The following is a 120,773-nucleotide window of genomic DNA, read 5'->3' on the forward strand; positions in this document are numbered from 1 at the left end:
AAAAGTACAAATTGCTCTTGTTTTGTGTCTTGAATCTTTTCCAAGGGGCAAGTTTATGTCGTTTTGAGAGGTTTTAATTGAAAATTATACTTCCCGGCGGAAAAATTTGACCATCTTTCACATTTCTAATAATTTCTTCGGAACTACTGTGTCAAGTCGGGCATAGTCGCGTTTTGATGATCCTGAGTTTTTTTCTACAGTATTTGAATAGAGCACAGTAAAGCGCCGGTTCTCGTCTTCAATGAAGCTAAAAAGACCCATGCAAAAACTAAGACAAGTTTATTCCTCCAAACATCTAAACGCAAAAGGTAGCGGAATAGACAAATCGTTCAGTAGAAGTTGCGGTTTTTCTGTAGCTCTTTTGTTTACTGCTGTATTTCTACCTGATTGCTTTGTTTTATTTTGTTTGTTTGTTTTGGAGATTGAGTTTTTAGCCTAGGTTTTGTACCTAGTGTTCTTCTCAGTACTTCTATAGCTATTTTAAAATTATCTCCGCTACTGCTTTTCTTAAGCCAGGAAATAAAGGGGGAGGGTAAAAAAAACCAGAACATACTGGAAAAAACTCGACGTCGGTCTTTAACTAGACTTGAGACAATTTCCGACACAGTATCAGCTACTTAACCTTCCTTTTTTAGCTGGACTTGTGGCCCCCCTGCAGCCGGGTATCAAAATATCCACTCATTCCGACCATTCCGCTCATTTCTTTCATTTTTGTTTTGCTCAAATTCCGCGCATTTCCTGCGTCTTTTTTTCAGCTCAAATTCCGCACAATTTTTTGCATTTTTTATTCCACTCAAATTCTGCTCACTTCTTACATTTTTTATTCCGTTCGAATTCTGCTCAATTCATGCAACGTTTTCCACTCAAATTTCACTCAATCCGGTCAAAAATTATAAGAGATTTTGGGCGGATTTCGCTAAACTGTCCGGTCAAATTTCGCTCATTTCTCGTATTTTTTCCCGCCCATTCCTTGGCTCGGGACTGCTTTTCATGATAGCTGGGTTGGTTGTTCTCTCAACTTTCTAAGAAATCCTGGGGAGTAAAAAAAACTTCTAATAATTCAAGAATTCTTTCCTTATTCAGCAGTAGAAAAGATCTCAAGATGACTTTCCACAAACGAAACAAAGTAAGGTGCTTGAGAAGTAGGCAACAATCGATGGAAAATAATTGAAGAAAAAATAGTTTGATGAAATTTGCATCAAATTCAGCCACACATATAAAAATCATTTCCGTTTTTTTTAATGTGAACTAAATTGTCATTACTTATCGTTTCAAGTATATAATATGTTTTAGATAGTTTTTACTAACTAACAGATGACCATTTGTTTAACATCATTACGTTGCCAATCTTACAATTCAGTGGAGTCAGTGTTTGCGAACACGAGCGGTAATCATTTGTCACCCAATTTGCCACTGGTTGTCAAAAGTTACGTATTTGTGTCACAAACGTCCGCTATTTGTGAGTGGGGAAATCGTAATCAATGTCTGCAATTGGGAAAATGATTTTTTAGTCCTTTTCAAATTTATGCTGCGCCCTAATTTTTAAATTAAACAACGCTGCGATTATCTTTTAATTTACATAATCAGTGACAGAAATTTGTCAGCTTTGTTCAAAATTAAATAAAAGCGTACAAAGAACACACTGCAATTGACAAACCGCTATTGGTTTTAGATCATCTGACAGTAAATTGGACTCATTGGCCATCATTTTGGTGATGTCAAACACTAATTGAAGCAAAACTAGACTTTTTAATAGCTAAAGTCAGATTTTTAGCACGCACTACTCAGTGATTTTTTTTATGAATAAAAAAGCCTATATAATATTTAATAAAAAAAAACCATGCAGTGCTTTTTCATATATAAAATTGGTCTCATGATTACTTTGATGAAAATCCCTCAGTACAGCTTCACTTTATCGAAAAAATTGGTCCTTTGATTAAAAAATAAAAATCCCTCAGCGCTATTGTTCTTTCACCAGATAATATTTGGAACCGAAAAAAGTTTTTGAACAGATTATTAAAATACTTAAGCAAATACAAACAAAAATATTTTGAAAAAAAGTTTTGCGAAGTTTTTTTTATGTGATGAAGCTTCTAATACGATTTATTTGATAAAAATCTCTGACCTGTAGATAAAAAAATGTAGATAAGAATTATATCATGACAAATATACTTATTTTTATAGTCAGACTTTTTGGATGGCTTGTATCGGATCCAGCAGAAAGATTCTGAAACAGGTCGTTATGTTTAATTACAGTTGTTATTGTTTTAACAGAATATATTTACTTAGGGATTTTTTAGGACAAAGCAGGCTTTTAGTTCATCAGTCACTCTTTATCATTCTTTGTTTTTCAGTCATTTCAGTCATTTTCAGTAGTTATTTCTCTGTTAGTGTGTTTTATTTCTATCAGGTTCTGCATATAGAATCTATCCTGACTTTTATGGGATCACCGTTTTCCTTCCTTGTGAAACAAAACTTAAAGCAATTAAAAACAATTAAAACAATTAAGCCAATTTTTAACTATAAGCCACACATAATAGTGAATTTAAAAATAAGTATGGGAGTCGTATTAATTGCAAAAAATAGTGATATAAAAGTTGTGGACACCAGCCAGCCGGACAATAGTGACAAAGACATACAAAAAACGTGGAAATTAGTGACGTTTAAAGCGAATTGAAAGCGATTAAAGCAAATATGCTCAATTTTGGAGGATTTTAAAAATCCTTCAAATTTGAGCATACTTGTTTTAGTTTTCTTTGTTTTTGCTGTTGTCTGCGAAAGCTTATAAAGCCCTATCTTAAAACATGGGAGAGCGGACAATGCTGACAAATTTGCTTGCTCAAATTTTAGGATTGACGATTTAATGATGTTTTATCTGTTTTTTATTGTGTGCACTGCAGAGCTTCCTGAAAACGGTAAATGTGACATGGTAGGTTATTTCCAACCGAATTAACTCGATTGTTATTAATCTTATTCTTCACCTTATTGTCATTTTTTTATTCCTACAAGCAGATTTTAGCACTTAAATAGAAGAATAATCGGTTTCGTTCATACTTTTAAGTAAAGCAATAATACATAAAAAAAGGCATAATTCTATATCGCGAAGTAGAAGCGAACTCTAGAAAAGTACAAGTTTTCAATGTTCTCAATGGAAATAATGACGACTGGGATTCATTACGTTTAGTGATGGATTTCGACGTCCATTAAAAATAAATTAAACTCTCATCAAATTTAATGTATGCATATTGTGCATAATCATCAAGTAAAATTTTAGTTGATGATTAAGCACAATCTTCATGCATTAATAGCTACAAAATTTTAACAAAAAGTTGAAAAACTAGTATTATTTAAATATCAAATAGGTTCATTATTTATTTTAATGTGATTTTAGCAGCGTCAGACGTCATCGCCAATAATTCGTCTCGTAACTTTTGCAACTAAAAATTAGTGGAGCAATCATTTTTATTGATATAAATTAGGAAAGTCAGGTTCTTGCTAACCACTTCGATAAAATCCATATAAAATCCATGTTTTTTGATTTATAAGTTCCTTTTATTGCGGCCAATCCGTGAAAAAAGTCAAGTTAACTATTTGCGTTGATAAAGCACCGAAAACGTATACACTGGAATTAGGCACTATAAACCTACGAAAGTTTCTACAAAATATGCTCTATTACAGAAATGAGCAAGATTGTTATTTTTCTACTTCAATGAAAAGGTACATTTTTGCCAGAAAATGTCAGATCTCTAGATAATAGCTATCCTGTCTAGACCAGATTACTCGAACAGATTAACTTTTCAGTTTCGATTTCCTGTCTGCTGCAACTTCCACTATGTTTCATTATAATTTTTCAGATTATATTCGAAACTCAATTAACTAAATTTTGAGTTTCGAACTGTTGGCTGCTGAAACTATTTTTTTTTCCACAAATTCTTTCCTTTTTTTTGTATTTTTGTTTAGAAGATTAGATTCTGTGTGAAGCTCTGTGACAGCACGCAAAGCGTGATTACATTCAGAGCATTCTGAACAAAAATTGCGGTTCAACATAAGCTCTGACCCAGATTTTTTGTTTTTAAAAATTGGCGCGGGTCAAAAACTGTATTATCAACTATGAAGAGATCATATTATAACAAGCGACGCCGGTTCAAATCCAGGCTCCTCCTCGACACATCCAGGGTTGATCTCTGCAGATGAAGAATCGTTTGAACCAGGTGAAAGTGAGAGCATAGCCGATGGTTGCCTTGTTGAACTTGCGCACCCTTCTCACTCTCCTCACAATTGGAAAGATGAATCTGCGTCTGTTCTTGAACTCTCCCTCTATTACCAGTGCCGCATTGCCAAAGCCAATTTTCATAATATGGTTAAAACCGGACTCCGTGTCATATCTTGCCTAAATATGCTACTGCTTTTAGAGGGCAAATTCATTGATGATCTTAACACCCCCCCCCCCCCCCCCCTCAAAAAAAAAAATCAACCGCCAAGTTTTCACCCAAGTGATACTCTTGTTCCTCAACACAAAACAAAAGTAACTGGCCTTGGTGAAACCAGTTAGAAAACAAACTGTTCACATAGACCAGATATGTACAGGAAGGCTTTCATATTTTTCATTATTTTCGAGAAGTTAAAATGAATACTAAACGCTCGAAGCAAATTAAAAAGAGTAATTGAAAAATGTGGGTAACAAAGCTTAGCCCCAATTGAATACTTGTTTTCTAAATACCAGAAAGAAAGATTTTGATGAGTGGGACAGCAATTGATTATATGGCATGCTGTAAAACTTCTCAAACACGTGTTTTCATCAAAATGCTCAGTTTGATATAGATAAATTATTCTTAATTGATTGACAGAAACAATTCTATAGGAGAGCATTATCAAAAACAGAGCAGCAGAATAGACAGAAACAAATTCACTGAAAATCAGATTTTTTTGACAACGGCTAAACGTCGACACACGATTTTTCGGGAGAAAAGTGACATTTGATAAATCTGGCTAATACATGATTTTTCATATAAGTTTACATGAATTTCTCAGGCTGGGCATCACGATCATTCGTGTGATTTAAATGAAAATTCATGTGATTTCTCATGCAAAACCGCACGAACCATCATGTGTAATCATATGAAAACTCATTTGAAATAGCACAAAAATCATGTACAAACAAAATTTTGTGTAATTTTGCATGAAAAATTACATAGAATTTCATGTAAATCACACTAAAAATAGATCATTTACGAAGCACAGCTGTCAACCACTCAAAATGAAGGTTCAAAACAAGTTTGATCCAACATTAATTCAGGTGGCCGTTTTTACCCCAATTTTGGCTGTTAAGTAAGGTTCTATTAAAGTAAGGTTCCTAAGTAAGATTTATTTTGCTCATTTTTCTGTGGTGTTCCCATTCAACTGCTTTTAGTTTGGTTCAACATAATCAAAATTTGTCAGAAAATTTTCACTGCCTAATACACAATAGTTAAAAGTCAGAAAACCGGTCAAATCTAATGTACGCTGATTCTTTCGGGGTTTCAACACTTAAACCAGAATAAGCATTCATGAAAATTCTCACTTTCGTCTTCATTTCATGACTTTTTAATACAACAACTAAAAACAGCTTGCCAAACAACCTTCGTTTAAAAAGTGCTAATTTGCTTTATACGCTCAATCACACAAAAAATCTCGTGATTTTTGATCACACGAGACAAAATCGGGCAATTTTACACGAGAGTTTTAGAGTAAACTCCACTTCTGTGAGGTTCCGAGAAATTTCCTCGCCGGATAACTTTAATTGTTGAGCCCACAAAATTGTTTAGGAACTGTTTGCTCACCTCGGTATTTTTTGCGGTCAGAATTTATAATCGATATAATGGACGTCAAAGGACACGAGTGGTGTCGTCAGAAAATCATTTGAGCGTATAATGTTTTCTGATTTTTGTTTCTTTCAAAAAATTATCGCGGCTCAAAGCTTTGTGACAAATTGTGACTTCTCACGCTAATTTTGCTCACCTGATTCATTTTGCTTAAAAAATGTTTTTTTTACAAAATCTGCCAAAATTTTCAACTAATAGAAAACTCTCTCTAATGTGGTTAATCATTAATGATTGCAAATATAATTTGTACATCCCTATTTCCGTCAAAGTATTTCGATTTTTTTTTACAAAAGCAGGGCTCAGAATTTTTCAGTCCTTGAATTTCGTATTGTGGAGTAAAATTGCGTGATCATCGCGGATTTTGACTTCTGGTGTTTACTACTAGCAACTTTTTGTCGATAAAGTTTTGATTGGTTTTGTTCCAATATTTCAAAACGCATTTTGATAATGGTGTTGCTTTTGTTTTTAAAAAAAGGATGGTTGTCAATTGTCTCTTTAGTGTTATTTTGCAATTGAAATCACAGGTCATATAGACCACTGGTATCTTCTTTTCTAGCAAATAGAAAAAAACATGTGTATGTCCAATCAGTATTGTGGTCTGGAAGAAAACACTGCTAGTTAAGCCAATAAAAATCATGGTCAGATCAGAGCATTTGGAAAAATAAAAGAACCACCAGACTTTTTACTTTTTGTGTATTCTCGTTTTTGTATTCGATTTAAATGGGCCGGATTAAGTTTAACATGATTATGTTAATCCTAATATACATAATTAATCAGTCCTATTGCGATAATTTTTGGGGGTGTTCAGTGTTACGTCACAAGCTGCACTTTTCTGATGACATTTTGAAACATTAATCGTTGTTTTTAATGGAAGATCCGCGAATGCCTGCATGCTATTTATTCGTAATATCCTCCAAAATTACTTTTTTCTTCATGCCACATGTACAACTTAACATGCTTTCAGAAATAAATTAAATTGAAATTAGAAATTTACCTTTTTGACTGCTTTGTACCATCTGTAAAATAAAAGTTCTATTTTTCCAAAAAATGCAAACTCTATGCTCTCCTTATCAAAATTGACTAGCTGTTGCTGTCTATTGCCAATTAGAAATCATATTAGACATACCACGTCAGTTTCATTTGAATAGTTTATTTCTAAAAGTTTTGAAGTGATCAAATAAAATATTTGATTGCAATAGACAACCTACCCTTTATTATCATCTGGAAGATGATATCTGGTTGAAATCATTTCACTGAGATTAATGTTTCACATTTATTGACAAGCGTCTGAAGAAGACTTTCGTAAAGCTTCATCAATTTTCCTGCTTCATGAAGTTTTGTCTCATTTTGTTGTCCCCTCTGGCTCTTTCAAAGTGAAATTTGCGCTCTTGTAGATAATCGATTAGAAAAAGGATAAATTTTACTACAAGTTTCTGCAATTTGAAGATATTTCTTTACCAGTTGTTCTTTTTCACTAGTTGAGACAAATGAAATTCAATTTTTGTTGATGACGTTAAGCGTAATACTCACGTGTTCATTGTCTACACAAGTTTTAAAATGAAATTTGAGAAATTGATGACATCTATTATTGTTCCAACCCATCTTGAGGAGGAGGGGAGGAACTATATACCCAAATGGGGTTTTTTTATCAGACAATTTTCGCCGATCGATATATTTATGGTTGAGACTGGTACCACAAGAAAGCTCGTCCAGCGTAGAGTATTGAATTAAACAGATTTTTTTTCGTTTTTTAAAGGGAGTTTTCGAGGTTTATAGTTCTGAGAAAAGTATAGTGAAGTTCGTTGTTTTTATACAAATTTTCCGGAATTTTGGCCTAAAATTTCGTCAATTTTGCTAAAGTTTGTTGAAAATTTGAAGAATAGTGTTGTTGATTTTGTTTTTAAATACAACAAAAATGCCGACTAATTTTATTTAATCGATATAATCATCGTAAAGAGTTGAGACTGGTATCAGTAGAAAGCTTGTCCAGCGTAGAATATGGAATAAAAAAGATTTTTTTTTACATAGAGTTATCGAGGTTTAAATTTTGAAAGAATATTGTGAATTCCTGTGAGATTTTATTCACATTTTCCGGAATTTTCAACTAAAACTTTGCCAATTTTGCTAAAATTTGCTATTTTTTAGAAATTGTTGTTGATTTTTATTCGTAAAGACAAAAAAATATTGTAAGCTATTTTTATTATTTTTTTTGTCAAAAATTCTGGCTAAATATTTCAAAATCAAGACACCACAAAAACGACAAGAGATAAGTTTTTTGGTCCAGTTTGATTAATTTTACAGGAAGTACAGACCCAAACACCACTAAATCAATCTTTTTAGACTCAAAAAGGGGCTTTTTCTGCTTCACATTCCGTTGAGAGTGCTCTGTAATTAAAACTTTGCCGTCTTTGCTAATTTTAATTGTTGATAATCAAAAACGCAGCATCTATTTTTGATTTTTTAACTAACAAAATATCAATATCTATGACTATTGAACTATTGAATAATTAATTGTTCCTAATTAACGAAGAGCATTAGCAGTGCTCAATCCAAAAGAATTCGGATTGTAGTCAGTCTGTATTTAAAAAAAATGACATTTCAAATTAAAGCTCAGTAGTGATACGTTTCCTGAGCAGCTTCCTGATCAACTTCAAGTTAATAAAACCTGTTGTTTGCTTGAAGGCTTGTTGTTTTTTTGACTTCTAAAAATGTTTGACTTTAAATTAAATATTGGCTTTTTTAAATTTGCCTCTATTGTTATTTTTCATTTCGTCAAGTTTTAGCTTAGTGTCAACAAATAAAGAACGCTTGTCATTTCTAATGAGTTAAAATTTCAAAACTTTTGCGGTTTTACGCCTTAAGTTATGTTTTTCAGGCTGTGAGACTATAAGATTTCACATTTTTATTTTTAAGTGTTTGCCAGTTTTTCACGTGTTCTAGTTTTGTCACATTAACACATTCTTGACCGTTAACATATAAGATTATTGGCGTTCAAAATAAAACCCAATTGAACATTTTAAAATACTGAAAGACATAGATTGTGATTCTAACGGCTTCGACAATACTTTCTTGAAGATTTTGTTTGAAATTTTCGATTTTGTCTTTAAATGTCCTTTAGTTGTATAAAACTTCCTGTCTAATAATAGGTTTCATCAACTTTTTATGGAACAAAAGATGAGCCGATATTCCGATATTAGCAGATAGCGGAACGCTTTCCGGGTTTGATAACAATTGTTTTCCAAAAACCAAAAAAAACTCTTTTTAAATTTGCAATTCTGTTCCTTTTTTTATTTAATTGTTACGTAATTTCGTTAATTACTGATCAATTATGACATTATTTTTGTCAAAGTAAGGTTTTGTCAAATGCGATTAGCGTCACATAATCTAGTGGTTATAAAGAAATCCTTATGACTTTACTGGCTTCGAAAAAAATTAAATTATTTTTGCTTTTTTTGTCATATTTGACGTTCTTTTTGTGGACATTATACATGTTCCGGATAATTGCAGTTCTCAAGCGCTTCTTTTGTACGAATAAATGAACCTATTTAATTATTTCATATTGTAAATAATGGCTTTCATGACTTTAGAAGTAATTTTTTTCAAAAAAAAAATTAAAAGTTTTATTTAAATTGCTCTGTTTTTGTCTACTTGTTCCCTAGTCTCATTAAAATTCATTACATTACCCTCATAAAATTTATCTGTGTTCGAGGAAGGCGCTTTCGAACATGTTTTGAGGGCCAAAATATGGCTTTCAGCTTCGACAGCGTTTTCTGGCAAGATTTAATTGAATTTCGTTTGTTGCCTTTGGTTGATATTTTTTACCGCAAACAAATTGAATGAGGACAAACCATAATACTCTTCTCTAGAAGCATTGACAATTTTAAACCTATGGGATATTTTAGTTGATTTCAATGGTTTTCACTACTTTGAAATTAATTGTTTTTTTTACAAAAAAGTAAGCGAATTTTTTAACTTTACTGTTTTTGTTCTTTTTTGTCTAATTGTTACCAAGCCTTATTCTGGACAGTTTCTATATCTTTTCTGGCGAATTAAAAGTTAATTTGTTTGGTTTCAGCTTTATCTGACGATATGTTAAATTTGTTATTAATTTTGTTTTTTAAAACGGATATAAAGTTTCTGATGCAAATATTAGTGTTTGTTGTTGTTGTTTGATTGTTACTTGTTTTGGAGGCTCTTCGTTCATGCGTATTTTTTCAAAAAAAACTTGAATTTTTGGGTTTCTCTATCTGTTCCTCATTTCGCCGAAAATGTGGATGAGCGGTGTCGGAATTATATGTGCGATCGCACATAAGCGAGCTTCCTTGTTTCCCTGTTTTTTTTCAAAAGAATGATATATAGCGAAATGACCAAATTAGCTCTGACAGTGAGAAAAAATACCTCAGAAGCTTTAGAGAAAAAATTCTTCTTGCTTCTTTTGATAGCTTATTTCATTTAGAAACATGTAATGAAAAGCTGCAAAAAAGTTAGGGCATTAAATCTTCCATTTAAAGTTCACAAAAAATCAGTTTGAGAGTGACGAAAAATCATTTTCAGAGTAAAGTAATTCAGGTGTGATAAAAAATTTTTACTTGAATTAAAAACAGATTAACTCTGTTAGGTGTCAAAAAAAGAGGTTATTCAGATAGTAACTTAAAAAACTGCTTTAAAAAATAAAGACAGGTTGATTGGAGCTTAAGATAATTTTCAAGTGTTTTTGGAACACATCTTGACGTCAAAAAACCAAATAGAAGCCAGTATTAGCGATCGAAGAAGAAAAATAAATCTAATTCTTATGAAAGTTTCTTCTTTAGGGAACCTGTCTTTCATTATAGTTGAGGTGGAAACTACCAATGTTCCAATCTAGCCGATTTAAACAGACAACTACCAGTAAATAATACAAGGATGCTCGCTAATGTGCGTTTGCACATGATTTTCCGATCCGAGCTCATCTACATTTTTGACTTAATTGTCAATCTAATTTTAAACCTAAGATAATTAAAAAAAGATGTTTCAGTTTAAAAAAATCGTTACACAGCCGAACTTTTGATTGCATTGCATTACAATTTTGCCTCAAAACAGCGCTCACAAGATCTGCCATTAGAAAGATTACAAGATAAAACAAACAACAAAATAAGCAAAAATGAAATTTTTTTTAGCGAATGTGTTAGAAGAAGCGAAAAGGAAACGCATAGACTGACCACTCACAAAACATTTATGAAAACGCATATTCTCCAACAACCAAAACGTCAGTTACGACATTATATCAATGAAACAGAGTTTGAATTACAAACAATTGGATGGAACCCCTCAATGATGAGAATAATTCAAAAGTTCACGAAATGAACAAAAACCGAAAAGTATTATTGACATTTGAAAATGAACAATGTCATAAACTTTAATATTATTCGCTATAAAAGACTGCATTGAGTTTCATCATTGATTAGAAACCGATGAGACCAGTCACCATTTTACGACTACATGAAGGATTAAAAAATGCAAAGAGAGCAAATTAGAAAAAACGAGCGAGAAAAGTGCCAATGCCATTAAAGAAATTTTCGGTAAAATTTTTTTCTACTCGCATACAGTCAAAAATTTTTGCAATGCAGTTGTTGTTTTGTTTAACAATATGAATTCAATAAATCAACAAGTGTGAACAAACATAAAGTAACCACGAAACTTTTGAGAAAACACGTTATATCAACGCTAATAACACAGGCAACATTCATAAAATTTCAGCAGAAGTGCTAGAAGAAATTGTCGAAGCCGTTCAAATCATATGTTTTTCTGAAAACTTTATCTATGATCCATTGGACGTCTTTTCTAAGCCAATGGGAGCTATCGGTATTTTGATAATGATATATGATTTCAAAGAAAACAAAAATTACAAAAAAGGCCTGATTTTTTTTTAAATTATGAATACCCGTGTATCAGACTCATAAAACTAATACTTAGCAGATAAAACCACTTACCAGAATAATTTCGGATGCAGTAAAAAGATGGTGTTCCTGTCATTACTAAGACTGAATTAGTGTTCATGAAAATAAATTTAATATTGGTTAATATTCGAAAAAACTTCGAAATTTTATTTTAAAAGTCTTAACAGCCATTAGCTGTCCAATCAAAGCACTATAAGTGTATATTTAAAGCACATTAGGAAGCCGATTGCACTTATAGTTAGCGAGCTGAATTTAGTTAGCAAACTCCATATGAAGAATAGCTAGTCTCTAAGTGATTTGAAAAAAAAACAATAATAAATAGGAAAAGTTTTCTAAAAAACAGCTCTCCAATTGAATTCAAGTTTTTGAATTGAGGTCTATTGGTAACACAAAATTGTTGATTTTTGTAGCGTGAAGTGTAGTTTTTGAGAAATATATTTTATACAAAAGCCTTAATTTGAACAAAAATTACGCTAACAGTGATCAAAATCATGCAAGTATCAAGTGTTCAAACATGGTTTTAAACCTCGGTAAATCCTCAAAAACTAAGAAATTTAGAAGAATCTGTTTAATTTCGGATTCTACGCTGGGCGAGTTTTTTAATGATACCACTCACATTTCTCTACAATGATTAATTATATCGATCGGCCAAAATTGTCTGAACAAAAAACTCATCTGAGTATAGCGTTCCTCCCCTCAAAAGTGGGATCGGAACGAAAATTATGGCTGTTGTCGTCCAAGCCGGGGGTTTTAAAATTTGAAAAACAATGGACTTTTTCAGTAGTGTTTCATTTTGCGAGAAGTCTTGGTTGGATTTCAGCTAATGATTTCAATCGTTTCATAAGCGCAGACGTCTAGAAAGATTGTCAGTTTGTAAATAGATAGCTCGGAAAAATTTGATTTTCTCAGATAGTTGTAAAAGTTTATTTGAAATTTCTACGCAGCTGTACGATATTGCTTGAAATCTTTACTTCATATCATCAATCTTCACTTTCTGACAGAGTAATACTTAAGTTTTGCTTGTCGAATTGGAAACGATATTACCATTTTTGAATGTTTTGCGTCAAACTTCATTCGAATGGAACTTTTTTGGTATATTTTTTTCCACTTATGGGCAGATTTGGCATTGTTTAGCATTATGAGTTTTACATCATTAAGGTTTCAGCTTTCAGCTTTTTAAACCATAATTGACGTCGAAATACAATATTTTTGATGGATTTTGTCATTCTCTACAGCTTTTTTTTGCTCACTTCATGTTGAAAAGCCAATTCGACTGCAAATGAAATTCTGACCTCCATAAATTACCATATATAGAAATTTTTCTAGTTAAAATTATTACACCTGATAATTTCACCCTCTGACTATGAGCTGACAATTAAAATTGGCCAAACACCAGGAAATAAGAAGGGGTGGGAACATTAGGTGTTTACGTACATGCCGCATCTTTTCGTTAAGCATTTAACTTTAGAGGGCAATTTGAGTGGGAAGTGGCAAAAAGTCAACTGCTAAAATTAGCCGTTTTCTCATCTAGCTCTCTGCCTAGGTCGAGGTGGCAAGACAGAATTAGGCTCTGATCAGACCATCTTCGAGCGCACACACGTTCTCGGTCTGATCAGAGGTCTCTTTTGTCTGTGACGGTCTGAACAGAGGCCATTTCTGTCTGGACCTCAACCTGGGTAACACTTGGTCATTATTATTGGACAAAATTAAAAACTTAAATATAAAGGGCTAATTAAACTACCCGGTAAGTCTTTAAAATTGAGAACTAATCACGTACTGAGACTAAATTTGACATAAATTAGCAAAAGTAAATTTGTTTTTTGACAGAGACTTTTCTGAAGTCCAGTAAGTGTAAAATTGCATTTATGTTCCAAAATTTCGCCAACGACTTGTAAAAAAGGTGAATTGAACCTAATTTTCAGTTGGCATATTTGACAATGGTAGTAGTGGATAAAACAAGGGATTCAACCACCAGCAAAATTTGTCTCTTTCTCCTAACGCTAATCGCGCATGTCGAATCGGGCCAAATTTTACTGTTTGTTGAATCCCTTGTTTTATCCACTACTATATTCACCACTATAAATACATACTACACGCACAATTTTGTGTACAAAAATGTACACAGCTAGTATAATTTATGCAATTCATACACTAATATCCAAAAGTTCTCAAAGCTAGATTTAAGCCTAATTTCATATCTAATACGCCAAACTATACTGAAATAAATCAGGTCAATCATCTCACAAAGTTTTTTTTTCAATAGAATTGGATGGATTGAAAATAACTCAAAATTGCTTAGAACTGTATAATAAGAAACGAGTTTCTTTAAAATTTTGACTTTAACCAGGAGACGATTGATCTATGATGTTTAACTGAGTGATTCTATGTACCTGGTTACATTATTGAGCCGAGTCTTGGGAAGTCTTGTTAAAAGGTTGACTCGCCTTTACCACGCTACGGCAGTACTGCTCGACCTTTCTTAATGACAACTGTGGGGGAGGGTGCAACTACAGAATGCTTGAACATTTTTAATTTTAATTATTAGGCTGACTGAAGTCTAATATTAAGCTGACTGAACAATATTAATGTATCATTTTACAGTTTTTGTAGTGAAGTGAAACTCATGATGAATAGCCAAAAAGTGCCGTGGAGAATAAGGGTCCCCACGTGAAGAATTATTCTAGAACATTCTTTTTCTAGAATATTCTCACATGATTTTTAACTTAAAATTAGTTATCATTTCCCAAGTAATTACATCTTTTAAAGTAAAATAATAATTAACACCTTCTATTAAATTGAATGATTTGTATAATCTATTAAAAATTAAATAACGATTTTAATAAATACTCACTTTACTAGCTAATTTTTAAGGGTAATTTATATTCGAAATTTTCACTTGTTTTCATTCTGTTAGTGATGGTGGCTTTCTTTGTCAATGGCGGCGGCCATTTTAGCATGACATGCACTTTTCATTCGATCTGCTAAGAAGTTTAATGCGATGTTAAACCAAGCTTGTTGACTTCTTGTACTATTAGTGGTTGCTAAATATGAAAGAAAGCGAACAGTAATAGCACGGTCAAAAACACCGAGATCGGTGGAAACACAGTGATTAGTGTTTTTCTATGTCTTCTTGAATACTATACTTATAAACAAGCTCTCTGAATTGATTTCTAGTATGACCATATCTATATCTATGAAGATAAATACATAGTCTACATTTCCTATTTCTAAATCTATATAATGATATATGTTTATAAACATTACACATATTACACGTTAGATATTGATCAGGATCAGAATAATGATATCACAAATGTTCTATATAATCTTTCATTTTGACCATATTTTTACATACATAACAAGAATATTCTAATTCTTTACAATTATTACAACATTCTTTCCAAGGTTTATTTATGCATTTATTGCATTTCATTTTCATTTTTCGAAAAATTATTTTTTGATTATTTCCCTAAATAAATACATCATGTCTCAATCAACTAATACTAGTGTCATAAACTTCTGCGATGTCTATAATTTATCCTTTGAATCAAAGAAGGCTTAATACAGGCATCAATCATACGATCTCAAACATAAGGAACTATTGGAGAAAATGTTTGAGTCTGAAGAAGAGGAAATCTCGGAGAGGGTGTATAATTTTGATGAAGATGATTATATTATTAAAACTAAACCAGCCACCAAACCTAAAACTAAAACTGAAGAGGATATCTACACCAGAATTAAGTATGAATGTAAAGATTGTCATGAAGAATTTAGAAGTAAAGTAGCTCTAACTACTCATTCATATAGTCACAATCGCATGTATCTAGAAAACACAGAAGACTTCGATATAAACTCAAGTCAGAACATGAGAGAATTTTATATTACTGACAAAGGTGGGAATTACATTGAAGATATAGATGAAGCAACTAATTACTCTTTAGAATAAATTAATAACTGTTACCAGTTTCGTAAAATTAAGAGTTTTAAATATAAGATCACGGCTGAATGTGATTATAAGAAGAGAACCAAAGAAGAAGTTAAAACTAATAAAATATTTTTCAATACTGATTTATTTAAAAATAATAATGCAAAATATGAATATGGTGACTTCAATCGGTGGCTAGATTTCGAAAAGGAAATATATGAAGGTTATGGTTATGATTTTGAGTTTCTTGGAATAAGAAGTATTCAGTTAAACATTGAACCAACTAAAGCATCTATTGGTAGTTATATAGATTTACCTTCTGATCTCAAAAACTCTAAATCGATATTAAATATACGTAGTTATAAATACAATTGCTTACAACTCACACCATGCAACTCGAGAAAGTAAATATGTAGATAAACTAATTGAACCAAGACAACAACATGAAGATGATTTTGCTTATATAATAAGAATACAGAAATTGTATAACAATATTATTTGGGTATACACACCTTGTGGTAATGGTAAAATAGAATTGTTGAAACAAGTGGATGATTTTAATAAAGATAGAAAAGATGTAAGAATACTAGTTTGGAGTAATGGTCAAATAGAACACTGTGCCCTAATAAAAAATATAGAAACCTTGTTAGAACGACCAAATAAAAACAACATTAAATATTATTATTGAGATAGATGTACCTATTGGTTTAACTCACAAATTAAATATGATAAACACCAATGCAGCACCTCATTCAAACCAGAGATTGTTTGTCCTAAGAAAAAACATATTACTTTTGTGAATGAACACAAACGTCAGCATATAAAAAATATTATAACTGCCGATATAGAATGTTGCATTGTTGAAGTCTCAACTAATGATTTAAAATATGTAATAGCGTAACATATTCCAATAGCTGCGGGTTACACCTGGCAAGGTAACTTCAAACACTTCTTCGGTCTAGGCTGCATCAAAAGATTTGCTGGAGATCTATTAGAAATAGAAACTGAGAAAAATTTCAAACATAATGAAAAGATGATATTCACAGAAGAAGATAAATTATATCATGAAACTGATAACACTTGTCATATCTGCAGTAAAACATGTATTAATAAAGTAAGAGATCATTGTCATGAAACTGGTAAATATAGAGGACCAGCATGTAAAATATGTAATCTAAGATACAAACAACAAAACTTCATTCCAGTAATATTCCATAATGGCTCTGGCTATGACTGCAACCTACTATACAGTGAACTCTTCAAAGAGAATAATGATAAAAGAAAAATGGATAACATACCACTAGCTGCTGGTAAGTCTAAGATGTTTAGCATTGGTTGTATTAAATTCTTAGATAGTTATAATTTCTTAGCTATGCCCCTAGATCAAATGGCAAAGATATATGGGTGTAAAACTAAAACATTATATCAAAATGAATACTTTGGTTTAGACTCCTTGGGAACCACAACAAAGTCGTATAATAATCTTATAGGTAATCTAAAAATAGAAGACTTCAAATCCTCTCTACATAATAAATTACCAACACCAGAAGATGTCGATAACTTTAATAAAGACAACAGTCATAAAACTGGTAAAAATCTAACTATAGAGTATTTACAAAATGATGTGGAAACATTAGACTACTCCATGAATGAATATGTTAAACTAAGTATGAAAGAATTCAAGCTTAACCCACTACATTATGTAAGTCTCCCAGGTTATAGTTTTGATTGTTGGTTAATGTCAAGCGGTGTAACATTAGATACATTGCAAGATAAACAGATGCTAGATGATTTTGTTGGAGCAAAGAGAGGTGGTATATGTGGAATAATGGGAGATAGATATATAGATAACAGTGATGGTAAGACCATATGGTACATAGACGCAAACAATCTATATGGTTATGCAATGACGCAAAAGTTACCTTATAAGGATTTTGAGTTTATTACTACTACTACTCTAGATGTATGGGAAACCACGCTTCAGCGTATATTAAATACTCCAAATGAATGTGATCATGGTTACTATATAGTTTGTGATATTGAATATACTAATGAACGTAAAGAGAGAACAGAAGAGTTAGCACTAATGCCTAATAAGAGAAAGATAAATGATAATGAATTGGGATACCGACAAAGAGAGAAAAGTAAAGCAAGATCAGGGAACTGCTTCACAGATCCGAGAAATTAATCTTAGACCAAAACAACAAAACAAAATATATGGTTCATTATAGGATGTTAAAGTTCTATGTTAAGATGGGAGTTAAAGTAACAAAAATACATTGAGTAATTAAATTTAAACAAGACTACATATGTAGAGATTATATACAAAACAATACAAATAAAAGAGCAACAGCTAAAACTGAAGCAGAAAAGGATGTAAGGAAATTAATGAATAAATCATTATATGGAAGAATGTGCATGAATCCTCTACACTTCTTTCAAAGTAAGTACTTGGATGATGAAGAAAAAATAATGAAAAGTGTAAGTAAACCAACATTTAAGAATATAACTAGATATAGAGATTATAGCCAAATAGAATATATAAAGAAAAAAATAGAATATGATTCTCCAGTATATGTAGGTGTTACTATCTTAGAATTAAGTAAATTACACATGTATGATGTATTCTATAATATTCTACAACCATCCCTCAAAGATCTAACACTTCACTATATGGATACGGACAGTTTCGTATTAAGCTATAGTGAAGGTAATGTTAGTGATGAGCATATGGACTTAATTAATCTAGACATACCTATAAAAACTAATAATAAAGTCCCCGGCAAGTTTAAGCACGAGCTGGGAAGTAGGATTATTGAGGAATTTATAGTATTGTCCCCCAAAACATATAGCTTCAAAAATTATCCTAAAAACAGTAAAGAAAAGGGAATAAAGAAGCATAATAATGCTAGGCACATAGATTATTATGATGCATTAATGAATAATACACAGAGAACAGTAGATGAATGTATAATACAAAAAGTTGGTGATAACATGACAACAACAAAAACAAGTAAGGTTAGTCTAAACACATTTGATGTTAAAAGATTTTATGTTAATAATATTAAAAGCTATCCTTATGATGAGAATCTATATCTGTTCAAAAGGGATTTAATAAAAATGATCCACCAAGCATCAGTGAACGAACAAAGTTTGCGGTTTACCAAACTGCTTCGCAGATCATTAGATGGAGACAAAGACCTACTGGTTAATAATATTCTAGAACTAACCATTAATGATGATAGAAAGTTAATTGAAGTTGCTATTATATTATATAATGAGCTTTGCTAATTTTTATAACAAATAATTATAGACCTAATTCTTTCATTACATCCATAGGGTTGGTAGTTAGTATATTTTAAATCTTTATCTGAGCCATATATTTTTCCATAGTGTCTCCCATGATTGTATTCTTATGTAGTGTAGCTCCAGCTATTATATTTTTATTATATTCTAGAAATTTTATTATCTTCCCAGCCCCATCTACTTATTTAGAATAAGTTGAAATTATTAAATCATCATGATTTGGTTCCTTAATATGATCAATAAACTCATCTATAGTATTACAACGTCTTTTACAAGCTAAACATCTTTTTAGATTAAGAGAGAAGCTGTTTTCATTATCCATTTTTTTACTCTTATTATAATTTTTCAATACATATAAAATGACTAAACTAGATAAACTTATAGAACTATACAATCTAGAAAAACAAAACAGAAGAAATAGATTAGAAGATAAATTAAAACAACAAGAATATTATGGTGAAATAGAAGAGTTATTTGATCCTCTAACCAAAACTATCAGTGAAAACAATGAACGGAATCTAGCATTAAGTGAACAAACATTAAGAGCAATAGATTGGCAAAATCAAGAGTTAGATAAAAAACTAAGATAATTAATGAAACTGCTTCGCAGATCGAGCAAGCTGGTTACCAGTTTAACGAAACTGCTTCCAAGATGGGTGAAACTGCTTCGCAGATTGGTGAAACGTTAAAGGGGACCATAAAGCAAACTCAAGATATAGCACCAGTTTATGTTAATACAAAAACAGCCGAACTTCTTCATGAAATGGGGGCTCAAACTAATCCTCAATTAAAATTAGAACTCGTAGATTTACCTAGTAGGAGATATAAAATGAATGGTGTTGATATAACTCTAGAGCAGGGTGCATTTTTAGTTAGTGATAATGTATATGAGTTTTCAGAAGGATTTACTGATTTTCTTACTAAAACAAATTTAACATATGATGATAAGTTTGAGGAAGATGAAAACAAAATTAAAAGGTTTTTAAAGGATATTAGATATGATTTAGGAAAAGGGGATAAGAAAAGCGCTAGATATAGAACAATAAAACGTATAATGGAGGTAAGAGATGATATATTTGGCAGGGGATTAAATGACAACCCAAATAATTAACGAGAAAGACTAGAACTATTAATAGAAAGACTAGAACTAATAATACTAGAAACAAAAGCTGGTCATGATGGATTATATGATGAAATGCTAGATATATCTAAGCAACTATTATCTATGAATAGTATTAATCAAGACCAACTAGATAATTTTGTTTTTAAGTATGGTAAATGAATGATGGAAAAACAACAACAACAACTACTAGCTAAAGAAGTATTCAGTCCTCAAATAACAAAGTTTAAAAGACAAAAAATAATACCACTATATAAAGATGAAACATGGTCAGCTGATTTAATTGATAAGTCATCTCTAAGTAAATACAATAATAATTATAAGTTTATATTAACAGTTATAGATATATTCACAAAATATGCATGGGCTAGTCCTTTAAAGAAAAAATCTGGTTTATCTATAACTAATGGTTTTAAAGCAATTCTATCAGAAGGACGAAAACCAGAAAAATTATGGGTAGATAGAGGTAGTGAGTTTTACAATAAAACATTTAAATCTTTACTTAAAGAATATGGAACTGGCAATGCCGCTTCAGGGATCAGTGAAACTGCTTCGCAGATAGAGCTATATTCTACTTATAGTGATTTAAAGGCTGTGTTTATAGAGAAATTTAATAGAACATTATTACACATAATAAATAAACCAATGTTCATCAATGGCGATGGTAATTGGGTAAATATATTAAATGATGCTGTTGTAACATATAACAATAAAATTCACTCATCAATTAATATGACACCAGTTGATGCTTCTAATAATCCTGATAAAGTTAAATACACTTTTAGTTTTAAGAATATTAAACCTAAACTTAACGTTGGTGATTATGTAAGAAATGTAGATAAACGTAATATCTTCTCTAAAGGTTACACTTCTAATTGGAATAGAGAATTGTGTAAAGTGAATGAAGTTCTAAGAACACATCCACCAACATATAAAATAGAAGATATTAATGGAGAGATAATAGAAGGCAAATATTAAGAACAGGAACTATTGAAATCTGAGTTTGATTTTGAATATAATAATAAAGTTTTAGAATCATTAAATATACTTCTTAAAATAAATAATGACAAGAAACAGATTCAATCAAGTGAAACGTCATATAGGAAATGGAAACAACTTAACACTAAGTAAGGCTCGTGGGTTATTCCTAGAAGATAATGATAATATTGATATGAAGGATACCTAAAAAATTACAAATGTTCATCCTCCAATAGATGAAAAAGATGTTGTTAATAAAGAGTATTGTGACAATAACTTATTATCCTTTTCTAATAAAATAGACATTTTAAGTAGAAACATAACTGAACTAAGAAAGGGTGACTTTATTAAAGTTACAACTAAAGCATTACAACTAAATGAAACACAAGTTAATGAAGAACTAATTAATGAGTTTATCGAATCAACAAATGAAGTCAGAAATACTGTTAAGTTTTGTATTAAAGTTGCTGCAGATACTATCTCTAAATATAATCAATTAAAGCAAGAATTTGATAATAATAAGTTTAATCAGAATATAACTAACATACACTTAGATGAAATGTTTACTAACGGTCTGAGAGAAATGAAAGAATACAATAAATCTCTTAGAGGTGTTATAGTACAATATATAATTGCTATAATTTTACAAAGTAAGTTACTTGATAATAAAGAGAAAGATAGACTTGAGATGCATTATAGTTTAATCAAGAAGATATAATGAAAGAAATAGAAAGAATTTTTACTAATGAAAATAAGCAAAGCACTGACCAATCCAACAGCACCGAGTGAGAGATGACTATATCCAGATTTGTCATCAGTATCAGAAAGATTGATAAACGAAAAGATTCAAGCTAATAATAAATTTAACAACAAAATTAACATTATAAAATATAATAGAAATTATTATGAAACTTTAACTAATAACTATAATAAGAAGTTAGGTAGATATAAGAAATATATTAACATAGCTGAGATAACAGAAATAGTATTATCATCAATAGCAACAACTGCAACAACAACATCAGTTTCATTAACAGGTATAGGATTAGCTTATTTTATACCAACAGCTTTCGCTACAGCAACTGTTTGTGGTTCATTATCAAAAAACAATTAATACTAAAATTAGAAATAAAATTATAAAGTAATCACAAATGTATATTTTAAGTAAACAGTTTAGTGATAAGTTTATTAAACTATATACTAAATCAATGAATGATAATAAAATAGATAATGATGAAAATAATGAATTTGTTAAGTTATATGAGGATTATAAGAAGAATAAGAAAAACAAGCTGAGAATTCTTTTAGTTTAAAGATATTAGTGCTTAGTAATAACAAGGTTTTTAGTAATAATAATATTAGTATTAATATTTATCCGCGAAGCGGTTACACCGATCGATAAATATATAATCATAATCTTAGTTATAATCATAATCATAAACATAATATAATCATGGTGAAACTGCTTCGCAGATTGGTGAAACGTTAAAGGGGACCATAAAGCAAACTCAAGATATAGCACCAATTTATGCTGATACAAAAACAGCCAAACTTCTTCATGACATGGGGGCTCAAACTAATCCTCAATTAAAATTAGAACTCGTAGATTTACCTAGTAGGAGATATAAAATGAGTGGTGTTGATATAACTCTAGAGCAGGGTGCATTTTTAGTTAGGGATAATGTATATGAGTTTTCAGAAGCATTTACTGATTTTCTTACTAAAACAAATGTAACATATGATGATAAGTTTGAGGAAGATGAAAACAAAATTAAAAGGTTTTTAAAGGATATTAGATATGATTTAGGAAAACTGGATAAGAAAAGCGCTAGATATAGAACAATAAAACGTATAATGGAGGTAAGAGATGATATATTTGGCAGGGGATTAAATGACAACCCAAATAACTTAGTAGAAAGACTAGAACTATTAATAGTAGAAACAAAAGCTGGTCATGATGGATTATATGATGAAATGCTAGATATATCTAAGCAACTATTATCTATGAATATTATTAATCAAGACCAACTAGATAATTTTGTTTTTAACTATGGTAAATGAATGATGGAAAAACAACAACAACAACTACTAGCTAAAGAAGTAGTCAGTCCTTAAATAACAAACTTTAAAAGACAAAGAATAATACCACTATATAAAGATGAAACATGGTCAGCTGATTTAAGTGATAAGTCATCTCTAAGTAAATACAATAATAATTATAAGTTTATATTAAGAATTATAGATATATTCACAAAATATGCATGAGCTAGTCCTTTAAAGATTAAATCTGGTTTATCTATAACTAATGGTTTTAAAACAATCCTATCAGAAGACGAAAACCAGAAAAATTATGGGTAGATAGAGGTAGTGAGTTTTACAATAAAACATTTAAATCGTTACTTAAAGAATATGGAACTGGCAATGCCGCTTCAGGGATCAGTGAAACTGCTTCGCAGATAGAGCTATTTTCTACTTATAGTGATTTAAAGGCTGTGTTTATAGAGAGATTTAATAGAACATTATTACAAATAATAAATAAACCAATGTTCATCAATGGCGATGGTAATTGGGTAAATATATTAAATGATGCTGTTGTAACATATAACAATAAAATTGACTCATCAATTAATATGACACCAGTTGATGCTTCTAATAATCCTGATGAAGTTAAATACACTTTTAGTTTTAAGAATTTTAAACCTAAACTTAACGTTGGTGATTATGTAAGAAATGTAGATAAACGTAATATCTTCTCTAAAGGTTACACTTCTAATTGGAATAGAGAATTGTTTAAAGTGAATGAAGTTCTAAGAACACATCCACCAACATATAAAATAGAAGATATTAATGGAGAGATAATAGAAGGTAAATATTATGAACAGGAACTATTGAAATCTGAGTTTGATTTTGAATCTAATAATAAAGTTTTAGAATCATTAAATATACTTCTTAAAATAAATAATGACAAGAAACAGATTCAATCAAGCGAAACGTCATATAGGGAATGGAAACAACTTAACACTAAGTAGGGCTCGTGGGTTGTTCCTAGAAGATAATGATAATATTGATATGAAGGATACCTATAAAATTACAAATGTTCATCCTCCAATAGATGAAAAAGATGTTGTTAATAAAGAGTATTGTGACAATAACTTATTATCCTTTTCTAATAAAATAGAAATTTTAAGTAGAAACATAACTGAACTAAGAAAGGGTGATTTTGATGAAGTTACAACTAAAACATTACAATTAAATGAAACACAAGTTAATGAAGAACTAATTAATGAGTTTATTGAATCAACAAATGAAGTCAGAAACACTGTTAAGTTTTGTAATAAAGTTGCTGCAGATACTATCTCTAAATATAATCAATTAAAGCAAGAATTTGATAATAATAAGTTTAATCAGAATATAACTAACATACATTTAGATGAAATGTTTACTAACGGTCTGAGAGAAACGAAAGAATACAATAAACCTCTTTGAGGTGTTATAGTACATTATATAAATGCTATACTTTTACAAAGTAAGTTACTTGATAATAAAGAGAAAGACAGACTTGAGATGCATTATAGTTTTAATCAAGAAGATATAACGAAAGAAATAGCAAGAATTTTTACTAATGAAAATAAGCAAAGCAATGACCAATCCAACAGCACCGAGTGAGAGATTACTATATCCAGGTTTCTCATCAGTATCAAAAAGATTGATAAACGAAAAGATTCAAGCTAATAATAAATTTAACAACAATATTAACATTATAAAAGATATTAGAAATTATTATGAAACTGAAACTAATAACTATAATAAGAAGTTAAGTAGATATAAGAATTATATTACCATAGCTGAGATAACAGAAATAGTATTATCATCAATAGCAACAACTGCAACAACAACATCCGTTTCATTAACAGGTATAGGATTAGCTTATTTTATACCAACAGCTTTTGCTACAGCAACTGTTTGTGGTTCATTATCAAAAACAATTAATAATAAAATTAGAAATAAAATTATAAAGTATTCACAAATGTATATTTTAAGTAAACAGTTTAGTGATAAGTTTATTAAACTATATACCAAATCAATGAATGATAATAAAATAGATAATGATGAAAATAATGAAATTGTTAAGTTATATGAGGATTATAAGAAGAATAAGAAAAACAAGCTGAGAATTCTTTTAGTTTAAAGATATTAGTGCTTAGTAATAACAATGTTTTTAGTAATAATAATATTAGTATTAATATTTATCCGCGAAGCGGTTACACCGATCGATAAATATATAATCATAATCTTAGATATAATCATAATCATAAACATAATATAATCATAATCATAATCATTATCATAAACATAATATAATCATAACTATAATCATAATCAAATAATTATCTTTTCTTTGTACCTAAGTATAACCCTCTTCCTTTTTGTACTACTTTTATACCTTCACCAGTAGTTGCAAATTTAATTTAATCGGGTGTAGCCGCTAGAGCTGCTTTAGGGTTTCCAGATGCAGCTGCACTTCCTATTTTACTTGCTATTTCTAATGCTCTTACTGGATTATTAGCAACTTTCTTTCCAAAGTTAACTGCAGCCCTACCAAAACTTTTAAAGAAATCTATAAGTCCTTCTGCTTCTATTGTTGCATCAGATACTGTCATTGATTTATTCCTTCTACATAAAACACAATTAACTTTTAACATTTTAGTACCTTTTGAAGTGATAGCTCCTCTTATATTAACAGTACCACTATAATGACTACCTCCAACACAATATGAATTAGTTTTGAACTTATTTAAAAGTCTCATTTCTCTATATAAAAAATAACGGAAGTTAAAAAGTATAATCCTTTTGTTGTTATTAAACCCAAGCCCAAGCCCAAGCCCAAGCCCAAGCCCAAGGTTAAGCTTGAAGCTAGAGGCTTGGCTCTAGAGAATAAAAAGAAATTAGACATTATTTATGCTAAAGGTTTTGTTAATACTAACAAGAAATAGTTGGGTGTAAACAAGAGTAACAAGAGTAACAATTAGAGCTGACTAGCTATAATTATAAGTATAAGTATATGGTTATGTATAAGTATAAGTATATAATCATATCAATAACTATATTATACTATAATTATAAATTGTCGCTAGAGTTATATCTAAAATTATAATTATCACTAGAGTTATATCTAAAATTATAATTATCGCTAGAGTTATATCTATGACTTAAATTATATCTATGACTTGAATTATATCTATGATATTATGTCTACCATCTTATTACCATCACTATTCACACCAACACCTTTTCTAGTTAATACTAATGCATGACATATAGCATCTGCAACTGCAGCACTAAATATAAAATTAAGTTGTATTGGTTGTGGACCTATATGATTCCTTTGATATCTAGTATCGAATACATATATTCTTTAATTACTTTTGAATGTTCTATGATTTATATATGGTTTTATATTATGTGGTAGCCCATTATAATCTTTATTAAAACTAACAATCTCTTCAAAAACCTCATTATAATTATTGGTTCCATAATTAATATTCATTCTATCCTCGGGATAAAACTCACTACCAATCTTACAATAACATTCAGTAACTTTCATTACATCAAATGTACTTGCATCATGAGTTTGCTCATTAACATTATTATTTTCAAAACCAACTATAATATATTGTGGTCTTTCCATACCACTTTCCATACCTAGATCAAACAAGAAGTTAGTAGCATTGGGTACATTCTTATAAAATGTCTTTCTTTCATAATAACTAAAGTCTACATTATTCTTTTTACTTAAACCCTTTTGCACAATAATTCTATTATCATTACTAGGATCAATACTAGGTACACACCATGATATATCTCTACTTTCTATATTACCATCATTAGCAACTGCATCAGGATTAGCATTAACTCTATATAGAGCTCTATCATTATTATTCCTTTTTAATAATAGTTTAAATCCTAAACCATATACAATCTTTTCTAAATCAATTATGAAACCAAATAGATCACTCATCTTAATCATCATATACATATGACCTCGTTGTGCAGCAATATGGTCTTCTTTAAGTTGACTATCTCTATTGCCTTGATTTTTAACAAAACCACTCTCATATTCATCATCAGTACTAGTTAATAACTTATACATCAATAGATTAGGATGACAATGATCTATATATTCAATAGTCCTACCACCACTAGTTTCAAGCTTAATTGAACTAAACAATGCCATCATACCATAATTAACTAATCTAATATTAGCATCATTAGCAAATACACCACCAGTATCATCTGATACAACAAACTCTATCTCTAGATAGGAATCACGCAAATTTAAGTGATTCTCTTCTCTATTCAGTATGATATTAATATTGGTATTTATCGTATTCCTTGTTGCCAGGTTATTTGGTTTATATTTTATAATCTTACTTTTATGTATATCATTATTATAAACATAAGTTGTATCCAAATTAAAACCCATTTTTATTAGATAAAAAATGACAGACAACTTGATTCTATATGAACTACAAAATATATACGAAGCTTTAACTAAAACTAAAGAACAGTATACACTTAACTTTAGAATGATAAAGCCAACAAAAAAGTATAACTTTAGTGAACCTATACTTAATACAACAAAATTAGGTTTAATTAGATTATCTGTTTATAATTCGGTGTTTAATGTGAATAAGAGAAATAATCAATTTTTATATGCTAGTACTGTTATAGAAGATGATGAAGCTTTACCTCGGGCTCTTAGCTCTGACCCTAACCTTAACCCTATCTCTACCTCAAGCCCAAACATTACATCTATACTTAATCATAATTATAAAGAAGTCCCGTTGCTATATTCAACTATTACACCGGGAGCATATGAGTTAACTGACATCGCAGAATTAATAGAAGAAGAAACTGATGGTAATGTTATAATAGAACCTGATAACAATACGATGAAATGTTTAATGGAAATAAAACAAGGAGCACTCAGCTTTGATATAGAAAACTCACTAGCCTCATTACTAGGATTTAGAAAAACAATTTATAAAAAAGGTAGATATAAATCTCAGAAAATTATTGATATTATGGGTTTTAGTACTATTAACATTCATTGCAATATTATATCTGGAGCTATAGATAATGGTATAGATACAGACATACTATATACTTTTAATCTAACAGAACCACCAGGTTACTTGATAAATATTATACCAACTAACATCTTATATCAAAATGTAACTAAAGATAGAATAGAATATATAGAATTTCATATTAAAGATGAGCATGGAAGGCCTATAGACTTTAATGGTGATGTATTAAGTTTTACTTTACATCTGTGTTAACACAGCAACTTCGTTGATCTAGTTTAGTCTTTATCTTTATGACTTAACTTAAACTTAACTACAAAACTCTCCGATCCCAATTAATTCTTAGTTTACCATTAAAACTTTTATTTTTAGTTATATCAATAAGATATATCATATTACAGTTATTATGTCTACCTCTACAAAAGTATTCATTAAAAACTGGTTCTTTGGCTCATCGAATATCATTAGTTTCTTTAAGTCTTTGGGTAGTTTATCGGGAGATGATAAATCTTTTATATCTTTAATAAATTCAACATCTGCTTTGGGGTTTATTCTTCCTATACCATGGTACTGATCGCCAGTAGGTCCAATGATGTATAGCTTATCAAAGTATATACTAGCTAGAATTAGTTTTTTCAATAAGAATGTCTTACCACATTCACTAGGACCAGATATTATACATCTAAAGTTATCTGGGAATGCGGCTTCAGTAATTATATCATCATCATTTAACCATGAATATAGATCATCATTTATGTTTACAGAGATCGGTGAAACCGCTTCGCGGATGCTGTTAGTAGGACTATGGGACTTCGTCCATCCGTGAAGCTGTTCCACCGATGTTTCACCATTGTTATTAGGTTTAACCTTTTGATGGGACTTCGTCCATGCTTCGCCATGAGGCTTCACCCATCCGGGAACCGGTTCCACCGATGTTTCACCATGTTTTTTTTCATCCAATATATATAAAAAATTATCATTATCATTATCATTATCATTATCATTATCATTATCATTATCATTATCATTATCATTATCATTATCATTATCATTATCATTATCATTATCATTATCATTATCATTATCATTATCATTATCATTATCATTATCATTATCATTATCATTATCATTATCATTATCATTATCATTATCATTATCATTATCATTATCATTATCATTATCATTATCATTATCATTATCATTATCATTATCATTATCATTATCATTATCATTGTCATTATCATTATCAATATCATTATCATTATCATTAACATTAACATTAACATTAACATTAACATTAACATTATCATTAACATTAACATCAACATTAACATTAACATTTTCTTTATCATTAAAATTATCATTATCATTAACATTATCTTTATCATTAACATTAACATTAACATTATCTTTATCATTAACATTACAACTTAAACAAAAACACTCATTGTATATTCCTGGATATTTACATTGAATAACTAGAATATTCAAAGCCCTTTTAATTCTAAATCCTCTATCAATAAGATAGATCATATATAAACAATAAGCCCCACAATAAGATTCATCATTTTGTTGTATTCTTTCATTGGAGCCTAGATCAACATATTCTTCTGAAGATAAAGGTGGAGTTTCTACACCAAAACTATCAAAGTAATATGTTGGACCATCGGTGTAACCGCTTCGCTGATCTTCTCTTCTTATAACTAAAACCCAATGTGTACATTCAGTTGGATGTAGATTTACGATAATGTTGAAGTTAGGATCCCTGATACTATCTGGAGTTTGATTTCTCATTACATTCTCAATTGGTGTTAGACTTATATCTTTACCTATATCTTTTATTTTGATATCACTCATAGCATTATTATCAATATAAATTTATTATTGAATTCCTCAAAAGTTAGGATGAGCATTTTTATATGATAAATTTATTAAATCTTAGTCTAAATCTAAGTCTAAGTCTAAATCTAAATCAAATCTATATTTATTATATAAAAATGGAAACAGGTAGTGCAGTTTTTATTTTTTTATTACTATTATTGGAATTTGTTATATAATATATGATTCAAGACCAAGTAAATATACAAAACTAGAAGAAAGCTTTGGTGGATTTATGAATAGGAGTCTAGTTAGATTTGAATATGAAAAGTCACCATTACATACTACTGTTTATGGTGGAACTGGTACAAGCAAAACATATTTTATTAGAGAATATTTAAAATTATACTCAGTCCAAAATCAAGATCAAGATCAAGATCAAGATCAAGATCAAGATCGAGATCAAGTTCAAGATCAAGATCAAGATCAAGTTCAAGATCAAGTTCAGGTTCAAGATCTGCGAAGCAGTTTCACTGATCAAGATCAAGCTAAAATTATAGTTATAGTGTGTTAAGATGACAGAGACTGGATAGATCCTGAGTCTAATAAGTTTTATACTGGGTTTAATAAATGTGATATAAATATGATCACAAAAAATAATATGTATAAAATTCAAAATTGTGTAATAGTACTTGATGATATGGGTGATAGGTTAAATAAGGATATAGGTTATTATTTTACTGAAGGTAGACATTATAAAATTCAAATGATTGTAATGTGTCATAAACCAGCTCAAATAATTAATACAGCAAGAATGAGTTGTGATACTATATATTTAACAACTTATAATGGACCTGACCTATTTAAAAACTTTAATGATATATATAAATGTGAATATGACTTCAATAAAATCATTAGTGAATTAAATAGTAACTATTATAATTGTACAGATGGAATGTCAGATGAACTTCGTTATGGTATAATTAAATATAATAAAAAGGAAAATACTTTTATTATTATTAGTAGTAATAGAACAATGTTATATGATTCAAGAGTTGGTTTCCTTGATTTAAAAGCTCTTAATTTAAAAGATGATTTAGAAAAAGAATATATAAATAAAATTCTAGCATATATGAAACCACTAATGATTAATGCAACAGATAGAAATGTTATTAATCATGATAATTATCAGTTTTATTTTGATAAACTTCTTACTTTAAATAATATTAAAATACAGAATGATGTTCTAACTAAAGAAATGATTATGGGAAAGGGTATGAAAATTTTATCAAATATTGGTGGAATTACAGGCACAGGTTTAATTATAATTAGTTATATTTATCCCGATTCAATATCAAGAAATGCTGGAATTGTAGCAATGGGAGCAAGCACAATGTTGAGTAAAGTAAATACATTGGTTAATGTTGGATATGGAGAAGAGTTGGAAGGTGAAACACGAAGCAGTTTGGTAAACCATGAAAAAAGTTCGTATACTGATCAGTGTAACTGTGACTTTGTCAATGAAGAGATGGGAATTTTGAATAGAAAGGGATGAAGGTTTTTAAACAAACTATTTATAAATAATGAAGAATTTAGAGAAGAGATTATAAATTTAGTTAAAGATAAAAAAGAATTAGACCTTGATTTGATCTTAGATAAGAGATGTAAAACTAATGCACTCAATACTTTAGGAAACAAATATTTAGCAGAGTGTATCACATCTGAAGATAATACTAAAGATTTAATTGAAATTATGGCTAAATATTATCAGAGAAATTAAAGTTTACCTATTATAAATTCTTTTACAATGTTTAGAGTGTAACTATAATTGTGGAAACATTGCTGTTTTAAAATATCATTATGAATCATTTCATAAAGATAAAACTGATAAATGTATGTGCGGTAATATAATATTAAGTGGTATTTGTGCTAATGATTTTTCCCCAGGGGGTTGTTCTTTAAAAATTGAATCTAATTCTAGTTCTAATTCTACTTCTAATTCTAACTCTAATTCTAATTCTAATTCTAATTCTAATTCTAATTTTAATTCTAATTTTATTGCTAGTTCTAACCCTAGTTCTAATTCTAGTTCTAACCCTAGTTCTAGTTCTGGTTCTGGTTCTATCTATGACTATAACTCTAACTCAGATCCTAACCTTATCCTTAACCCTAACCCTAGCTCAGAAGTATTAACTAGATGTTGTAATAAGTGTAATTATATAAAACCACTAAATAATTTTGATGAGGGTAAGTATACATGTAGAAGTTGTACTTCAGCTAAAGTTAATTGTCCATATTGTACTTCTGTTGGGAGATATGATGGTATACGGGCTCATGTAAAGAAATAACATCCAGATATAGAATTGACTAGAGGATTTAGTAGAAATCTGCAAAGCAGGTTCCCCGATATAACTGATCGGTGTAACCGCTTCGCGGATAAAACAATTAATCCCAGTTGGCAAAGTCATAGAGTTGTAAGTCCTTTAGTTATTAACCAAACAGAGGATCTGGGAATTTGCAAAACAACTCCGTTGAGCAGTTTCACTGATAGTTGTTCATGTAAATACTATAATTTTGTATCATTTCTTATTAATAATGGAATAAATATAGAAAAAATAAAAGAAAATATAAATTTATTGAAAAGTATAGATATTTTGAAATAAAAAGTATAAAAAAATAAAAAAATATCAAAAAAGAGGGAATCACTCTTTAAGAGCGAAAAAGAGCGATCTTTTCTATTGGGGATCACTACGAATAAGAGTGAATCACTCTTAAAGAGTGAAATGTAAATTTTGCTTTGATTTTTTGATTTTTTATTTTTATTTTTGATTTTAATTAATTTTTTCATTGAATTTAGAGCTAATATATAGTAGTGGATAAAACAAGGGATTCAACAAACAGTAAAATTTGGCCCGATTCGACATGCGCGATTAGCGTTAGGAGAAGGGACAAATTTTGCTGGTGGTTGAATCCCTTGTTTTATCCACTACTAATGGTTGATTTTATCGTTGACACCTATCATAATTTTCAGAGTTAATCATGGTCTATAAAACTCCTTTAAAAAACTATTCCACTATATAAGGTTCCAATTTTTCACGTTGTGCATACTGAAGTGAGTAAACTCTTAAAACAGCTGTTTATACGCTGCCTTCGTTTTGATTCTAAACTGTTTACATATAATAGTGTAAAATGGTTAAAAATTGAGCCAAATTGATCAAATTCTGGTTTATCACATCGCAGCATCCGAATCTTAATAACAGGCAAATTCCCATCAAAATACATGAATGACTAACAACTAAATTGGAACTAACGGAAACATAAGAGAGTCTCTTGTTAAGCACGGAGAAATCGGTGACTTTTCCAAAGTATTCCACTGGACCCACGCCATAATTTTGACCCAGAATCACGTATTGTTGTTTTTGAAACTGACAACACCCTCCTAAGAACAAATCTAGTTGCATATAGATTTTACTAAAAACTGAATTTGTTATTCCGTTCATCTGTCAAACACAGTAAAATGTCATTACGAAAACCACATTTGCTGAAAGCCATGACAAAGCAAACATTGCAGACAAAATTTGTATAAATCGAAACAAAATTCGCTAAATCCTGCATCCGAATTTTAGTGACGGAAGCAATGCATAAATTGGCGACCCGGGTCGAGGCCGAATGGTTATCTTGTAAGAACTTGCAATTTTCTGGCAGAAACTTACAAGGCGATGCATCGCCTTGCAAGTTTTTCTTCATAAAACTTGCAAGTTCTTACAAGTTAACCATTCGACTTGCAAATTCTTACAAGTTAACCATTCGACTTACAAGGCCCTTACAAGTTAACCATTCGACTTACAAGGCTCTTACAAGTCAACCATTCGGCTTACAAGTTACTTACAAGTTAACCATTCGCACACACACCACACACACATACACACACACACATGCACACACACATACGCACTAAACCGTAAATAAAACATTGCAAGAGATGATTGTAAACGAATGTTTGGAAAAAATAGAATCCGGAAAAGTGCGAATTAATTTATAAAAAAGGGTATTAAAATTAACAGCCACTAAATTATTTTGAGAAAATAGTGACAGATGAAGTTGAAAATTCAATCGGAGTCAATAATTTGGGAACATTTTCAAAAAAGCGATCGTGAAGAAGCTAATTGAGATCTACAGTTTTTTAATTAAATTGCAAAAGGAACTCTATTGAATTGATAAAATTCAAAAAGTAACCATTTTTTCTACTTATGTCGAATTTGATTATGTTATCCAAACAAAGCAACTAACTCCCACGCGCTTTCTACGATAACTGAATGAATGTTAACGAGTTAGCCATTCGCCTTGCAAGTTCTTACAAGTTAACCATTCGATTTACAAGTTCTTAGAAGTTAACCAATTGACTTGCAAGTTCTTACAAGTTAACCATCTTTTGCAAGAAACTTGCATAATCTTACAAGTTAGCCATCTTTTGCAAGAAACTTGCAAGTTCTTACAAGCTAACCATTCGGTCTCGACCCGGGGACTAATCCCTCCAAATCAAAGGACTACATTAGAGTGGGCGACGAGATCAAAGGATTAGAATCAATAAATTGTCACCATCTTACGCACAATTAAAATGCGAAAACAAGCGACGTATAAACCAGCGTTTGAGCGGTTATATGACAATTTACCTATTGCTCTTATGCCCAATGCCCAAATACCCAATGCCATAATACCCAATTCCAAAATACACAATGCCGTTATACCCAATTCACATTGATATTTTCGTTCAATAAACCGAGTACTAATTAGCAGAAAATAGCTCTTACACGTATGATCTAACAAATGGATAATTTTAATCCCATGTTCGTTTGTGATAGTTTTATATCAAGTCCCACGGGCCGCTGAGGCATGGCCATGACCATTAAATAAGTGAGAATATACGGGTAATAGCCACTTGCATACGGGTAATAACATACGGGTAATAACTAATTTGTTGTCGGGTTATTGAACGAAAATATCAAAGTACATTGGGTATAACGTCATTGGGTATATTGGCATTGGTTATAATGGCATTGGGTATTTTTGGCATTGGGTATAATGGCATTGGGTAAATTGCCCGGACACCGTTTGAGCATGTCACCGTTTTGGCACTCGCTTACGTCCTGATCATAAAATATGTGTGCAGAATATACCATGCTAAGTATATATACTCAGTTCTATGTGGTTTCAGTTTTTTAATGTTAAATTGAAATAATGAGTTACAACAATAATTATACCTGAATATTACTGACGGCTATCTTTAAGATCTTGCAAGAATCTTTGAATAAATTACGCACCACTTTAAAAGGTCGTGCAAGATTCTTGCCGTCAGATATGCAAGACTCTTGCAATATAGGCGTCAATCTTGTAAGACACTAAAATTTCACCCTGTTGCGTGAATTTTTTCTAGCAATGTCTCAATGTATACCAATAAACTCTTATACGATAATAATTTATATATTTTTGCCAATTACCTAGATATTTTGGCGAAAACATAAATTAGTATCTTATAAGAGTACATAACTACGTAACCCGATCTTTTTGCGGTTAGGTGAGTACTTCTTTTATATCCATTAGGCGAAAATTTTGAACAACCTTTTTGTGGACAATAGCCGAATACAAATTGAAACACTTAAAAGTGGCTCTTCGAAATCCACTTGACGCTATAAAGTACTCAAGTCTCCTCAACAATTGTCACTACATGATAATAGCTTCCAAAAACAAGCACAATATCCGTAAAAACTTCAGATTCTTCCTTATTTCATTTCATGTTCATCCATCATTTATGGCAAATTTTTCTGGAATTATCCTGAGACCCAGAACTCGAAGCTATTTACGATAAAGCAAAGAATTTTTCAATCACGTTTTCCGTTCTTGCCTCTGTATTTTTGCCAAATGCTTTTGCCAGAATGTCAAAGAGGAGCTAGATAAGTTGCAAAAAGTATTTTTTACATGGCAAGTGCTTTGTTTTCTCATTTTGATGTAAAGATAAGTGTTAGGGAGCTTTGAGTACTTAATAGCTTCAAGTGAATTTTGAAATACTACATTAAGAGTTTTAATTGGAATTCATCTAATGTTCAAAAAAACTTGAGATCAAGATTTTTGCCTAATTGCTAGAACAGTTGGGTACTACAGAGCGGGGCAAAATTTATAACGAAATTTTAGCTGTACAAAATAATTAGATTTTTTCATGTCTTGAGAATGAGAACTTTTAATCTAGGCATCAGGAATACTATATATCAAATTTCATTATAATAGGATATATCAATGTTGATTTCACTGGAAAAGGGTGGTTACTGTAATATGTTTTTGTTAAACTAAAAATTGATTACCGAATGCTGGGCGGTAATATGAGAACCAGTTGTATGCGCGGTATCTTTCCTTGATCATAGCCTCAAACACGTTCTGATCCATTAGGTTTCCAATTCTGTCGCTCTGTCTTTTTGTATATCTGTAGCCCAGCAGGCAGAAAAAGGAGCTGTAAAGAAAAATGCCTCATATTACTCATCAAGACTATTTTCAAGATCCGCCTAATATTTTTGAAGCACAGTCACAATCGAAAAATTTCACTGGCTTCAAGGAACGATTAGCTCGTGAATTAATGTGAAACTCTTAGTGTTATCTGAAAATTTTTTTAAAAAAAATTGCAGGCATCCCCAATCGTTTCTTGGCTTAAATGCGATACGAAAAAAAAACTATGAAAATGTTATGTGGAAGCATCTTGATCGACTAAACTTTATATGAAGAAACGTTGATGAACCCCGCTAACTACAGTTTTATAGTTTTTGATTCAGAAATGTTCAATATAGTATCCTGCAAACTGTTACGAAGGAATATTGAAAACACCATTAAATATCATTTACCGAGCTGTAAATACTACAGGCGTTTACCAGACTTTGATCATTTAACTATAAAAAAATGTTCTCCTGAAGAAATTGCAACAATATTTAGTTTGGAATCTGATGTACCAACCCAAAACTGTTTCGCCATCAGTAATTACAACAAAATATTGGGCCCAATACATTCGAATCAAGTTTGTCCAGCTTCTGTCTAGTGCTACATCATAGACCCACCAAATCTGCCGGGCTTTCTTTACCAGCCAGCAGTGATAATGTCAGTTATTACCTTCATCCAGTGTTAACGATAAGCTGCAGCTTTTATGGTTCGTTTAATGTTTTAGCTCACTGAAAAATCCGTTAAAGAATTTCCCGATGATTATGTAGTTGTAACTCAAAAATGTTTTTTTTGTGAACAGCAAAAAAATATTAAACATAGTGAGTTAAAAATGAAAAAGTAAATTAGTTCATGACCAGATACAAAAGAGTGCTAGAGAGGATGTTCCAGTAAATTAACCGTTTTCTTCTTCTAAATCTCAGTTCAATGAGGCTGACGCCTGGTCTCATTAGAGGGACTATGAGCAATGAAGTGTCTTGTCAACCACAGTCCTACTATCTACCTGCGAAGACTTCGGGACGTTTTCAACATGACCTTGACATTGGAAAGCTTCGAAATTGACCTTGACCCATGCAGAACAGAGGTTCCAACAGATTTGGAAGAAGTTTACGACAGAATATGATTATTCCTTGACCAGATTGCCGAAGTTTTAACTGCTTGAATTGACATGGGAAATGAGTGATATCTTCCGGTTTTAGAATCCAGTGAACAACAAAAACAATATGACCGCTACAATGATTCACCCGGATATTCAGTGGCACCAAAAGCATAGCTATACCAATTGAGGTAGGGACGCAACAACTTTAAGCAATATAACTAGGCCCACGGTTAACCAAATACAAATACACCCTAACCCCCGAGGAACTAGAATATTAAAGGAATCATTATCTTTTTTATGTTGAAGCAGAAAGTCTGTTAGTGAGCAATTCAATTCAATTTTATTCAGGAGACCTGATTTGAAATTTTTTCTACCTTACTGGCGATCCCTAAGTGCATGATAGAACAGAAATCTTAATCACCAGAGGGACTTACCCTAGTTCAAAACAAATGCCAAATTTGCAAACTTTTGCAATAATTTGCTCGATAAAGCCAAATCTGTAAAAATTTGCAAATTATCTCTTCGCAAGATCAAATTTGCAAAATTTTGCAAAATAATGTTAAGTTTGCAAAAATTTGCAAACGATTGGCCGAGTTCGTTACGGTCAAGCTCTACTTAATTTTGCAAGGTGCTTTGTTTTCCTAACCATTTCTCTGAGATTGCTTAATTTAATTGAGAATGTTTAAATTACGCCTTGTAAACGATATGTGTGCTCAAATCACCCTACAGGGCCAACTAATAATGATTAGGGACAAAAACATTCAGACGTGTTTGCAAATATTCGTAAAATTAATGCACAAATTTAAAAAATTGCAATTTTTTTTATAAATATTTGCAAAATTGACATTAAACTTATACTAGGGTAGTGCACTGACGCAAGGGCCTTTGCATCCGGGTGTGGAGCACACGGCACGAGAGGGACTAGTATTTATGTTCTAATGTATTTGTATTCTAAGGGGGACCAGATATTCTGCATTAAGAGAATCAAGTGATGAAAAATTAGGTGCTTTTTCTTGACAATTCAGATAGATTCGAAAGTGACGTTTTATTAGTGGTAGAAGGCATTGAAATACGGCAAATCGGTAGAGAAAGTGAAAAAGACTTGTGAAGACAACTAAATGCACAAGAAACTGACAAGTGAGCGGCGAAAAGCTTTATATTGAGAACGTGTTTTCCGCCTGCGTTTTTCAGATTTATTTGAAAATTTGTTTCCTATTTTTTACCTTTGATTCTCTAATAATATCGCAACCTGTATTTGCTATTCATCTTTTTTGTTGTCAAGAAATTTTTATTATTGTTACTTTAAAAGAAACTGCTCTGTTACCATGACATTAGCATCGGTATTATCAATAAGGGTTTTCCTTAAAGCTCAGTTTAATTAGATTTTTGTCTGGGATTTTACAAGAACCATATATGATCCATGTAAGAACCATATATGATACCAATATGCCATAAGTTTTGTAAAGCGTTTAAAGCTGGAACTGCTGCATAAGCTTTGCATGGGCGTTAAAGGAACGCAAAAATGACCATATTGGATTCTTGTATGCCATATAAATATCATATATGGAGATCTTGGCAACCATTGCAAGATCATATAAGAAAATTTTTTTATGGCCTGTATGGGGCCATATATGGTTCTTGGATATGGTTGCCAAGAAGGGTCAACCCGGGTTGCAGTTAAACTTTTGGGTGTTTTTCAGAATCTCAACTGATCAATGGCGGCGATACATACTGACAAAGTTACCAACACTAATAAACTTTACAAGAGCAAGAGGAAGAAATGTTTCGAGGACTCAAAGCCGACACATGGAAAAAACAAACTCTTGACAGACTCTGTAAGATTATGATTGCTATTTTTTATTTTTTCTTAAAAAAAGATCCGCGTAAATTTTTGAGTTCAAAGAAAGTCGGGCCCGACAAAATTTATAACTTTGAGCTTATTGTTAGTGTGGTGATCTGATTTGAGAAATGGTCTCTAACTGAAAAAACTTCTAAAAATTATGGTTTTTTTATTGCCACTATTGGTCGAACTGTTTTGTCATAAGCCGACACCCTAAATAAACATTCTTATTTAATTCAATTTTAGGCCAAGCTGCCGAATAATAGGCCTCGAGTTATGGAAAAACTCAAAAGGTCAAGTGGCGGGGGCATTTATTGACCAAAATAAAACAGTCAACCGTCCTACTTAAAGCCGTTGAAACGTTTTCATGGTCGAGTAAAAGCTTTTTTTATCAGCTTTCTATTTCGAGAACAGTTTTATAATGGGTCGGTCGAGAAGTGACATGTTATTAGTCGAGCTAAGAATAGTTCATCGTTCGAGCTTCGTATTTTCAAGCGCCAAGCAAAAATCTGATCGTAATTCTGCTTCACGAATGTTTTCATAATGTTGTTGCTTCTGTATATATTGAAGCATTCTTGAAGAAAGACTAAATAGCTTGGCACCAGTGCAATCTAACCTAAAAGCACGTATGGAAATTTGAAAATTTAAGAAAATGTGTAGCTCGTAAGATAGAGAGAGTCAATGTGTTCCGTAGTCACTTGTGCCCAAATAAAATAGTGAATTGCTTGATGAACTAAGAAAGACAAGGGAATTAGATACGCACTAAATGTGTTAAATGTGGCCCAAGCGGCTTCTTGCATATCAAAGCACTTTTTTGCCAATCTTCGTTTTCTTGTTTTCAATTCTATCAGTTTTTGTCTCTCGGCACTAAAAAGAAAATATTACGTTTCAAGCAGGAATCTTACCAAGATATGTCAAAAAAACTCTACAAAAGCTGAGCCGAACTGAACCAGAACTTTTTCGTTGATTTGGTTTTCCTAAACTTCATTCAAATTTTTTAAAGTCTTGTTTAATTTTCATTTGAGAAATTTTTCATTTTTTGAATTTCCTTTTGTAATTGTGGTTCTATGATCGCTGCCTGAATCTTTTGAAACAGTAATATTGTGCAAATCCGCAGCGGGCAAAAAACAAGTCTAGTATATTCAGCATTTTCCTTTAATTAAGTGTAATCACAGTCATTAAGAAGTAGTTTTTTGATTAGAAGTAAAATCTTCCACCATTTTCCGAGCCGTACGAGAGCTTGGTTTGTATATTGAGGATATTATAATTGAAGTCGGCGCTCATATAAAAAGCATTGTAATCTTTTTTTGTGAACATTTTCCGCGAGGACAGAGGTCTTGCGTGGAATTGTAAGCACAAATGGTCCAGACATTCTTGAACACAGACAATTTCACAATTCTTTATAGTTTTAAATTCGATTTGAATTGTTCATGGCTATCTTTTTCTATTTCATCTCGTTCTATTTGACGTATGAAGATGTTTTTAGCAAAGATGACAAAACAATGATAACCTACTTAACGCGTTTCAATTGCCACAATGTATTGCTGTGGATTTATTTTTTGTCACCTTTCAACCTCAGTCACCTCAACTATAGCTATGTCATTTTAACTTGGATAAAAGCATCAGGTTTTTATTTGTGTCGCTTAATTTTTGACATGCCTGTTGCTTCATATAATTTTTTTTTTTCATTTTGACTCAAGATCGGTCTTTTCGTTGAACTATTTCTCGTTTAAGGGGCATCGTTTGCGCTCTGAATGCTATTGAGTATGGTTTGACCGCCGGTGAGTAGTGGATAAAACAGGGATACCAACCACCAGTAAAATTTGACCCTTTCTCCTAACGCTAATAGCGCGTGTCGAATCGGGCCAAATTTTACTGCTTGTTGCTATCCCTGTTTTATACACTACTACATATTACCTTCACAAACCACTAGTGTCGAGTTAAGCTGGTAATTAACCGTTATCAGACGGATAGTTTGGGTTCTATCAGTGAAACTGCTTCGCAGATCCCCATTGACTCCAGTGGACAACCCCAGATACTACTATAAAACTAGTGAGACCGTGTAACAAGCACGTAAAACCGACTTGCGAAAAAACCTGAACAAAAAAAAACTTGAACAAAAATTGAAAAAAATATTAAAATAAAAAAAATTTTCATATGTTCCCTTATCAATATTAAATCAATCTAAAACTAAAACTTTCTGTCTCACTTGGTGTAGTGGTTAAATCATCGAGTCTAGTTAAGTTGCTTTAGCAAACGGAAGGTTTGGGGTTCCTTCCTCGCTGACTCCAGTGAACGTCCCCCGACTTCAGCTATTATATATTTACAGTCATTTGTTGCAACTTCAACAATGCAGCATTCTATATCACCAGTTATAACATTTTTTATATTCTGACACTTATGTTCACTTTTTTCGTAAAGTAATTTTTTTCGCTCATAAAAGTATTTTTTTCTTCTTAGGACAAACAACCTCGGGTTTGAAAGATTTGTTACATTCATGTTTGTCGTATTTAATTTGTGAATCAAACCATTATGTATATCTATCACAGTAATAGAATTTGTGATTCATTCTGTTTCGTCGATCTAACAAGGTTTCTATGTTTTTAATTAGAGCACAGTGTTCTGTAGTACCATCTCTCCAAACCAATATTCTGACATCTTTTCTATCTTTATCAAAATCATCGAATGGTTTAAACAATTCTACTTTGCCCCCACCACAACGTGTGTATACCCAAATATTAATATTGTACAATTTCTGTATTCTTATTATATAAGCAAAATCATCTTCATCTCGTTGTCGTGCTTCAATTAGAATTTTTATATATATAATCTCGCTCGTTGCGTAGTACATAGCAGGATGTAGCCAAGCAGTTATAGTTAGTTGCAAGCAGTTGTATTTATAATTACGTATATTTAACATCTATTTAGAGTTTCTGAGATCAGGGGGTAAATCTATATAACTACCAACAGATGTCTTAGTTGGTTCAATGTTTAACGGAATACTTCTCAATCCAAGAAATTCAAAGTCGTAGCGATAACCTTCATATATTTCTTTTTTGAAATCTAGCCATTGTTTGAAGTCACCGTAATCATATATGGCCTTATTTTTAATATAGTCGGTGTTGAAGAATATTTCTGTAATTTTAAATTCTTCTTTGGTTCTCTTCTTGTACTCACACTCGGCCGTGTTCTTATGTTTAAAACTCTTAACTTTTCTAAACTGATAACAGTTTTTAGTTTCCTCTAATGAGTAATTAGTTGCTTCGTCTATATCTTCAATGTAATTCCCACCTTTACCCGTAATATAAAATTCTCTCATGTTCTGACTTGAGTTTATATAAAAGTATTCTGTGTTTTCTAGATACATGCGATTGTGACTATATGAATGAGTAGTTAGAGCTACATTACTTCTCAATTCTTCATGACATTCTTTACATTCAATCTTAATTCTGGTGTAGATATTGTCGTCGGGTTTAGTTTTAGTTTTAATAATAACTTTAGTTTCAGTTTTAGTAGAAGGTTTGGCATAGATAAAGTCTCCGTATCATACATTTTCTCTATAGTTTTAGTTGAGGCTTCAGTTATAGCCTCATCCAAATCAGAATCAAACATTTTCTCCAATAGTTCTTTTTGTGTGGGATCCTATGATTGATGTCGGTATAAACCCTTCTTTGTTTCAAAGGATAAAACACAGACGTCGCAGAAGTTCACACTCGTGGCATTACTGTTTGTTGAGTGAGACATGGTGTATTTTATTAGGGAAATTTTGGAAAAAAATAATTTCTCGAAAGTGAGAAAATGAAGTGTGATAAGTGTAAAAATAAGCCTTGGAAAAAATGTTGTAATGATTGCAAAGAATTAGAATATTGTTGTTATATATGTAAAATCTAGTTAAAGTAAAAAATTATATTAAACATTTGGGAGACCATTATGATAATCCAGATCAATATCTGGCGTGTATTATGTGCAAGTTTTCAAACATATTTCTATCTTTAGGTTTAAAAATGGAAGATGCAGATTATGCATCTATCTTAATAGATATAGATTCGGTCATACTAGAAATCAGTTCAGAGAGCATGTTTATATATATAATATCGGCGTAACCAGGGAGTATGCTCTTGGTGTATAAGATAGGCACAAGCAGAGTTATTTTACATAAATATTAACAAAATTTAAAATTTATAAAAGAGTTAAACTGGTTTTTGTGCAGTTTATTTTCGCAAGTTGGTTTTACGTGCTTTTTACACGGTCTCATTAGTTATACTGAAAAAAACTGAGCTCTATGTTTCCACTAATCTCAGTGTTTTTGACTGTTTACCCATCACAGTGTGTCCCATATACAGTCTCATATATAGTCTCATATACACTTCGGGAGATGGTACTACAGAACACTGCTCTAATTAAAAACATAGAAACCTTGTTAGATCGACCAAATAGAATGAATCACAATTTCTATTACTGTGATAGATGTACATACTGGTTTGATTCACAAATTAAATACGACAAACATGAATGTAACAACTTTTTCAAACCCGAGGTTGTTTGTCCTAAGAAGAAAAAAATTACTTTTATAAGTGAACATAAGCGTCAGATTATAAAAAATGTTATAGCTGCTGATATAGAATGTTGCATTGTTGAAGTTGCAACAAATGACCGTAAATATATAATAGCTGAAGTCGGGGGACGTTCACTGGACTCAGTGAGGAAGGAACCCCAAACCTTCCGTTTGCTAAAGCAATTTAACTAGACTCGATGATTTAACCACTACACCAAGTGAGACAGAAAGTTTTAGTTTTAGATTGATTTAATATTGATTAGGGAACATATGAAAATTTTTTTTATTTTAATATTTTTTTCAATTTTTGTTCAAGTTTCTTTTTGTTCAGGTTTTTTCGCAAATCGGTTTTACGTGCTTGTTACACGGTCTCACTAGTTTTATACTAGTATCTGGGGACGTTCACTGGAATCAGTGGGGATCTGCGAAGCAGTTTCACTGATAGAACCCAAACTATCCGTCTGATAACGGTTAATTACTAGCTTAACTCGACACTAGTGGTTTGCACTAAGTGAGATAGGAAATGACAGATTTAAAATGAATATAAAGGTAATATGTAGTAGTGGATAAAACAGGAATAGCAACAAGTAGTAAAATTTGGCCCGATTCGACATGCGCGATTAGCGTTAGGAGAAAGGGTCAAATTTTACTGGTGGTTGGTATCCCTGTTTTATCCACTACTCACCGGCGGTCAAACCATACTCGATAGCATTCAGAGCGCAAACGATGCCCCTTAAACAAAAAATAGTTCAACGAAAAGACCAATCTTGAGTCAAATTGAAAAAAAAAATTGAAATGAAGCAACAGGCATGTCAAAATTCAAGCAACACAAATAAAAACCTGATGCTTTTATCCAAGTTAAAATGACATAGCTATAGTTGAGCTGACTGAGTTTGAAAGGTGACAAAAACATAAATCCACAGCAAAACATTGTGGCAATTGAAACGCGTTAAGTAGGTTTTCACCTGAGCACCTGAGGCCAATTTCTGGCTGATTTTCTGCAACCATGTTTGATCATGAAAAGTTCGGGGTAAATATTCCCTATAAGTTAGGACTTTTGCCTGAATATTTAAAAAAAATTAACTTTACTCCATTTTGAATTAGACAGGTACCTTTGTTTATAAAGGATAATTACTAAAACTCTTACACTGTGGAGAATAATGTTTGAATGCCCGACCAAGATGGAGACAACCGAGTGCGTAAATTTGTCAAGAAAGCATTTGCGCAGTACCAGAAATCTGTGCTTCCACTGTGAATAAACTACAAATTGGTATTTCGCACCTAATTAAAAGAATAAAGATTTTAACTACCTGTAAAAGTCTGCAGACATGCGTTTGAACCGTTCTATATCCCACAAAAACTCTACCTTAAGGCTACTTTTCGAAAACAAATTCAACCTCAAACTCGAACTTTTCTCGTTCTTTTGTGATTAGATTTCCCTCTCGTTTAGTAGACAACAAACTATATGATTCAGACGTAATACGTTGTGAAGAATTTCGTAATGGAATAGAACAAGTTTGAGTAAACCAAAGGCATAAAACTGATTTTTCAAGAGTTTAGATCGAAAAATTTGGTTACCAAAAGCATTCCGGAAGGTTATAATCTATAAAAACATAAAACCCGGTTTTTTTAATTGTTAATTTTTCCACTAGAGAGCAGCCTTTTTGGCAGGGAAAACAAGCGTTAAGAAGAAAGAACACAATTGCAAGTTGAGAGCAACTTCTACTTCAAAAAAACAGATAATTCAACGTTTTTTATTTGAAAACAGCTATAAATTTGAAACAATTTTGAGAAGTTAAAACAAAGTCCAAGAAGAAGCCGAAAACTTTAAAAACAGACCTTGAGTTAATGAGTATAACTTATTTAGCAATTGATCTGTTGCAACTCTTAAGAAACAATTTTCAATCAAAAACATTTTTTTCCATTTGAAAAAAGTTACTGATTCGAAGTGATATTATTAAGTCAGAAAAAGTCCTTGAAGAAGCTGAAAACTAGAGAAACATAAAAAGATATTTAGATAAAATTTTATCCGGAAAAGAAAAGATTAGCGTCAGGAAGAGCATTTGGAAAGCAATTGAACATGGTATTGGCACTTTGGATGCAGAGAGCCGTCCAAAAAACTAGTAAGGTAAAAAAGCAGGAAAAACAAAAAATCCGGAACCATAGAAAAGCTTTTGTTTGATTTCCGAGTGCATCAAGGTTCACTCAGAAAATAAATTGGCAAAACAAGCAAAAAAAGGAGAAGATCTGGAAACCAGAGAGACAGCATGTTGTTTGTATCACCAGAGCGCATCAAGAATCTCTCAGCAAGAGGAGTTGTGTAGAGAGGCAAAAAAGAAACCCTTTGGCAGTCAAGTTATGCTCTACCTCTTTTTTTTTACTTTGTGTTGCTCTTTCATTGTTTCTAATATTCACCCACCACTCAACCACGGATCAGAACCTAAAAGAAGGTAGTCAGAACAAACAAATTGACAGAAATTAACATCACTTAATCACCAGCAAATACCTACGTTATACTGGAAAGGAGCTTAGTTGAAATCAACTAGGTGCTTTAATAGAAACTCATATTTATCATTTGTTGAGATTGCACAAAACTTACAATTTATATGGGTTATCAAAGGGCAATTATACATCAAATTTTTCCCCCTACTGTACAAGACCCAGAGAAAAATTTTTATGAAAAAATTGTATCATATGTTGAAACAAAGACAATTTTTTTTTAAAAAGCCATAATTTTATGCTCATATACTTTATTTGAGTCATTAGATGTCAATTGTACATCTTCTTACATCGCTTTTCGTTTAAGTAAAAGCATAGTTTGCTATATAAAAGTTGCTGCACAATTATAATTGTAAACACAAATCGTTAAAAGAGCTTTACCTTTACACCTCCATTGTCGATAGGTGTTGTCAGAGGTCAATTGTTCATCATTATAAATGTACCGATTCAAAATTAAGACGCGAATGTTTTTATCATGACAAACTTTATTCAGATGAAATGCTAAACAAAACTTTTTGAATAACGCCCCAAGATCAGGTCTAATCATTACGAGCGAATCATCGCAGGTCTACTATATATTTATCGTATAACTCGTAATGCATTAGTAATAAAACAATAATTACTTTTTAAAAGTTGTTTAAGAAGTTGAAACATTATCCTTGAAGAAGCCAAAAAGTTAAAAACATCTTGTTATCTTTTTAAAATTTTAAAAACGCTCTATCACGAAAAAAAAACGTGTAGTGTCAAGACGATCATTGGAAAACAGTGGATCAAATTTTTTTCCGTTTTTTTTTGCAGAGAGCATCAGGAAGCCCACGGAAAATGTAGTACTGTAGAGAAAGCAGAAAAACGCATCAAAGATCTCTCTAAAATTGAAATTTAGTTAAAATAAGGAAGCAAAAAACGAGAACATATGCAAACCAGAAGAGCAGCATCCTGTTTATTTCTTCAGAGCGCATCAAGAATTATTCAACAAGAATAAAGGTGTAGAGAAGCAAAACAAAAAACCTCTGTCAATCAAGCTATGAATATATTCTTTTATTTTATGTTGCCCTTCCATCATTTTTAATTTTCACCTATTTAAATCAGTCACGGATCAAAACACAAAACGGGGTAGTCTGAAACTCAAAAATGGTAAAAGTTAGAAATCTTTAATCACCAAGAAACATTCTTTTCGTTCACATTTCTACCCATTTCACAACTTTCACTAGTTAAACAATGTTTCACTTTTTTGTTAGGAGCTATAAGTTAATTGTACATGTACAGCAGAGCTGCGATGACTCGCTCATAATGATGGGACACAATTTTGGCGCAACATTGAATTTATTTATGATATCGGCTGAGGATAGTTTCTCATTGGTTTTTCAATTTTACACTAAGAGATACAAAGGATGGAAAATTGATCTATGATAACATATAGAGAGTGTAGGGGTATAATAATTAAAATTTACTTGTACAGCAGAATCTTTTTATAGAAAGTTTTGCTGTTTTATTTAATCAGAAACAGATAAAAAAAAAGTTACAATAGACTTCTGATTACTCATTTATAGTGTATGAGCTTTAAACTAATATATTTCTGACTATTTTTGGCTAAGTTTTAAATTTTAGAACAATCTTCTTGTAAAAAAACATGTACAATTGACGTTTGATATAAAATTGACATTTGATGAATCGTATATACTTTGTTTGAGCAACCCTTGTATTTTCTCAAACTTTCTGTGCTAATTTGCATTTGTGAAGCGGCTTTTACTTTAAAAAATTTCGCTATGACTTGTAAATTAAGAGGGAAAAATGATGTAAAACTGACCTTTGTTAACTCATATGTATTCTATGTGTGATGCATTCTCAAGAAATGATAATTAGGCGTTTGGAATGAAGCAATTGTTTGATTTAAATTAGCTCCTCCCCGTTGAAATCATTGATTATAGAATGTTCGCTGATGATTAAGGGATGCTATTGTTTATCAATGCTTTGAACACCCGCTTTTAAGTTTCGATCCGTAGATGAGTTAATTAGGTGAAGAATAGAAACGATTGAAGAGCAACATTTTTTTAAAAAAGAAAAAAGTTTCTCTAAAAATTTGTCTTCTCAAAGTTTTATGTTTTGCTTCTTTACACCGATCCTTTTGCTAAGAAATTTTTGATTCCTTCTGATAAAATACAAACAAATAGCCACTCCTCTGGTTTCTAGATGTTCATCTTTTTGCTTCCTTGTACTAATTTCAATTTTGAGGGATTCTTAATGAGCTATCCTGCTTTCTCTACAATAATAGTTTTTCCGAGAGAATCCTGGTGCTCTCTGCAGCCAAAGTGACAAAGCGTTGTTCCACTGATTACCAAATGTTCTTCCTTACTTTTACTCAATTCTTTTTCAGACAGAGTCTTTATCAAGCACAAAAAAGACGCTTCTATACTTTTCGACTTGAACTTTAACTGTTTTCAAACGAAAAAAGTTGAATTATTTTTTTGAGGTAGAAGTTACTCTCAATTGCGGTCTTTCTTCTCGATGATTTTGTTCTCTGTCAAAAACGACAAACATCTGCTTGGCAAAATAACAATTAATCGATCCGAAGTTTCAAGTTTGTTTATCATTATCTTCCCGAATTCATTTGGTTTCCATAGGTTTTTGACATAAATTCTATTGCGGAATCAATTACTTGTAATTGCTTTGCTCAGTTGTTTGATATAATTGATCTAAACTTAAAAAAATTGATTCTAACTGCAATTGCAAACTGTTTGTAGGATTTTTTGAGACGGATCGGCAAACCATTTGTCTTATCTTTTTGTTTGGATGAATTGGGGTGTGTTGACTGCATTTGGCGTCTTTCACATTAGCTATGTTGAAAATGTGAATTTGGTTCCTGTTTTTGCTTAAAGAACATACAATTCTCAAACGTTTAGTGCAAGAAAACTTTTTTATTGATAATTGTTTATTAAGAATTGCATATCAGTTGCTAACTACGTTATACGCATTAAAAAGTTACAAAATTAATTAGTTTTTTTGAGGCGGGTATCGAAGACTCATAAAAAATTAATCCCTTGACTGAAGATCTGTTTTTATGCTATTCGGTTTCCTTCAGGATTTTGTTTTAACTTCATAATATCACTTTCAATCAGCAATTGGTTTCAAATGAAGAAAATGTTGTATTACCTGTTTTTTTCGAGATAGAAGTTGCTCTCAACTTGCGAATATGGTCTTTTCTTCACGATAATTTGCTTCGATGTCAATAACGACTAACATCTGCCGCACAAAATAACAATCAATTCAAATGAAGTCTCAGTTCTGTTAGATTATTAACTACCGGAATGCCTTTGTGTCCCTAATTCTTGACATAAACTATGTTGAAAAAAAAGATTAATTGCTTTTATGATTTTCGAATTGATTTCATTTAAGTATGAATTTCGTCAAAACGTAACACGTCTGAATCAGGTAACTTTTGTGTATTAAACGAAAGTTCAATCTATTCACAGCTTGAGCTAGACAAATTCGAGTTTGAGTTTGAGTTTGTGTTCTAAATCAGCTTTTCGATAAAATTTTCTTCAGAAGGTATAACGGTTCAAACGCATGTCTGCAGACAATTTAGTCAATGTAGTTGAAATGCATCAAATTTAATTTTTTATGTTAGAAATCTTTGAGCTTGTATACCTAATACCAATATATAGTTTATAAACATTGGAAACACTGATTGCTGGTACTGCGCAAATGTGTTCTGGACAAATATATAGATTGGATTTATAGCCCTCAGGTATTTCTCTACAAAGATATCTGTCTGATTAAAAATGAATAGGGGTAAGTTTTTAAATATTAAGCAACAAAACTAACATATAAGGAATAACTACCAAGGATTTTTCATCCGCACGCTTGATGGAACATATTTGTGGAAAATCAACCAAAATGTGGCCTAAGGTGTTTAGGATTCTTACTACTGGCGTGTTCTTTTTGAGCAGTGCAATATTAGCAAATTGTTCTTCGAAGCAGCGACATCGAATTGCAATGCTGATTTTTTATTTGACGACGCGTTTTCACAATCATTCTCATCCATTTCTCATGGACGTCATTTCACAACCGTATAATTTCGAATAATTACCCACTCTTATTTACCTTTTTAGTCGACAAAACGCTCGACCTCCTGAAATTTGTCAATTTTTTATTAATTGCGCTAATGTTCAAAAGTTCATCTTTATCTTCTTTTCGCACATGTTAGGATGGAAGTTTTTAAAAAGAAAACTTAGTTGAAATTGAGGTTGAGGAAGTGCTTTTTACCATCAACAATGGCATTTAGAGAAGCTTATTTGAAGTTAAGAGACCACGTTCAATATTCTCTGGAAGCAAGGTCTTCTAGCTGAATAAAAAACTGGTTTGCGTTTTTCATTTTATTATACTTGATGTTAACTAAATGAAAATTGATTCCAACTGTTCTTGCAAACTGTATATGAGATTGTTTGAGACTGATCGAAAAAGCATTTGGCTTATCTTTTTGTTTGAATGAAACTAGGTATTTTGACTGTTTTTGGCGTCCTTCTAGCTGTTAGCTATAAAGTTGAGCTAAAGTCATTTTATGAGTTTTTATGGGTCGAGCACCACGGTCGTTTCATAAGTCAAGGTATAATCCTGGGTGGGTCTTTTCAACAATTGAAGTCTAATAAGGGCACAAATGTGAATATTGACCTCATACGGCGGCATTTCCTTCCAGTTATTGTTGTGTTGGTTGGCATCTGGATGAGAAGGTAGCCATATGAAGACTGTGCGATTCTCTGTGGATACAACACTTGCGATGAGCTCCAAAGTCCACTCGATACATCTATCAAACACAAACAACATATGACCTCATTGGAACTGTTCAATTATACCCAGAAAATAAATAACCATGGGCGTTTGATGGATTTTTATCCCCTTTTGATGGCTTGTTTGTCTTGTTTTCTTTGACGCTGGAGGACAAGTCGTTTCGCAATTTCATGAATGCTGCATACAAACGACTTAATATTCAAAGGAATAGAACAACTGACATCTCACGAACTCAGTAACTGTAATAACAAGCTAAAACATAACTCAATTATTTGTGTTTGGTTTCTTTGATGTGAATAATATGAGCACATCTCAAGACTTAGGGTAGAAACTTTCGCCAGCCTTAGGTGCGTAACTTTTTGATCCTATTTTTAAAACTGTTTTTTGCTCATTTCTTAAGTTTTTTTAAACTTCATAAAGTCAGCTTATATATGTATAAGATGACCTCAAAATCAACTAAAAGTCTTTAAAAGTTGTTTCAGCACTCTGCTTGTGATTTCCGCAGGCGACGGCCTGCCCGTTGTGATTTACGCAACGATGCAGACAGGGCGCAGGAGAGCAAAAAAACAGAATGTTTTGATTTGTTGTTGGTGATTTCCGCAAGCAACAAATCAAAAAAAAAATAAGCACTGTTATATCAAAATAAATGTTAGTTTTATGCAAGAAAAAAAACCAGACTGCAACGGCAGGGAATTGATAACGAAAAGTGGGAAAAACATTGGGAAAAAATTAAATGCGGAATTTTTAACAAGAAACGCCCTTACAATAGAAAACCATAGTCAAAGTATGTTTCTAAAATCGATATCTGAAAATGACGTAAAGTACGCTTTCAACAATTGTAAAAACAAATATAGCCTTGATTGCCATAATTTGAACTATTTTTTCATTAAAAAAGTTTCTGACTGTTTAACAGCTCCTTTCAACTAATGTTTAACAAATGCATAGAACTTGGATAATACCCAGAGAGTTTGAAAATTGCAAAAGTTATACCGTTCTTCAAAAATGGAAATAAAGATGACCCATCAAATTTCAGGCCTATTTCGTTGCTACCAATTATAGGGAAAGTCTTTGAGCGGATTATATTTGATCGAATTCAAAACTACCTGAACGTTTTTGAAATTCTCTCAGATTCACAATTTGGCCTCAGGCACTGGAAGAGCGCAGTTGATGCCATTGCAACTTTAATAGAGGAAATAAGTTCAAATCTCCACAACAACAGCGAAAAAACCAAATGCCCCTTTCTAGACCTAAAGAAAGCTTTTGATACTGTCGATCACAAAATTCTACTGCAAAAATGTTATAGATATGGTCTACGTGGTCCAATATACAACATTTTAAAATCATATTTGTCCAATCAAATGCAATATACCTTAATTGGAGAAAAAAGTCCAAACTGAAGCTCATAGAACTAGGCGTGCCACAGTGTGCAATTCTCGGCCTTCTTTTGTTTATTATCTACATGAATGACTTGAGTTTGTCCCAGAAAAAATCGAATGTTATTTTATACGCCGATGACACTGTTGTGAAGAGCAGAAGTTCTGCATCGAAAATTGACGATGATCACGACAAAGCACTAGATAACGTCAATGATTGGCTCATAAAAAATAAACTAACGCTGGACAGGGAAAAAACAAAAAGCATGCTTTTTGTAAAAAAAAATCAAAAAAATGTTGTGTCGAGAACATTCATAAAAAACACTAAAATTGAAGAAAAACAAAGTTTCAAATACTTGGGCATCACGATAGATAATGAACTACGTTTCTCAAAGCTCTCAAAGCATGTGGTCACAAAATTTTTGTCGAATTGTTCTATATTTTATAAACTGAGGAAAGTTTTGAGAGAATCACAGATGATAAAAGCATTTAGAACATACATACAACCAATAGTACAATGCGGAGTCTTGATATACGGGTCAACAACAATCACAACAATTAGGGAAATAGACAAAGTTGTCAAATGTATCGTGCGGCTAACTTTTCATCGAAAAAAGTTTGAAAGCTCTTACGAAGAAAGAGTAAAACATAGGATCTATTTAGCATCAGAGTTACATGCTATTTAGCCTATGAGGTACTTAAGCAAAAACTAAAAAACATGAGGGGACAATGTAATATTTCACCAATTTCAAAGGTTTTCTCAATGCAAAACTGCCTTAAAAAAGCAAGCGGTTGATTAAAAACAAAATTACTCTAGGTAAAAATCTATTTCACAGTTTTTCAATAATTGTTAGGATAAGGCGGGTCTTAAGAATGCTTCTAGGTTACGATGATGAAATAATCGAAAAGATTGAAAACATGTCTAAAACCGAAACAAAAAATTTCTGTCATCAATTTCTAGATAATTATATTTTGGATAATGAGGACATAGTCAGACTGTTGTTTGAGTTTTAATTTGACTACTCAAAGACGTTCTAAAATCGGAATAATGTTTTTACTGCTAGGTTTAGTGGTACCTTGAAAAACAATGCTTCCTCTTTTTTTATTTTGAATCACTTTCATCCAGATAAACTGAATGAGACACCTGAAAACGGGCCATCGGCCCAATAGTGCTCTCCCACAGTCAAATATGTGATTGTATTTGTACAGGTAATTTTGAAGCTACTTAATGACTGATGGAAACAATTTATTATTATTATATTAATATCTTGTGTTACCATACGAATTTCAAATTAGATTCAACTTGTATGAGGCGATCAGAATTGAACAAGAAGTAGTTCCGAGTATTTCTTCATTTTCCCCACAAAAGTGCTAAAGATTCTACCGGTCGTTATCCTCGCTACCGCATGGTTTAAAACTGTTCAAACAATTGTAAGAAAAGAAACAACTAAATACAACGAGAGTTTTATTCAAAAAATCTTCAGATAGTTTTTATTTTAACGATCCATCAATAATCACTATAAAGCAATTATCTTGATTAAAATCGCAAGAAATGAGAATCTATATTTTGAACTTTTTTGTTATAATATGCATAAGAAATAGGTTTTTACCAAAATTAACTGTGTGGACATATAGAAAACCAGTGTGGGCATATGAATAATAATGAGAAAAGTGGTTATAGCAACCGAAAGTGAGCAGCATTGCAATCAAAACTTTTAGACAGATTTTTCTACCTGTTAATTTTTACTAATTCAGCATTTTGATTATTTGTGGTTGTTTAGGATGTTATTGATTCAACTTTGCGGACTTGAAGTTGATGCTTTGATGGCCATTCCTCTTCGTCATTTTATTTTGGTGGCCAGACGCAAGAGAAACAGACGGTTAAATATTTCGAAAAACTTTTATTAAATTCTGTGATCATGTTCTTGACTTCAGAGGCACTTTTCACTTTTTAATAAATTCAGTCATTTTGCAGCCTAGATTCCTGCGACGCATAAGCTGCTAATAAGCTCAAGGGGAAATGTAAATGTAATTCGCAAGAGCAAGTTAACAAAACAATTTCAAACATGCGGATCAAAAAATTTGCATATTGGATCAAATTAACACTCAATTATGGGCACACAAATTAGCAACGAGAACAATAGATTAAAAATGAAATTGTTCAGGTTGCTTCTCAGTCAACTTGATTTACGCACTCACTTATAATACATCGTATACGATTTTCAGTCCAGGATAAATGATATATTCGGTTTTGACAGATTCATATCAGGGCCACGGGCCACTAAGGTATGACCATGGCTCACGAGGCATGGCCAGATGCGGCAATTCTGTGTAAGCTCGTATACGATGTTTAAATGTTCCGACCCAACCTCTGGTCTGGGAGGGAAGAACTATATGCTCACTATATGCTCAAATGATTTTTTTGATGAGTCAATTTGGCCGATCGATATATTAATCGTAGAGAGTTGTGAGTGGTGCCAATAGAAAGCCCGTCCAGCGTTAAGCATAAAATAATATTCTTTATCAAAATTTCCTCTTTTTCGAGGAGTTATCGAGGTTTAGAAGGTTTTGTACATATTTTTTGTTAATTTTAATTATTTTTCGAGGTTATTTCTCTCCTCATTGGGATCAGCAATTTTCGGTTTTTAGAGCCATTTTTTGTTTTAGCGCCATTTTAATTTTGCGGCAAATTGACGTCTATTGTGGTTTTCTAGCAACTTTCTGGCAAAGTATAGTAAATTCGATAGCCTTGTCAATTCATGCTGTTGCCTCAATTGGTTTGCCGCAACTTAAAGTGTTGTTGACATTGACTTTTAGAATTTTCAACAAATTAAGTTTTACTAGTCGTTTTCTTGTTCTTTTTTCCTGACAGATCTCACTAAAGTTGGCAGTATATAAAGTTGATAGTTTAGAGCTTATGGCAATCGCTACTTTGGAGCTATTTGTTTTAGCAAAAATTGCTTCAGGTTCTAGTTTCAACAATATAAAAGTTTTTGTCTGTGGTTTCGTCACAGTCTGAGTAATCTAAGGATTCATTGATTTCAAAAAAGGAAAACAACCTATAATTGGAAACAATCTGATGACCAGAGTACATAACTTAAATTTTCTTGACTGGACACCAATTTTTTCAAAAAACATTATTGATTTTTGATTTCTGGCCGTTTTTTGCTGTCTTGAAATTCATTTATTATTGACTTCATAAGTCAAATGTCATTCATATCTGAATCTATGTTTCGTCACATGATAGTCAGTTTCACATAACAATAAAGAACAAAAACTAATGACAAAATTGACTGCCATTACTTTTGTCTAAAATCGGAGAGTTTGGCTGTAATTGTTTCGTCATTCAGTAAGCTTTTTGGGTTAAATTTCGTTGTTTTCTTATTGAACTCTCATTTTTCTGGTTGCTGACAATACCTGTTGTTTTTACCGGGAAGCATAATTGAAACTTTTAAATGTGTGAGTTCAACATCGACAATTTTAAAACAGGTTAAAAAGGGTCTTCAAAAGAATAAGAACAGATTCAATATGGAAAAAATTCCACCTTCAATACTTTTTCTCGACTTGCATATTACTTTCATTAAAATGAAGCCCTATTTGCGTCAAACTCAAACATGTTTGTTTGTTCTCAGTAAAATCTGTACTTGAACTCTTCTGTAAGATTGTATTTGATTTTGAAACCTTGACACCAAAACTTTAAAGAAGCTTGAGTTTCACTAAGGTTTTTTTTAATTTTGTTTATTTTGTCGCAAATTTTGATTATATGTGATTTGATATCTACATTATATAAAGAGCAATTGGTACACGCCAAAGTTAAACTTGATATCCCTCATTCAAGACTTCGCTTATGATTATCTAGCTTGGAGGACCTCTTCTTGAAAACGCAGTCTCATTTCAATGAGTGCAGATGTCAAGATCTTATTAATTTAGCACTCACCTACTCATCGTTGAACTTGTAGAGTGTAGTTGAACATAATAATATTAGGCATGCTGAGTAATAATGAGGTTGCTACCTGTTAGATTATAAAGGTTGATCTTTTGTTTAAAAATGGGATAGGTGCTCATTTTTCTCAGTTTTTGATGCTTGATGCAATCAGTTGCTCTGTGAATTTTTTTAAATCAAAATGACAGATGTCTCCAGATTGATTCGTTCGCTTTTTTTGTTCTATTGTTCATTTCAGTAAAATGGAGATAATTTATGTCAAGTTTTTAAAATGATCTAAGTAAACCTATAAAAACTTGAATTACAAAAAAGTCTTGCGGTGTCTAGCGAATGCAACATATTTTACTTAATTGTGCAGAGCGGCAGTAAATTTGTTTGAGGCCAAACTGATTTTGTTGACTTTTACAATAACTGTTTTCAGAAAAAATTTCGTATCTTTTATCTTTTTTTTGTGCTTAAATTGTATTTTCACTAAATTCAACACTCAGAAGACACTTTGATGTTAAATTAAACTCTTATAAGTCTAAGTAATGTCTTTCTTCTGTTGTTATTGGTATCGGTTACTCGAAAACAAGTTAATTAGTGAAGATTTTGAAAATTTTCTTTTCTTTAGATTTGTTACCGTCTAAGCGATGAAAGATCTCATTTATTGCAATATAGAAATCAGCGAAGCTAGGAATAGGCAAAGTTAACGGCTAACATTTTATGACAGACGCTTTTTCAAAAATTTCAATTCTAATGATTTTTTTGATGTCTTGCCCTTTCATCTCATTTTTAAAAGCCTTTTGAGGTTTCAAAGTTTTGTTTACATTTTGGGTTTTTAAAAAAATTTTGTTAAATTTTGCACAATTATGTTAGAGTTTTCAATATTTACGGTTTTTGCTAATGCGGAAGTAATTACAAGGTTTTTTTTCCTTCTAGCAACTTTTAGAACAAAAGCAGTTCGGATCGGGATTAGCATTTTTCGGTATTTAGAGCCATATTTTTTGTTTTTATTTTTGCGGCAATTTCATTTCTATTATGGTTTTTCTAGTGAATTTCTGGCAAAGTATAGTAAGTTCAATATCCCTGTCAGTTTTTGCTGTTGTCTCAATGGGTTTTCTGCAACTATCTAATTTGCTGACTTTGAATTTGTTCGCATTGACTTTTATGATGGGGTTTTTTTCAATGTCCTGCGCTGCAATTTTATTTATTGAAGCAATTTTATTCACTGAAACAAAGCATATCTTAGTTCAAATATTAGAATATTTGAATTAACATTTCCCAATCAGTTGTTGGCTAAGCACTGCGTAGAGTTGGCGCCTCTTACTGTTGTAAAAACTTTGAGATTTTTTTGGTTTTGTCTATATTAGGCTTTCACTATTCTTTTTTTTTTACAATTGAACTTGGTTCTTTATTTGGTTTTTTACAATTGGATTTGTCAATTATTTCGTTTGGTGACAACTCTAATTGGGTTTTCCAACGGACATATTTGAAGTATCCGAATGTTTTCATTTGACAACGAATACCGCTTGATTTTTTTAAAAAATATATTGATTTTGGAAAATTTTGGCTTTCAATTTTTTGTCGACGTACAAATTCATCTCATTAGCAAGATGTGTTAGCTGCTTTCTACTCACTCATATGTGATTTTTTTCCCAAGGTTTTAGTTTCTTAGATTTCTGAATTTAACTTAGATATTGTTTGGTTAGAAACCAAAAATTTTCAAGATCTTTTCTGTTTTTGTTATTTCTGATATGTTTGTTTATATGGACTGATAACCATGCAATTTTAAAACAAATCAATTGCTCACAAATAAACTGTAATCTTTGGTCTAAAAAAGCGTGAGCGCGACAATCCAAATCATTTACAAATTTGCTTCCAATTCGATTTTTAATTCTGAAATAAGTCTAAAAAAATCCCGCACAACTTTACCAGGATGCTTTGAATTAAACTTCTTAAACAAGATCAACCGACTTTTGCATTAGTTTCAATTTCTTCCATATAACACATGTTTTTGGAAATCTTTCTTTGTTAATATTCAACCGTTTTTTAGGTATATTGTAGACATGAAGTGTGAAGATCAAATAATTACATCTGAAATTTACATATGAAGTAGGAAATTACACTGCCATTTGTTGAACGTAATCAACTAATTTAAGCGTTATATTCGCATTTTGTACAAAATTGCACCACTTTTCTGAAGAAAAATGTGCGCTGAAAATGCGCTGAATCCTCGAAATGGGTTGACATCCCAGCCCAGTGTGATGAGCTAGAAATCTGAATCTTGCGCTACATACAAAAATTGGACGCGATCAAACGATCCAGACAAAAAATTGCCTAAGACTTAAGTTAGTTCGAATTGCATCGATATATCACGAAATAATTTGATAACGCGCGTTTATGTTTTGAACTTATGTAACTCGTCGAACGTTCTCGGCTATGACTCGAAACTTTGCGACACTATGATCAGACAAGCAATGTACGAATCTGCAGGCGTCGAACTCGCAATTTGAAATATGGTTTGTAACTCAGTTAGGTTATGAAAACAGTACCGGATCAAAAATATTAATCTTACAAGAACTTTGGAAAAAAGAGTTTGTACTTTGGAAAAAGTCCTTTGTAAAAAAAGAACTTTGTAAAAAAAGTTTTCTAAATCGTGTAAGAAAAAAAATCTTGTAAAAACCTTGTAAGAAAAAGTTAATCTAGTAAGATCTTGCTATAATCTTGTAATATTTAACAATGTCTTGTAAGAGTCTTGCAAGATCTCATAAGATTAAGTTTTGTTTTCGACTCGGAGTGGCTCGAATTTAGGCATTAAAAATTATGGCCCCGACATGGTAAATTAAGATCTAGATGGGTAGCCTTTCCAAACCGTTCAAATTCGATTCACATTTCTACCGCCTCACCCAGAGATCTCATTTCGACATTAACGCGAAGCTACGAGGAAAATCTACGAACTTACGCAGTAGTATGGCGATAATGAATGCAGCACAAGGTAAAGAGTAGTTCATGTTGGAAATATTTATAGATGAAACGAATGACCTGCTTAAATGCAAGAAGTCTAGTTTGTCTTGCTTAGAAGTTTGCCTAGTTCAAGGTTGAACATGCAAATTGAAACAAGTTTACTACTGAACTTAACTCACCTTCGAGAAATCTCGATTGAATTATGATCAATAGAAAACAACCATTTCTACAATCCAATCATGTTGAAAAAAATGTTCCAACAATTCCCATATCAAACTGAAACTCTAGCGGGTTTATGTTTTTCTTCCAAAAGTTTTACGCATTCCGATGAGATGCCGAGGTTTAAAGTTTTGCTTGATTTCTGCAAACTTTACTAGTTTTTTTTTGTCAACTGAGAAAAAAATTCGTCTTGTATTTTAAATATTATACGTCTGATTTCTTTGCAATATTTTAAACCCTGAAATACTGCCCCAATGTTACTCTTTTAAAAGAAAACATTCCACCTGTCAATTATTGATCTTCGTGTTGCATTAAATAACGGGTATAAATTGAATATTTAAAGGTATAAATTGAATATTTTGAGAAACTTCAAAGTATTTAAAGGATTGAGTCATTACTATTTTGCACATAACAGTTCTTCAGCAGCCTTTTAGCTCATTCGTCTGTTTCTAAAATTAATTCTAGTACGGACGCGTGCACATAGTTAGGTTTGAATTGGTCTATGATAGGCAAATTCGCCAGCTTCTCATTATCACGTTTCTCATCTAAAATACGCTACTCCAAACCTTATTGCTCCGCCACCAGTTTAGTGGGGAGGAAGGAACTATATACTCAATTGGTTTTTTTGTACAGTCAATTTTGGCCGATCGATATATTCATCGTCGAGATTTGTGAGTGGTATCATTAAAAAGCAAGTACATCCTAGAATAAGAAATTTAAAAAAATCTTCGAATTTCGTTTCTTACAGGTAATTTTTGAGGTTTAAAAATTTGCGAATATCCGACAGTTTTTATTCACATTTTCTTTAATTTTTGCTAAAATTTGGCTCAATTCTACTAATACAATTTAAAACAAGTTAAAACAATTTTTAACTCTAGAGTGCCATTATTACCGTTAGATATAGAAGAGCAAAAACAGCTGCTGAATTGTTTTATTGGAGATTTTTTTTTGCCGAAAAATTTGATAACATTTTCAAAATTCAGACATTTTTCATCAAAATTGCACAAGATATGCTTTTTTGGTCCACTTTGTTTATGTTTGAAGACTTTGTTTATGTCCATTTTGTTTATGTTTAAAATTGGACCTATAAACCGCTGACACAATCTCTGTAAACTCGAAAAAAGTGCTAGGTGAAATCCGGCGCCCAAAAGAAGTCATCTGGAATTAAAATTTTACTTTTTTTGCGAATTTCACTCTATAATTATACAAAATGCATCATTCATTTTTGATTTTTGAAATATTTCATATAACAAATTGTCTAATTTGCAAACATATGAAGCAGTTGAATGTGAAGCTGCAGGTGCGTCAAAATCAAGGCCAGTATTGATATCATCATGGAATCCTACAATAAGAAGTATTTTAAATTTTATTTTGGTGCTGCCTTTTTTTTTCAAAAATATTTTGTCTGAACTGTTTTTTTAATGTTGGTTACTGACAGATTTTTAATTACACGGCTCTCTTAATGATGACTCAATTATGTAAAAACTAAGCCAAATGGAGATATAGTATGTTTTCAGAGAACCTAATTGGTTTTATGGCTTTGAACAAGAGCTTTAGTAAACTTTAACAAACAGCTTCTTCAAGAAGTATAGGTGAACCTCTACAATGCATTCGGTGTTATCTAATGTCTCTTATGACATTAAAATTATTTGTTTTAAAAAATGTCTCGAATTTGTCAAGTTTTTATCTCATTTTTGTCAACTTTTAGCTTATCCTCAGTAATGATAGCTCAAACTTCCTTTAATATAAGATACAAACTAATCTTTGTGGCTATTTTTTTTAAAAAATGGCTTCAGAGTTTTAGTACTACGAGTTTTATTAATTTTTTGTGATTTTTGCCTTTTTTGTGGTTTTTTTGTTTCTATGTTAATTGTCACCTCACTTTAAAACCTAACTGAAAAACATGTTGCAAAATTCGTAACTGAATATATTTATAAAAACCTTGGACAAAAGAGGTCTGAACAGTCAAATACAGATATAAAAATGAACTTAATAACTGATATCGGAATAAAGCTAATGTTTAGATTGAATTTCAAATTAATTTTTTTTATAAAAAAGTAAATGTTTCTTCTTCTTATCCATTTTTGTTCTGATTTTTGTGTTTTTTCGACAATTTTGTTTTCTGTTCGTAATGAAGCGTTCTTTTTGAGGACCCTCGTTATTTTTTTTCGAAATAAACAATAAAATTATTTTTGATGAAACGTTTAGATTGATGTCTCTAGGGATTAGACAATTTGTTTCAGAAGAATTTCGTGACTTTTAGATACTTTTCAAATTTTGTGGTTCTTTTCATAGTCATTTTGAGATAGAAGTTTTACGTAAAGATTTTTTGATGTACTGAGGAGACGGAAAAGGAGAACTCGTTTTCCTGCGCTCAATGTTTTATAATTTTAATGGCACTGTGGTTTCTTAAAGCTGTGTGTGACATTTCTCAGTTATACTAGTTTTTAATGTTATTTTATGCTCATATGATTTGGTCTCACTAAAAGCAGTCGCAATTACTTTCAGTGAGATCGCAAAATAAATTGTATATCTTTTTATTCGAAAACCAATGTTGTTCATGTATTTTGACAATAATCGTTTTAAAAAAAACAATGGATTTCTGAGCTCTGCCAATCTTTTTTCTGTTAACTTGTAGCTTAGTATCTCAATAAAAAACTCACATCTCCTTTTTTAAACTAAATTCTGCTCTTGATAACAGTTTTGTTTTCCTAAAATGATTCTTTGTACAAAGAGTTTTCACAAAATTTTAGTGATTTTGGCATATTTGCACATTTTTGTCGTTTTTTGTCTTCTTTTCACAGTATAACAGTAAAGAGTGGTCCTCTTGCCATTTGAAAAAAATTCAAATAAAGACTATTAATGTCCTTAGTAAACAGCACAATGATTAATTGGCTGGGACACCGTTTTGTGCCAATATTGTGTTTTTTCTCTCTGCCTGTTTTTTTATTAGTTCTTCTTGTAGTCGTATGTCATATCCTGGATAATTAAAGGTCTCACCCATTCTCTATTGAGAATTAATTGAATCTCTGAATGATTTCAGTTGATGCAAAATGTTTCTAATCAGTTTACTTTAATTCTTTTCAAAAAAGCAACCTTTTGTTAAATTTTTCGCTTTTGATCACTTCTTGTGGACTTGTTACCAAGTCGCATTGAGGAAACGTCCCAAATTTTTTCCTATGAAGTACGAGGTAATCGTCTTTTATATAGGTTCTATCTGATGCTATTTTGTTTTAGTTATTAATGGTTTAAAAAAAATATGCACAACGAGTTTTGGTCGTAATTAATATTTGTAATTGTTTGATTTTATCGTCGTCTTTTCTGGTAGTCATATAATGACAGGTCTCATCCCCCCGCTTAGCGAGCTTACATTTTTTACGTCCGAACTTTATGTGCGAACCACATTAACGAGCCTCCTTGTAGTTAGATTGCATAGTTTTGTAGGCTAATCACCCTTTTTGATTATCATTGCAAAAAAATCTGTCGTTCTTGAAAGAAAACTTCACTGTCAAAAAAAGAAGATAACAGTCAACTTTGGAGATCCTTGGAAGACAGTAGCCTAAATTTTTCACTCGCCATTTTTTTAAAAAAAGAAGAAGCTTGAAATTTGTTTTTTTTTTCCACAAAACGGACTTTTATATCACAAATTTAATTACATTTTGGAACAAACAAAGAGCAAACGCCTACCAGCGAATTGAAAATTTTGTTCCCGATCAGCAAGTTTAAAAAATAGAGTAAGTTTAAAACAAAACAATAAACTCTCACTTAAATCTCACATTTCATAATTGATTACAAGGGCCACCCTCGAGCCACAGCTTTCATGATTGTGGCGGTACAAAAGCCTTTCATTGGGCAACTTTTTTTCAACAGTTGAACCAACATCAATAACTGGATTCAAATAGAGCATCTAAGTTAGATCCAAGCAACAGAGATAAAATTGAGGCCCGAAATCTTTTTTAATCGAATACAAGATCTTCCAGCATGCGTGATTGCATATCTAGCGAACCAAAGTGCAAAATTATGTAAGTTTTCACAGTATTTTAATATAAGATGAAAATTGTGTTCTCCACTTGTTTGGTCTTATGTTTTAATACAACTGGTCTTCATGCAAAAAATGATGCAGTCCAGATATACGTATTCGTCAACAGGGTCGTCAACTTTGGACCGGACACTTCCCGGGTCGAGGTGTCACCGCTAAAAATCGCTAAAAGATGTAAAAATTGCGGTGAATTTGAGTAAAAGTGTAAGATTTGCGTTCAATGTGAAAAAAAACTTTTGAGCGGTGAAAATTTTTTTCAGCGCTTAAGCGGTGAAAGAAAATTTTTCACCGCTACACACAGGATGTGGTGAATAAAAATTTTTCACCGCTACCAGCAGAATGTGGTGAAAAAAATTTTTCACCGCTACCAGCAGAATGCGGTGAAAAAAATTTTTCACCGCTAAAATCGCATATCTTACAAATATTCACCGCGCTAATTTCAACGCTTATCTTATATTCACAGGAAATATCATTTAAGTAAGTGACAGATGGCGCAGTGGATCACGAAGTTGGTGACACGCATGAGGTGGAGGTTCGAACCCTTGTACGGCAGTTTCTTTTTTGTAAGAATTCCGGTGAATGCGGTGAAAAAAATTTTCACCGCAAAATTCAACGCAATTCTTAGAAAAATTCACCGCTTTCATCGCATTCAACGCTAAAAGATGCGGGCGCTTTGCGGTGAAATAAGTTTTTTTTCACCGCTATTCACCGCTAATCTTACATTATTTTTTGTCAAAACCTCGACCCGGGTTAGCAATCAATAAATGCAAGGTTTGAAAAAACACGTGTGGCTGAACGAATTTTGTGAATATCAAAAGACTAATTTGACAGATTGCAGCTGCCTTTCTTTTTAGATATTGACAACTTTTTCACTATTTAAGAAGGGTATTAGATCTACCAGTAAATTTCTTTTTCAACCTTTTGCTTCGTGGAAAGAAGTCCGGATAAAAGGAAATCTAGGTAATTTTGCAAGCAAAGTCGAAATGGACGCTTGTCTGTATATTTTTATATAGAAGCCCATTATTATGTTTTTCATTTATTTCTTCCGAACGTCATTAGTTTAAAGAATTATATTCGATAAATATATCTGTAATGTTAAACATAAAACCTTGTCAATATCAGTCAAGACTGATTTAAAAAGTTGTAAAGACAAATTGATAGTTTTACGGAAAAAATGAATGTGTAACGGCTGCTCTCCTCGTGTTTCACAAAGAAAGTTTTAAACCGCCCAGTTCGTTCTGAGTGGTTACAAAATCTGTCCGGATACTTCGTTTATGCAGTTTGCTTTTGTAACTGTATATTCGTTCTGCTGTACTTACCGTTGCATTAACTACTTTAATTAACTTAGTTTTGGATTTTTTGTCAATTGAACTGGTCCACAGATCACACAATACGGGATCTCTATATGTTTACCAGTTCAATCTTTTTGATGAAACAAATCTCAGGCAAAAATTTTTGCCTGAGAAGTGTTATGAAAAATTGGTTTCTAACTTAATCCTAGGTGTGTGTGTTGCGATTTTTGCAGAGTTTTCACGAGTTGATGATTGGAAATCAGGACACAGAAAATTGAATTTACTGTTCGAGACGTTTTCGATACAAGACACAATATTTGATAGAATATTGCTCAAGACAAATTTTGGTATCAAGACACAGTAACAATTTAACAAATATACCGCTCAAGGGTTTGGTTTTGGCAAGACGCAGTAACAAATATACTGCTCAAGACTATACTATTTCAACAATTGTTTTGTTGAGTTTGTTTTCTAGCTTGAGTTGCGAGGCTGACAAAAATTGAAATTGTGAGTGCTTATTTTTATTCAGTTTGTTTACATTTTTTCTGCTTACGTGGCATACGCGGCTGTTTCTGATTTGCTATACAGTTTTCTCGCTAAGGGGATGGATAATCCAGATAAAAAGAACACAGTAATAGTTTTAACCCTACGCATTTATTTGGATCTGTTTTGAATCTGCGCTGAATTTACTACGCAAATTTGTTATTCCTTAACTCAGCTCCAACAGAATGCTAGTGTTATTATCACCAATTCATGATCTCGATATCTGCTGTAAGAAAACTTTGAAAACGCTCTTAAAAAGCAACCGGATTCGAAATTGATTTTGCTAGGTCTTGTCCTTATCGCAAACACTAGTTTTTTTATTAAACAAGAATGAAATGTTTGAACTTAAAAAAGCTGCTCGTGCTTCTCTTTCGTTAAGACAGGTGGCCAACAAGCAAACTTCTACATTGAAGAAAAAAAACTGTATCAATTATTAGACCGCTTCTGTTCGCTGTGAATGATTTTTGTTTCCACTATTGCTTTCCTTCGAACTGACATCAATTGTCCAGTTGAAGTAAGAGCGAGCACAATTGGACAGTTCGCGGAACAGTTGGCGTATTATTATATTGTTAACGTAATATTCAGCATTAATGGCCAGTTATAGCTTTAGTTTTGCTGCTTTAACGCATTCCAATTTCAAGCAAAACTGCACGTTCAGTTTACATTTTTCGTTGTACAAAGATTTCAATAGACCAAAACGGTTCTAGAGGCCGAGTGAAATCACCAATAACGAGTGTCAAAAGCAGCAGTCTCATGTGTTTAATTTAAAATGTTACATGCGTTAATATAGCTGCCCTACGAACAAAATTAAAGTGTTTAAAGTATGGTTACGTAACTCTGCAGAAGTCACTTCGAAATTCTGACTGAATATCTCGAACAGCATAGCGTTTCTCGATAAACGCCAGAAGTTCTCAGTGACTTCAAGCAGAGTCACGCAACCATTACTTCAGTTCTGCTCCTATTAAACAATGCAAAATTACGTACATCTCTAAAGTAGGAACACTCTAACGTGGACACTTTTTTGAAGTTTGATAAACAGTTTCACAAAGTCAAAAGCAGTGCTTTAATGAATATTACCACACGATTGTTATCGCCACCGAGAATTTATAAAACTCTGAGGCGAAGCCAAATGATAACTTCGAGGGCGATAACAACCGTGTGGTAATTTGTTAAATCAACACCTGTTGCGATCTTTTCAAAATTGAACGCAGTCAAAATTATACCATTGCAGCAGCAATTCAGACGTTAGACAAGTTTATCAAACTGTTCCCATCATCAGACTACGAGTTTATCACCATTCTTTTATCGCCACTGTTTAATTAGTAACAGTGGCGATAAAAGAGTGTGGTAAACTCTAATGAGTGTGGTAGTCTAATGCTGAAGTGTTTTTCCAATGTCGATCGGGCATTAAAACTTATTACACTGGCAGTTTTTTTAGCTACTATTATCGCAACAGGTGTTGATTAAAAGTTTACGAGCCTTCAATTGGTTCTTTTATTTTAACTATTTTTCTACTTCTCTTATAGTTATGATATAGGATAGAAATTGCTGATGAATCCATATACTTAACTTTGGAAAAGTACAATCTTGTAAAATAAAATCAGGTAACAAGGTATTGAACTAAACATGATGAACGCACTCGTTTACATAGTTTAACGCAATTAAAGTAATTTGAATCTAAATACTACGTCTAGAAATTACTTTGTGATGTTTTTGTGAATAGCGGAGCAGAAACTGGACAACTGAGGTTTATTTGAACTCCAATTGATATCAAAAGCGACACGCAACTCTCGATGAAGTAAAATTTTACATTGTTTTTGTGTCATTTTTTAAATCTCTTTCACATATTAGGGCATCATAGCATAATTACGCGTCACGGGGTAACATGACAAACGCCAACTATACAGTACTGACTTGCTCTGGTTAGACCCAAATCGAGTGCGCAGAACTCTTGGTAGCGGTGCCGAATTGAGTTTGACCAGAGGTCAATTTGGTATATGACCTCAAACTTGTTTGTGGCGTTCCTGAGTTCTACTATATTTACTCCCGTTAGCTCATCACTTTCCATCCTTTAAAGGAAAAACCAAGATGTGTCTGCGTTGTCTAAAACAGAGAAGTTCAAAATTTTACGTTTACTTTTTCAATTGATCCCAAATGGTGACAATTTATGTAGTGACTTCATACGTGATCTCGAGCGTTTATTTATGTATGTAAACAAGTGTAACTGTCATGGTGGGTGTGTGTGGTGATTGACAATGAGTTTACAAGGAAAAGGATCACTGTAAGTTGCAACCATCCTTCTGCTCTCACAGTTATAAATTAAATTTTGATTCTTGAGAAACTTGCAATTAGAATTATGGAACACATGATTGGTTTTTAGCACATTATGGAATTATGTTTTTTGAATATTACTTTTCCACAGAGAACTGTTTCAAATGACAAAGTAAAAGGACAAAAATTTGGTACAAAATAAACGGAACGGCATCACGGCAAAAATCCAAGTGCCAAACGTGCCCAATGTGTCAAAGATCACAAATAACCAACCATGCGTTTGCACATAATGTTCCGACCTCGCGCATCCACATTTTTGACATATCTGTCTACCAAAATGGGAAGAGACACAAGATTTTAATAATTCACATACTTCGGAAACAGGACAAGACAAGCAGCAATAGAAATCAACAACAAACACATTAATTAGGGACAAAACTGATTATTATTTTGTTGTTTAAAAACAAACATGAATAACCACGTCAAAATAGCATCAGATAAAACCTAAAGTTAACAAATCAATTTGTACGCCATTAGAAAGCAGGCTGGATCTGCTTTATTGAAGGTCAATTACAAGTCAGCAAAAAAAGGGATCAAAATGAGGCAACACTCAAAAATCTATCAAAAATTTGAAACCGTATATGTCACAACACCCATTAGCAGTCAACCAGAGAGAAAAAGAGGGAATCATATGCAAATCTTCAAGAATCCAAGTGGAAATCTGATTTTTCAAACTAGGTCATTAGAGTGCAAAAAAACATATACTAGCAAAAATTGAAACAACTTAAACCTAATTAAACCACACCTAGTTTAAACAATTGTAACCCCGTGATATTAAGCAAAAAGATTATATATTTCCACTGAAGCCTCTTTTGATCGTCAATGGGGCTTATTTTCAAAGATCTCTGTGAAGTGGCAACAAAAAAGCAATAACTATTGACCAGTATTAAACATTCGCAAAGATTTTACCAAAACACTTAGCGTCAGAGTCTCAAGCATGGGTTTAAATACAAAAACAAGAGAATAATTTTAAAACGTAAAAGAGACCTGCCAATATTTGTACCGGCCAACAATTTAATTTTTTGGAAAAACAAATGAAAAAAAATCCATAAAACCATAAAACATGAACTAAAAGTATACACAGATTCAATTTTACCTCCATAAAAAGCGATTGAGAGATTTGAGTTTGTCAGAGAATGACATAAGACAACATAAACATAAGACAAAAAGGGAAAGATCAATTCTGCCTTTTTTAACGAAAATCTTTTTGGTGTCTTATAATTTTTTGACCCAATTAAAAGACAACAAAAAATAGCAAATGCCCAGAACTCATTTAAAATTTCAAAAAAATTCAAAGCACAAAACCAGAGAGCCATTTTACAAAACATAAAACTGATATACAAACTGTGGTTGCCGTTAAATTGCCAATGCACTGTCATTAACGAGTCTAGTTTACTTGTTGAGAAAAAAAGAAAAATTCAGTAAGTTCATGATTTCACTAAATTTTTGGACATATTTGTCAAAGTCACATGAGCCATTCGGTATCAACAGAAAGCATTAGAGAGGCACATGTTTTTCTCTTTAAGAAGCCCATTGCAACGTTGGTTATTGAGACTAAATCTGAAAATTAGAACCGACAAAGGCTTGTAAAACTCGAGAAATATAAAAAATCAGGACAAGTTGTCCAACCCACTAAAACATCATTTTGTTGAAACTCAAAACCTACGTTTGATCATTGGACGCGTTTGACTCGTAAATAAAACCTCTTTTTAATTGAACTCCGAGAAAAAAGGTTTTTCCGTAATTGATATAAAAACAAAGAAAGCGATGAAAGATTTTAGTGCCAAATTTTAACCAAAAGTTGATTTATATACCAATTAAAACGCCTTTTTAAAAGTAGTTAGAATAAATTTTTCTGCTCTCAGAGCTAATGGTTTTTGGTGTTTTCCTTTTTACATTAGCGCAAACAAAAGCGTCTCTTCAATTTTGCTTCTCCTTGACTTCAAAACGTCAAAATATACTATGAACAGATCATAAAAAAACCGTCCGAATAAAACAAGATCGTAAAAATTCACTATGAGACCAAAACTAGACTTGTTGTCACTCAATTTGGAAAAAAATTTTTTTTGTCAAATATAAAAATGCATTTTGGATCAACATCATTTTGGATGAAATCAGACAAAGGCAGTATTCGAATTTCAGAACAATCTTTTATGATGCGGAAGTCAACAAATCCCGCGGCAAAGTTTATTGAGATTGTGTCAGCAGTTTTGCAGGTCTGTACTAGTGGCAAATTTGGACAAAGTGGGCTGAACTATCTCATTTGGTATCATTTTCATAAAAAAACTTTTTTTTTGGAGTTTTATCCAAAATAATAAAAATAGTGCAAAGTAATAAAAAATCCTCCATAATCCTTAATTGTAGAACAGATAACACTTTCGGGATCTCTTCTGTTTGTGCCCCTCCCCCAGTACGTCATGCTGCCCCCATTTACAGAGCACGTGTCATTACATGATAAATGATTACGTAAAAATATGGCACCTGCGTCAAATAATATGCACCCACTTAGCTTTGTTAACAATTTTAACATATTCCGAAATGACGAAATTTTGAGCAACAATTAAGGAAGATGTACCCAAAGTCAAGGGAAATCAGCCGCACAAAATTAAAATGTTCACGAGATTGAAATCTCGCTTACATCTCCTTAAAAAGTAACATAAAATTTAATTTAAATTTAAAATTCTACGCTTGAGTGGCATTTTATGACACCACTCAGAACTGTCTACAAGAAACTGTCAATATTGGTCAAAATTGATTGAACAAAAAAACAAACAATTTTGATCATAGCTAATGTGGGTACGGAATAATTATCTTTAATGTAATTATTGCTCTCAAGCGAAGTGTAAAAGAGTCTTGCTCGTCTTTTAATGCATTTTTGTAATCCCGGCTTTTGAACCGACCGAGTTTTGTCTGACTTTCAAACTTGCGTGATTTTTGATTTGTGACGCGATATAAACTAGTAAAACTCCAGGTTGGAAAATTGCAGAGCATACGTACTGAAACATACTGTAGGCGCTAGTTTTTTAACTGGACCTTTGTGAATTTTTGGATTACAAAATGTGAAATTGCTAACCTGGGGATTTTTTGTTTGGCATGCTAACTTCGTTTCAAGATGCTTGATGCATTTTTTTAAAAAAAATACGCCCTTCAGAAGCATAGAAACAATAAATTTAATTCACATCTGTCAAGTCAGTAAGTTTCACAATACAAGTTTCAAGTTAATTATCGAATTATTTAATTCTAATTGTACCAATGAATTAAAATTAGCATTAGTTCTAGCCGTGGAATCTGGCATGAGAAAAATGATAATTTAATATTATATTTAAAATTTCAATTATTTTCTTTGAACCAAATTTGAAATATTTTCATTATCTCATGCAGGACTTGATGAGATTAAGTAAGATATGATAAGAACTGTTTTTCTGCTTTTTTTCTTACTATTGTCTGATCTGTTATGTGGCATGCTTTTAGAAGTATGTTATACATCACAAATGTAAGAAAAAAGTTGTAATTCACGAATCAGTAGAAGGGATCAAAAATATTTTGTGTTTTTGCTCTGATGAGAATTGGTCTAGCTTTATTTAGAGAACGTTGTGAAGGTGTAAACTATCATTCATCAACGGTCATGATCTAATGGGGGAACGGTGACTTTTTGTTAGAATAAAGTTTACTTTTTGAAGACCTTCGAGTGGTGCCAGGGGGAGAGTCAGTTCAGGTGCAGGAGAATACACGATTGACGAAACAGCTGAAGATGTCAACTTGAGGTAGAACTTGCAACCAAAATTTTTCCATTCCAAAAAATTTTCTTCAAGTTCGAACCTTCTAAGGGGTAAAGTTGGTTTTTAATAAAGTTTGTATATTAACTATCATTATTCTATGTCGCCCCAAGTTTCCCTTTATAGTGTGAAAGATCATTGCCCTCAGCTTCTTTTTGAGTATTAATTTTATATTAAGACAAAAAAGAAGAAGGAAAGAAGAAAGAAAGAAAGAAACAAAGGCTCAGCAATATGTTAATTGACAGCACTAATTTTGTCAGACCCGCAAGAATGCCATAAACCATTTGTATTTACCCAACAGTAATTGACAAAAGCATGAACTGATTCTTTTAAAATTTAAACAAAAATGATTTTATAGCATTTCAGGTGAGCTCTTTTTATTGAAACATCAAACTTATTGCTGAAAGTCATTCATTTTCATTTTAACTTAAATATCCCTTTTCCAAACACACCAAAAAACCTCTTAATGATATTGTAACAGCTGCTTGTTTCCTTCGTTGGCAGAAACAAATTCTGTTCCGCCAAGTTTATTAAGCGTGAGTTATTTTTCTTCCGACTCAAATTTAATTTTTATTCACATTTTTTTCGGTAATTTTTTTCTGCCGAATTTTCCTCAATTTTACTAAAATTGCTAAAAGTGTCAGCAAAAGTGTTATTTGGTTTACATTTAGAGATAGAGGAGGGTTGCTGAAGGGTTTCATCCGAGTGATAAGACAAAATTTTTCCTATTTTTTTTTCGCAATTTCATACGGTTGCTATTTTTACTTTTATTTCCTATAAAAGCACGCTTGAATTAAAATCTCGCCCGTTTTTCGCTAATTTAACTATGTTTGAATCCAAAATGCATCTTTTATTTTAGATTTATTGGAATAAATTGTTCCCCAAACTATCTAATTGCAAAAATTTGGAACAAATATTGCTTTAGTTGGATCCACATCCATATCAGGACTAGCTTTGTTCTCTTCATCGATTCTAACAATAAAAATTAATTGGATTTTTTGGACTTTCAAACTGTTTTTTGTAAACTCTTTATGGTAAGTACCGTCACAAATGACTCCAAGTTAATTTTCATTGAACTCATATCCCATTTATTTGAAAATAAGTTCAACTGAACATAATATATAATAGATTTTCAGGATAAGCTCATTGTATTTGTTGATTTGCAAAGTTTTTTTATAAAATGAAAATGAATTCTTGTACTTTGCGTGCTTTGCCTGCATTTGTTTCTTGCAGTGTCCTGACTTTGTCTCATAGTCATTTGAATTGAATTGGTCTCATTATTTGTTACAAGAAAACTACACCATGCTTTCAGTTGATATCTAATGGCTCTAGAGATTTTGCATATATTTGTTTTCAGAGAGTATCAGCGAGCTTTAGAAACTTGGAACGTTTTATCTTACTTCTGTCAACTTATAGCTAAGTCTCAAAACCGCAAGCTCAACCATTTTTTGTTTTCAACATGCTTGCCCATTTTGAGGTTCTTTTTGTACACTTAACAAATAGTGACATTAATCGTTGTTTCAGCTGGCATTCAGGGATTTCATAATCAAACATATTTAAATTTGTTTGCATTTTTATCGAGTTTTGGTGGCTGCGACATCTTTTTTTCGAGCAAATTATTAGAATTTTTAATTTTAAATATTATTTTGTTGTCATTTTGCAGTTGTTCGACAAATTCAGCATAATGTATGATCTCAATACCTCCCTTTAGATATATAGTAGAACTGATTTAATGATTTGAGTTGATCGGAAATTGATTTAATGAAATTCAACTTGAATATTCTCAAACAAAAGTAAGAGCCCCTGAAAGTAGCCCTTTTTGTTCTTGACTTTTTCACCATTTAACTTGTTCTTTTTTTGATAGGTCTATCAACGTTTTGTTGAACCTTAAGTTTTCTTTATTTTTATTTATTTTGTTCATTTGCTTTTTTTGTCTCAAAATATTATTGGTTTCAACACTGCAGTTTCGTAAAAACGTTTGTAAATTTTGAGTTCCGTCTGTATTTGTATTTTTGTAGCCTTATGACCTGATCCCACTGGAAAGCAAGCCCAATTGGTTCCCCATGAAGTTGCAAGTTGATCTGTTTTTGTTTTTAGTTGAAAGATTCTGACTTTTATGATTTTCGGAAAAAAATGTTTTTAAAAAAATTAACGAAATTCTGACCTCTGTCACTTTTTATATTACTTCTGTCAATTTACAGCCAGTACCTTTAACGAAAGAATGCATACTTTTTCTAGCCAGCTGAGCTACCAACTTTAAAGTGTTTCATTTTCAATTTAAAGATTGTTGACTTTGTTTAGCTTTAGTTTTAAAGAAATGCAGTTTCTGGATATTTTCTCAATTTTGAGAATGGTTTTTGTTTCTTTGCGACAATATCGCACCAATAGGGAGGTCCCTTTGCCGCTGAAAGACTGCGCAATTGAACTTTTTTTACTTTTGTCAGCGAAATGCTTATCGTTTTAACCGCTGGCAAAGCATTTTCGTGTTAATTTTTTTGCGTTAAATTCTTGTTAAACTTTTTGTAGTCGTGTGAACTATTTTTGATATTAACAGGTGTCAGTTGCTTCATCAGGAGCTATATGGGACCAGGTCCCAACTCGTCCCTCAATTATATCTCAAGAAAAATAATTGTACCTTTTGAATTGTTTCGCTTGATAACTGATGGTGTTAATCACCTAGAAAACAATGGTTTTCAAAAATGCAAACTTATTTTTGAACTTCGCCCTTTCTGCTGTTTTTGTTGAAATGTTATGTTTTTTAAGGGCAGGTCTCATAACTTTATCATTGCAGCACAGTTCAATTTGTTTTTTTTTAAAGATTTTATCAGATAACATTTTGATTTTTGTTTAAAGATTGATTTTTCGATTTAATTAATGTTTGTTGTCATTTAACATTTAAGTTTGTCTTTAAGAGTTTGAAATTTAGGCTTGTCTCGAATTCTCAAAAATGACAGGTTTTACCGGCCATCTAATGCGCCTTTTTTAAAATTCAGTTAGCGGTTTGTTGAACAATACTGGAATTTTTGAAAGTTTTATATCTCTTCCTCATTGAGTAAAAAATTATATCAAAATGCAAATGAAAGGCATCGAAACTTTGTGTGCGAACGCATATTACCAGGCTTCCTTGTAATTTTTTCTATTCAAGCTGGGTTGTTAACCACTCAAGTTCATTAGGTTTAAAATTTCAATATACTATTCAATAGAAGCAATAGAAAAGTATATCTTGGCTGTACAATCGACTGGTCATAACCGAGTGCCGTTATAGTTGTCCAACTCACGGGGCACGTTTCAATTTGATCGCGTAATTTTTGGCAGTTATTTTTTTTAGGTCTCGTCGATTTTTTAATCAAAGTATTTAAATTCAACCAATCGTCTGTTTGTTGCTCAGTTAGGTAGCCCAATTGTAGGCAGCGCTGAACCTGATTTTAAATGCTTTGTATCGTGATTTGAAAACAAGGGCACTGTTTCCAACTAGTTGCTCTGAGAAGGTTGGGGCTTTCGAAGTTTTCCTTTTAAGTTCGAGAATTTCTCTAAACATACACCCTATATCGTTTGAATTCAAAAAAAAGTTGTGTTTCTCTACCCGATTTCTCGCGTAAAAAGAATCAAACAAAAAAAAGTCGATTTACACGAGACATCACAGAAATTTACACAATTGTCTCGGGGTTAACCTCAGTATTTCTCGTGTGATTCACAGGATAAATCATGTAAAATTCGCACAATTTCTCAACAACATAAATTTTCAACCACACAGTCGTGTGTTGTCAAACAATTTGCCGCGTGAAAACCACACGATTTTTTGTGTGAAAACGCATGAAAAATTGATTGAAAACACAACAAAAATTGCATGAATATTAGATGTTTATTGTGTGAATCACACGAAAAATCCTGCGGTTTAGCCCGAGTGAATCTTCTAAATTTACACAATTTTTCGTGTGAATCGGCCTGTTATTGTGTAATTATTTTTATGCGAGAAATCGGGTAAAAATACACGATGTTTAGGCAAACGTCACATGATTTTTCATGTATTATTTTTTCTATTCAGCAACCAAAAATTAGTTTACAAATCACTACAAATAAGAGACAGTGGTTAACTTTAAATACAAATTAAGGCTTTAGTTGTAAAACAGGGAATAGAAACAATTAATGGTACAAAACGGCTCGGGTTGGTCAAGGTTATGGCCCATCTGCAAAAACAAACTCTCCAAAAATTACAAACAGTATGCCTCAACTGGTCATTATTATGGCCCACTTCACCCCATTTGTCTGTATTATTTTTCTTCACTTCAAAGCATTAAAAAAGCAATTAAACGAACCTCGGTAATTTAGTCCAGATCTTGGATTACAAATAAGCAGTTGTCACAAACCATTGAAGTTGAAGTGATAGAGAGGCAACTTTAGGCTTTCTTTTCCGGAATGTTTGGTGAAGTTTGAGGGATTTTGTTCGAGCTATAAATTTTGCACAAAACGTTTCTTGTAACGATATTGACCGGCAAGGAAAAACTTGGGGTTCAAAACTATTGAGATTAACTTTTTTTCAGCTTTTAACCCATATTTTCATATTACACGAAAAATTGTGTGAAAAATTAACACACGAGTTATTTTTTCTCATGTGACAACATTCGACTTGCGTTTATCGCACAAAAAATCGTGTAATTCAATGCTCACACGAGAAAAAATTGTGTGATGCCAAACGAGACAAATTTAGAGTGTAAATGTTATGAAGTAACTGGAAGTATTGAGGCATAGAAAGGGAACGGTTTTCAGGTGAGACAAACTTTCTTATAGACCCAGAAAGGCTTGTAGAGCTGATAACCATTGTTGTGCAACTTAAAGAAGCTACTCAAAAGTATGAATAATTGTTTTCGGTTAGTTTAAGAAGAAAATCTGATTTGAAAACGACAGCTTCGATTTACTTTTCTTCAGTTTTCTGGACCTAGTAAACAACAACTGAGATAACAGGATTGGTAAGAGTATCATAAACGAAGTTAAACACAATTAACACTCAATAAATTTAGTATTGTGCCCATTTCAAATTAAACACAGGAAAACATGTTTACAATAAAACACACTTAGTGACAATCACCTAACAATAGAGAAAATTTTCGTGCATTTTCACAAACTAGATATAATTTTGGTCACAGCAATTACATATTTGTTGAAGAAGTGAACAAGCACAATGGTAAATTTCTACTTAAATCTCTTCACATGGTTCAATGGCTTCGCTGCTGTGAGCAGGAAGTACGAAGAAGTCAGCGGGTCACCACAAGTAAAAGATTTGAAAACAGAATGCGAGTTTCCAAGTTTCAATGAAACTAAAGTCTAATTAAATGCTTTTCTGAAATCTCGGCTCACGCAAGGCCGGACCTTTTTTCCAAAATGAAACAAATACGATTCTATGTGAACCACAGTAGCGAGCTTCAGCGCTGGCTGTTGAAAATCACTATCATTAGTTTCAGCAATGGCTGATCGTGCATTATTTGTGCTCACTTTTCACGTATTTCTCTCGGATCATTCTGTAGAACTTTTTTGTCATTGTCTGGTGCACCAAGCAGGAATAATTCGCTAACAAAGTTTATCACTAGAGCATCCTGATAATAGAAACAAGCAGAATTGCAGTAATAGCGTCCAAATCTATTTGTCCAAAATACTTTTGCTTTCGGGCTTTCCCAGGCTGAGGTCCTCGCTCAAAATGATCTATGAAAATACCCATCCAGACTATTTTTGCTCATGAAAATACCCAGGCAGACCAAAAATGCCTTTGATCCAGACCTTGACTCGTTCAAAATTTCGGTTCGTTCATGTGCTCGTTCAAAAACGCTTATGAAAATACACGTACAGACCAAAATGCGATATGATACAGACTTTGGCTCGTTCGATTTATGAAAATACTTAGAAAGACCGAAGAAGTTAAAGATCCAGACTTTGGCTCGTTCAATTTATGAAGAGACTCAAGCTGAGAAATACCGACAAAAGTGGCGTACGAAACGTCGATATTTGTCGGTTTTTGTTGGTTTCATCAGTTTTTCTTGTATGAAGCGTCGGTATTTGTCGGGTTTTGTCGGTTTCATCGGTTTTGCTTGTATGAGGCGTCGGTATTTGTCGGGTTTTGTCGGTTACATCGGTTTTGCTTGTATGAGGCGTCGGTATTTGTCGGTTTTTGTTGGTTTCATCGGTTTTTCTTGTATGAAGCGTCGGTATTTGTCGGGTTTTGTCGGTTTCATCGATTTTGCTTGTATGAGGCGTCGGTATTTGTCGGTTTTTGTTGGTTTCATCGGTTTTGCTTGTATGAAGCGTCGGTATTTGTCGGGTTTTGTTGGTTTCATCAGTTTTTCTTGTATGAAGCGTCGGTATTTGTCGGTTTTTGTTGGTTTCATCGGTTTTGCTTGTATGAAGCGTCGATATTTGTCGGTTTTTGTTGGTTTCATCAGTTTTTCTTGTATGAAGCGTCGGTATTTGTCGGGTTTTGTCGGTTTCATCGGTTTTGCTTGTATGAGGCGTCGGTATTTGTCGGGTTTTGTCGGTTACATCGGTTTTGCTTGTATGAGGCGTCGGTATTTGTCGGTTTTTGTTGGTTTCATCGGTTTTCCTTGTATGAAGCGTCGGTATTTGTCGGGTTTTGTCTGTTTCATCGATTTTGCTTGTATGAGGCGTCGGTATTTGTCGGGTTTTGTCAGTTTCATCGGTTTTGCTTGTATGAGGCGTCGGTATTTGTCGGTTTTTATTGGTTTCATCGGTTTTGCTTGTATGAGGCGTCGGTATTTGTCGGGTATTTGTCGGTTTCATCGGTTGTGCTTGTATGAAGCGTCGGTATTTGTCGGGTTTTGTTGGTTTCATCAGTTTTTCTTGTATGAAGCGTCGGTATTTGTCGGGTTTTGTCGGTTTCATCGGTTTTGCTTGTATGAAGCGTCGATATTTGTCGGTTTTTGTTGGTTTCATCGGTTTTGCTTGTATGAAGCGTCAGTATTTGTCGGTTTTTGTTGGTTTCATCGGTTTTGCTTGTATGAAGCGTCGGTATTTGTCGGGTTTTGTTGGTTTCATCAGTTTTTCTTGTATGAAGCGTCGGTATTTGTCGGGTTTTGTCGGTTTCATCGGTTTTGCTTGTATGAAGCGTCGGTATTTGTCGGTTTTTGTTGGTTTCATCGGTTTTGCTTGTATGAAGCGTCGATATTTGTCGGTTTTTGTTGGTTTCATCAGTTTTTCTTGTATGAAGCGTCGGTATTTGTCGGGTTTTGTCGGTTTCATCGGTTTTGCTTGTATGAGGCGTCGGTATTTGTCGGGTTTTGTCGGTTACATCGGTTTTGCTTGTATGAGGCGTCGGTATTTGTCGGTTTTTGTTGGTTTCATCGGTTTTCCTTGTATGAAGCGTCGGTATTTGTCGGGTTTTGTCTGTTTCATCGATTTTGCTTGTATGAGGCGTCGGTATTTGTCGGGTTTTGTCAGTTTCATCGGTTTTGCTTGTATGAGGCGTCGGTATTTGTCGGTTTTTATTGGTTTCATCGGTTTTGCTTGTATGAGGCGTCGGTATTTGTCGGGTATTTGTCGGTTTCATCGGTTTTGCTTGTATGAGGCGTCGGTAATTGTCGGGTTTTGTCGGTTTCATCGGTTTTGCTTGTATGAGGCGTCGGTATTTGTCGGTTTTTGTTGGTTTCATCGGTTTTGCTTGTATGAAGCGTCGGTATTTGTCGGGTTTTGTTGGTTTCATCGGTTTTGCTTGTATGAAGCGTCGGTATTTGTCGGTTTTTGTTGGTTTCATCGGTTTTGCTTGTATGAAGCCTCGGTATTTGTCGGGTTTTGTTGGTTTCATCAGTTTTTCTTGTATGAAGCGTCGGTATTTGTCGGGTTTTGTCGGTTTCATCGGTTTTGCTTGTATGAAGCGTCGGTATTTGTCGGTTTTTGTTGGTTTCATCGGTTTTGCTTGTATGAAGTGTCGATATTTGTCGGTTTTTGTTGGTTTCATCAGTTTTTCTTGTATGAAGCGTCGGTATTTGTCGGGTTTTGTCGGTTTCATCGGTTTTGCTTGTATGAGGCGTCGGTATTTGTCGGGTTTTGTCGGTTACATCGGTTTTGCTTGTATGAGGCGTCGGTATTTGTCGGTTTATGTTGGTTTCATCGGTTTTCCTTGTATGAAGCGTCGGTATTTGTCGGGTTTTGTCGGTTTCATCGATTTTGCTTGTATGAGGCGTCGGTATTTGTCGGGTTTTGTCAGTTTCATCGGTTTTGCTTGTATGAGGCGTCGGTATTTGTCGGTTTTTATTGGTTTCATCGGTTTTGCTTGTATGAGGCGTCGGTATTTGTCGGGTATTTGTCGGTTTCATCGGTTTTGCTTGTATGAGGCGTCGGTAATTGTCGGGTTTTGTCGGTTTCATCGGTTTTGCTTGTATGAGGCGTCGGTATTTGTCGGTTTTTGTTGGCTTCATCGGTTTTGCTTGTATGAAGCGTCGGTATTTGTCGGGTTTTGTTGGTTTCATCGGTTTTGCTTGTATGAAACGTCGGTTTTTGTCGGTTTTGTTAAAAAAACGGTATTGTTTTGAGAAGCGTCGGATTAATCGGAATTGCCAGTTTCATGCTGCATGGAATTGCTACATGTATCAATATCGTAAAAACGTCACAATAAGTAGTAAATACAGAAAATTCAATGGGTCCAGAACAGCATAGGATCCCAAATTAATCCGATTAAAACTGAGGACAGAGGATACAAATCTTTTATTTCATTGCACCCCGTGTTTTAAATGTTTGTGTTCAACTGTAATCTGAATTGTTTCTGAACTGAAATGTCCCCCACGCATTCATTCTTTCATTCAACTTAGGCACTAAGGGCAGGGTTTATTTTCAATTTAGGTGCCATTTTTTTGTTTTTAGTAAAAAGATGTTGAATTTACCTGTAAGGCACTACATTTTCTAATATGTTTGACCGTGAGCGTATGAGCAACATTGAGTAGTTAAAGTAGCGTATGAGCTTTTTGTTTCGTTCTAACTTTTTGATGACAGCATTGCAACGTAATCGAGTGCCTTAAGATCAAATAGCAGATTTTTTTTTAAAATTCAAAATCCCTGTTTCTGACAAAAAGGAAGTGTTTGTTTGTGATCTTGAATTCTCCTTATGAAAATTGAGATTCACAAATGCATTTTATAGTGAGCACGAAAATAAATTATGTTGGCTAAATTTTAAGTGTTGATTTCACCTGCTAATATCGGTTTGCTGTTGTCATGATCAATTGATATAAAACAATTGCTCAATTGTAGTAACTACTTATTCTACTGACACAAAGAATTGAGATAGCTTCCGAAAGCAGCAGCAGCAGGAATGATGTACTGATTTTTCACCCTCAATTACTGCAAATGCTTATTTCGGGAGAGATATTTTATTTATCTCTTGAAAGCCATAATCTACTTTGTTCGAATTTAATCACCAAACAGCTGAAAGGGATTATTATTTTTCCTTATAAAGTAATATTTGCTCAAAGTAGAGAAAATAATTACTTTTTCGTCTGTAGAAGTATCCTAGACGCAAGACACCTAATAATTCAGCATTTTCAAATGGAAATCAGAGAAAAAAATGAAAAGTAATGTCCAACACAGAACCCTAAATGGTAAAATCGAACTGTAATACAAATGTAGCTCCTATTTCTTCACACATGGTAAAATGTACATTTTATTTAGCTGTTGGTCTTCTATTGTGTGCCTCACAACAACTTTTTTCCTGAGTTTTCAGCAGCTTCTATCCGCTGCCGGAGGGTTCTAGCTCTACAGATTTTGTGGCACTTAATAAATTTGATTTGAATTTTTAACCGTTAAAATTTGACATTTAACAAAGCCGGGTTCACGATCAGGGGTATCAAGACGCTAATTAGTCATGAATCGGCAACAACTCGTTCACGATTAGACATAGGGGCCTGGACATAAAATAAGAGCTCACCACATCCTCTTCTATCTTCTGTGATAATCTATCTACCTGGTATGTAAATTAACCCGTTAGTTCCCGATAACTGTCAGAGGCCCTTTATCACGCAGAGTATAATACCATCCAGACTAAATTACCGCTGAAAATAGAGATTTAATTGGCACGACTTTGTAAAATGATTTTTTCACATCTAAAAGCGTATCAATCAGCATGTCCGTGTGCTCAATTAACCGCATGATTGCGTTTGTGCTGTGGTCGTATTAGTCCCGTTCAATAATCGTCTAAATTAGCTTGTTTTACCGGCATCTGAACTGTAAAGTACAATTTGCCGGACAGAATAATGTGACAATTGATGTTGCTGGTGTTTCAGTCTGGACATTTCGAGTGGAGATGCAAGTGACTCCTTAACAGACCCAGAGATCCTATTGGATGACTTGGCCAGGAGGTACAGGTGCAAGAAGAACATGTACAGAAGGGCATCCGAGTGCTACTTCAACCTCAACTCTTTCGTCTTCTTCTTCCCTATTCTTCTACTCACAGGTATGTGGTCATAACTTCTGCGAACTTTTGCACAATGGCATAGATATTTTGCAACAATGCAAAATGCGCCGAGCTGAGTTTCGAGCAGCGGGTATATAGTACTGGTAGATTTTTACATCAAAACCTTATGCAGTTAGAGCGCTGCTTTTATTTTCTTATTACAAAACGTAGGATAGATCGAATTCAGTTTAGAACAGGCTGTTTTTCTCGACAATTCTCTTTCTGAATATAGATTCGGGAACATCTTTCATGCTGAACACACCTGAATCGGAAATTCGTATAATTCTGAAAAATTCTGTAATCACATTTGAGCATGAGGGAGAGCCTACAATATTTACAATATTTATTCATTGTAATTGCTCTGATTCTAATAGTACATATTATACTGGTGTAGGCAAGTGACTTTATTTCGTCTAAGACGTCAAGTAGATACAAATTTTGCAGTCAAGTCGTGTAGATTCAAAAGGCCTGGCAAGATTCGTTCTTTCAAGAGTCCGGATCTTGTACCTTGAAATATGAACGTTAAATGCAAAACTTTGCAAGATCTGACAAGATAGCCGTTGGAAATTGACCGGCGTCGTCCATATAGGGTTCAAAACAGGCAAGCTTGAACAACAAAACTGAACGTCAATAAGTCGATGCGTTTTTAGTGGATTCGTTGATAATAATTTTAGGTGTAGCGACTGTGTTGACGCACATAGCAACAGTGATGGACAGTAGAAGATCGGAAGCGGACAAGAATGCTGCAGATGTGAGGACTTTCGCCATTACTGTTTCCTGCCTCAGCGGAGTTTGTCTCATCTGGCACTCGTTTCAAATGCGACTCAGGTACATCAGCGCTTTTTGTTTATTTAATATGTATTTGAATCATGTTCATCACCATGGTTGGGGTGTCAGAATTAAGCAACTTATGATCAGTCCCTTTCCAGACTTTGTAACAAAAATGCGGATCTCTGTGCGACCGTAGCCGTCTCTGATCAGACAATGTGGGACCAAAGCACACTCTAGTCAGACAGTACCAGACCAAAGCAGCTTCTGAACAGACAATGTCAGACTAAAACAGTTTCTGATCAGACAATGTCAGACCAAAGCAGCTTCTGACCAGACTTTCCTTGATGGTGCCCAGGAAATATAAAATAAAGGGGACCGGAATTTGATATCAGCTGGACCCCTTGGTTGTGATCAGACCCATCGGACTTTAGATGAGTCGGACTCTGATCAGAACGCTGCATTGTTGTTGCCTCTTAGCAGAGCCAACATCTCTCAGGAAAAACAAAAAAAATGAAAAAATATTGCGTTCGAAATCGTTCCTGATTAGACTCAGTTGCGTTGGAAATGCTCAAAGATCCAAAGGCTTCGACCGCACGATTATCGACTATCGTGCGCTTGCACCGTTTGCGATTAAATCCCTTTGGGCTCGAACCGTCCATGATCAGACCCAGTTGGGCTTGAAGCCGTTAATGGTCAGACTTAAGCGCGCACGAAACCGGTTCTGATCATACTTAAGTGCGCTCAAAATAGCTTCATCAGAGAATGATTTTAACTATGAAAAAATCTACTAATACTGCCATAATATGCTCTTTTCATAAAATTAGACATCTGCAGTAATATTTTCAGCTAAGGAAAAGGCCAATTCTGTGAGTACTGCCAATGGAAAAATTGATGATTTTAAGCAGATTAAAAAATTAAGCAGCTTTCCATGTTGTTAAATTTAGGCAGTGTTACACGAAAAACATTTTGATCTGCAGTTATTCAAACTTTTTTGTAAATGGGACTTAGACTTTTTACCAACTTGAACCACGGCTTGGATTATTCCATATCCTCTACATGCGCTTCTGATCAACACGCTGCTTTATTTTTGCCTCTTGGCAGAACACAAATATCTCAGTCAAACGATTACAAAAAATTGAATCAAATACATCAATCAGACATCAAATCAGACAATCCCAGACAGAAGTGACCTCTGATCATACCAAAATGAGACCATTGTCCTGAAATTTGTGAGCGCGAACTGATTCATAAACCCCGTAATTTTGGTCTGGAACCACAGCGGTTGGTTTCTATGGTTATTTGCGGTATTCTGAATTTTTGGAAAATCAGTTCTTCTTCTAGAGTTGAACCAAATCTATATGTTTCTCAACATTGTCGCAACTAATAAAATAAAAGTAAAAAAATCTCCATGTTTTATTTGGTTGTCGTTTTTTGCAAAAATTTCCCATATGACTAATTTGAGCTGATTTAAAAGTTTAGTTAAGAGCAATACTGGGTTTTATCAAATTAAGGTAGTCGAACAGAGAGTTGAGCGAAGAATTATAATGAAGAAATTCAAAGCAGAAGTGTTATTTTTCCCGCTTATTACAGATTGATAGCTGGAAAACGTAGACAATTTTTCTTGCCCCAATGTGCGATTAAGATAAACTGCTTTGATATTAACTATTGCAACTATGAGTAAACATCACTTAGAAGAAATGGAAAATTTTTTGATGAACTGCTTTGGATTAAGTATATTTTTGCATGCAAGTAGAGATTTAGTCAAAAATTGATTTGTTTATGCATTAAGGCAACGCTCAGGACTGTTTTGGCTGCAAGAACAACATTATGCTCAAAAATTGAAATCTGTTTTTGTTCTCATTTGTCATTTTTTGCCCTTTTAGTACCGACCATAAGCTATACCAGCACAAGTTTTTTTTCAGCCAATATTGGCCAATCAATATTCTCTGCAGATGCAAAACTAATATAATTGAAAAACAAATAAAAAATGAAATAATTTTTAGATAAAATCTTTTATCATTTTCATTTTCAAGCTCAAGGTTTTTAAATTTTTCTTTTCCCCTCCTATATGTTGACTAAATTTTCTTCACTAGACTATCGTTTTTACTATTCATTATATATAAAGGTTAAAATGAAGTTCCGATGTTCCAATTTAACCTCCTCAAAATTATTTTATTTTCGATTATACTCCATTGACAGATGTTTCGGAAGACAGAACAGAGGTTTGGTGAACTAAATTGAGAAACAATTTCTGAAAATGCACAATTAGTGTTCTCCTATTTATTTCTTATCATTTCAAAGTGCATAAATTCTGAATCTAGTGATATGTTTTGATGCGAGTTGGGAAATGAGAAAAAAAATCAAGATATTTTAAACTTTCAAATGTTTTTATAGACAGCTTCAAATTGATGTTGTTTGAAATTATAGTCTTGAAAGTAACTTTTTTAAATTAAGAGAATCTATTATTTGCTTCAGGTGTTGAACTTGAGTACAAAAAGCCGTGAAAGTATAGATGAGCTAAGAAAGACCAAAAACTGATTTTGCATTGAACGAGAGGAAAAATGTATTAATCAAATTGTAAAAATTGCTCAAAGAATAACTGAAAATGTATTCTGCTAATGTAATTTTTTTTAATCTTTTGAGTTTGCTTCCAAAAGTTATATTCAAATGTAACCTTGAAACGGAAAAACAAGTTTCGAAACCTTTCTAGTTTTATTTTTGTTTATAATTAAGACCTCGCGGTCTCAATTTTCGCCCTCAACCCTCATTTTCGCCCTCAACTTCTTTATAGTCGTAATTGTATTTTTTGGTGATAATTGACAAATATCTCAGTCCCCCCCCTCAATAAACCCAGTCCCCCGCCCTCCTCAATCCCCCAGTCCACGACTCCTGCAACTGGAGAACTCTCATGTCGCCCAGCCCTCCCAACCTTATCCCCCCTCATACTTGACTACCCCCAACAACACACACACACACACACACACTCGCTCATCCCCTAAAGCTAGCACCCCTTAGCCCAGCTGGCTACTACAGAAGCCAACAACTCTCTGGTCGTTTGAGAACAATTTGCCAGATATTAGTAGGTTATGATTCTCAATCTCCCTAAGTGTGAGATAAACTAAAAAGTTGATAGTGCGAAGAGGTAATTATGCCAACTCTTGGCCCCAATCAGTTGAAAAATTCCTTTTGATCAAGTATTTCGAATACAAAACTTAATGGGATTTTATCTAAATTCATTGATCTTTTTAGAAATGTTTCTTAGAACTTGCTGACGTACAATCTGTCTTTTTTTGTACAGCATTGATTGAGCACATCAGTGATCAATACAAATCCCCAAATCGGGCATAATTCACCGATTTGAGCAAGTGCATTGCACACGCAATCTTAATACATTCGTTCGTTCTGTGGGGAACACTTACTTTTGCTAAATTGGCTTGCGTTGGAATATTTTGAGGAAATTAAGTAAAGGAAACGGAGAAAAGTTTGGAAGTTTTTGAGCTTCATTTTTGTGAAAATTTGAGACTAATTTTGTTTTCGCGGTTTTATTTTTGCCCTCAACATCTTTATAGTTGTGTTTTCAGTGCTAAGTGCCGAAGATCTTGTGTTAATTGGGATTTTTTCATATTTGTATTCAGACATCGTTTCCTAGTAAACACACAAACAAAATGTCTAATTATTTCTAATTTATACAAAGTATTTTTACAAAAGAAACTGTAGCACAATAATTTTTTCAGCAGAGTGAACTGAGCTAGTGGAAGAAATTCTGGTGCAACAGTTTTCATTATTAAAGTCCACGATTTGCGTAATTAGAACATACAAACTCCGTAATTGGATTCCACAATTTGCCTAATTAGATTCCATAATTTGCCTAATTACCGTCCAATTTGCATGATCAGTGTTATCCCAAACAACCTCACCAAAATTGTTTGTGGAAAGCACAGACGGATTAGTGTTATTGTAGTTCAATTTTCCGTACATGAAATCCGCAGTCTTATAATAAGAGCGAATTTGAACTAAATTAAGGGGGCTGTTTTAACCAGTAATGCAAAACAGTTTATTTTTATTACGCTCAAATGAACGTTTGGCTGTTATTAGAGAATTAGAATTGAGGATTACTGAAAAAATCTATTAGATAAACTCTTCTAAATTTTTAATCACAAAAAGCATGAGCTTATTTTACCTGATTGTCACTTAAGGAATTTTTATGAACTCAATTATCAGGTTTCGCCTCACACATAGATCCTATCACAAGTGATTACTCGTTGTGGGTTGCCGAATTTGACATACTTTTTGACTTTGTATCTAAAAAATTGTAATCAATTTTCTCATGTTTTTTTAAATAATTCTTGTTAAAACGCTATTTTACGAAGTTGAAAGGACAATTTTATGTTTTAAATTGTGTTGCATATTGTGTAGCAAACTGCTGCTATTGTTCCAACAAGATGCCACTACTACTCTCTTGAAAGTAGCAGACCAAGGATTTTTTGATTTCGTACTTTGTCTACTGTTTGTTTGGAGCATTTTTTGATAATGCACATTACCAATGCCTAGTAATAAATAATGATTTCAATAATGTTTCTTCAAAAATGCCATTTCTTCGGTGATTTTTACCTTTTTTAATCATTTTCAATTGTAGGTGGTCGATTAGAAACGGCTTATGCCTATAAATATTTGTATAATGAGTTTGAAATTGTAGCCCCTTCCGTCCAACCACCAAAATTGTCCCGATCAGACCATTTCGAACGCATGTGCGCTCACTTTGACTCGGGAGTCTGATCAGAAGTACTTTCGAGCGCAGGTGGGTCTGATCAGGAAGACGGGTCTTTTCGAGCGCACAGAAACTGTATAGTACACTTGAGTTTGATCAGAGACGAATTCGAACGCAGGTAGGTCAAATCAGGAAAGCAGGTATGTTCGATTGCATAGAAACTGTCGAGCTCGCTTGAGTCTGATCAGGGGCATATTCGAACGCACTTCGAGCGCACACAAGCTGTCGAGCACCGTTGCGTTTGATCAGAGGCACTTTCGGTCTGGGATGGTCTGATCTGGACGATTTCAAGCGCACACCTCAGCCTGGGTTAACGTTTTTAAAGCAGTTGGTTCGCTTGACTTAAAATATTTTTTAATTTGACTTAAAACAAATTTTGATTGACCGCGTACTCCATTGGAACCACGCTCTGTGAACAGCGGAACAATTAAGTATTTACACCACAACAGTTATATTATGTCAATGGTTTGAATTTCTTATTAAAAAAGATGGCAGGCTTAACAATTTCTATTTTTTTTTGTAAAAGCACATTTGACCGAGCAGAGTTTTCTCTTATAGTCACCGCTTCTCGGGAAGTCTGATTTGACATTGTCTGAGAGTGAGTCAAATCTTGATCTCATTTTGAAGGATTCAAGTACGAGCAAGTATGGCAGTGGTCATTATTTTTTGGTTGGGTTCAATCACGGCAGATTTTTTTGTCGGAATCACTAACGCCGACCACAACCAGGGAAAAAATGAATTGAATAAGCTTCATGGGGTAATTTCAAATAGGGTTAAAGTTTTTTTATGATAGATCAGAAGACAGAAAGAAGGAAAATGCAAAGAATTTACGCATGATAAGTTGAACACTTTTGAGCGTTGATGTGTTTTAGGTGGGTTGAGAAGACGAGTCTGGCGGAGAGTGCAATGAAGAACTACCGATCCCTACTTCTTCTCATTGACCATCTCAGACTCCTCCTTAGAGTACAGCAACACCGTGAGTAGTAGAACCCACAAACACAGACACCACAATTAAATGCTTAACTATTAATCTTCCATAATTCAACTCGACAAAAATTATGATTAGTATCCTGCACCGCATTGTTTACTTTTAAAGAACTTGTTGATGTCAAATTTCATTTAACAGAACCGTCGTGAGCATTTGACAAAAAAATTTTAAGTTTATTTTTTGAAGGCATTATATTGTGAAGTTCTTCAAAGGTGTAAAACCTTTTCCCGAGGTCTATATAACACATCAAACTTTTTAGCTATCACGCTGTAGTTAATGATATTCCCATCATGGATATTGCAGAACTTGGAACCAAAATTGATTGCCAGTAGCATCGAAGAGATAGGGAGGTTTTTGGTGATCTCATCAAAATTTCTTTCGACTTGTAAGCTTCAGGATAATCTGAACCAAATATTAGAAAATTAAAACCAATTTTGAGCTTATTTTGTCGGTTGACTTTTTATGGGCACATTTAGCAGTCTTGATGCCCTTCGTCTAATTTTAATAGTATTCTGTTATTGTTTGGTTTCAAAATTAGTTTTCCTAGTGGTTGTGGTGACTTTTTTGTTTGATTCAGGATGATTGAAGTCAATTATAAAAGCTAAATAGGTCCTGTTTTCAAACGTTTCGTGAAGAATCATCCTTTTCAGTCGTAAATTATAATGTTAAGGCAATTGATACTAAGATAGGGCAATTCTTAGAAAAAAAATATTTTTCCGGAGTTCTTTTTCTGAGGAGGAGAGACACTAAAATTTATGAAGAGATTTTGTAAAAAAAATATGTTGTTTGGTTTGTTATCAACTCTCGTTCATATAAATTACGATGCAGAAGTATGCCCCAAAAACTTCCACCTTAGTAAAATTGGCTCGAAAATTAGATACACGAAATTAGGAGACATCCTTCGTTTCTTATTTTTCGCAAAAGGGGTTCCGCCAATTTTGCTAAGTAAAAGAATTTTGGTGCGAAAAGTAGGTAACAAATCTTGTAGCACGTTTCCGCTCAATTTAGGTATCTCTTATTCGTGCGCATTTTGAGCATGCAATAGGCACTTTAATAAAGATTTAATTAAAGCTTTCAATGCTTTAAAGTGCTTTAAATACATGCAACCACAAAAACTGTTTTTTTTTCCGAAAAATCCCTCGCACATCAAAGGCTTTGTATATCAATGCGGGACTGGCCGAGTTTAATAAGTAGTAATAAATAGTACTAATAAGTAGTAATAAGTAGTAATAAAGTACTATAAGTAGTAATAAAGTAGTAATAAAGTACTACTAATAGTAATAAATTAGGCTTAATTAAATAAGTAGTAATTAAGTTAAGCTTAATTGCGGCTTATATGCGAAATCGAGCTACATTGCGTGCAAAAAATCGACAGATAAATGGAGCGGATGTGTGATACAACTCGCGCGAAAAATAGTTTAGTAAGTTTGTACTTGTATTTCGTGACAAAAATTAGGACACTTTTGCAAACACTGGATACGATATTCCCTTTCATTTTGCCGGTTTCTGCTAAAGTAGCTATTTTCCGCAATATTGCTCCACTTTCAATGTATCAACATAGTAAAAACGAACACGAGATACACGCATCGGGCATATCTGCCCGTGACGATTTGGTAATACTTCTGCATCTTAATGTAGCATCAGATATAAAACCTCTCCGATTAAGAACATTGAAAAAGTAAGATTATTACTACGACACATTGGATATTTGACGTTGAGAAAAATCAAAAGAGAAAGATCATTTTTCTCTGCTTTTCTTTTGTCATCCTTAATTGATTATAAAGAGTAGTGGAAAAGAGCAGCAAAGAAAAGTAGTCTCGTTTCCTTTAAATTGGTATAATTTATGCATTTTTTTTATCGCAATGAGAGATAAACATATTAAAACGATAGTCCTCGCAGCTGACCAAAAACTCGGCTTCACATAGGAGTATGATAACTCCCTCTGCGGTGACAACAACCCTTCGTTGATATTCATTTTATTCATTAGCGTACACTTTCATTGGTTTTCACTGTAGGCACATTCCTATTGTTTCGTTTATTAATTGATACGCATTTTTCAATAAAAATTTAAATAAAGTGTACGATGTGTTGCGTATAGTTGTTTTTTGGTTGCAGATGGTAAACATTTTGAAAAAATGTTTGTCTTCTCTTCCATTTTTTTCTAATTTTGTTAGTATTTATCGTTTTTAATTGCTCTCAAACGAAGTTAGTAGCACTTATATTGTTCCTATTGGTCTTTTATTATGCGATCTTTCGCTTGACCGATTTTTCGTCTGACTTATTTGACTTTTTGTTCTTAAAACAGGATAAACCTGTAACGCCCAGCGGGCATTAAGTTCTATGAGAGCTATTAGTCTCCAAGCATGAGATTCACAGAAAGTGTTTTGCAGACTTGTACTTATGGTGTGAAGGGCGGCTTTTAGAAGTTCTCGAAAAAGTAGTTCTCGAAAAACGATTGGTTTTGCGGAGTGTAATTTTTTTGCTCTAAATTTAAAGTAGATTGAGAAAATGGCCTTTGAAGAAAAATTTGCTTTCTCACTAGTGGTTTTTTTTGTTCAAATGCGGCATTTTAACATTGTTTTTTAATGTTTTTTCGATTTTTTTGGATGTGATTTTTTCTTCAAAATTGTTTTCCTCATCCAATCATTGTCCATTCCAGTTTTTTCTTTCTTAAATTTGTTAATGCCCAATTCTTTGAGTAGTATGTCAAGACTTGCCTTGTTATATTTTTTTACTTCGTCGGTCATAAATTTGCTTCGCTTTACCTCATTTTGCCACTTTTTTCGACAATTTGCGTGAAATCTTTTTGACTTCTCTAGGCTTGCTTCATTCTCGGCCCATTCTACTCAACGTTATTTTAAGCACCATTTGCTCAGCAAAGCAACAAATAGGAACAGATTTAGTATTGAAAAACAAAATCAAAATAGGAACGGTTTAAACATTTAAAGCCAATTTTGGATGCCCGCTACTGAAACTTTGCTCATATAAGTCTTATTTACTATCCCCTTTCTGGTATTGACACGAACCCCCCTATCCTCTCGTTAAATAACAAGAGTATGTTTAACAATAAAAAGCAATCAAATTAGTGGATCTTTTCCACTAATAGGGGATCTTTTCCATTTGTGCCCCCAGCTTAGTGAGTACATATTATTTGCACCCCCCAGACGCACGTGCCGCATTTTTACATAATGAATTACTATGTAATGGCAAGTGCTCTGTACCTGAGGGCGCACTGGAGTAATGAATTTCAGCAAGAAGCACAGCTGGAATTCTGACGGTAGTTAAAAGTTGCTACGAGGAAGAACAGAAGGTGTTGAAGAATGACGCATCAGTGCCTGCTTGTGTGTACAGAGACTACAGAAATGAGAAATTTGCTAGCGGGGATCAGGACATCTTGGCACCTCGGGATCCGTCCTCTGCATCCAGTGATACAGACGGTGGAAGCTCGAAAGGAGACGAAGCAAAAAAAGCTAGTTTTCGAAAAGGAGATGAACAGAAGACATCAAAGAAATCTGCAGATGGTATGTTATGAATTTGAGGCCTCGATTTGATCCGAGGAAAGTGCAGTTTTCACCTTTGACATCTTCCTTTTTATGCTCTGTTTTAACGCATATTATTCCATCATCCAGATTAAATTGCCAAAAAACCAAGTGTGCTCTGACTAAAAAAAGAACACTTTATTAACCATAACAGTCATAACAAGTAACAGAGGGTCTAACAATTGTTATAATACTGCCTGGAGTGTGGTTATTTATTTTAGTACATAAGTGTAATTAAATTAAATTTAATTAATACTTAGCTCGACCAGTTAGTGTTGATTCTTGAGTCATGGTAAACTTATAGTAAACTTTTTTAAATCTGATAGATTTCCAACTAACCGACCCATAAGTTGTATATTGTTTATTATCAAAAAAAGATTTAATATAAAACTTTTTCAATTCTTTTGGGAAAGTTTTTTTCTTCTCCAAACCCCTTAATTCTTTAGGAAGTGAATTCCAATCCTTTAATGCAGTTTTTATAATTGAACGTTCTAATTTTTGAGTGTGACATATAGAGTCAAAAAATATGTCACAGCGTCTAAAGTTTTGTCTGATGCACAAAGTGGGCAAGGTTGTGACATCTAAAGGATTAAACGCGGGTAAAAGACGGTTTCTCAGTTTCCACATATAAGTGGTTCTTTTCAATTTGTTTAAATATTCAACAGGGAGAATAGAATGCTTTATCTTGGGATCTTTTGTTGAGTCCATTCTATTTCTAGAGTAACAAGCACGAATGGCCCAATTTAGTTGCTTTTCAAGCGATATAAGCAAATTTTTGTCTATTGATTGAATTAACAGTAATGAATAGTGTAGATGGCTGATAACAAATGCGTTCAGAACCGTTTTCATTAGAAACGTTGGTATCCGATTACGGAGTGTATAAATTGTTTTAATTCCACCCGCCATTTTCTTTAAAAGATGCTTCACTTCGTCTTGGAAACTGAAATTTTTGTCAATATGTACCCCAAGATACTTGACGCTTTTGGACTCTGTAATAATTTCGTTTCCGATTTTTATTGATTCAGATTCGCTGAAATTTCTGTTGCGGCTGAATAGTTTGAATTCAGTTTTTGATGGATTCAATTGTAGTTTTAGACTTGTGAAATACTTGGTCAGGAAAATTACATTTTTTTTCTATAATTGTTTTGCACTCTCGTTGTATAGGAGCGGAAGCAAGGAGTAATGTATCATCTGCATACTATACCACCTCGCAGTTTTTATCAATTTGATCTCGCAGATCGTTAATATAAATATTAAACAATAGAGGACCAAGCACTGTCCCCTGAGGCACACCACGTTCTAGAGTAATCTCATCTGAATTTACGTTACTAATCAGAACTCTTTGTTTTCTCTCCGAGATTAAACTTTCTATTAGTTTTATGGTTTTAGAGTCAACACCTAATCTTCCTAGCTTTTTTAAAAGGATAACATGGTTTATTGATTCAAATACTTTTGAAAGGTCTAGAAAGGCAGCAGCTACAATTTTGTTTTGATCTGTTTTATGTCTTATAAATTCAGTAGTGTAAACGAGAGCGTCAGTTGTAGAATGTTTCTTCCTAAATCCGTATTGAGAGCGACTTAGTAGTTTGTTTTTTTGTAAGTACTCTATCAGTTGCTCTTTGATTAAGATTTCAATAACTTTTGAAATGCAGGGTGTTATTGATATAGGTCTGTAATTGTCTGGTTCCTCGGGGTCGTTCTTTTTAAAAATTGGTGTTACATCAGCACAGGTTTTTAGAATCTCAGGGAAGGTAGAGTTGTTTATGCATTCATTTATAATGAAATATAGATGTTTATTGACTACAGAAACTGCATCTTTTAAGGCCCAGGGGATAGCGCTGTGGGTCCCTGTGGTTTTTTAAGGCCCAGGGGGTAGCGCTGAGGGTCCCTGTGGTTTAAATTTAAGGCCCAGGGGGTAGCGCTGAGGGTTGCTGTGGTTTGCGCTGAGGGTCCCTGTGGTTTGCGCTGAGGGTCCCTGTGGTTTGCGCTGAGGGTCCCTGTGGTTTGCGCTGAGGGTCCCTGTGGTTTAACTGAGGGTCCATGTGGTTTGCGCTGAGGGTCCCTCTGGTTTAACGCTGAGGGTCCCTGTGGTTTGCTCTGAGGGTCCCTGTGGTTTGCGCTGAGGGTTCCTGTGGTTTGCGCTGAGGGTCCCTGAGGTTTGCGCTGAGGGTCCCTGTGGTTTGCGCTGAGGGTCCCCGTGGTTTGCGCTAAGGGTCCCTGTGGTTTAAGCTGAGGGTCCCTGTGGTTTAACGATGAGGGTCCCTGTGGTTTGCGCTGGGGGTCCCTGTGGTTTGCGCTGGGGGTCCCTGTGGTTTGCGCTGAGGGTCCCTGTGGTTTGCGCTGAGGGTTCCTGTGGTTTGCGCTGAGGGTCCCTGTTGTTTGCGCTGAGGGTCCCTGTGGTTTAAGCTGAGGGTCCCTGTGGTTTGCGATGAGGGTCCCTGTGGTTTGCGTTGAGGGTCCCTGTGGTTTCATCCAGGTCCCCGTGGACTATACATTCACTTTAGAGTTCCTCACTAAAAACTTGGGCCTGAGTGTTTCAAGCATAATTCTTAAACATTGCGTGTAGTAAACATCTCAGTAGCATAACGTATATTCAGAAAGCAAGAAAAATTTCTCGGAGCACTAAGTATTTATTAATAGACGCGAAGTGATAGCGGCTATTATTGGGGACATTGTGGTTTTTTAATTCGTCGTCCCCATCGATGATTCTTAAGACCTGAATTCTTGGAATTTACTTTTTCAATGACTTCAGTGACTTCTACTGCTTTGCAGTTAAAATTTGTGTGCGTGACTTCGTTTCTGCTCTTAGGTCAATTGCGTGGCTTACCTCACTCAAAAAATGACTTCTGAAATCACTTATGGAACTTTAAATTTTATGAACATTTGCTAGTTAAAAATCAATGGTGTGCATCTAAGTAGTGCCCAATTTATATACTCCAATTCTTGAGTACTAGAGTCTCGATTTTTTTATTTTGAATATCAATTTTGAAAACGCTCTTTTAGCGCTTTTTCCCTATAGACGGTATGTGTCATAAAATTGACGGTCTGAATCGAATCCCAAAAAGTCTAGTGGTCTATTAAAGGACTGGTGGTTGATCTGTCTATCTTATTTCTTTAGTTCTTTCAATTAATTGAAGGGCACAAGCGTCTAACGCGTCTATTTTCCGTCTATCTGCGGCCATGTTCGTTTTTTTGAGCTGAAAGCATATGGGAGATGGCAATCCAAATCGGATTTTACTTGGGCTCATCTCTTTTTAAGCACAAAAACCATCCATAAAAGGATGTTTATATGAGGTACATTTAGCCTGCTGACAAATTTTGTGAGCAAAATCCAGGAAAATAGTGTAGTCGGCCATGAAGTAAAAGACGAATCTGTGATTAAAACGACTATAGTTCATTTTATGAACTAAAGAGATATCCGAGCCGTCAGTAAAAAAAAGTTTTACAAAATGCCAAAAGTTTCCAATTATTAGCTATTTAGGAAATTTTATAAAGTTTACGTTTTTTTGCGAGACCGTATTGGAAAAATTTCGTTTTTTTTGTATCAGATGAAAAAAAAACTGAAATTAAACTCAAATGTTAGCAATAATATTTCTAAATTTGTGTTTTTTCTAACAAACCCTTCGCTAGTTATCTCACTCTTTTTTGCCAAACTCTAAAAACTCTAAAAACTCTGTATTCTTGAGGAGAAGAAGTAACCCTAATTTTTAAATAAACAACTTTGAAGAAAAATGTGCTCACATGCGGTATTTATTAGTCAAAATCAAAGGAAAAGAATATGAATTTAAGTTGTAGTATCTCTCGATCTTTTTACCCAGGCTGAGGTCCCAGACGGAAAGTCGATATGTCCAGACCGTCCCAGACGGAAAGTGCCTATGTCCAGACCGTCCCAGACGGAAAGTGCCTATGTCCAGACTTTCGTGCGTTCACCAGACTTTCGTGCGTTCATGTCCAGACTTTCGTGCGTTCACCAGACTTTTGTGCGTTCATGTCCAGACTTTCGTGCGTTCACCAGACTTTCGTGCGTTCATGTCCAGACTTTCGTGCGTTCATGTCCAGATTTTCGTGCGTTCGACAGACTTTCGTGCGTTTACCAGACTTTCGTGCGTTCACCAGACTTTCGTGCGTTTATGTCCAGACTTTCGTGCGTTCACCAGACTTTCGTGCGTTCATGTCCAGACTTTCGTGCGTTCACCAGACTTTCGTGCGTTCACCAGACTTTCGTGCGTTCATGTCCAGACTTTAATGCGTTCATCAGATTTTTGTGCGTTCATCAGACATTCGTGCGTTCACCAGACTTTCGTGCGTTCATGTCCAGACTTTCGTGTGCGTTCATCAAATTTTAGTTCGTTCATGTCATCAGTTGGATGCAATTGGAACTGAAAATGAGCACAATTGGACTAAAATTGACGATTTCGTGTCCAAAACAATGTTCGGTGATCGAAAAAGTTAAGCCTCATCGAGAGCGGATACTTTTTCAGAAGTAACTGAGAACTTGTCCAAAATGGTTTGCTCAGTCCATTTTTTTATTTCATCCCCATTTATGGCTAAATTGGAGCCTGCACACCAAAAATGAGCACAATTGGACTAAAATTGACGATTTGGTCACCAAAACAATGTTCGGTGATAGGAAAAGTTCAGATCCTTTTCGGAACTAGGTAAAAACTCGACCAAATTAGTTCGGTCAGTCCGAATTTTTAATTTTATCACCAACTGTGGCTAAAGTGGAGCATACCCACCAAAATTGAGCACAATTGGACTAAAATTAACGATTTGGTGTCCAAAACAATGTTCGGTGATCGAAAAAGTTAAGCCTCATCGAGCGCGGATACTTTTTCAGAAGTAATTGAGAACTTGTCCAAAATGGTTTGCTCAGTCCATTTTTTTTATTTCATCCCCAATTATGGCTAAATTGGAGCCTGCAAACCAATAATGAGCTCAATTGGACTAAAATTGACGATTTGGTCACCAAAACAATGTTCAATGATAGGAAAAGTTCAGATCATTTTCGGAACTAGGTAAAAACTCGACCAAATTAGTTCGGTCAGTCCGAATTTTTAAATTTATCACCAACTGTGGCTAAAGTGGAGCATACCCACCAAAATTGAGCACAATTGGACTAAAGTTAACGATTTGGTGTCCAAAACAATGTTCGGTGATCGAAAAAGTTAAGCCTCATCGAGCGCGGATACTTTTTCAGAAGTAATTGAGAACTTGTCCAAAATGGTTTGCTCAGTCCAATTTTTTTTATTTCATCCCCAATTATGGCTAAATTGGAGCCTGCAAACCAATAATGAGCTTAATTGGACTAAAATTGACGATTTGGTCACCAAAACAATGTTCGGTGATAGGAAAAGTTCAGATCCTTTTCGGAACTAGGTAGAAACTCGACCAAATTAGTTCGGTCAGTACGCATTTTTAATTTTATCATCAATTGTGGCTAAAGTGGAGCATACCCACCAAAAATGAGCACAATTGGACTAAAATTGACGATTTGGTGTCCAAAACAATGTTCGGTGATCGAAAAAGTTAAGCCTCATCGAGCGCGGATACTTTTTCAGAAGTAACTGAGAACTTGTCCAAAATGGTTTGCTCAGTCCATTTTTTTATTTCATCCCCAATTATGGCTAAATTGGAGCCTGCAAACCAATAATGAGCTTAATTGGACTAAAATTGACGATTTGGTCACCAAAACAATGTTCGGTGATAGGAAAAGTTCAGATCCTTTTCGGAACTAGGTAGAAACTCGACCAAATTAGTTCGGTCAGTACGCATTTTTAAGTTTATCACCAATTGTGGCTAAAGTGGAGCATACCCACCAAAAATGAGCACAATTGGACAAAAATTGACGATTTGGTGTCCAAAACAATGTTCGGTGATCGAAAAAGTTAAGCCTCATCGAGCGCGGATACTTTTTCAGAAGTAACTGAGAACTTGTCCAAAATGGTTTGCTCAGTCCATTTTTTTATTTCATCCCCAATTATGGCTAAATTGGAGCCTGCAAACCAATAATGAGCTCAATTGGACTAAAATTGACGATTTGGTCACCAAAACAATGTTCAATGATAGGAAAAGTTCAGATCATTTTCGGAACTAGGTAAAAACTCGACCAAATTAGTTCGGTCAGTCCGAATTTTTAAATTTATCACCAACTGTGGCTAAAGTGGAGCATACCCACCAAAATTGAGCACAATTGGACTAAAGTTAACGATTTGGTGTCCAAAACAATGTTCGGTGATCGAAAAAGTTAAGCCTCATCGAGCGCGGATACTTTTTCAGAAGTAATTGAGAACTTGTCCAAAATGGTTTGCTCAGTCCAATTTTTTTTATTTCATCCACAATTATGGCTAAATTGGAGCCTGCAAACCAATAATGAGCTTAATTGGACTAAAATTGACGATTTGGTCACCAAAACAATGTTCGGTGATAGGAAAAGTTCAGATCCTTTTCGGAACTAGGTAGAAACTCGACCAAATTAGTTCGGTCAGTACGCATTTTTAATTTTATCATCAATTGTGGCTAAAGTGGAGCATACCCACCAAAAATGAGCACAATTGGACTAAAATTGACGATTTGGTGTCCAAAACAATGTTCGGTGATCGAAAAAGTTAAGCCTCATCGAGCGCGGATACTTTTTCAGAAGTAACTGAGAACTTGTCCAAAATGGTTTGCTCAGTCCATTTTTTTATTTCATCCCCAATTATGGCTAAATTGGAGCCTGCAAACCAATAATGAGCTTAATTGGACTAAAATTGACGATTTGGTCACCAAAACAATGTTCGGTGATAGGAAAAGTTCAGATCCTTTTCGGAACTAGGTAGAAACTCGACCAAATTAGTTCGGTCAGTACGCATTTTTAAGTTTATCACCAATTGTGGCTAAAGTGGAGCATACCCACCAAAAATGAGCACAATTGGACTAAAATTGACGATTTGGTGTCCAAAACAATAATCGGTGATCGAAAAAGTTAAGCCTCATCGAGCGCGGATACTTTTTCAGAAGTAAAGGAGAACTGGTCCAAAATGGTTTGCTCAATTCATTTTTTTATTTCATCCCCAATAGTGGCTAAATTGGAGCCTGCAAACCAGTAATGAGCTCAATTGGACTAAAATTGACGATTTGGTCACCAAAACAATGTTCGGTGATAGGAAAAGTTCAGATCCTTTTCGGAACTAGGTAAAAACTTGATCAAATTAGTTCGGTCAGTCCCAATTTTTAATTTTATCATTAATTGTGGCTAAAGTGGAGCATATCCACCAAAAATGAGCACAATTGGACTAAAATTGACGATTTGGTGTCCAAAACAATGTTCGGTGATCGAAAAAGTAAAGCCTCATCGAGCGCGGATACTTTTTCAGAAGTAACTGAGAACTTGTCCAAAATGGTTTGCTCAGTCCATTTTTTTATTTCATCCCCATTTATGGCTAAATTGGAGCCTGCACACCAAAAATGAGCACAATTGGACTAAAATTGACGATTTGGTCACCAAAACAATGTTCGGTGATAGGAAAAGTTCAGATCCTTTTCGGAACTAGGTAAAAACTCGACCAAATTAGTTCGGTCAGTCCGAATTTTTAATTTTATCACCAACTGTGGCTAAAGTGGAGCATACCCACCAAAAATGAGCACAATTGGACTAAAATTAACGATTTGGTGTCCAAAACAATGTTCGGTGATCGAAAAAGTTAAGCCTCATCGAGCGCGGATACTTTTTCAGAAGTAATTGAGAACTTGTCCAAAATGGTTTGCTCAGTCCATTTTTTTTATTTCATCCCCAATTATGGCTAAATTGGAGCCTGCAAACCAATAATGAGCTCAATTGGACTAAAATTGACGATTTGGTCACCAAAACAATTTTCGGTGATAGAAAAAGTTCAGATACTTTTTTGGAACTAGGTAAAAATTTGTCCAAATTAGTTCGGTCAGTCCGAATTTTTAATTTTATCACCAACTGTGGCTAAAGTGGAGCATACCCACCAAAAATGAGCACAATTGGACTAAAATTGACGATTTCGTGTCCAAAACAATGTTCGGTGATCGAAAAAGTTAAGCCTCATCGAGCGCGGATACTTTTTCAGAAGTAACTGAGAACTTGTCCAAAATGGTTTGCTCAGTCCATTTTTTATTTCATCCCCATTTATGGCTAAATTGGAGCCTGCACACCAAAAATGAGCACAATTGGACTAAAATTGACGATTTGGTCACCAAAACAATGTTCGGTGATAGGAAAAGTTCAGATCCTTTTCGGAACTAGGTAAAAACTTGACCAAATTATTTCGGTCAGTCCCAATTTTTAATTTTATCATCAATTGTGGCTAAAGTGGAGCATACCCACCAAAAATGAGCACAATTGGACTAAAATTGACGATTTGGTGTCCAAAACAATGTTCGGTGATCGAAAAAGTTAAGCCTCATCGAGCGCGGATACTTTTTCAGAAGTAACTGAGAACTTGTCCAAAATGGTTTGCTCAGTCCATTTTTTTATTTCATCCCCATTTATGGCTAAATTGGAGCCTGCACACCAAAAATGAGCACAATTGGACTAAAATTGACGATTTGGTCACCAAAACAATTTTCGGTGATAGGAAAAGTTCAGATCCTTTTCGGAACTAGGTAAAAACTTGACCAAATTAGTTCGGTCAGTCCCAATTTTTAATTTTATCATCAATTATGGCTAAAGTGGAGCATACCCACCAAAAATGAGCACAATTGGACTAAAATGGACGATTTCGTGTCCAAAACAATGTTCGGTGATCAAAAAAGTTAAGCCTCATCGAGTGCGGTCAGTTTTTGTGTCCGGGTCAATGTTTTGTTCAAATAAAAGCAAATATGATACGAAGAGTTCCAATTGTGTGTTTAAGGCGAATCAAAATGAAAAATTAGCCTGCTTGCTTTGAAAAAGATTCTTCGGTGAAAAAATTTGCTTTCGGTCTCAAAATGTTATAATTTTTTCGCTGTACTAACAGAAAAACATTAAGTTTATTGTTTTTAGGGGACTCCGCGCTTAAAATACGTTATGGTTTTCAATGAATCAGGCGTGAAAGAAAGGTTGCGCGAAAAGAAAAGGGTCCTTAATGTATGTTTTACGCATGAAAATTGGAGGAAGTTTTTGAAACAAATCAATTGCTTTTAGGTGAATTTTCAAGTTTATCAACGTATTTTACCATTACAGAATATTTATCCGGCATATGTATGCTTGTTATACTGCTTAGAAATTCGTCTTTCAAGATATGCATACAAAGACTATCGTTTTCGAACGTAAGTATTAAAAAAATTGCAAGGAATTGGAAGAAAAGTGAAAAAAACGCCTTTTTTCACAATCAGTCCTGCTTTAAAGTGGTGTTTGTACTTCGAGACTATGATTTCAAGTATGCAACGTTTAGCTTAATATCGCAGCTTTGTAGCTAAACCAATTTTAACCTAAAACTACGTAAAAATTGTCGAGAAATTGGTCAAAGAGTACGACGTACTTGAGGTGGAAATTTCGAAAAAATTCGAATTTTCAAAGTTGTTTTTGCCAATAACTTCGAGCATAGATAGAGTTAGAAAGCGTTCTATAGCTTAAAATAAAGCTTGGCTAATGTGCGTTACGGTCATGTATATTGTTACAATGTTATCTGTGAACAAAGGTGTTGTTTTTTTGCTTTCACTGAAGAATGTCGAAAATGAGCTGTTTTTGACCAAGGGGTCAGAATCATCAAAATTTAAAAACTGTTTTTCCGAACTTTTTTATGTTCCAGATGATAGCCCTTCTCTTCCTGATTCCAAAACACCTTCATTTTTAAAAATCGGTTCAGTCATCTTCGAGATATTAAGCTTTGAAAACAGGTTGGGGGGTGGGATTCATCCCCATTATTCCAATCTGTATTCTCTTTTTTTTAAAACGAGCTATATTTTTAAACTAACTAACAAAACCAACTAGCTATATATATTCGGCAGCTCGAGGGCTTCCGAAATATGTAATTTGAATGCAAGTTGTATTTCGCCTCTCTACAGGCAAGTTATATGTGTTGGCAATGTGAAATATTCGAATTGACTGCCCCATTGTCAACTGACCAGCGGTATACATTCTGAGCATGTCATCTGACAGCAGGAGGAGTGCTATGAAGCGCTGTCCGGGTAGACCACTATAACTAACCTGCAATGAGGTGCTAGCGAAATGAAATGTATGCGAATTCCGTTTAAGTAGTAAGTTACTGTTTCGAATGAAATGAAATGGAACGGACAGGACCCCCCCCCACCGAATGGCAGAATGGTAGCTGCTGCAGACCAGCGTACCTGCTGCAGAACAGCGTAGCTGGTGCAGACCAGCGCTTTGAGTGCAGAGGACAGTGCAGACAGCTGCAGCAGAGCGTTATAAGTGTTATAGGGTTGTTATAGTCCATTTTTAACGGGTTTCGAGCACTTTTAGATCTACTGAGATGCATTCGCGCTATTTCGAGGATGATATTCCCGGAAGTGGAGTTAATGCTAATGAGTTTTTGAGCCCTGGAGGTAACAAGAAGGCTATTAGGATAAAGTGTTTGGAGAATTTGAAAGTAAAGAAGGAAGATTTTTTGATGAAATCAAGACGTTGCGTCAATTTCGAACATGCAACTTCATTAAAGTTCAGAAATTTTAAAGCCAAATGCGAACCCAAAAAAGTGTTGAGCACTGTATTGAAGCTGTTCAAAAGCGCAAAGTCCGTCAAATTGGGGAAATTGAGGCCCAACCAGAAAAAAGGAATAACAACCGAATGGGAATACAATGGATGGGTCAATTTTTTTGGCATCGGGGATTGCAACCGTGCTAAAAGACGTATTCAAAAGAAGCCCCATAAGTACGGTCAAATGAAAATTGAAAAAGTTGGTTCAATCAGGATCCTGGGTTTTGATGCCAAGAAGAAATACGTTCAAATACCACGTTTCAGAGTACCCGCCAAGGAGAAAGTTCCGAGACAGTACTTCATTTGGGGCAAGAGATTAAGCCCAAAAAATTACAGTAAATTTGCAGTCGACGAATTTTCCAGCTTGCTTAGTAATGTTGTGCTTGTATATTAGTTCTTGTTGCTTTTGCTTGGTGTAGATTTAGGTTTTAAAGTTCACTTTACCCTTCAAATTTGTATATATTCACCTTTTATGACTACTTAGAGATGATGAATTGAAAAATGATGATTTCAAAAGTGTTTTATTACCATTTATCGATCTAATTATTCATATAGTATTTACCATGTGGTCTATTGTCGAGGATTCTGCAGGGGAAACCCTAGATTACCAACAGAATTGTTGACAATAGGCTATTTTCTCTATTCTTCAAAAGTCGCGATTTTTTTTGTTTGCTATTTTTGATAGGGTCATAGAGTTGTTCAAATTGAACCAAACCGGATATGGAGTATCCCATGTGTACCTGGAGTCTAAAACAAAAAGAATTTTTGGTAAGCTTGCCTAGGAAAAAAGTTAGTTTTTCATACGGAAATTTGCGATTATTTCGAATAAATAATTTCAAAAATAGGTCTTTTTCATCGGGCCAAGGAGTTGTTGAAATCAAACGAAACTCGGTATGGAGTATCCCCTGTCTACCTAGAGTTTAAAACAGAAGGAATTTTTGGTATAGCTTGCCTAGGAAAAAAGTTAGTCTTTCGTACGGAAATTTGCTATTATTTCAAATACATAATTTTAAAAATAGGTCTTTTTGGTTAGGTCAAGGAGTTGTGCAAATCAAACCAAACTTGGTATCGAGTATCCCATGGATAGCTAGATTGTAAAACAAAAAGAATTTTTGGTATAGCTTGCCTAGGAAAAAAGTTAGTATTTCATACGGAAATTTGCGAATTTCGCAAATAACGAATTTTAAAAATTGGTCTTTTTCATCGGGTCAAGGAGTTGTTCAAAGTCAACCAAACTTGTTATCGAGTATCCCATGGGTAACTAGATTATAAAACAAAAAGAATTTTTGGCATAGCTTGCCTAGGAAAAAAGTTAGTTTTTCATACGGAAATTTGCGAATTTCGCAAATAACGAATTTTAAAAATAGGTCTTTTTCATTGGGTCAAGGAGTTGTTGAAATCAAACGAAACTCGGTATGGAGTATCACCTGTCTATCTAGAGTCTAAAACAGAAGGAATTTTTGGTATAACTTGCCTAGGAAAAAAGTTAGGTTTTCATACGGAAATGTGCAATTATTTCGAATAACTTGAAATTATTGAATTTTAAAAATAGGCCTTTTTCATCGGGTCAAGGAGTTGTCCAAATCGAACCAAACTTGGTATCAAGTATCCCATGGATAACTAGATTGTAAAACAAAAAGAATTTTTGGTATTGCTTGCCTAGGAAAAAAGTTAGTATTTCATACGGAAATTTGCGAATTTCGCAAATAACGAATTTTAAAAATTGGTCTTTTTCATCGGGTCAAGGAGTTGTTCAAAGTGAACCAAACTTGTTATCGAGTATCCCATGGGTAACTAGATTATAAAACAAAAAGAATTTTTGGCATAGCTTGCCTAGGAAAAAAGTTAGTTTTTCATACGGAAATTTGCGAATTTCGCAAATAACGAATTTTAAAAATAGGTCTTTTTCATTGGGTCAAGGAGTTGTTGAAATCAAACGAAACTCGGTATGGAGTATCACCTGTCTATCTAGAGTCTAAAACAGAAGGAATTTTTGGTATAGCTTGCCTAGGAAAAAAGTTAGGTTTTCATACGGAAATGTGCAATTATTTCGAATAACTTGAAATTATTGAATTTTAAAAATAGGCCTTTTTCATCGGGTCAAGGAGTTGTCCAAATCGAACCAAACTTGGTATCAAGTATCCCATGGATAACTAGATTGTAAAACAAAAAGAATTTTTGGTATTGCTTGCCTAGGAAAAAAGTTAGTATTTCATACGGAAATTTGCGTATTTCTCGAATAACGAATTTCAAAAATAGGTCTTTTTCATCGGGTCATGGAGTTGTTCAAACCAATTGAAACTCATAGTCAGAGTTCCCCAGTGTATACGGAGTCTAATGAGCCAAGAATTTTGGGTATATCTTTTCTAGAAAAAAAGTTAGGATTGCATTCGGAAATTTGCGGTTATTTCGAATAATTATTTTTAAAAATAGGTCTTTTTCATCGGGTCAAGGAGTTGTCCAAATCAAACCAAACTTGGTATCGAGCATCCCATGGGTAACTAGAGTCTAAAACAAAAAGAATTTTTGGTATAGCTTGCCTAGGAAAAAAGTTAGTATTGCATACGGAAATTTCGACTTATTCGCTTATTCTATTTTTAAAAATATAGAAATTTCATCGGGTCAAGGAGTTGTCCAAATCAAACCAAACTTGGTATCGAGTATCCCATGGGTAACTAGAGTCTAAAACAAAAAGAATTTTTGGTATAGCTTGCCTAGGAAAAAAGTTAGTATTTCATACAGAAATTTCGATTTTTTCGCTTATTCTATTTTTAAAAACATAGAAATTTCATCGGGTCAAGGAGTTGTCCAAATCAAACCAAACTTGGTATCGAGTATCCCATGGGTAACTAAAGTCTAAAACAAAAAGAATTTTTGGTATAGCTTGCCTAGGAAAAAAGTTAGTATTGCATACGGAAATTTCGACTTATTCGCTTATTCTATTTTTAAAAATATAGAAATTTCATCGGGTCAAGGAGTTGTCCAAATCAAACCAAACTTGGTATCGAGTATCCCATGGGTAACTAGAGTCTAAAACAGAAAGAATTTTTGGTATAGCTTGCCTAGGAAAAAAGTTAGTATTTCATACGGAAATTTGGACTTTTTCGCGTATTCTATTTTTAAAAATATAGAAATTTCATCGGGTCAAGGAGTTGTCCAAATCGAACCAAACTTGGTATCGAGCATCCCATGGGTAACTAGAGTCTAAAACAAAAAGAATTTTTGGTATAGCTTGCCTAGGAAAAAAGTTAGTATTTCATACGGAAATTTGGACTTTTTCGCGTATTCTATTTTTAAAAATATAGAAATTTCATCGGGTCAAGGAGTTGTCCAAATCAAACCAAACTTGGTATCGAGTATCCCATGGGTAACTAGAGTCTAAAACAGAAAGAATTTTTGGTATAGCTTGCCTAGGAAAAAAGTTAGTATTTCATACGGAAATTTGGACTTTTTCGCGTATTCTATTTTTAAAAATATAGAAATTTCATCGGGTCAAGGAGTTGTCCAAATCAAACCAAACTTGGTATCGAGTATCCCATGGGTAACTAGAGTCTAAAACAGAAAGAATTTTTGGTATAGCTTGCCTAGGAAAAAAGTTAGTATTTCATACGGAAATTTGGACTTTTTCGCGTATTCTATTTTTAAAAATATAGAAATTTCATCGGGTCAAGGAGTTGTCCAAATCAAACCAAACTTGGTATCGAGTATCCCATGGGTAACTAGAGTCTAAAACAGAAAGAATTTTTGGTATAGCTTGCCTAGGAAAAAAGTTAGTGTTTCATACGGAAATTTGCTATTATTTCGAGTAACTTGAAATTATTGAATTTTAAAAATAGGTCTTTTTCATCGGGTCAAGGAGTTGTCCAAATCGAATCAAACTCGGTATCGAGTATGCCATGGGTAACTAGAGTCTAAAACAAAAAGAATTTTTGGTATAGCTTGCCTAGGAAAAAAGTTAGTATTTCATACGGAAATTTCGACATATTCGCTTATTCCATTTTTGAAAATATAGAAATTTTATCGGATCAAGGAGTTGTCCAAATCGAACCAAACGCGGTATCGAATATCCCATGGGTAACTAGATTGTAAAACAAAAAGAATTGTTGGTATACCTTGTCTAGAAAAAAAGTTCGTATTTCAATCGGAAATATCGACGTATTCGCTTATTATACGCTTATTCTTTTTTCAAAATTATAGAAATTTTATTGGATCAAGGAGTTGTTCAAATCAAACCAAACTCGGTATGGAGTATCCCATGTGTACCTAGAGTGTAAAACGGAAAGAATTTTTGGTATAGCTGGCCTAGGAAAAAAGTTAGTATTTCATACGGAAATTTGCGATTATTTCGAATATTTAATTTTTAAATATAGTATTTTTCATCGAGTCAAGGAGTTATTCAAATCAAACCAAGCTCGATATGCAGTATCCCTTGTATAGTTAGAGTTAAGGGTAAAAGAAGTTTTTGCTATAGCTTGCGTACGAAAAAATTGGGTTTAGTATGAGGTTCAGCGGAGCTTGGTTTTTTAGTTCTCTTGATGCTGCAAACAAGAATTGTGATAGAAGAATCTGGCAGAGTGTCCTGTAAGAGGCCTCGTTTGAACGTTGATGAAAATTCAGTGCGCCAGTCACAGGAAGACCAAATTTGGCTGAAAATAAGACAACTTCAAGTAGAAATTGAGCTATTGAAAAAGAGAGTAAGGGAGCTTGAAAACGCGAAAGTTGAATTCGTTGATCTGACAGCTGACGATAGCTTTCCATCGACTGTCTCCGTACTTTCAGATGATTTAGTTGAAATCCCTAACGGTATTTGAGATCATTGTTGGATCTAAAACGCCATGCAATTTTGTTCTGATTAGAGATAAACTCTTCGTTAGTGAGTTTGAAGTTTTGTAGTCGAGATGATTTTCTAAATTACTTTATTTTAATTCAACTAGTGTTTGTTTAACCTCAACGGCGTTTAAAGGCACTAAAATTTTTGCTGTAACAATGTGTCATCAGTTTCACAACGTTGTTTCTGAATTTCAGGTCTTGAAAATGGACAATAAATACTATTGGCTGATTATGAGCGCCGAAAAAGATGATGCCCAAATCATTGATACGGATTCTGAAATGTGGGGTTACTTGAGTCAGTCTGACAAATTCAAAAAAACCGAGGGCAAAGAAGCGCGTTTATTCAAAGGCAATGATTGGCGTACCTATAAGATTTTGAAGCATGGCACCGATGATTATACTGCAGACCTTCGTGAATTGAGAAAACAGCTTAAACTTGACGACCCAGTTTCTCTAAGTGATTCTACCCAAGCAGCTAACGAAGAAAGTGATGATTTGGTTGCCCCTCAGTCCTCAAAAGTCAAGAAGTTAACAATGGTTTCGGTATGTTTCATTTCAAAAGCATATAATAAAAAAAAACATTACATTCAATATTTTGTCTTTCTGCATTTTAGTGCTGTGCGAAACATAGAGGTTTTACTGAAGTTCTCTTAGAAAATGAAAAGCGAATGCATAATCTTGTCACCCTCCTCGAAAGCACCACAAGTCAGTCAATTGACGACATAAACAACATCAAGCGCAACCTGAATGGGATTGTTAGTTTTCAACAGTTATTTCGAAGTTTGTTTTTATTATTATGAACGTTATACCGGTTTGTTTTGTAGGTTACGGGTGCTCTCGCTGGCGTCGACGGGTTTCAAGATTTAGAAAACGTTACAGCTGAGGTTGATGAGGAGAGTACCTTGGAGGTAGAGGATTTGGAAGAGGCCGCCTTGCTGCGTTTAGTTGAGAAAAAGCCTGCAGTTCAGTTTGGCATAAACGGTAAAAACCTTGATCATATATACAGTGGTCACAAACCTGCAGAGTACGGCCTGGCATTGAGGAAGTGGATATATGGAGTTGATGGCCTAGCTTACCAGATGATCTTGCCCTCAAAAAGTTTGTCGAGTGGGAGAGCTTGTGCTTCAAAACAGTCAATGCTTACATTTTTTCGTAAGTTTCTTGCCGGATATCTTTGGTGCTTTTTGTCATTTCTTTTCTAATGGATCCTTTGTAAAAGTGATCATTTGTACTTGTTTATTATTAGGTGCTGTTGAGAGAAAGTTTCCAAGTGCTTCCTTCCCTAATGCGAGAAGAGATGCGAAGAAGGCAGCAAACAAAGCGGGTTTGAATGCAAAACAGAGACTTGAATCCACGGGCAAATACAGCGAAGATGCTAAAGGGAAAAAGAAGCAGTCTTATTTGACTTTGATGGATGCTAAAAGAAAGAAGGATGCAAATTGAATTTCTAGTGCTCAGTTTATGTAATGTTTCAAGCATTTTCTTTTCTTAGATGTTATGTAGCTAGATGTCTTTAGCGCTGTTATGATTAATTTTAACGAGAGCTCTATTTGTCTAGATTATTTGAATGAATTTTGTTCAGATGCGCAGATGTGAAATCAAGTTTTGACTCGCCTTTAATTGTCTATTTAATTTTTGAAAAATTTAAAAGTTTGGTCTTTTCTGATAGTTTTCAATTGGAGATTACAAATAAATCGAGATGATACTCCATTGATTCAAATAGCAAAAAACTACGTTCAAAGAAAGTAAAAGTCCTCTGATGCTTATTGTTCGTTTGATTTTCAGATCTTAACCATGGCTCCAAGCAAAAAGACGTCCCGTTCCAAACGAGAAGTTAAAGCGCCGAGTTTTGAAACCAGCCCAGAAGTCCAAGTTCAGCGAAGCATTCGATATCAACATCGAAATACACTGTTTTGTTTTTTCTACAGTAAAGCATGCGTTTCGACAACGCTGAATAGTATTGCATGGCCACGTGGATACACCGATGAACAGAAGCTTGCAATGAAACCGGGCCAGTACGAGTTCATACGACATAATCAAGATACACCTAGGATGCTATACTTAGGCTACGGTGTCGCTGATGAAGTTAGGCTACACAAGAAGTTGACAGAAGAGAGAGTTAAAAGAGGACTGCCTCCAACCTACTTGAATTGCGTCATACCAGACAAATCTTCAAAAACGAAGGCAGTAACCAGTGTTACGCAAGCTACCGAAATCTTAGTTCCGGAATCGCCTAACGTCTTTTCTTCGCCAGAGGTTCAAATTCAAGAAGGAAATGCGGTTGCGAGCAATCAGGAGGCAAGAGCAGTCAGCAGAGAGAAGGTGACAACTCAAGGGCTGCTATTCCAAGAAAAAGCAGTAATGAATGATGAGCCCAATGAGCAGGTGAATTTTTTGCTGATAGTAGAGTTTGAATTTTTTCATGTCGTCTAAAGTTTGAAGGTCTTTTTGCAGGCTAGATCCCCAGCTGTATGTAAGGAGTTCATGGAATTCATGAAAAGGCACGAAGAACGAATGAGACGAGCGGAAAGAGTTGCGAATGAAATTAAAGGCGGACATGACAAGAAAAAGCGAAAACTGCTTGGAGAGCTAGATCAAACGGTAATTTTGTCTGTCTTTTTAATAAAGACTTCAGCACTTTTTTTGATTTAGGCACAAGACGTTAAAAAAACTTCAACATTTTTTTAAAATTTAGGCAAAGGACGTTCAGGAAATCTGTCTACTCCAAAAACACGGCTTCCAGAGCATTGACGAACATCCAGAGTTGATGGTGGCGTATCCTGTACACCGAGTTGACTTTGAGGGCGAAGACTTGATGAAGGCTCACAAAGCCAATGCGCATCCTTCTCAACTGGGTAGATTTTTACGACGTGTTCTGTTCGGAGAAGATGGTTTAGTGGAGGAAATGATTGACAGTACCCGGTCTTCAAAGCGTTCCGAAGCACCGAGGGACAAAGTCGTGCTTTTTCAAGGTTAACTTGCTTTCGCGTGTTTTCTTTTATAACATAGTTTTTTAACAATTTTTCATCTCAGTAATTTGGAAAAAGTTATAGTTGTCCAAGTCCTGCTTCTTTGCTCTGAGAAAATAAAAGAAATCTGGTTCTTGTTTAGATGTCGTCATGCAGAAATACCCCCTCACGCCACAACTGGCATATCGCAAAGCTAAGGAAGCTGCCAATCAGGCTGGTCGAGAAAGACTCAGTTATTCTAAAAGGACAGAGATAGATGATGAAGTGGAAATTGCTGCAGTTTCAACCCCTACTGCTCAGTAATTTCGGAGATTGAGTTTCAGTAGATCAGTCAATTCTGAAGCATTCATTTGTGACTGTAGTTTTGATCTCAGGAAAATTACTTTTAGTTTCTATTATTTTATTGAAAGTCTCCATTTGAGTTATCAAATTGTCGCCTAATTTTATTTACTTGAGATAGCGGTTGCTTTCATGAGAGGTTTTAATTTTCATTTGATTCGGAACAGTTTTCGATTTTCTAGCATTCATCGTTTTAGCATTCATCGGAGATTGAGATGTAGTAGATTAGTCAATTCTGAAGCGTTACGTTTGTGACTATAGTTTTTGATCTCAGTATAATTACTTTCTATTATTTTATTCAAAGTTTGCATATGAGTTATCAAATTGTCTTCTAATTTTACTTAATTGAGATAGCGGTTGCTTTCATGAGAGGTTTTAATTCATTTGATTCTGAACAATTTTCGGTTTTTAGCATTCATCGTCGTGCAGTGATGGCCTTTAGTTTTCGTTTGTTTTCGTGGCTCGAAAATTGAAAATCATCAAGTCTTTCTATAGTTTCAGTAGTTTTTAAAATCAAATTAGTAGATCTCTCTAATCATGAAAACAAAAACTTTTCCAATTTTCAGATTATGGACCAATGTGAAAAGCTCGCACAAGTTGAAGGATTTTTGGCCGAGCAGTTTGTGAAGAGATCGGATTATCCTATTCATGCGTTGACAAATTTATTATCAGCAGACAGCTACAAGAAACTTTTGATCTCTGACAAAAGTTTCAAGAAACTGCATCTTGATATGGAAGAAATTTATAAGTCTTCTTTTGCTTTTGGACTGCGAATTGAACCTGACAATTACGGAGGATATGGCCTGTTCAACCGTAGTGGAAAAGTCATAAAGTGCGGAGAAATAAACGTTGCCGTCGGCCTGTTAGCTAAGAAGCCAAAAAATCGTGAAATTGATGACTGGTCTTTGATGGAGGGGGATAAACTGTTAGTTGGAGTGGCGAGATGGGCGAACCATTCATGTGTTGCAAATTGCGACTATTATATGAGTAATGGTTTTCGAGGACGAGTTTGCGTTCGGCTAAGGGCTCTTCGTGAAATTATGGACGGCGAGCAGTTGGTTACTTTCTATAACAGTGATTTTTTTGGAGAAAATAATGCTTTGTGTCTCTGTGAACATGAAGCAAAACATGGAAAAGAAGAAGGACAGGGCCTTGAGAAGCAAGATGACTTTTGCGCTACGACAGCCAAAAGAAAACGAGTTGCAAAACCCAGGATCAAAATTATTGAAAATGATGAACGTAGCTCGTTACTGGCCAATCTCATCAAGTTTTACGATGAAGACTCGAATGTCAGCTTAGAATCAGAAACTAGCTCGCTGCCTCTCACAAATTCAACTGATTCAGATTGGGATTTATCTGACGAAAATTTTGATACTATCAGCAATTTATCTGAATTATCAGTTGCTAGCAGTACAAATTTTGCCGATTTCTTTGGTGAAGACGAAGATTATGAATTTGGATTAGATTTCATCGCCAATTTCCCAATTTCTGAGGACGTTCACGGGACACCAGAAGCTTACGATGAAACAAACGAGTTAGTTAGCATGACAGGTGTCACAAAGACAAATTTAATGGCTTCACTTTTGGCTATTGTCTCGCTGCATAACGCCCCTGATGCACTTTTGAACGATCTGCTGAAGCGAGATCAGCTTATTTTTGGGGGTCAAACAGTTTCGCCTTGGGCTTTCAAGAAACAGTTTGAAGATTTTTGCTCGAAGTATCAGTCCAGCAAACAGAGTTCTGAGAAGGGCGAGCTAATCTTGTTGAATTTTCGTCCACTATTAATTGACATTCTTAACGATTCACTTCCTGACATATTAAATTATGCTGTAAACAAACCTGAAAAGCAAGATATCTCGATGCCCAAATTTCGTATAGCCGAGAACCGAATCAGCGTCAGATTAATTGTCAATACTGATGGAGCAACTGTCAGCAAGACACCCGTAACTTCCGCTTGGCCTCTATTCTTTGCGGTTGCTGACCTTCCTCCAAAAAAGCGAAAACTTTTCAAAAATATTGTCCTGGGAGCGTTGTTTGTGGGAACTGGTTATCCGGACTTTGATGTGGTATTCGAGCATGTGCGCAACCAGCTGTCAGTCACAGAGAAAGTTCATTTTAATGGAAATGATATAGCTGTCTCATTTGAACCTATCTTGTTAATTGCGGATCTGATTGCAAAGTCAAAAGTGCTAAAGATGAAGCAATGTAATGGCTACTACGGTTGCACTTTATGCACTCAGAGAGGCTGCCACATTGGACGAGTTCATAGATATCCTCATGAAGAAAAGTTTGAGATGCGATCGTTTAATTCCCACATGTTCAATATCCAGGAGCTTGAACGAGGAAGCATTCAGGAGTTAAGAGCTCGGCTTGGTCGGGATTCAGATTGGGAAATAAAAACTCAAGGGGTAAAAGGCCGTAGCAAAGTTTTCAACGTTATATCAAATTTGCCTTTATCATCTCCAGTTGACCCTATGCATCAACTTTTTCTAGGAGTTGCAAAAGATATACTCCTCTATCACTTTGAGACAATGAGATCCGAACATAAAGAGGAAATCAATTCTTTCATCGGAACGCTTGATTTACCGAAGGAATTCAGGAATATGATCAGAAATCTGCAGGCTCTCCCCAATTTCAAGGCAAAGGAAGTCAAGTTTTTGTTATTATATTTGGCTCCAATAATTTTTCCTCCGTATTTGTTCGGCGAAAACAGAAAGAGCGATGAAGTTGACCTGAAAAAATTAGTTTTTTCGATCCGCGAACTTTTTGAATCTTCCCGCAATGCGGACTTTTGTGATCAGCTTCTCTCTGAGTTTTGTGTGAGTATGGCTGAGAAGACGAACAAAATGGATACAATCAATTTCCATCTCCTGCGGCATCTCGGATGGCAGACGAAAAGTATTGGACCTCTGTATACTGCCTCTGCTGCAATGTTCGAATCCGCCAATAGGCTACTAATTGCTCCGCTCACCGGAACTGTAAACCAATGCCAGCTAATGGTTTGGCGTTTTATTAGAGCAAAAATGTTAATAAAAATGAAATTCAAGGAAGACTGTTTAACTCCAATGCTTGCAGATTTCCTCGAAAAAAGGAAGTTCGACGAAACGTACGGCTTTGCAGAAAATTCAGACACCAGAACTTTTCGGAAGCGACGGCCGCAATTAAAACTCTTTTGTCGTTTTTCGGGCGAGTTCTTTTTCTCCTCGGCTGCGTACGGACGAGGATCGGTCGCAGATAAGTATGTTGGTGTTGATTTGGAAGATGAACTTATAGCCGGAGAAATTCTGTTTTTTTTCGAAGGAGAAACCAGAGGTCTAGTTCTCAGAATGTTCAAAATTGTGAAGACGCTGAAGTTAGTGAAAAATGAAAATCGACAGGTGTTGCCGTTCGGTTTTATTGTAGAAGATACAGAAGAAAAAATCGAAATTCCGTTGACTGCCATCAAATTTAAATTTCTTTATTTCAAGTTTCGAGAAACTTATTTGATTACAATGTTAAATCATTATGAGCACAACTAGTGAATTTATAGATTTGTAATCTGGTAAAACTGCTTCTGTTTTAGCTCTAAACTCTCGTTTCTCATTCTTTGTTCAGCTCAATTGAAAATTGTTTCTTTCAAAGTTTTGTCCTTTTTATAGATGTTTTCCACTTACAAGTTGAATATATTTTGCGAATTTTAGAAATAGTTCTTTTTCATCGGGTCAAGGAGTTGTCCAAATCCAACCAAACTCGGTATGGAGTATCCCCTGTGAAGTTATAGTGTAAAACAAAAAAAGTTTTGGTATAGCTTGCATAGGAAAAAAGTAAAGTTTTCATACGGAAATTTGCTATTATTTCAAATAAATAATTTTGAAAATAGGTCTTTTTGATTAGGTCATAGAGTTGTTCAAATCAAACCAAACTTGGTATAGAGTGTCCTCTTTGTAGGTAGAGTGTAAAACAAAAAGATTTTTCTGTAAAGCTTGCCTAGGAAAAAAGTTTTTCATACGGAAATTTGCGAATTTCGCAAATAACGAATTTTAAAAATTGGTCTTTTTCATCGGGTCAAGGAGTTGTTCAAAGTGAACCAAACTTGTTATCGAGTATCCCATGGGTAACTAGATTATAAAACAAAAAGAATTTTTGGCATAGCTTGCCTAGGAAAAAAGTTAGTTTTTCATACGGAAATTTGCGAATTTCGCAAATAACGAATTTTAAAAATAGGTCTTTTTCATCGGGTCAAGGAGTTGTCCAAATCGAACCAAACTTGGCATCGAGTATCCCATGGGTAACTAGATTATAAAACAAAAAGAATTTTTGGCATAGCTTGCCTAGGAAAAAAGTTAGTTTTTCATACGGAAATTTGCGAATTTCGCAAATAACGAATTTTAAAAATAGGTCTTTTTCATCGGGTCAAGGAGTTGTCCAAATCGAACCAAACTTGGCATCGAGTATCCCATGAGTACCTAGATTGTGAAACAAAAAGAATTTTTGGCATAGCTTGCCTAGGAAAAAAGTTAGTTTTTCATACGGAAATTTGCGAATTTCGCAAATAACGAATTTTAAAAATAGGTCTTTTTCATCGGGTCAAGGAGTTGTCCAAATCGAACCAAACTTGGCATCGAGTATCCCATGAGTACCTAGATTGTAAAACAAAAAGAATTTTTGGCATAGCTTGCCTAGGAAAAAAGTTAGTTTTTCATACGGAAATTTGCGAATTTCGCAAATAACGAATTTTAAAAATAGGTCTTTTTCATCGGGTCAAGGAGTTGTCCAAATCGAACCAAACTTGGCATCGAGTATCCCATGAGTACCTAGATTGTAAAACAAAAAGAATTTTTGGCATAGCTTGCCTAGGAAAAAAGTTAGTTTTTCATACGGAAATTTGCGAATTTCGCAAATAACGAATTTTAAAAATTGGTCTTTTTCATCGGGTCAAGGAGTTGTTCAAAGTGAACCAAACTTGTTATCGAGTATCCCATGGGTAACTAGATTATAAAACAAAAAGAATTTTTGGCATAGCTTGCCTAGGAAAAAAGTTAGTTTTTCATACGGAAATTTGCGAATTTCGCAAATAACGAATTTTAAAAATTGGTCTTTTTCATCGGGTCAAGGAGTTGTTCAAAGTGAACCAAACTTGTTATCGAGTATCCCATGGGTAACTAGATTATAAAACAAAAAGAATTTTTGGCATAGCTTGCCTAGGAAAAAAGTTAGTTTTTCATACGGAAATTTGCGAATTTCGCAAATAACGAATTTTAAAAATAGGTCTTTTTCATCGGGTCAAGGAGTTGTCCAAATCGAACCAAACTTGGCATCGAGTATCCCATGAGTACCTAGATTGTAAAACAAAAAGAATTTTTGGTATAGCCTGCCTAGGAAAAAAGTTAGTTTTTCGTACGGAAATTTGCTATTATTTCAAATAAGTAATTTTAAATAATTTTCAAAATTAGGTCTCTTTCATCGGGTCAAGGAGTTGTCCAAATCGAACCAAACTTGTTATCGAGTATCCCATGGGTAACTAGATTATAAAACAAAAAGAATTTTTGGCATAGCTTGCCTAGGAAAAAAGTTAGTTTTTCATACGGAAATTTGCGAATTTCGCAAATAACGAATTTTAAAAATAGGTCTTTTTCATCGGGTCAAGGAGTTGTCCAAATCGAACCAAACTTGGCATCGAGTATCCCATGAGTACCTAGATTGTAAAACAAAAAGAATTTTTGGTATAGCCTGCCTAGGAAAAAAGTTAGTTTTTCGTACGGAAATTTGCTATTATTTCAAATAAGTAATTTTAAATAATTTTCAAAATTAGGTCTCTTTCATCGGGTCAAGGAGTTGTCCAAATCGAACCAAACTTGGCATCGAGTATGCCATGGGTAACTAGATTGTAAAACAAAAAGAATTTTTGGTATAGCTTGCCTAGGAAAAAAAGTTAGTTTTTCGTACGGAAATTTCGACTTATTCGCTTATTCTATTTTTAAAAACATAGAAATTTCATCGGGTCAAGGAGTTGTCCAAATCAGACCAAACTTGGTATAGAGTATCCCATGGGTAACTAAAGTCTAAAACAGAAAAAAATTTTGGTATAGATTGCCTAGGAAAAAAGTTAGTTTTTCGTACGGAAATTTGCTTATTATTTCAAATAAGTAATTTTAAATAATTTTCAAAATTAGGTCTCTTTCATTGGGTCAAGGAGTTGTTCAAATCGAACCAAACTTGGTATAGAGTATCCCCTTTGTAGCTAGAGTCTAAAGCAGAAGGAATTTTTGGTATAGCTTGCCTAGGAAAAAAGTTAGTTTTTCATACGGAAATTTCGACTTATTCGCTTATTCTATTTTTAAAAATATAGAAATTTCATCGGGTCAAGGAGTTGTCCAAATCAAACCAAACTTGGTATCGAGTATCCCATGTGTAACTAGATTGTAAAACGAAAAGAATTTTTGGTATAGCTTGCCTAGGAAAAAAGTTAGTATTTCATACGGAAATTTCGACTTATTCGCTTATTCTATTTTTAAAAATGTAGAAATTTCATCGGGTCAAGGAGTTGTCCAAATCAAACCAAACTTGGTATCGAGTATCCCATGGGTAACTAGAGTCTAAAACAGAAAGAATTTTTGGTATAGCTTGCCTAGGAAAAAAGTTAGTGTTTCATACGGAAATTTGCTATTATTTCGAATAACTTGAAATTATTGAATTTTAAAAATAGGTCTTTTTCATCGGGTCAAGGAGTTGTTCAAAGTGAACCAAATTTGGTATCGAGTATCCCATGGGTAACTAGAATCTAAAACAAAAAGAATTTTTGGTATAGCTTGCCTAGGAAAAAAGTTAGTTTTTCATACGGAAATTTGCGATTATTTCAAATATTTAATTTTAAAAATAGGTCTTTTTGATTAGGTCAAGGAGTTGTCCAAATCGAACCAAACTTGGTATCGAGTATTCCATGGGTAACTAGATTGTAAAACAAAAAGAATTTTTGGTATAGCTTGCCTAGGAAAAAAGTTAGTTTTTCATACGGAAATTTGCGAATTTCGCAAATAACGAATTTTAAAATTAGGTCTCTTTCATTAGGTCAAGGAGTTGTTCAAATCGAACCAAACTCGGTATCGAGTATCCCATGGGTAACTAGAATCTAAAACAAAAAGAATTTTTGGTATAGCTTGCCTAGGAAAAAAGTTAGTTTTTCATACGGAAATTTGCGAATTTCGCAAATAACGAATTTTAAAATTAGGTCTCTTTCATTAGGTCAAGGAGTTGTTCAAATCGAACCAAACTCGGTATCGAGTATCCCATGGGTAACTAGAATCTAAAACAAAAAGAATTTTTGGTATAGCTTGCCTAGGAAAAAAGTTAGTTTTTCATACGGAAATTTGCGAATTTCGCAAATAACGAATTTTAAAATTAGGTCTCTTTCATTAGGTCAAGGAGTTGTTCAAATCGAACCAAACTCGGTATCGAGTATCCCATGGGTAACTAGAATCTAAAACAAAAAGAATTTTTGGTATAGCTTGCCTAGGAAAAAAGTTAGTATTTCATACGGAAATTTCGACTTATTCGCTTATTCTATTTTTAAAAATGTAGAAATTTCATCGGGTCAAGGAGTTGTCCAAATCAAACCAAACTTGGTATCGAGTATCCCATGGGTAACTAGAGTCTAAAACAGAAAGAATTTTTGGTATAGCTTGCCTAGGAAAAAAGTTAGTGTTTCATACGGAAATTTGCTATTATTTCGAATAACTTGAAATTATTGAATTTTAAAAATAGGTCTTTTTCATCGGGTCAAGGAGTTGTTCAAAGTGAACCAAATTTGGTATCGAGTATCCCATGGGTAACTAGAATCTAAAACAAAAAGAATTTTTGGTATAGCTTGCCTAGGAAAAAAGTTAGTTTTTCATACGGAAATTTGCGATTATTTCAAATATTTAATTTTAAAAATAGGTCTTTTTGATTAGGTCAAGGAGTTGTCCAAATCGAACCAAACTTGGTATCGAGTATTCCATGGGTAACTAGATTGTAAAACAAAAAGAATTTTTGGTATAGCTTGCCTAGGAAAAAAGTTAGTTTTTCATACGGAAATTTGCGAATTTCGCAAATAACGAATTTTAAAATTAGGTCTCTTTCATTAGGTCAAGGAGTTGTTCAAATCGAACCAAACTCGGTATCGAGTATCCCATGGGTAACTAGAATCTAAAACAAAAAGAATTTTTGGTATAGCTTGCCTAGGAAAAAAGTTAGTTTTTCATACGGAAATTTGCGAATTTCGCAAATAACGAATTTTAAAATTAGGTCTCTTTCATTAGGTCAAGGAGTTGTTCAAATCGAACCAAACTCGGTATCGAGTATCCCATGGGTAACTAGAATCTAAAACAAAAAGAATTTTTGGTATAGCTTGCCTAGGAAAAAAGTTAGTATTTCATACGGAAATTTCGACTTATTCGCTTATTCTATTTTTAAAAATGTAGAAATTTCATCGGGTCAAGGAGTTGTCCAAATCAAACCAAACTTGGTATCGAGTATCCCATGGGTAACTAGAGTCTAAAACAGAAAGAATTTTTGGTATAGCTTGCCTAGGAAAAAAGTTAGTGTTTCATACGGAAATTTGCTATTATTTCGAATAACTTGAAATTATTGAATTTTAAAAATAGGTCTTTTTCATCGGGTCAAGGAGTTGTTCAAAGTGAACCAAATTTGGTATCGAGTATCCCATGGGTAACTAGAATCTAAAACAAAAAGAATTTTTGGTATAGCTTGCCTAGGAAAAAAGTTAGTTTTTCATACGGAAATTTGCGATTATTTCAAATATTTAATTTTAAAAATAGGTCTTTTTGATTAGGTCAAGGAGTTGTCCAAATCGAACCAAACTTGGTATCGAGTATTCCATGGGTAACTAGATTGTAAAACAAAAAGAATTTTTGGTATAGCTTGCCTAGGAAAAAAGTTAGTTTTTCATACGGAAATTTGCGAATTTCGCAAATAACGAATTTTAAAATTAGGTCTCTTTCATTAGGTCAAGGAGTTGTTCAAATCGAACCAAACTCGGTATCGAGTATCCCATGGGTAACTAGATTGTAAAACAAAAAGAATTTTTGGTATAGCTTGCCTAGGAAAAAAGTTAGTTTTTCATACGGAAATTTCGACTTATTCGCTTATTCTATTTTTAAAAATGTAGAAATTTCATCGGGTCAAGGAGTTGTCCAAATCAAACCAAACTTGGTATCGAGTATCCCATGGGTAACTAGAGTCTAAAACAGAAAGAATTTTTGGTATAGCTTGCCTAGGAAAAAAGTTAGTGTTTCATACGGAAATTTGCTATTATTTCGAATAACTTGAAATTATTGAATTTTAAAAATAGGTCTTTTTCATCGGGTCAAGGAGTTGTTCAAAGTGAACCAAATTTGGTATCGAGTATCCCATGGGTAACTAGAATCTAAAACAAAAAGAATTTTTGGTATAGCTTGCCTAGGAAAAAAGTTAGTTTTTCATACGGAAATTTGCGATTATTTCAAATATTTAATTTTAAAAATAGGTCTTTTTGATTAGGTCAAGGAGTTGTCCAAATCGAACCAAACTTGGTATCGAGTATTCCATGGGTAACTAGATTGTAAAACAAAAAGAATTTTTGGTATAGCTTGCCTAGGAAAAAAGTTAGTTTTTCATACGGAAATTTGCGAATTTCGCAAATAACGAATTTTAAAATTAGGTCTCTTTCATTAGGTCAAGGAGTTGTTCAAATCGAACCAAACTCGGTATCGAGT

General features: G+C 33.6%; 2 protein-coding genes across 2 annotated transcripts; one reads left to right on the forward strand and one right to left on the reverse strand.

Moving 5' to 3' along the window:
• Positions 1-4,089: 4,089 nt before the first annotated feature.
• Positions 4,090-59,661, reverse strand: LOC142343987 (uncharacterized). The gene is made up of 5 exons (XM_075395412.1): positions 59,548-59,661; positions 51,171-51,303; positions 36,389-36,534; positions 33,344-33,471; positions 4,090-4,390 (listed from the first exon to the last, which is right to left on the reverse strand). Exons 1-5 carry the CDS (start codon positions 59,594-59,596, stop codon positions 4,145-4,147), a joined length of 702 nt encoding a protein of 233 aa, XP_075251527.1. The 5' UTR covers positions 59,597-59,661; the 3' UTR covers positions 4,090-4,144.
• Positions 59,662-67,194: 7,533 nt separating this feature from the next.
• On the forward strand, positions 67,195-92,252 carry LOC142344978 (uncharacterized). Its single transcript, XM_075397061.1, has 7 exons — positions 67,195-67,246; positions 67,720-67,923; positions 71,654-71,737; positions 82,024-82,193; positions 82,868-83,021; positions 88,605-88,708; positions 91,972-92,252. Exons 2-7 carry the CDS (start codon positions 67,898-67,900, stop codon positions 92,250-92,252), a joined length of 819 nt encoding a protein of 272 aa, XP_075253176.1. The 5' UTR covers positions 67,195-67,246; positions 67,720-67,897.
• The last annotated feature ends 28,521 nt before the right edge of the window (positions 92,253-120,773 follow it).

The sequence above is a fragment of the Convolutriloba macropyga genome, chromosome 8 (assembly GCF_964194025.1).
Source record: "Convolutriloba macropyga chromosome 8, txConMacr16.3, whole genome shotgun sequence".
Classification (NCBI taxonomy): domain Eukaryota; kingdom Metazoa; phylum Xenacoelomorpha; order Acoela; family Convolutidae; genus Convolutriloba; species Convolutriloba macropyga.

What these genes read in the sequence shown, in the direction of transcription:
- LOC142344978 (XM_075397061.1), top strand. Translation starts at nt 67,898, where the DNA reads ATGAGTTTACAAGGAAAAGGATCACT. An exon ending in CCCTATTCTTCTACTCACAG is followed by an intron (nt 82,194 to 82,867) that starts GTATGTGGTCAT and finishes TAATAATTTTAG; the next exon opens with GTGTAGCGACTGTGTTGACG. An exon ending in CCTTAGAGTACAGCAACACC is followed by an intron (nt 88,709 to 91,971) that starts GTGAGTAGTAGA and finishes AATGAATTTCAG; the next exon opens with CAAGAAGCACAGCTGGAATT.
- LOC142343987 (XM_075395412.1), bottom strand. Translation starts at nt 59,596, where the DNA reads ATGAACTACTCTTTACCTTGTGCTGCATTCATTATCGCCATACTACTG. An exon ending in CATTATCGCCATACTACTGC is followed by an intron (nt 51,304 to 59,547) that starts GTAAGTTCGTAG and finishes TGTGTTTGATAG; the next exon opens with ATGTATCGAGTGGACTTTGG. An exon ending in ATATTACCGCCCAGCATTCG is followed by an intron (nt 33,472 to 36,388) that starts GTAATCAATTTT and finishes ATTTGTTCTTAG; the next exon opens with GAGGGTGTTGTCAGTTTCAA.